Source organism: Scardinius erythrophthalmus, assembly GCF_964197995.2.
Source record: "Scardinius erythrophthalmus genome assembly, chromosome: 16".
In the NCBI taxonomy this organism is placed as follows: Eukaryota; Metazoa; Chordata; class Actinopteri; order Cypriniformes; family Leuciscidae; genus Scardinius; species Scardinius erythrophthalmus.
Window position 1 is genome coordinate 36,641,821 of NC_138236.1, and position 144,179 is coordinate 36,785,999.

At 38.8% G+C, this 144,179-nt stretch overlaps 6 protein-coding genes across 14 annotated transcripts; 3 read left to right on the plus strand and 3 right to left on the minus strand.

Annotated features, from left to right (window-relative positions):
• The first annotated feature begins 7,492 nt into the window (after positions 1-7,492).
• wdr26a (WD repeat domain 26a) lies at positions 7,493-44,196 on the plus strand. Of its 3 annotated transcripts, none has more exons than XM_081387851.1 (14): positions 7,493-8,148; positions 20,201-20,300; positions 22,788-22,844; positions 22,925-23,061; positions 25,769-25,866; positions 28,310-28,466; positions 32,311-32,449; positions 32,530-32,670; positions 32,753-32,872; positions 34,624-34,769; positions 35,408-35,486; positions 38,823-38,952; positions 39,026-39,220; positions 42,766-44,196. In XM_081387851.1, the coding sequence occupies exons 1-14, from the start codon at positions 7,904-7,906 to the stop codon at positions 42,786-42,788; spliced, it is 1,767 nt and encodes a 588-aa protein (XP_081243977.1). In that variant the 5' UTR covers positions 7,493-7,903; the 3' UTR covers positions 42,789-44,196. The 3 variants fall into 3 exon arrangements, with proteins under 3 accessions (XP_081243977.1, XP_081243978.1, XP_081243979.1); XM_081387852.1 differs by having other exon boundaries at positions 39,026-39,263; positions 42,766-44,102; XM_081387853.1 differs by lacking the exon at positions 7,493-8,148 and adding an exon at positions 14,915-15,053.
• Positions 44,197-46,292: 2,096 nt separating this feature from the next.
• On the minus strand, positions 46,293-55,547 carry cnih4 (cornichon family member 4). Its single transcript, XM_081388598.1, has 5 exons — positions 55,347-55,547; positions 54,929-54,997; positions 49,835-49,947; positions 49,602-49,742; positions 46,293-47,694 (listed from the first exon to the last, which is right to left on the minus strand). The coding sequence occupies exons 1-5, from the start codon at positions 55,518-55,520 to the stop codon at positions 47,667-47,669; spliced, it is 525 nt and encodes a 174-aa protein (XP_081244724.1). The 5' UTR covers positions 55,521-55,547; the 3' UTR covers positions 46,293-47,666.
• A 1,585-nt stretch (positions 55,548-57,132) lies between these two features.
• fez2a (fasciculation and elongation protein zeta 2a) lies at positions 57,133-75,338 on the plus strand. Of its 7 annotated transcripts, XM_081389197.1 has the most exons (10): positions 57,133-57,479; positions 60,666-60,774; positions 60,867-60,983; positions 63,580-63,712; positions 65,095-65,345; positions 66,543-66,623; positions 69,027-69,102; positions 69,187-69,252; positions 74,855-75,020; positions 75,243-75,338. In XM_081389197.1, the coding sequence occupies exons 1-9, from the start codon at positions 57,193-57,195 to the stop codon at positions 74,911-74,913; spliced, it is 1,179 nt and encodes a 392-aa protein (XP_081245323.1). In that variant the 5' UTR covers positions 57,133-57,192; the 3' UTR covers positions 74,914-75,020; positions 75,243-75,338. The 7 variants fall into 7 exon arrangements, with proteins under 7 accessions (XP_081245323.1, XP_081245327.1, XP_081245329.1 ...); XM_081389201.1 differs by lacking the exon at positions 75,243-75,338 and having other exon boundaries at positions 57,137-57,479; positions 66,543-66,712; positions 74,855-74,997; XM_081389199.1 differs by lacking the exon at positions 66,543-66,623 and having other exon boundaries at positions 57,161-57,479.
• A 4,415-nt stretch (positions 75,339-79,753) lies between these two features.
• On the plus strand, positions 79,754-80,104 carry clec3ba (C-type lectin domain family 3, member Ba; the record flags this gene model as incomplete). The annotated part of the gene is made up of 1 exon (XM_081388899.1): positions 79,754-80,104. One exon carries the CDS (start codon positions 79,754-79,756, stop codon positions 80,102-80,104), a length of 351 nt encoding a protein of 116 aa, XP_081245025.1.
• Positions 80,105-83,837: 3,733 nt separating this feature from the next.
• cdcp1a (CUB domain containing protein 1a) lies at positions 83,838-96,071 on the minus strand. The gene is made up of 9 exons (XM_081388747.1): positions 95,705-96,071; positions 94,305-94,514; positions 92,173-92,514; positions 91,719-92,081; positions 89,458-89,655; positions 86,754-87,131; positions 85,686-86,039; positions 85,479-85,572; positions 83,838-84,374 (listed from the first exon to the last, which is right to left on the minus strand). Exons 1-9 carry the CDS (start codon positions 95,775-95,777, stop codon positions 83,996-83,998), a joined length of 2,391 nt encoding a protein of 796 aa, XP_081244873.1. The 5' UTR covers positions 95,778-96,071; the 3' UTR covers positions 83,838-83,995.
• A 9,745-nt stretch (positions 96,072-105,816) lies between these two features.
• Positions 105,817-106,579, minus strand: tmem158 (transmembrane protein 158; the record flags this gene model as incomplete). The annotated part of the gene is made up of 1 exon (XM_081388253.1): positions 105,817-106,579. Exon 1 carries the CDS (start codon positions 106,477-106,479, stop codon positions 105,817-105,819), a length of 663 nt encoding a protein of 220 aa, XP_081244379.1. The 5' UTR covers positions 106,480-106,579.
• Positions 106,580-144,179: the final 37,600 nt, after the last annotated feature.

Below are 144,179 nucleotides of genomic sequence, written 5' to 3' on the forward strand. Positions count from 1 at the left end.
GTCCATTACCGCTGTCGTAAATAATTTCTCCGCCTGCAGCTACTGTCGCACACACACACTCACTGTTTATCCAGCACCGGCTTTGGAATGAACGATGTCCACAGACAAGGTAGAGTATGATGCATGATTTCATGAAAGTATGATGTAATGCGACATCAGAAACAAAGAAAAACTGAAAGACTATTGTAACGCTTGCCGTAAAGCAAGTCAAATTTGTAGTTTCTTATGTTTCATTTGAACTACAGAAACGCGACCCGATCTGGCAAACTTGCATAGTGTGATTATATCAGATATAGGGACGCAAAGGGAATGCAGAAGTGTCGTTCACCCTGTTATGACTTGACGAACCGCTGAAACGTTTTAGGAAACATTATTTTAGGTAAAAATCTGCTCATCACCACAAACACTTATAAGCACACACCTCACTCTGGCACTTTGTCTGGTCTGGTACATGAGTAGGACTCACCTTATTGTCTTCCATGCATCATTGGCAAAGTATCTTCGTCTCCCAGAGTGTGTCTCCTAGTCTCCAGTTTCTTCCAGTTCTTCGTCCTGCAATCACTTACCTCTCTTCCCGCACCGGTGTGTGCTTCCACCATCCTCCACTCCATCCACAACCTCCTCAATCATCTAAACAGAAAAGACTGTCAGTTTCTCTGTTCATCATTACTCACAGACATTTACCTTTAAAGGTTCCCGCTACTGCTATTTGCTTCATATTGTCAATAAACCTGTTTCTCACCTCTACCATTATTGTTTGGAGTCTCTGTTCCGTAACACTATTGAGGTGGGATAGGGGTAAGGTTAAGGACCGGTTTAGTGGTCTGGACAGGTTTAAGGGTGAGTTAAGGTGTAAGGGAAGGGTCAACAGTGTAATTGCAGGTGTTATTACATTATAGAACTGTCCTGGAAGACCAGCTAAGACCTTAAATGGTCTTTAATGGAGAACCAAAGTCCTGGGTTTTTTGGTGTCTTGTCCCTGGACACCTCACAAATTCACTGCAAAAAACCTGGCCAGCACAGCATCCGAAAGCACAAATGTACACTAACATTTGAAAAAAAAAATCTATTTAAAAGATTGTAAATACCTTACACAATAGGCTATATTCATCATTTCTGGAAATGAAAATATTAAATACAATTTGAAAATATTGAAAAAATAAAAGTACAGTTTTCCATCCATCCATCTTCTACCGCTTATCCGGGGCCGGGTCGCGGGGGCAGCAGTCTAAGCAGGGATGCCCAGACTTCCCTCTCCCTAGACACTTCCTCCAGCTCTTCCGGGGGGACACCGAGGCGTTCCCAGGCCAGCCGGGAGACATAGTCTCTCCAGCGTGTCCTAGGTCTTCCCCGGGGTCTCCTCCCGGTGGGACATGCCCGGAACACCTTCCCGGGAAGGCGTCCAGGAGGCATCCGGAAAAGATGCCCGAGCCACCTCAACTGACCCCTCTCGATGTGGAGGAGCAGCGGCTCTACTCTGAGCTCCTCCCGAGTGACCGAGCTTCTCACCCTATCTCTAAGGGATCGCCCAGCCACCCTGCGGAGAAAGCTCATTTCGGCCGCTTGTATCCGGGATCTTGTCCTTTCGGTCATGACCCACAGCTCATGACCATAGGTGAGAGTAGGAACGTAGATTGACTGGTAAATCGAGAGCTTCGCCTTGCGGCTCAGCTCCTTCTTTACCACGACAGACCGCTACAGGGACCGCATTACTGCAGAAGCTGCACCGATCCGCCTGTCAATCTCCCGTTCCATCCTTCCCTCACTCGTGAACAAGACCCCAAGATACTTGAACTCCTCCACTTGAGGCAGGAGCTCTCCACCAACCTGAAGCGAGCAAGCCACCCTTTTCCGACTGAGAACCATGGCCTCGGACTTGGAGGTGCTGATTTTCATCCCAGCCGCTTCACACTCGGCTGCAAACCGTCCCAGTGCATGCTGGAGGTCCTGGTCTGATGAGGCCAACACGACAACATCATCCGCAAAGAGCAGAGATGAAATCGTGTGGTCCCCAAACCCGACCCCCTCCGGCCCCTGGCTGCGCCTAGAAATTCTGTCCATAAAAATTATGAACAGAACCGGCGACAAAGGGCAGCCCTGCCGGAGTCCAACACGCACCGGGAACAAGTCTGACTTACTGCTGGCAATACGAACCAAGCTCCTGCTCCGGTCGTACAGGGACCGGATAGCCCTTAGCAAAGGGCCCCGGACCCCATACTCCCGGAGCACCCTCCACAGGCCGCCGCGAGGGACACAGTCGAATGCCTTCTCCAAATCCACAAAGCACATGTAGATTGGTTGGGCAAACTCCCATGAGCCCTCCAGCACCCTGTAGAGGGTATAGAGCTGGTCCAGTGTTCCACGACCGGGACGAAAACCACACTGTTCCTCCTGAATCCGAGGTTCTACTATCGGCCGGATTCTCCTCTCCAGTACCCTGGCATAGACTTTCCCAGGGAGGCTGAGAAGTGTGATCCCCCTATAGTTGGAGCACACCCTCCGATCCCCCTTCTTGAAAAGAGGGACCACCACCCCGGTCTGCCAGTCCAAAGGTACTGTCCCCAACCGCCACGCGATGTTGCAGAGGCGTGTCAGCCAAGACAGCCCCACAACATCCAGAGACTTGAGGTACTCAGGGCGGATCTCATCCACCCCCGGTGCCTTGCCACCGAGGAGTTTCTTGACTACCTCGGTGACTTCAGCTTGGGTGATGGATGAGTCCGCCTCCGAGCCCTCAGCCTCTGCTTCCTCAATGGAAGACGTGACGGCGGGATTGAGGAGATCCTCGAAGTATTCCTTCCACCGTCCGGTGATATCCCCAGTCGAGGTCAACAGCTGCCCACCTCCACTGTAAACAGCGTTGGTAGGGCACTGCTTCCCCCTCCTGAGGCGCCGGACGGTTTGCCAGAATCTCTTCGAGGCCGACCGATAGTCCTTCTCCATGGCCTCACCGAACTCCTCCCAGGCCCGAGTTTTTGCCTCCACAACCACCCGGGCTGCAGTCCGCTTGGCCCGTCGGTACCCATCAGCTGCCTCAGGAGTCCCACAAGCCAGCCAGGCCCGATAGGACTCCTTCTTCAGCTTGACGGCATCCCTTACTTCCGGTGTCCACCACCGGGTTCGGGGATTGCCGCCTCGACAGGCACCGGAGACCTTACGGCCACAGCTCCGAGTGGCCGCGTTGACAATGGAGGTGGAGAACATGGTCCACTCGGACTCAATATCTCCAGACTCCCTCGGGATCTGGTCGAAGCTCTGCCGGAGGTGGGAGTTGAAGATCTCTCTGACAGGAGATTCGGCCAAACGTTCCCAACAGACCCTCACAGTACGTTTGGGTCTGCCGAGTCTGTCCAGCTTCCTCCCCCGCCATCGGATCCAACTCACCACCAGGTGGTGATCAGTTGACAGCTCCGCCCCTCTCTTCGCCCGAGTGTCCAAGACATACGGCCGGAGGTCGGATGAAACGACCACAAAGTCGATCATCGACCTCCGGCCTAGGGTGTCCTGGTGCCATGTGCACTGATGGACACCCTTATGCTTGAACATGGTGTTCGTTATGGACAAGCTGTAACTAGCACAGAAGTCCAATAACAGAACACCACTCGGGTTCAGATCAGGGGGGCCGTTCCTCCCAATCACGCCCCTCCAGGTGTCACTGTCGCTGCCCACGTGGGCGTTGAAGTCCCCCAGTAAAACGATGGAGTCCCCAGTCGGAGCACTTTCCAGCACCCCTCCCAGAGACTCCAAGAAGGCCGGGTACTCTGCACTGCCGTTCGGCCCGTAAGCACAAACGACAGTGAGAGACCTATCCCCGACCCGAAGGCGTAGGGAAGCGACCCTCTCGTTCACCGGGGTGAACTCCAACACATGGCGGCTGAGCTGGGGGGCTATAAGCAAACCCACACCAGCCCGCCGCCTCTCACCATGGGCAACTCCAGAGTGGTGAAGAGTCCATCCTCTCTCGAGGAGTGTGGTTCCAGAGCCCAAGCCGTGCGTGGAGGTGATCCCAACTATCTCTAGTCGGAATCTCTGAACCTCACGCACAAGCTCAGGCTCCTTCCCCGCCAGAGAGGTGACATTCCATGTCCCTAGAGCTAGATTCCACGTCCAGGGATCGGGTTGTCTAGGCTCCAGCCTTCGACTGCCGCCCGATCCACTTAGCACCGGCCCCTTACGGTCCCTCCTGCAGGTGGTGGGTCCACGGGAGGGTGGCCCCACGTCACTCCTTCGGGCTGAGCCCGGCCGGACCCCATGGGGGGAGGCCCGACCACCAGGCGCTCGCATACGAGCTCCAACCCCGGGCCTGGCTCCAGGGTGGGGCCCCGGCTGCGCCATACCGGGCGACGTCACGGTCCTCCTTTTTTTGGGCATCATAGGGGGTTTTGAAGGGGTCCCCTCCTTGAACTGCCACCTTACCGTGGTGGAGGGGTTTGAGTACCCGAATGAACCTAGGAGCTATGTTGTCTGGGGCTATATGCCCCTGGTAGGGTCTCCCAAGGCAAACAGGTCCTAGGCGACGGGTCAGACTAAGAGCGGTTCAAAGTACAGTTTTATTTATCATATATTCGTATTTGTTGTTTTACTGGGTAACACTTTATTTTAAAGTGTTCTTGTTGCACGTCACATGCTGTATGTAGTAAATTAAATTATGCATATTTGCACACAACTAACCCTAAACCAAACCCTGGCCCCAAAGTACATGTTGTTCATTAATATTACAGTAAAAATAAGCTGTAAAAATTGCATCTTAAAATAAAGATTAACCTTTTCTTTTTTGTAATAAAGTCACTGGCTGTGTCTGAAATCGCCCATTCAGTGTTCCCTACATCACTCCATTAATATAGTTCACTTGAGGGAGTGAATGAAAACGAGTGAGTGAATTCGGACACCGAGTGCACCGGAAGCGCTGCAGCTTTTGCTTAGTTTGTGCCGTTTAATAATCATTTGAAACTTAGCAAACTGGCAGCTCCAGTAGTAATGAACAGATTTATCTTGAACTCTGTCTGTTGAGCGCATGCTATGATCAGTGTTGGGAATAGTGTATTACAAGTTACGCAATCAGATTACTTTTTTCAAGTAACTAATAAAGTACCGCATTACTTTTAAATTTTCTTTTTTACTTTTTCAAATAAGTGATGCAAGTTACTTTCTTTTCCCATTTATTGACTGACAGCTCTCCTGTTGCCATATAGAGAGAAGTCATGAGCAGAAATGTTGTGTGCGCTGTGTGTGAACATGAGTATTGTACATGTGAGCAGGCATTTACTCATCTCACTGGCACAGAACACTCAGTATTCCTCAAAATAAATAAAAACAGTTAAATGCAAACTCAGAGTATTATGCAAATCTGCAATACTTAAATGTTAAATTACACAAATATACTTTATGCATTTAATCTCACTTTATTAACCAATGTCTTTGCTGCTGACCTTCAATGATCCAATTCAACCATATTAATTAATGAGTTAATAAAAATATGTAAATAAAGACCAGCTTAGATACGCAAAAGTAACATAGCGCATTACTTTCCATAACAATGAACTAAGTAAGTGACTTTTTCAGGGAGTAACGCAATATTGTCATATATTACTTTTAAAAGTAACTTTCCCCAACACTGGGTATGATGTGGTTGAGCGAACAATGGTTGTACACTTGGTTTTGCGGTGCATTGTGGGATTGAATAAGTGTACTCCAATGTCCACTGGTTTCGGACACCACTACACCCTCAAATATTGCCCTATTTAAGGGTATAGGGGACGATTTCGGACACAGCCATAGCATTGTTATCACAGTATATTGATATATCTTAGTTATTTTTACTGTTTATTATTTTTTTCATAGTGTTTTTCATGTGATTTTGGTGATTTGCATTAAAAACAGATAGGGTTTAGGTTACCCCGCAAACATCATAATAATTATTGTTATATTTTTTATTCATTATATATTCAAAAACATACAAAAATGTACTCTCCCTGTTTTGTACTTCATGACAAGTGAGATTTCAATGATACTTTGACCACTAAATTAGGAAATTTCCCCAGTTTCCATTTAAAAAAATCTGCTGGCCATATTTTAGTATTTCTTTAATCTCCCTCTCCTCGGGGTAAAGGTCATGCCGGAGAGCACATCTGTACCACTAACAAAAACATTACAAAATGACCATGGTATTACTATAGTTTTGAGGACACGCATTTCATGTTTTTGAACATCAAAGACGACAGTACCATGGTATTTAAAATATACGAGTACTACTGTAAATAACGTGGTACCAGGTGATCATTCGGTCATCTCTATGAATCTGAAGACAATCTTGGTTTGTTATAAAGTTAATTTATATTCTTTGCCATTTGTATTTCGAAAAATTCAAGGTTTACCAAAAACAAACCATTTTTAAAAGAATTTAAAAAGTATTTCAGCACAATTTAATCCTCAGTTAGAAATCATACACCAAGAAATCAAGACTTGTATAAACTAATTTCTTGGCCGCATGTTTTTTTTTTTTTCTCTCTCCCATCTTTCTTATATGTTTCTGTCGTTTGCAAGTTTTTGTTAACTCATTTTTTTTCTCTGTATTCTGTTGACAAGGGGAGTATTGTTGTTCATTTGTTTGTTTATTATAAACATGTCAACTGTATTTTCGGCATTCATTAAAAAACAAACATTATATACACAAACTGTGTATTATAAACGTCAACTCTGTATTTTCTGCATTCATTTATAAACAAATATTATATACACAAACTGTGTATTATAAGCATGTCAACTCTGTATTTTCTGCATTCATTAAAAAACAGAATTATTGCTGTGACGGACTGCACACAAGGATAAAGTGCAGCCAGTTCTTTTCTGGAGTGTGGCTTTATGATTTGAGCGATTTTATTTGTTGTTGATTTTTATTTATTTATTGAGAACATTATATAAACAAAGAAGGAAACAGTCAAAATGTAAAACAAATAAACCAGAGAGAAAAAGAAAAAAGAAACAAGACAGGGGTATATAGGCTAACTAATCAGAAAACATTACATTTCAAAGGAAAAGATTCATCGACTGACATATTTCAGTTGTTTTTAAAGCCTTCTTGTTATGTAATGTTGTACTTCAGCAAGCAAAACATGAAAAAGTGCTTTCTGACATGATTCCTTTATTTGTTTTTATTGATCTTTCAAAATTCAAAACAATATCAAGTTCTTAACACATTTCTTTTACACATTTTCACATTTTGAAAGTAAAACTTGAAACACAGCAATAATTTAAATAACAAGAAACAACAACAAAAAATAACTGTTACAAACTGTTAAATTAATTTAGCAAAGAAACAGTTCTTTGGGCTTTTCGATTTTTAAAAAACTTTATAGACTCTAAATACGTTTTAAAGGCTGCTTTAAAAATGAGAAAACTTGGGTTTTGAGTAACTCCATTTAGTTTGATTTTCAATCATTTTACTTTGACGTGTAATTTTCCTAATAACAAAAAGAGCGAGTTCAAGGTTGTTGCGGCGCTTCCGGTGACGTCATCGCGCTCCGACGTCCATAATGGACTTGCAGCTGTTCAGTGACAAACAATAACAAGAGCAGCGAGCGAGCGAGCGAGCGGCTTCCGTGTCTGTAATCGCGCTGGTGTTATTAAAAGCCCGTGAGGCATCTCGACTCTGACATTGTCGGCGAGGAAAACTCTGGCCTCCGCTGCCTCTTCCTCCGACTCGGACACCGGCGGAGCTTCGCCGCCCCCGCGGAAGAAAAGCCGAGTCTCGGCGGCGGAGGGAGCAGGAGAGAGCGGGGCTTCTGTCACCGGGATCACGGGCCTCTCTGCGGCGTCTCTCCCAACCCCCCACCAGCACTCGGCCATCCGCCTCAACAACAGCTCGCAGTCGCGCAGATCCGCCTCTGCAAACGCGCTTAATAACATGCAGGCCAACGGGACGGGAGGCCAGGAGCCGGAGCCGCAGATGTCCTGCAGGAACGGGGAGTCCTCGTCGTCCGTCGCGGGAGCCGTGCACTCAAACGGGCTGATGCCCTCCGCGAATAACGGGCTGCCGTCCACCGAGAGCCCGGAGCCGGACAGCGGCGTGAAGAAGAAGAAGAGGCTGTCTCAGAGCGACGAGGACGTGATCCGGCTGATCGGACAGCATCTCCACGGGTTAGGACTCAAGTGAGTGTCGCTGAGATGAAGCCATGATGCTGTCAGTGTCAGTGCGGCGGGTCGAACTTCGCCAGGGTCGCGCTCGGCGTTCGGTAGCGTGTCAGCGGTGTTTTCGTGTTCGGCACTGCTGATTTGGTGTTTTATTATGGTGTCAGTGGTGTTTTTGTAATGTGTCAGTGGTGTTATTGTTTTCATAACGCCGTCAGTGCTGTTTTTGTTCTGTCATGATGGTGTCAGTGGTGTTATTGTTTTCATAACTGTGTCAGTGGTGTTTTTGAGCTTTCATGATGGTGTCACTGGAGATTTTGTTATACCTCTGAGGATTTTATTGGTTTTAGTAGTGTTTTTTGATGGTGTCAGTGGTGTAATAGTTTTTCATGACCGTGTCAGTGGTGTTTTGTGTTTACATGAGGGTGTCACTGGTGTTTCTGTAATGTGTCAGTGGATTCTTATTGGTGTTTTTGTTCTGTCATGACAGTGTCAGTGGATTTTACTGGTTTTAGTAGTGTTTTTATGACGGTTTCAGTGGTGTTTTTGAGCTTTCATGATGGTGTCAGTGGTGTTTTTGAGCTTTCATGATGGTGTCACTGGTGTTTTTGAGCTTTCATGATGGTGTCAGTGGTGTTTTTGAGCTTTCATGACTGTCAGTGGATTTTACTGGTTTTAGTAGTGTTTTTATGACGGTTTCAGTGGTATTTTTGAGCTTTCATGATGGTGTGAGTGGTGTTTTTGAGCTTTCATGATGGTGTCAGTGGTGTTTTTGAGCTTTCATGATGGTGTCACTGGTGTTTTTGAGCTTTCATGATGGTGTCACTGGTGTTTTTGTTCTGTCATGATAGTGTCAGTGGATTTTACTGGTTTTAGTAGTGTTTTTATGACGGTTTCAGTGGTATTTTTGAGCTTTCATGATGGTGTGAGTGGTGTTTTTGAGCTTTCATGATGGTGTCACTGGTGTTTTTGAGCTTTCATGATGGTGTCACTGGTGTTTTTGAGCTTTCATGATGGTGTCAGTGGTGTTTTTGTTCTGTCATGATAGTGTCAGTGGATTTTACTGGTTTTAGTAGTGTTTTTATGACGGTTTCAGTGGTATTTTTGAGCTTTCATGATGGTGTCAGTGGTGTTTTTGAGCTTTCATGATGGTGTGAGTGGTGTTTTTGAGCTTTCATGATGGTGTCACTGGAGATTTTGTTATACCTCTGAGGATTTTATTGGTTTTAGTAGTGTTTTTTGATGGTGTCAGTGGTGTAATAGTTTTTCATGACCGTGTCAGTGGTGTTTTGTGTTTACATGAGGGTGTCACTGGTGTTTCTGTAATGTGTCAGTGGATTCTTATTGGTGTTTTTGTTCTGTCATGACAGTGTCAGTGGATTTTACTGGTTTTAGTAGTGTTTTTATGACGGTTTCAGTGGTATTTTTGAGCTTTCATGATGGTGTCACTGGTGTTTTTAAGCTTTCATGATGGTGTCACTGGTGTTTTTGTTCTGTCATGACAGTGTCAGTGGATTTGACTGGTTTTAGTAGTGTTTTTATGACGGTTTCAGTGGTATTTTTGAGCTTTCATGATGGTGTGAGTGGTGTTTTTGAGCATTCATGATGGTGTCAGTGGTGTTTTTGAGCTTTCATGATGGTGTCAGTGGTGTTTTTGAGCTTTCATGATGGTGTCACTGGTGTTTTTGAGCTTTCATGATGGTGTCAGTGGTGTTTTTGAGCTTTCATGATGGTCAGTGGTGTTTTTGTTCTGTCATGACAGTGTCAGTGGGTTTTACTGGTTTTAGTAGTGTTTTTATGACGGTTTCAGTGGTATTTTTGAGCTTTCATGATGGTGTGAGTGGTGTTTTTGAGCTTTCATGATGGTGTCACTGGTGTTTTTGAGCTTTCATGATGGTGTCAGTGGTGTTTTTGAGCTTTCATGATGGTCAGTGGTGTTTTTGTTCTGTCATGACAGTGTCAGTGGGTTTTACTGGTTTTAGTAGTGTTTTTATGACGGTTTCAGTGGTATTTTTGAGCTTTCATGATGGTGTGAGTGGTGTTTTTGAGCTTTCATGATGGTGTCACTGGTGTTTTTGAGCTTTCATGATGGTGTCAGTGGTGTTTTTGTTCTGTCATGACAGTGTCAGTGGATTTTACTGGTTTTAGTAGTGTTTTTATGACGGTTTCAGTGGTATTTTAGAGCTTTCATGATGGTGTCAGTGGTGTTTTTGAGCTTTCATGATGGTGTCACTGGTGTTTTTGAGCTTTCATGATGGTGTCAGTGGTGTTTTTGTTCTGTCATGACAGTGTCAGTGGATTTTACTGGTTTTAGTAGTGTTTTTATGATGGTTTCAGTGGTATTTTTGAGCTTTCATGATGGTGTCACTGGTGTTTTTAAGCTTTCATGATGGTGTCACTGGTGTTTTTGTTCTGTCATGACAGTGTCAGTGGATTTGACTGGTTTTAGTAGTGTTTTTATGACGGTTTCAGTGGTGTTTTTGAGCTTTCATGATGGTGTGAGTGGTGTTTTTGAGCTTTCATGATGGTGTCAGTGGTGTTTTTGAGCTTTCATGATGGTGTGAGTGGTGTTTTTGAGCTTTCATGATGGTGTCAGTGGTGTTTTTGAGCATTCATGATGTTGTCAGTGGTGTTTTTGAGCATTCATGATGGTGTCAGTGGTGTTTTTGAGCTTTCATGATGGTGTGAGTGGTGTTTTTGAGCTTTCAGGCCATCCTTAAAAATATTTTGGTTTGCAGTAACAGCAAAAAAAAAAGAAAAAAGGGTCGGTAGGTCGGTCTATATTTTTTTATATATAAAAAAAATAATATAAAAAAGTATATATTTTTTCATTTAAAAAAAAAAAATCAGGGTCGGTGGGGGGGGGGGGTGACATTTTTCACCTATGTCTAAGGGCTGTTTACACCTATTTTTTACAGTCTATGGTTTACACCAGGCCACTTCATGCGTTTTCTCGGTTTTCTCAGATCGGATTGCAATCTGATTTATCAAAACGATTCCATTTACACCTGGTTACATAGGCTAAATGTGTGTTGTTTTTTTGCGGATATAAATCCGATCTTCAATTACTGCTACAGTATATGTAGATTTAATGGAGTGCACGTCACCGAAAGCAACAGTTATGACTACATTATTTTATTGATCAGCTAAAATTTCTGAATCAAAGCCCGCAATAAGAGAAAGCGGAAACAGCCCTGGTAAGATCATTTCGTTTCTTTACATTTAATGATGATGATTGTGTGTTAAGCGTCAGCGACTTACTTTCACTTTGATTTGCGATAGTTTGCACGTTGATGCTCAGCTTCTCATCTGCGGCAATGCGTGTTGCAGTAGCGTCGTCATATCTGACTAAAACATGACATATAGCCTATAACACGCTCTCGCATGTTTATTTTTTAATAAACCATATTCAACAACATATAAAAATGAAATAATCTTTAGAGTAAAGCCGCAGCCATCATTACCAAGCGCGAACCATTGACAGTGAATGAAACGAAGCAAACTTAGCTTGCAGGCAGTAGTGTGACATGCGTTAACGGTTAACCAATGGTGTAAACATAATCATCGATGACGCGCCACGGGTTTTTATTTAAAAGAAAGAACGTAGCTTATGTTTGTATGTAGGTCTAGGCAATTTATATTCACAATACTTAATAACTAATATTATTTTATTGCATTTGTATTAGTTGTTTGAAGAGTTAAAAAAAAATCGGTCGGTCTTAACGCAAGTTTACAACCGGCAAGTCGGTCGGACTGAAAGGGAAAATAAATAAATAATTGGGTCGGTACTAAATTGACAGGGTCGGTCGGGTTACGGCAAACAAGAATATTTTTAAGGATGGCCTCATGATGGTGTGAGTGGTGTTTTTGAGCATTCATGATGGTGTCACTGGTGTTTTTGAGCTTTCATGATGGTGTGAGTGGTGTTTTTGAGCTTTCATGATGGTGTCACTGGTGTTTTTGAGCTTTCATGATGGTGTCACTGGTGTTTTTGAGCTTTCATGATGGTGTCACTGGTGTTTTGTTTTGTCATGACAGTGTCTGGTGTTTTTGTGATTTCATGGTGTCAGTGGAGATTTTGTTATGTGTTTTGGTTTTAGTAGTGTTTTTAATATGGTGTGTCAGTGATGGTGTTATATTTTTTTCATGACAGTGTCAGTGGAGCGTTTGTGCTTACAAGAGGGTTTCAGTGGTGTTTTTAATGATGGTCAGTGGAGATTGGTGTTTTGTGTTTTCACTATTGTGTCAGTGGTGTTTATGTAACGTGTCAGTGGACATTTTGTAGATTTTATTGGTTTTTATGATGGTGTGTCATTATATTTTTCATCACAGTGTCACTGATGTTTTTGTTATTTCATCATGGTGTCAGTGGATTTGACTGGTTTTAGTAGTGTTTTTATGACCGTGTCAGTGGTGTGTTTGTAACATGTCAGTTGATTTTTTTTTTTTTTTTTTTTTTTTTTTTTTTATTGGTGTCAGTGGAGATTTTGTAATGTATCAAATAATTTTTTTGGTTTTAGTAGTGTTTTTACGATGGTGTGTCAGTGGTGTTTTTTAACGTTTTAATGTTTTTTGTTTGTTTTCATCATGGTGTCAGTGGTGTTTTTGAGCATTCATGATGGTGTCAGTGGTGTTTTTGAGCTTTCATGATGGTGTCAGTGGTGTTTTTGAGCTTTCATGATGTTGTCAGTGGTGTTTTTGAGCTTTCATGATGGTGTCAGTGGTGTTTTTGAGCATTCATGATGGTGTCAGTGGTGTTTTTGAGCATTCATGATGGTGTCAGTGGTGTTTTTGAGCATTCATGATGGTGTCAGTGGTGTTTTTGAGCATTCATGATGGTGTCAGTGGTGTTTTTGAGCTTTCATGATGGTGTCAGTGGTGTTTTTGAGCATTCATGATGGTGTCAGTGGTGTTTTTGAGCTATCATGATGGTGTCAGTGGTGTTTTTCTTTCATGATGGTGTCAGTGGTGTTTTTGAGCATTCATGATGGTGTCAGTGGTGTTTTTGAGCTTTCATGATGTTGTCAGTGGTGTTTTTCTTTCATGATGGTGTCAGTGGTGTTTTTGAGCATTCATGATGTTGTCAGTGGTGTTTGAGCTTTCATGATGGTGTCAGTGGTGTTTTTGAGCATTCATGATGTTGTCAGTGGTGTTTGAGCTTTCATGATGGTGTCAGTGGTGTTTTTGAGCATTCATGATGGTGTCAGTGGTGTTTTTGAGCTTTCATGATGTTGTCAGTGGTGTTTTTCTTTCATGATGGTGTCAGTGGTGTTTTTGAGCATTCATGATGTTGTCAGTGGTGTTTGAGCTTTCATGATGGTGTCAGTGGTGTTTTTGAGCATTCATGATGTTGTCAGTGGTGTTTGAGCTTTCATGGTGGTGTCAGTGGTGTTTTTGAGCATTCATGATGGTGTCAGTGGTGTTTTTGAGCTTTCATGATGTTGTCAGTGGTGTTTTTCTTTCATGATGGTGTCAGTGGTGTTTTTGAGCATTCATGATGTTGTCAGTGGTGTTTGAGCTTTCATGATGGTGTCAGTGGTGTTTTTGAGCTTTCATGATGGTGTCAGTGGTGTTTTTGAGCTTTCATGATGTTGTCAGTGGTGTTTTTGAGCTTTCATGATGGTGTCAGTGGTGTTTTTGAGCTTTCATGATGGTGTCAGTGATGTTTTTGAGCTTTCATGATGTTGTCAGTGGTGTTTTTGAGCTTTCATGATGGTGTCAGTGGTGTTTTTGAGCTTTCATGATGGTGTCAGTGGTGTTTTTGAGCTTTCATGATGGTGTCAGTGGTGTTTTTGAGCATTCATGATGGTGTCAGTGGTGTTTTTGAGCTTTCATGATGGTGTCAGTGGTGTTTTTGAGCATTCATGATGGTGTCAGTGGTGTTTTTGAGCTTTCATGATGGTGTCAGTGGTGTTTTTGAGCATTCATGATGGTGTCAGTGGTGTTTTTGAGCATTCATGATGGTGTCAGTGGTGTTTTTGAGCTTTCATGATGGTGTCAGTGGTGTTTTTGAGCTTTCATGATGGTGTCAGTGGTGTTTTTGAGCTTTCATGATGGTGTCAGTGGTGTTTGAGCATTCATGATGGTGTCAGTGGTGTTTTTGTGCTTTCATGATGGTGTCAGTGGTGTCTTTGAGCTTTCATGATGGTCTCACTGGTGTTTTTGAGCTTTCATGATGGTGTGAGTGGTGTTTTTGAGCTTTCATGACGGTCTCACTGGTGTTTTTGAGCTTTCATGACGGTCTCACTGGTGTTTTTGTGCTTTCATGATGGTGTCAGTGGTGTTTTTGAGCTTTCATGATGGTGTCAGTGGTGTTTTTGAGCTTTCATGATGGTGTGAGTGGTGTTTTTGAGCTTTCATGATGGTGTCAGTGGTGTTTTTGAGCTTTCATGATGGTGTCAGTGGTGTTTTTGAGCATTCATGATGGTGTCACTGGTGTTTTTGAGCTTTCATGATGGTGTCAGTGGTGTTTTTGAGCATTCATGATGGTGTCACTGGTGTTTTTGAGCATTCATTATAGTGTCACTAGTGTTTTTGAGCTTTCATGATGGTGTCAGTGGAGCTTTTATGATGGTGTCAGTGGTGTTTTTGAGCTTTCATGATGGTGTCAGTGGTGTTTTTGAGCTTTCATGATGGTGTCAGTGGTGTTTTTGAGCTTTCATGATGGTGTCACTGGTGTTTTTGAGCTTTCATGATGGTGTGAGTTAGGGCTTAACGATATATCGTTATCGTATCTATATCGAGATATGAACTTTCAAGATATTACTATCGAAAAAAGCAACGATATCGACGATATAGATTTCCCCTCTCCGCGCTCTCCCTGCATACAACTCTGGCAGTCACAACAGACATCAGTTTTACGAGTGCCCTTGAATGCACCGCTAAAGCCAGCGCACGCACACTACCAGGGACGAGGGAACTATATTGTGAGTATTGTGCGTTTCCATGGTGACGCGTCATTGCTTGTCACGTGACACACCGCAGCAGCAACAGCGCTGAATGATCTGCTTTTATGTCATTTTTCCTTTTTTATTCAGAATATTCACAAATGTGTTAGCTATGGCATGAAATATCTGATATTCCGATTGTCAAATACATGCAAGTGGAAGTATATTGTTGTTTAAACACCTTTATAACGATCGCGTTAGTTGAGCTGTATGCGCGATGGGCGCCGCCGTGTTAGTTTGTGCCGCAGACGCAGGTCAGAGAATCAGATCTGTTGGATTTACAACCTCTATGTTTACAACACGTGAATTCATCCACTTCTCCCGAAATACTTAAAAGTAAGTGGCTGGTGAACTGGGAATAGAATAGAGTAAACATTGAAGTTACTTACACAATGTGTATCTGATATGAATAAAACGTGTCGAATTATAATGGAAAGGATTATTATTACCTCTTCCATAGACATCAGTGTGTATTTTACAAACTCTAAATGTATTGTTTTTTTAGTACTTACGTAGTCATATCGTATTGTATCGATATCGAGATATCTGGCATGAAAATCGAGATATGAAATTTTGTCCATATCGTTCAGCCCTAGTGTGAGTGGTGTTTTTGAGCTTTCATGATGGTGTCACTGGTGTTTTTGAGCTTTCATGACCGTGTCACTGGTGTTTTTGAGCTTTCATAATGGTGTCAGTGGTGTTTTTGTAATGTATCAGTGGATTTAACTGATTTTAGTACTGATAGTATTGTTTTAGCCTACCCCCGATTTTGGGCATTTGTCAGCAATTTCCACAAAAGTGTCGGCGAGTGAATATCGCAGTTAATATTGTGCAGTGTGTACTTGGCGTAACTTGTCAGTGGTGTTTTTGTGTTTTCATGATGTGTAGGTAGTGTTTTTTGTGTGTGTTTTTTTACTTGTCAGTGCTGTTATTGGTTTCATAACAGTGTCAATGGTGTTTTGTAACATGTTACTGGATTTTTCCCCAGTGTTTTTGTACCTTTATATGGTGCCAGTAGAGTTTGTGTTTTCATGGTGGCATTTTTGTGTAATTTGTCAGTGTTATTATTGGTTTCATGATGATGTCAGTGGTGTTTTTATGCTTTCATGTGGTCAATTTTGATTTTTCACTGTTATTAGTGTATTTGTGTCTGTGTTTTGATGATGGTGTCAGTGGTGTATCAAAATTTACATCATAATTTAATATGCTGATAAATAGCCAGGGTTGGACCGAGTACAAAAATCCTTTAAGACCTAATATAACAAAAAATAAAAACCCAGAAGTTTAATAAAATCAGAAAATATGAGTTTTAATAAAAATGTAAAGTTGAAATAACGCCTAGGCCTATATGTAGGCTAGCCTATATATTAGGGCTGAATGATTATCGAAATATCATAAATGTACATATCGTGATATGCATATCACAATGACTTGCTATTAACTGCATGATTTTAATACTTCAAAAGTTAACAAAAGTCCACAAAAAGTAACGGTTACATACGTGTGACGTGCTTAATGTTATTAAATGCAATAATCGAAGAACTCACGCACCTCTCGGACAGCACGTGATCCCGAAATCAGTTCTCTTCCACAGCTTATGGTTCAAATACACACAAAATTATGTCAAAATACCCTTGTTGGTGAGTATTCACATAAACGCAGTCAGATATGTCTTAATTGGTGTTGAGAAAGAAAATGTGAGTGTAACAGTATATCGGATCGGTGGCTGCAGCTCTTTGAGTGACAGCAGCCTAATAAACCTAATGACGAGAGGCGGTATTAACATTAAGTGACATGGCATCTGACGCACAGAAGCCAATGGCACATGTCACTATGCGCATTGGCACATCCGGTGGCACATCCGGTCTTCATTGGCATGTGCCAGTGGATAGTGGCATGTGTCACTGACATTATTGGCATGTGCCACTGACATCGCGACACACACTGACATGACACCTGACTGACACCGAGTCGCGGAACATGCCACCGTGTTGCGACACCTCCAGTAGTGACTGACAGATTAATCGAACACCTATAGCCTACTGACGTAATTGTGCCATAAAATCCTAAATAAATAGCCTAATTTTGTGATATTTAAAATATCAATTAAACGAATTAAAGTGCATTAATATTTTAATAAACGTGTTATTTGTGTCACGTCTGTATTTGATTGGCATGTGCCACTGAATATTTTGTAATACCAGTGCTACTTTAAGTTGTTTATCTCGCAAAGTCACAAACTGGCCATTCTAGGAAAGACACGAAATAAATCTATCATGGGTCACTACGAATAACGCATTAACAGTCGCGTCCGTTACTGTAAACCTTTATTTTTGCGTGATGCTGCACAGACGCACGCCAGTAGGTGTCAGTATAAGTGAGTGTAACACTGGCCAGCGCAAGATTTTTCGACCAAAACATTTTTGTTCATCCTTTAAAGATTGTCTCTATTTATAAAACTGAAAGTTTCAAGAAGTAGGAAAACTCACACTTATTTTTTTTAAAAAGAAGACTAAATTACCATTGTAAACAGCTGCTGAGGGTGCTTATTGGCTATTTTCACTCCCTAATATCTATTTTGTCACTCATTTTGCTTTTGAAATAATATTAAGACATTATGAAGGATAATAATTAAATTTAACTTTATCTATACACCTCAAATTTAGCTCAGTGCTTTGTCATCCCACAGTGCTACCAAATACTTTCTGTAGAACTTAGAGCCGCGGCCCTCAGATGTTAGTCTGGAGCCCTGTGATCTTAAAATAAAACTGCACCATAATTTCTGTACGCTTAATCTATTTATTATCAAAGCATTTGTCTGTAATGGTTATTTAGGGGGAAAATGTGAAGGTGTGCCCCTAAATTTTCTGCTTGCGCTCCTAAAATTTTAAGTCAGGGGCTACAGCGCTCCTAATAAAAAAAGTTAGTCTGGAGCCCTGACTCACTGCTCTTGACTGAATAACTTTTGTAGCTTTAATAAGAATCAGTATTTAATTCGTACAGTGATGACTAAGCATTGCTTTATTTTTTATATTTGATTATTACATTTTTGTTGTCAAATAAACCTAAGGTAGGCCTACCTGAAACCCTAAACCCTGGTTTACCCCGATGTTAAAGTGACACTTAGCCTACTTTTTATGTAATACTACAGTAAAATATTGCTGTTCACTTTCAGAAGCTGTAGGGATGCTTTCTTCTCACGTAAAGAATGTGAAATGTATGTTGGTTATGCCATTTTCAGTTTTTAAATACATTTAAATATAATTTCCTCCTCTGCTGTAAATCGATGCGTACGGACGTCTGTCGGAAGCTAGTTATTTTAGTCGATAAAGTTTTAAATATGGATATTTTTCTAACACAAACTTATTGCTTCGCTTCAGATTAACCCCCCAGAGCCATGTGCAGCACTTTTATCATGGATGAATGCGCTTTGATGGACTTCAAAATAGAAACGGCCATTCACTGCCATTATAAAGCTTGGAAGAGCTAGCAGGGCTCGACACTAAGAACTACACTACGTGATTTAGTCTATTATGTCTAAATAGTCTGTATGTCTTTTATATTTGTCATTTAATATAGTTAACCAATATTACACGAAGAGCGCTGTCTTTCTCCACATTTTGTCCATTTTTAATATTAAGCGACTTACATTTTAGACATCAAATCGCATGTTTCGCTCTATTCCGCCAACAAAAATATTTCCAAACAAAGTCCACAGCACTGTTTAGCGTCTCTGAACAACACACGCGGTGTATCTTTACTGATTGAATCAGCTTTTTGAACGAATCAGCTGAATCATGATTCACTCAATAAGAATGAATCAGCCGTTTGAATGAATCGGTTGAATGACTCTCTCATTAACAGTGACTTGGTGCCAACCTACTGGCGGGTTTAATTTCACATTTAAAGTATCTTTTCATTTTTAAATAATTTAAAATAACAGTATTTAATGTTTTATATATTCAACATTTCAAAACATTATTTATGTATCTTTAACGGCACTACACTGATTAACCTGAATAAAGGTTGATCTATAGTTATATAGCCTAGTTATTAGATTACAATTAGATTATACATTATACAATATATACATTAGATTACAATTTCTGTACCTGAAAATCTCTTGTTTAAACCTACGTGAAAAACCTGAAAAGCAATGTTTATTTCATTTATATGTTTGTTCTGTTGTATTTATTTGTGCTTTTGCTCGTAATTTGATTATTTGCTCCTATTTTATTACTTGCTGTTTAAATAGAGTTAATCTAGTAGCTTTTGGTGTCATAACCTTATTTAAAAAAATAACAAAAACAATACTAGGCTTATTTTATAGGCCCATTTTCTTTTCTTTTACTTTATTATTTTTTTATTGTGGGGCCAGTGAAAATGTTGGCAGGGCAAGCAGAAAAAATCCTTAGCGTTGAGCCCTGGCCAAGACATTTTTTAATATAACTCTGATTGTATTTGTCTGAAAGAAGAAATTCATATACACTTAGGATGGCTTCAGGGTGAGTGAATCATGGGGTAATTTTCATTTTTGGGTGAACTATCCCTTTAAAGCATTAGTCTATTAGTTTGCTATTTCATATTGACAAGGTAAAAGCTAAGTAAAATAGCTTGTTGCAGTAGCCTAATGCATCTTGCCTAACATAGTCTTTGTTAGGAGTGTTATCCCTGTTTGCTCTTCTGGTGTATAAAACCAGATGAAATGGTGCTCCACACAATTTATAGTGAACAGTGGGAGAGGCGTTCCTTTCTAGGAAATGAAACATTCAAGGGTTTATATGTTAATTATTGCTTTAATGAATCAAACACTGACTTCTTGTTGCTAGGAGATTGGAACTCTGCGTGTGTGTGTGTGTGTGTGTGTGTGTGTGTGTGTGTGTGTGTGTGTGTGTGTGTGTGTGTGTGTGTGTGTGTGTGTGTGTGTGTGTGTGTGTGTGTGTGTGTGTGTGTGTGTGTGTGTGTGTGTGTGTGTGTGTGTGTGTGTGTGTGTGTGTGTGTGTGTGTGTGTGTGTGTGTGTGTGTGTGTGTGTGTGTTTGTTCTCTAGTCCGAAGTCTATCATGTGAAGGGAATATGAATCCACTTCACATTCTTAATTAACATATTTCTTTTTGTCATGTTTCAGTCAAACTGTGGACCTGTTGATGCAGGAATCGGGCTGTAGACTTGAGCATCCCGCTGCTACCAAGTTTCGGAATCATGTGATGGAGGGAGAGTGGGAAAAGGTGAGTCTGCACATGGCCTGTCTAGAAATTGTAGTTATTGAAATTGTAGAAATCGTCTAGAATTACTATAAGAATGAAACAGAATAGGAAAAGGAAGAAATCATTATATCATGTGAATCATTGCACTGTAATGGTACCACGGTACACTGATGGCATTAGCTTTATTGCCATGTTACTGAGTGACTGACCTGTGTACCGTAGTATTTACATAGAACTAAAGAAGCTTAAAAAGATTAAAGGGTTAGTTCACCCAAAAATTTTAATTCTGTCATTAATTACTCACCCTCATGTCGTTCCAAACCCGTAAGACCTTCGCTCATCAAGTCTTTGTGTCATGCATTATAAAAGTATTTTATTGCAGTAATTATGCCTTGTAATTCACTTTTATAATGCATTGTGTGGTCTCATAAATAATTGTAACCACAGTTATATTACATTATAATACTTGCATTTGTTATACCTTTAGAAAGTATAATGCATGACAAACAACCAATGTCAGATGTTACAAGGAATCTGCAAGTATTATTATGCATTTTAACTTAGGTTATAGTTATTTATGAAAATATATGATTCATTATAACATACATTATGAATATGCATTATACTGTACATACAGGCTTTAAAGTTCCCCTGTAGTCAGTCATTTTAATCCCTTAACTCATATCTGATCACCAAAATTACATCTAAAAAAAAAAAAAACTGTGTGAAAAGAATTTCTTCATGCCTTAAAATAGCTTGAATGTTCTCTATGTCGGACACAATTACAGGAATTAATATGATTAGCCTTTTCCTTGACTACGTTATCAAACAGCTAATAATGTGCTGCTAATGTTACACAAACAATGTTCCCGTTCGACAGCTTCCTTCTAACAATCAGCATCCTTAGAAACGCTTTGAGCAACTCAGAACATCAGTGGAGATCATCATAACATCGTAATATACATCATATACAGGGCCGGATTAACCATTAGGGCAACTGGGCACTTGCCCATGGGCCCATGACATCTAGGGGGCCCTGACAGGTAGGAAATACACAGAAATTTAATAAAGTTATCAAACTCTTTACGATCTTCTTCACTGCATAAAGTGCATCTACGCGGGTTCACGCGACTTTCCTCCCTCCCCGCTGAACGCCAGAGATTACTAATTCGTGAAATGCACTCCCGCTGGTTGAGCGCGGTAAAGTTCGTTTCAGTTTCGATATTAGCCGGACATTTGTTCTATAGGGTCGGTAGTCTAACAAAGATATCAATAGCAAGATTAGTTTTAACATTATGTGACCATTGTATATCGACATGATGAAATATTCGTTCAAAATCATTCGTGCATTAATGCTGCATAATTATACCTGAGAATGCTTTGACGCATTTCCACAGCGCACGATGCTTAAGGGAACGTCTGCCAATTCCACCAACTGCGTTAAACGTACTCTATAATTTGTATTATTTAAAATTACTTTTAACATTTAAAAACAGACGTTTTCAAATCCCAAAGCTTGCAGAAGGTCCCTAATGTCAATACTGACTTTACAGCTATACAGCTTTCCTGGTAGCCTTGAGTAAATTAACTTGTCTAAGAAAATGATTCATAAAACGTATAAATATCAGTTGAGCCTATGTTTATTTTCGTCACTGACACAGACGAAAATGAAAAGACTATCAGTCAAAGTTCAGCTTTAGGAGAGGTAGAAATAGGCCAGTATAAGAATACTGAGAGAATAAGAAATATGAAGATGAGGAGAGAGCAGACAAATAATCTAATGGCTAGCCTATTTCTTATAATTTTTTGGCCTTCAAAAGTCCTAAATTGCACATATGTAGGTCAGATAAATCCAAATTTTCCCTAACTACGGGGGGCCTTGAGTCTTGTTGCCCAGGGCATAGGAAATTGTTAATCCGGCCCTGATCATATACATAATTCACCTGCTATATTGCTAAATGCGCCGGATTTTTCATATCAACAGAACTGGGATAACCTGGCTTCTCTTGAGACTCTCCTACTTAGCATCAGTTAATGATATGCTAAAGCCCCGCCCACCTAATGATCTGATTGGTCACAAGGTAGTTTGTGACGTCAGGAACACCAGCGATTTCAAAGCGTGTTTTTGAGATTGTCTTTGGTTCACTGCAGTTTTAAGGAGAAAATACTCAACAATGGTGTCGACTTATGAATTTATTTACACATGGTTTGTCTTAAAGCGTGTTAAAACACCATATAGACATACAAACAACATTTAAAAGCTTGATTTTCAGCACAGGGCGACTTTAAGTGAAGTGTTACAGAATAATTTAGTGGAATCAGAATCATTAAACAAACAGTGAATGATTCCCATCAATATCTCGTAAGATTATACCTTATGGGTGTTTCTAAACTTTGTCCTTTTGTGTATTTAATGGTCATATGGGTCACAACAAACCAAACAAGAAACAGATAAGGGTCGGTCAACTTGAGGAACTCAGTTAATCTGTCTGTTTTTCATTGTAACAGGCTGAGAGTGACCTCAACGAGCTGAAAGCACTGATGCATTCACCGAGCGCTGTGGTGGTAAGAGTCCAAAGTCCTCTCAACATCTCCACCATCAGTTGTATGAATGTTCTGAGTGATTTTTGTCCTGTGTTGTTCAGCGGATGAAGTTCTTGCTCCTGCAACAGAAGTATTTGGAGTATCTGGAGGACGGGAAGGTTCTTGAAGCGCTTCAGGTCCTCCGAGCCGAGCTCACGCCGCTGAAGTACAACACCGAACGAATCCACATCCTCAGCGGGTATCACACTTCACTCCTATTTTGGGGGCATTAGAACAACAATGTCATTTCCTCATAGTTTTTTTTGGTTCCCTACAATGATAAAAAGTTCAAATTTACTTTGAAATAAATTCTGCCTGCATGCTGCCATCTTTGCTTTATTACGGAGGCCGCAGATGTTCAGAATATCAATTTCATGCTTTTTTTAGTTTATCAACTTTCTTTAGTGTGTAATGTTGCAGTTTGAGCATGAAAAAGCTCTAAATTCTTCTCTATATCAGTGTCAGTGTTTCTGAACTCCTGAAACGCCTCCATTGTAGTCTTGAGTTTCTTCCGGGAACGAACACGTCACAATATTCCTCATTTACATAATTAATACGCAGAATAAAGGGGCGGGACCTGGTTGTGTTAGTTAGTAGTGTGTTAAACTGGTGGTTATGGTAAGGGGCGAGACATTTCCCAAACACTTTCTTAGCGCTTGGCCAATCACAACACACTGATCCAACCGACCAATCAGAGCACAGTGTGCTTTTCAGAAGGAGGGGCTTCATAGAGACAGGAACTAAACAGGGTGTGTTTCCCGTGCAACAACGTAACTCACTGCTTCACTACCATAGTACGATGCATCATTGAAGAAATCAACTAGCTTGTCATGACTGTTTCTCGAAACCGCATTGTCGCAAATTTGTCATTTATCTAAGTTGGTTAATGATGTCACACAGGTGGTGGAGTAATAACTACTTTTGATGAGATCGAATTACTGCCAGATTTTCCAGATTACGGACATGGCATCTGAGGACTAATTCTCATTTTTCACAGTTATTTTGCTTTATTTACACACTCAATCATAGTGTGGTTCTTGCGTACTAGAGCACGTTCGCACATGCGCACTCTTCAAAAACGGTGCTTTAAATCTCTTGACAAACTAAAAGACATCAATGATATTTGTATATATTCAAATTATATTATTCTAAATGTCAGCTTGTGTATTTTGCTCAAGATAAGATTTATTAAGTCGGCATGTAATACAAACAAGAAACCATGGCTTTGTTCCAAACACACACCTTTGCGATGCTGTTTGAATGTTCATTGGAACTATGGTTTCATGAAACATGAACTTGTTGAACTATGCTGATAATGACAACTTGCAACCATAGTTGGCTAACGATTCTTTTGGGAAACACCCCGCAGAGCATTCCTGACAGACTGGGAAGAGAGGGGTTGAGTATTGTAAAAAATGTGAAAATAATGTGTTTTTTGAGCATTCAAGCATGAACCTGTTCTAGTAGAGCCCAAAAACTAAATCAAGACTTTGTAAAAGGGCACAATAGGTCCCCTTTAAGAGCCCTTCAAAGAACTGGACAGTGGTAAAATTGGCAAACTGCAAATGCCCAAGCTTGGACTGTAAGGGTGGAGACAGAAAAGCCAAGATGCCTGCAGATCATCTCGTTCTCGTACAGTCTGTTCCAACCTGTTTACAACTGTGCTCAACCAATAAGCATTCGTCGGGTTATCTTTAATAGTTTTTTAGGGGTGTGCCGCCATCTGGTCTTGCTCTTAATTATCAAGTGCAGGTGCAAGTTCATGGCAAGATCAGCTGAAGGGAGACATACAGTGTAAAACACAGAGGCCTGAAATCCTGGTTTCATCCGTATCGTTGTGCAGGCTATTCTACAAACATATCTATAGTGTCTAATGAAAATATACTATAAATACTTGTAGTTTATGTTGTGCATTTTACATGTAAAGTAGGTGGAATCCAAGTAAGTGGCTCTGCCTCTCTAAAATCAAGTCCCACCCTACTGATGGAAATATGTCATGTTGTAGAAGTAAAGTCTGTTGAGTGTGTGCCTATAGGCGAACTAGGCTGCAAGAAAGTGAGAGATTTCATTTTTTATAAAATTTTTGGACATTCGTTTGGAGTTATTGCACTTATATCAAAAAAGTTATCGCCCCATTAGTTATTTAAAACTTTTCCTTCATTCTACCTAGTGCCACTGCGCTATCAGCAGAATAACTGAGAACTAGTGGTTGCGTGCTTTTTTTTTTTACGTTGCAGGATGAAAAAAAAAAAATCTATGGAAGCTTGTTTCCGCCACAGAATAAAACATTTGCAAAGATAATGGCAACTTTTTATCTCACAATTGCGAGTTTACATCTTGCAATTCTGATTGATATATAAAATCAGAATTGCGTGTTATAAAGTGAGAATTGCGAGATTTAAACTCACAATTGCGAGAAAAAAAGTCAGAATTGCAAGTTTATTTCTAACTATTCTGACCTAATAACAGACAATTGTGACTTTATATCACGATGTAAACTCGCAATTGTGAGAAAAAAAGTCAGAATTGTGAGATGAAAAAGTTGCAATTACCACCTATTATTTTTTTATTCAGTGGCGGAAACAAGCGTCCATAAAAATCTAAAAGTTTATTTCTCACAATTCTGACTTTATAGAACGCAATTGCGACTTTATATCACACAATTCTGACTTTTTAACACATGATTGTGACTTTATATCACGATGTAAATTCGCAATTGTGAGATGAAAAAGTTGCAATTACCTATTATTTTTTTATTCTGTGGCAGATACATGCTTGTGTATGCTTTTATTTTAGTGCAATTTTATCCCATGCATCTTAAAGATGTTTGAGTTGCTTGAACAGAAACAGTAACCCCTATAGACAGCTGTATCGGTGTGTAAAGACTCGGCTCTTGTGTGCTGTAGGTACCTGATGTGCAGTAACTCTGATGACCTGCGTGCTAAAGCTGAGTGGGAGGGCAAAGGGACGGCCTCACGATCCAAACTCCTCGACAAGCTTCAGAGTGAGTTACTCCAAACCCATGTAAACAAACACCAGCTGGATCATTCCGGTTGTGCTACCTTTAAGTCCTGCCACTGAAAAGTGAATATGCTTGTGCTGTTATTTAAGGAAATATTGCTGTGAATGAGTAAATCAGCATTGAAACATGCATTGATGCAGTTGTGGCCAGAAGTGATGTCCAGAAAATTTACATCTTCACTCTTTATTCAAATATTATTAAAAATGTGTTAAGGATTTTGTGAGCTTATTGCTTGTAGTCCGTTGTTTTATTTGTGATAAAGTAATGAAATTGTGCCGACATCATTTTTGGCCAGGCTGTCATGCAATGAAATTATGAACACATGCAAAAACAAGAAAGAACCAATGAAATGCTATTAAATGATTGTGTTGTTGTAAATGTATGCTTTTTCCTGTGAGCTTTTTTGTTTTGTTTTTTTATGTAGTTTTTGCACTGTAAAAAAACAACACGGGCCTCAAACCCAACTAATTTCACAACATTACACAGCTCATAAAGTCCACTGCTAAAACGTTTCTCACCAAACATTGTCATTGATGGCATTCAGGAACTTTTGTTAGTTAAAGGAATATTATAAAAGATAGGATAGACGTGATATTGGGCACAGGAAAACCTATAAACTGTTTACCAATTAAAATTATTTCTTAAAATATTTAAAATAATAACAACATTCAGATAAAATAAAAATATATAATAATCTTATTTTAATAATTATGTAAAAAAAAAACATGACAAAAATGTCAACATTCGCTAAAATTATTTGAAATTCTCTTCTATATTCACTTAATTTTGATAAGAAAACTAAGATGTTTTCTGTCTTTTAGGAAATGTGAGTTTAATATTTATGCATTATGCTTAAGCAAAAGGTATGAGAGGCTGTGCTATATATATATATGATTATTTTTCAATGCAGAACTGAGTTCCTGTGAATGTGCCAGCCTTCTGATTCATTAACCACTAAAGGGAAATAACTAAGAATAACAAAATGCAGTAAACGGTAAAACTATTTGCACTACAAACCAGTGTGTTTCTAAAAATGACTATACATTAAAATAATATGGTAATAAATAGCAGTTTGCAATATCGAGCAGCGCGACAAGCTGTTTAGTACAGCTAAACATAACTGGAAGCGAATGACACCGGAAGCCACATGCATTCATTTACAAATGGCCGTGACGCTCTTGTGTTTCAAATGAGGAGGATAGAGCAGGTTGTTAATGGACACAACGCACAGCAGAATGACTACATTCACAATTCAGCAGGACACCAGTGCCGTACTGTTATTATATAATGCTTTTACTACATATTGAAATATTAAGTTTATACATTTTCATTAAAATGCTATTTTATTTATTAATGAATGAATTAAATGGCTACCTTCTGCTAGAAGATCTGGGGCCAGATTTACTAACAGCTCCAGCGCAAACCCTCATTTGCTGTTAAAAAAACGACTGTCAGGATTTACTAAAGACACGCAGTGAAAATGAGCGCTGAAAAGGTGTGGACAGGGTTATTTTTGTGGCTGATAATTATTACACATGCATTTGTTGGAGTTTCCCTTTCAGAGCAAAATGCATGGGAGGGGAGAATTTAAATGAATCATGCAAGGTGATTTACTAAGGTCTGCACTCGTCACTTTACTGGTATTTGCACCATTATTTACCGCCCAAGAAAAGCACGTCTTACACCAGACGCTAGTGTGTGCTGATCTTGGTGGATTGTGTTGGTCATTATGGAAATGATCGGCTGAGTCTGTGTTCTTTCATTTGCTCGTCTTCAGTAAATCACGAGCAGAACTTTTATGGGATTGCGCTCTCACGCTAACTTGCCCTGTTTAGTAAATCTGGCCCCTAGTCTCTGAAAAACAAAAGAATGACCCAGCTATCTGAGAATTATTAATTGTTATTAATATTAATTATAATTGGGTAACACTTTATTTTACAGTGTCCTTGTTATATGTAGCTACTGTAGTAATATACTATAAATTATGCATAATAACATGCAACTAGCCCTAAACCAAACCCTAATCCTACAGTTAGTACATGTAGTTAATTATTATTACTAATCTATAATTGCACTGTAACAAGGACACCTTAAAATAAAGTGTAAGCTAATATTATTATTGGTGTAAACATTATTATTCACGTTTTCATTTATTCTGTTTACTTCTTCCTCTCTTCATTCCCTCTTTTGCTTTCTTTTTTTACAGTTTCATGTAATTGTTTTAGTTTTTTTCAGCTAGGGTTCGGGTCAGTTCTATTTCAGTTCAGCCAATTCAGGAGATGAATTGAATTGGGGGCGGTAACCTAAAGAGCGTGAAGGACCTGCGTAGTCTCGAGTCCACTTTATGTCCTGTGTTGGCTGAATTCAGATGAAACTGAGTCTAACCCTCCACGACCTCTATGCTCCATCTCTGTCTCTCTCTCAGCGTACTTGCCCCCGTCCGTGATGCTGCCGCCCCGGCGTCTGCAGACTCTGTTGCGTCAGGCGGTGGAGCTGCAGAGAGATCGCTGTCTCTACCACAACACCAAGCTGGACAGCGGACTGGACAGTGTGTCTCTGCTCATAGACCACGTGTGCAGCAGGTACATGAGCAAACGCACGGTTTCACAGATGCGTTGTCTAGAGTCCTGATAGTCGACTAAAATTTGATTAGTCTTTTAGTCGCAGCGTGTACAGTATATCCAATTACAGTAAATCCAGACGTTCACCTCAAATACAGCTTATCATTTGAAACATGCAAGTAGTAGTTCGCTGAAATAACTGTTTAAAACAAAGTTTTTCCTGCTTATGAATGATAAAAACATTGACAGCAAATCAGAATCCATCTGACTTGAAGATTTAAAGCGACACGACAAAACTGCAGTTCACACTTACAATAAACAGAACATTATTGTGCATTGGTGTGGATGCCTATGCATTTATCATTATAGTTATTTTTATTGATATCGATCTTGGTGCGAACGGGCCTTTAAACAGATTAAATAATCATCATAACCATCAGGTTATGATTGATTAAACATTACAAGGTCAAACAATAAGCAAATAAGCAAATAAATAAAATATGCACAGATCTATAACATGCATTTAGATGAAAGATAGAGTGAATTTTAATTTCATTCCCTCATTTTTTTCCCAAATCATTAAACTTAAAATTGTAATTTGCACTTGAAGAGACTTCAGAATAGTCATATTGAGATTTAATTATTCTTTTCTATGCAAATGTATTCTCATACAGTCTAATTCTTTCCAAATCAGAATGTAAAATTTCTGACATTTTTCGTATCACAATATATATATATCGCAGAAAAACTAAATATGTAATGTCAGTTTTGTCCAATATCCTGCAGCCCTAAGCATATTCAGCACACAGTAGTGGTGATGTGACTGCAGCTCGTGGAGCTTGAATGAACAGTCAACCAAAGAAACGCTTAAACTGAGCTCAGATCTTAAGAGAGGTCTTGACTAGCACTGTGAGGTAGAAGATAGGATGAGGGAGTGTAGTGTACTCATTCACCGAGGCAGGTTTAGTGCAATTTGCTTCCATTAAAAGCCATGTTGGAGGAGAATCAAAATCCTACTAGGCCACATACACACTAAAGTTTCAGGATTGACAATCGCATTTAAATACGAGAGGGATCCCCCTAAATGATACGGGACGCGACTCCCTCCTGAAACTGCGATTATTGATTGAAACTAATTTAACCATAGCAACATTCTGGCAACTTGTGTGTTTGGTATCCACCATTTTTTTTTAAAACAGTAATGTTAAAGCAACCAAAGACTCGTTATGTTCTGCAATTTTAACAGAACCACTGTTGAGGTGTCGTTTTTATGTTTGTGAGGCTTCTTCACTGAGAGCGCTCTTGAGGTGTTGCCAGATCCACATATTATAAACGTTTTTTATCAAAGTGGGCAAGTGCAGGTCACAATATTTTGGTCTTGTATTCAGTACAGTGTCGCCAGATTGGAAATGTCCAAGTATCGTACCAGAAGCTCAGAATTATCGTATTAAGAAGAAAATGATCGTACACGAGCCAAACGTACAGAATACAGCTGTTTATCCTGACAAAAACTTTTTGAAATGACCTGCAAATTATTTTATTGTTAAACTATCAACCTTGGAAACAACTGACCTAGCAGGAACGTTAACTTGTGCTCATGAGAGAGAGCGATGATTGGCCGAGGAGACGTAACTTGAGATGAGAGGGAAGACATGCGTAACCGCATGTTCACGATCATGACGGTAGAGTCCACAGCTAGATCAATGAGAACAGAAGCCCTATGATTACAACCACCATCATCTGAAGTGTCACACAATTCTGAAATTATCGTACATTATGGGATTTTTATTGTTATTGATCGTACAGAGGTCAAAATTATCGCACAAATACGATAATTATCATACGTCTAGCAACACTGATTCAGTATAAAGTGGGGTGTAACGGTACACAGACGTCACGGTTTGGTACGTACCTCGGTTTTGGGGTCACGTTTCGATACAAGTTCAGTACAACAGGAAAAAGTAACAAATCCCTGATGCTAGGTTTCTTTTTATTTATATTGAACAGACAGGAGTGCAAATTAGTTTGTTCCAGCTAACGGCAGTTAATCCCTCCTGAGGAAGCTGGAGCAGGACAGCCTCATTGAGAGGATTCAGTGAACAGAATGCACTCTTAAATAGGGCTTTTCTTTTAGCACGGCTGATTACAAACAAAAGGTGTTTGGTCACAATCAGCTACAAAACTGAAAAGCATCTCTTGTGTCATAAAAGTACAAAATAAATAGAATAATGAAGAATAAAACTTGAGAGTTGCGCCAATGCACAAAGTTCAATATTATGCTTTTTCAAAAAATCATGCAAGGATGAGCGAGGAGGAGAAAAAGAGACGTCTACATCTACATCAGACAGCGAGTGAAGCGGCACCTGATCGAAACTCAGCGTATAGGCTCTTGCGTGCCATCTAAACTTTGGGTTGCATAGATCGTCTCTTCTTCTTCTGCTTGTTTTCCTGTTGTGGCGGTTAGCAAACAGCGTTGCATTGCTGCACACACTCCTTTCAGGATAGTGTGGATCGCCTGTGTCTGACTGTTTTCGCTGTCTGACTGTATACACCGAACTGTGATGTACGGGATGAATACATGTACCGTTACACCCCCAATATAAAGCATTTGGATTTATTTTGGTTTATTATGGGCTTGTTCTTGTTTGCTGTTTTTCTAGCAAGATCTGGCAACCTGAATGAGTCAAATCTCGTAGCTCTTCCCCTGTGGTTCTCCTGCACCACGCACACACAGAAGAGAGACGCATCTCTGATGCACGTTTGAATGTGTCATTAACTAGTTGTTAAGATTGGTTCTGTACACACTGCGTGAAATTTTTGTAAAGCGGTTGCCACTTTTCAAGTTAATTTGGTTATAAAATGCAGCTGTCACTCCTGCAAATTACTGAACTGTGTGTTCAGAACAGGATTAGGCACTGAAAAGTGAACTGACAACTGAATGTATCGGTAGTGTGCCATATTAAAGACAATATTTTAAGGGTGTGTTCACACTTGTATTTCGGTTCGCTTGGTCCGGATAAATGCGCTCGCTGTATGTGTGTATCTACATATGAGAACTCGTGAAGAGCTTATAAAGTGTGTAAAGGAGTCAAAACAGCGTCAGGAATCCCTCCGTCACACACACACACAGATCTGCTGTGAGGAGACGCGGTTCTGACGCCTGTACTGAACTCTGAAGGGCAACATCATGACTATGATGAGAAAAAACGGCTGAGCATTCTGTCCTTCTTAGGGTCGCGCCTTCTGACATCATGTCCTGTTTTTGGTTTGTTTACATGTGTTTGGTCCGTGTTGTGTTCATATTCCTTTCGAACCGCACCAGAGTTCATTTGAAAGGTCTTTTCAGCGTCTCGGTCCGCTTGTTTGATGCGCACCAGGGTTTAGATGACAGCGTTCACACTTATTTAAATAAACCACATTAACAGTGCGATCGCACCAAACTTGCCAACTGTGAACACACCCTAAAACTCATTAAACCTCAGATTAGGTCATCTCAATCCCCCAGAGGCTTTATGCAATCTGGAGACCTTCTTATTCCTGATAAAATCCAGTATATCCAAAAATGGTGACACTTTATTTCGATGGTCCACTTTAGACATTCGACTAACTATAAGTAACTTTGCAACTACATGTCAACTAGCAGTCATTAGAGTATTAGTAGACTGTCTGCTTAATATCTGCAAAGTTACTTATAGTTAAGATTGTCTGAAGTGGACCATCAGAATAAAGTGAAAAAAAAAAAAAGTCTGGGGTTTGTCAGTATAGCCTAATGGTGGCTCTTTAATGAATGCCAAAGTTCAAAGTTAGACAGGCGTATTGTCTCTCCAGAGAGCCATCTCTAAAACACATTGACTGTTATCTCCAGGAAACAGTTCCCCTGCTACACCCAGCAGATCTTGACCGAGCACTGCAATGAAGTCTGGTTCTGCAAGTTCTCCAACGACGGCACCAAACTGGCCTCGGGATCCAAAGACACAACAGTCATTATATGGCAGGTTGACCCCGTGAGTGACCTTCCCCTCCCCTTCACCATTAAAATAACGCTCCAGATCCACGAGTGTGATGGTTTGAGATGTTTTGACAGGACACACACCTGCTCAAGCAGCTGAAGACGCTGGAGGGTCATGCCTATGGGGTTTCCTATCTGGCCTGGAGCCCGGACGACACGTACCTGATAGCCTGCGGCCCGGACGACTGCTCTGAGCTCTGGCTCTGGAACGTACAGGTGAGGGTCTCGACCCACGGTCAGCTCTCAGATTCTCTCCAGCAGCTCGTCTCGCCTTTAAACCCTCTCTGTGTTCGCCCAGACAGGGGAACTGAGAACCAAAATGAGTCAGTCCCATGAGGACAGCCTGACCAGCGTGGCCTGGAATCCAGACGGCAAGCGTTTTGTTACCGGCGGTCAGAGAGGCCAGTTCTACCAGTGTGTAAGTGTTGCCGTACAGTTACTGTGCTCTCAGCTATAACTGGACTCAGTGACAATAGGGTATTGATATATGGTAGTTACTATTTACTTGTTTAATTTCAGTTCCAAGGGGGAAAAAAGTCTTCTTAATATTTGACAAACAAATGCAATGATTTTTCATTATTAAAATCAGCTTACATTAAATTCAGTAAAACCAAAACAACCATGATGCATACTTGGCTTTTGCAATAAAGTAATGATAATTTTGGCTGTGTATGTGCTTTATTGCCTTGAAAATGTCAACATTTATTTTATAAATAATAATTTAAAACGTGTATAAAATATAAATAAGATATTTTTAGTTATTTAAAAATAATTACGATTTTAATTTAAGATTTTTTTAATTATTTGTTCTTTTTTAATACAAATTACAGGAAAAACTATAATGTTGTCATATAAAAGAGCTGGGGTTTTTTATTGTAGTGTGTTTTTTAAAATGTAATTCATTCCTGTGATCAAAGCTGAATTGTCGGCATCATTACTCCAGTCTTCAGAGTCACATGATCCTTCAGGAATCATTCTAATATAGGGTGACCACCTGGCTATTGCTCTGTTGCAGGTCAGCAGACCTGATTTTGCGGGACAATGCGGGACACGAGGGAGATAACTTACTATTATTAGCCTATAGGCCTACTAGGTGAATAAATATAGATTTTATATTAGATGTCTTTTTGCAGTGATGCTAACATGTTTTAAATAGCTAATGGGCTTTATAAAAATGACGGTGCTGACCGCGGCGCTGTGTGCGTCACTAATAATATAAAACTCAATTCAACAGCACATGTCTATTCAATCTAAATAATTAAGTAAAAATAAAAATCCAATCGCTAAAAAGCACATTTCCAAATAAGCACATAAATTCCATTAGGAAAGACTAGAAATATTAAATGCGTTCTTACCGGATTCAGTGCATCTTGAATTTTTTTAAAAATATATATTTTTTGTCTGATCTGGCAGCTTCGAGTAGGGCCTTCTCATTTATTATGTGTCTTTAGAACTCCTGGCAGGTGTAGCTGTAGCTCACTTTCACCAGGAGTTTAGTTCACTTTTTATGAGGTCCACAGTTGCGCGTCTCTGTCCACGCAGCAGTCATCAGAGAAAACACCCTCTTTTTCTCAGTGTTTGTTTTCCCGCTCTGGCTAGAACCAATAATGGTTCGGCTGCGCTGCGCATGTTCAGTGTTTTCTTATTAATATTTTTTTATTTTAGAATTGTAATTTAAAGGACGATGGAATAAAATGACGCACAATTAAAATGCGGGACACTGCTTATGACTTGCGGGACGCGGGACAAAGCTTCAAATTTCGGCGGGACAGGTGGTCACCCTATGATTTCTAATTATTACTAATGTTGAAAACAGTCGTGCTGCTTCATGTTTTTGTGTAAACCGACTTTTTTGGAGGATCAGGATTCTTCAGCGTTCATTTGAAATAAATTTGTCTTTACGGTCACTTTTGATCAATATAATGCATCCTTTCTGAATTAAAGTAGTAATTTATTATTATTATCTTACTGACCCCAAACTCTTTAATGCTAGTGTATATTTTTCTGTGATGCAATATGAGCCAGACATGCTCTCTACATGTGGAGATTCACCCATTAAGAAACATTTTAAAAAGTTGCTGTTGCCAGAAATCAGGATTATTGTTTCTGGTGACTATTCCCACACACGTTCATAAGTGATGTTGGTTAATGAGGAACATGTGCTGACAGGATCTGGACGGGAACTTGCTGGACTCCTGGGAGGGTGTTCGTGTGCAGTGTCTGTGGTGTTTGAATGACGGGCGAACAGTGCTGGCCTCTGATACACACCAGCGCATCCGTGGATACAACTTTGAAGATCTGACTGACAGGAACATGTATGTTGACTGCACTTGTGACTAGGGCTGGGAATCGATTCAGATGCTCCAATTCGATTTGATTTCGATTCGCAAGCTCTCGATTCGATTCGATTCTCAATTCGACTCTATGAATATAGATTTCATTTAAATCATACATTTATAAAAAAAAATGAACAGTGAACATAAGTTTACAAGTGGTTAATTAATAAAAAGAAATTAAGAACTTTATTTTAGGTACACTTCGGTACATTAAAACAGAACCCAACTCTATATGTCAAATGCATTCAATGAATAGACAGGATTTTGATGCAAGATGAAAAATTTATGCTGAAAGTCAGAACAGTCGCATGCCTTGATCAAACAGGATCAGGCTATTTTATGTTTAAGATAAAACAAACATAAAATCTAACATGGAGGCTGCAAGCCTATGAACAGTGGAGGAAAACTAATACTGGCTTTTGGGTGATAGGAGGAATCTATTCGTGGCCTTTGAGAATCGATTTTGAATCGACCACATTTTAAAAAACGATTAATCGAAAAATCGTTTTTTTTGCCCCGCCTTATTTGTGTCTTTAGATCCTGTTATGGTTTTTCTGACAGTGTTTGAATGAGTTATGTGGATGTGCTGGTGTGTGTTTGCTTGTCGTCTCTTATAGAGTTCAAGAAGACCACCCTGTAATGTCCTTCACCGTGTCAAAGAATGGAAGATTAGCTCTGTTAAATGTCGCGACTCAGGTGAGTAGCTTATATTTCATCTCAAGCTGGTTTTGTACTGATGCCAGACTTGTTGTTTTGCTATGAACAATCAGATCTGATCTTGGTGGGATTCCATAAAGTCTTAAAAAGGTTTAACAGTGAATTCACGCCATGACGGAGCGACCGAATTACCGATTTCGACTTCCGTAAAAGTGCCGACGTCCTTGTAGAGCTCGTAATGACGACTTGTAAACTCGCACTTGTACTCAGAAACACTCAGAATGACAGCATCCTCAGCGGTAAAATGTTATCTCGTAATATTTCTGTTTAATAACTCCTATAATTAACTATTGTTCAAGTCTTAAGAATGCGAGATTAATCTGAAAATAAGCTTTAATTATGGATGTGATTTATTTATTTATTTTCCTGTATTTTCTGACCTGAAAATAATGGCCCGTATGAATTGCGTAATTCCGAGAAAAAAAAAAAATGTTGTGTGTTGGTATTAGAAAATGTTGCATTTGCTAATACATTTATTAGATGCACGGATTGCTTATAACACTATTAGCATGTTAGCCAGGGTTCAAGTTACTCGCCTGTTACCTGGTACCTTTTTAATGTATTATGACAGTGCATGGTTGTGAGAATGTGATCTGACTTAGTGCGATCATCAAATCACAACAGTTGTGATAATTATATAAATATATAGTCTGACACGCTGCATGTTTCAGAGTAAAGCACAGCACTTCCAGTTTTTATTCACAGTAAAACGCTTACAATTTGCATTTGCGAGCGCAACATGCATCAACCATCTTTCCAAATTCATAATGAGAAACATTTATAAATCTGTGTCAACAAAGATCAGGTCTCCCTGCAGTTTAATATCCCCAAATAAAAGCTCAATAATTTAATGTTTAAAAACAGTGAAATTAAGGCAACCATAAATGTTAGCATTGTAATTTTACTGTTCTTCAAATAAAATAAAAAATGATAATTATAAATACTATTATTGTTATTAATAATAATAAAAACAACAAATCTCTTAATACTTTTATTATAACATATATTGTATTATAACATAATAAATTATTACTATGATGATTATTTAATCCTCTTATTTTTTATTTTTTTTTACTTTACAGTAGTGATAACACATTAGTCACAAACTCACAGTGTAAAGGTCACACGTTTGGTTTTGTATGCTGACTTACAGTATACTATTTACACATTTTTACAAATCATATATTAATTATTTGTTCATGTTTTTGCAGTACCCAATCTAAAATTATAATGAAACTATTCATTATTTGTAAATGTTTACTAATCATTTAGTCAGTTTATGGGCATTTGACTTTTAGCTGTAACAACATTAGTGTTGGTTAAGGGTGGTTGGTAAAGTTTGGCTAAATACTTGCTTAAAGACATAACAACACATGATTGTTATTTTGTTGTAATTACACCTAATATAAAGTGGGACCAGTCATAATTGTTCAATTTTTTGCTGAACATCCAGTTCACTCACAGCTACCAACATTTGTAAATGTCATCAAACTTTAGTTCATATAGTACCTAATGCACTTTTTTTTTTACATTTATATATTTTCAAGAAGTGCATGATCATATGAATTGAACAGTTTAATAACATTTGTAAGCATTTTAATTTACATTAAATCATGATCTGTTAATCATTATGTAACGTTTAGTAAGTTCATTAGTTAACATTAACAAACAAATTATCTCATAATTTTAGCTATGTGAATATATATATTAACTAATGATCCGTTAATCATTATATAAAGTTTGTTAATGATTTGTAAAAGTTATTATAGAGTGTTGCCATATATGGTAATGAAATGAGCACAAACTTGTAATGTCCTACTAACTTATTAATAACTTGCATATCGGCTTTTGTTTATTAATTACTCAAACTGAATAAGTTTGGTGTGATAGTGTTGCCATTAAAATGCATAATTCTGAGTCTGAGAGTCTCAGAGTGGGATGTCTGGTTGTCATTTCATAATTACAGTAATTACGACATGGTGTAAACGCACCAAAAATAGAGAAGTCTAAGGAGGATTTAATTTACCAAATTATCTAAAAATAGCCCTCATAAACATGGTTATTAAGGAGATAAACGAATAAAAGAATAGATGTCAGCACTTGAATAGATGACTGAACTTAAAGTCGTCTTTTCATCCCTATTGTGACGTATATCTGAGTGAAACAGCTTCTGGAACCAGAGCAGATGTAGGGCGGGACTTGATTTCGTCTGTGGGGAATTGACTGGATTGGAGGATGTTGGGTGTTGCTAACTAAATGGGCCCTTATTGTAAATATTTACCTCATGTACCACATACCTCATGTCTTGATGTGAGGTTTTGGTCATACTACAGGGTGGGCCATTTATATGGATACACCGTAATAACATGGGAATGGTTGGTGATATTAAAGTCCTGTTTGTGGCACATTAGTATATGTGAGGGGGCAAACTCCTCAAGATGGGTGGTGACCATGTTGGCCATTTAGAAGTCGGCCATCTTGGATACAACTTTTGTTTTTTCAATAGGAAGAGGGCCATGTGACACATCAAACTTATTGGTAATGTCACAAGAAAAACAATGGTGTGCTTGGTTTCAACGTAACTTTATTCGTTCATGAGTTATTTACAAGTTTCTGACCACTTATAAAATGTGTTCAATGTGCTGCCCATTGTGTTGGATTGTCAATGCAACCCTGTTCTCCCACTCTTCACACACTGATAGCAACACCGCAGGAGAAATGCCAGCACAGGCATCCAGTATCCGTAGTTTCAGGTGCTGCACATCTCGTATCTTCACACCATAGACAATTGCCTTCAGATGACCCCAAAGATAAAAGTCTAAGGGGGTCAGATCAGGAGACCTTGGGGGCCATTCAGTGTGTGAAGAGTGGGAGAACAGGGTTGCATTGACAATCCAACACAATGGGCAGCACATTGAACACATTTTATAACTGGTCAGAACTTGTAAATAACTCATGAACGAATAAAGTTACGTTGAAACCAAGCACACCATTGTTTTTCTTGTGACATTACCAATAGGTTTGATGTGTCACATGGCCCTCTTCCTATTGAAAAAAACAAAGGTTGTATCCAAGATGGCCGACTTCTAAATGGCCACCATGGTCACCACCCATCTTGAGGAGTTTGCCCCCTCACATATACTAATGTTCCACAAACAGGACTTTAATATCACCAACCATTCCCATGTTATTACGGTGTATCCATATAAATGGCCCACCCTGTAGTTCCGCTAAACCCTCGGAGGAATCTTTGACTTATTTCTCATGTAAATAAAACTGATGTCTCAGTGTACTTTCCTCTCTCGGCGTGTTTAGGGAGTTCATCTGTGGGACCTGCAGGACCGGGTATTAGTCAGGAAGTACCAAGGTGTGACTCAGGGCTTCTACACCATCCACTCCTGTTTTGGCGGCTACAACGAAGACTTCATTGCGAGTGGCAGCGAAGGTAAGAGTGCGCAGATCTGAATGAGTTCCCGCTGAGGTCTGATGGGGTTTTGAGAACCGTCTGTTGTCTCTAGACCACAAAGTTTACATCTGGCACAAGCGCAGCGAGCTGCCCATCGCCGAGCTGACGGGTCACACGCGCACCGTGAACTGCGTGAGCTGGAACCCGGTTCTGCCGGGCCTGATGGCCAGCGCCTCGGACGACGGCACCATACGGGTCTGGGGTCCCGCCCCCTTTCTGGACTCCCAGGAGCCCGAGGGCCTAACTGGTATGAACCTCCTCGTCTGACTGGAATATGCTCCTAGTTTGATGTAAGTGGGTAGTTGACATAGAACACTTGCTAAACTAAATCTAAACATATTTAGCTGTATATATATTTTTTTTTTTTATCGTATTGCATGCAGATTTTATGTGAAATGAGAGATTATATGGAATTGTGATCAATTATATGATGTTTTCGCTTATACATTAAAATAAATGTTGCATGTTCATTCAATGTTTTTAACATTTTAACATGTCAACTACCCAGTTGCTGTGTGACGCTTTAACAAAGACTTTTTTTTAAATCCCTTTGTGGAAAATGAATGGGAATTAGAGCTATTTTAAGCAATCTGCTCAGACTTCCTGTTTCAGTGGGAAGTGGTTACATTGGTCAATCTTTAAAAACTCATTTTATACAGTACAGGTCAAAAGTTTGGAAACATTACGTTTTTTTATATTTTGGAAAGAAGTCTCTAATGCTTATCATTAGGCTGCCTTTATTTGATCAGAAATATAGAAAAAAACAGTAATATTGTGAAATATTATTACAACTTAAAATAATAGTTTTCTATTTGAATATACTTTAAAAATAATTTATTCCTGTGATGCAAAGCTGAATGTTCAGCATCATTACTCCAGTCTTCAGTGTCACATGATCCTTCAGAAATCTTTCTAATATTCTGATTTATTATGAGTGTTGGAAACAGTTCTGCTGCCTAATATATTTGATGAATAAAATGTTAAAAACAACTGCATTTATTAAAAATAAAAAAACATTTTCTAATAATATAAATCTTCTTTACTATCACTTTTTATCAATTTAACACATCCTTGCTGAATAAAAGTATTGATTAATTAAAAAAAAAAAAAAGACTGACCAGTAGTGTATATTGTTGTTACAAAAGATTTTTATTTTTAAAACATTTGCTTCTTTTTTTTTTTTTTTTTACTTTTTATTCATCAAAGTATCCTAAAAAAGTATCCCAAGTTATGAAAAAATATTAAGCAGCAGAACTGTTTCCAACTTTGATAATGAATCATCATATTAGAATGATTTCTAAAGGATCATGTGATAGACTGGAGTAATGATCCTGAATATTCAGCTTTGCATCACAGTAATAAATGATAATTTAAAGTATAATAAATTGAAAACCAATTATTTTAAATTGTAATAATATATCACAATATTACATTTTTTTTCTGTATTTTTTATACTAAAAATAGTAATGTTTCCAAACTTTTGACCTGTACTGTATGTTTTCATAAATATTCAGAAACTAAAGCCAGATGTTTAAACCCAATGTGGAGTTTCTGCGCCAAAACACTGAGCTTGTCATGGCTGATTCTGATATTTGTGTTTTAACCCACTTGAACTGGAGCAGCTCCCTTAATAATTAAGATAATTTAAAAAAAGCTCTTTTAACACAAAGTAGGCATCTAATCTGGACTTTATAATGCACATAGAGGATCTGAACAACTCTTAACTATTGCTTTTTAATATGCTTCTGGAATTTAAATGTTTAGTTCAGATTCAGAATTAAAGTGCCCCATTATGCTATTTTAAACGTTCCGAATGTGCAAAACTGCATCCAAAGTAAAAAAAAAACACTTTCATTTTCTTTTATACATTGCAGCATCAGCTCTTTTCTCAGTGTCTGACAAAGTTTGATAAAGGATTCAGTCTCTCTCCGTTCCAAGAGCCTCCTCTGCTCTGATTGGTCAGATGACCCAGTCTGTTGTGATTGGTCTACTCTGCTCTGATTGGTCAGATGGCCCAGTCTGTTGTGATTGGTCTACTCTGCTCTGATTGGTCAGATGGCCCAGTCTGTTGTGATTGGTCTACTCTGCTCTGATTGGTCAGATGGCCCAGTCTGTTATGATTGGTCTACTCTGCTCTGATTGGTCAGATGGCCCAGTCTGTTGTGATTGGTCTACTCTGCTCTGATTGGTCAGATGGCCCAGTCTGTTGTGATTGGTCTACTCTGCTCTGATTTGTCAGATGACCCAGTCTTTTGTGATTGGTCTACTCTGCTCTGATTGGTCAGATGGCCCAGTCTGTTGTGATTGGTCTACTCTGCTCTGATTGGTCAGATGGCCCAGTCTGTTGTGATTGGTCTACTCTGCTCTGATTGGTCAGATGGCCCAGTCTGTTGTGATTGGTCTACTCTGCTCTGATTGGTCAGATGGCCCAGTCTGTTATGATTGGTCTACTCTGCTCTGATTGGTCAGATGGCCCAGTCTGTTGTGATTGGTCTACTCTGCTCTGATTGGTCAGATGGCCCAGTCTGTTATGATTGGTCTACTCTGCTCTGATTGGTCAGATGACCCAGTCTGTTATGATTGGTCTACTCTGCTCTGATTGGTCAGATGACCCAGTCTGTTGTGATTGGTCTACTCTGCTCTGATTGGTCAGATGGCCCAGTCTGTTGTGATTGGTCTACTCTGCTCTGATTTGTCAGATGACCCAGTCTGTTGTGATTGGTCTACTCTGCTCTGATTTGTCAGATGACCCAGTCTGTTGTGATTGGTCTACTCTGCTCTGATTGGTCAGATGGCCCAGTCTGTTATGATTGGTCTACTCTGCTCTGATTGGTCAGATGACCCAGTCTGTTATGATTGGTCTACTCTGCTCTGATTTGTCAGATGACCCAGTCTGTTGTGATTGGTCTACTCTGCTCTGATTGGTCAGATGGCCCAGTCTGTTGTGATTGGTCTACTCTGCTCTGATTTGTCAGATGACCCAGTCTGTTGTGATTGGTCTACTCTGCTCTGATTGGTCAGATGGCCCAGTCTGTTGTGATTGGTCTACTCTGCTCTGATTGGTCAGATGGCCCAGTCTGTTGTGATTGGTCTACTCTGCTCTGATTGGTCAGATGGCCCAGTCTGTTATGATTGGTCTACTCTGCTCTGATTGGTCAGATGGCCCAGTCTGTTGTGATTGGTCTACTCTGCTCTGATTGGTCAGATGGCCCAGTCTGTTATGATTGGTCTACTCTGCTCTGATTGGTCAGATGACCCAGTCTGTTATGATTGGTCTACTCTGCTCTGATTGGTCAGATGACCCAGTCTGTTATGATTGGTCTACTCTGCTCTGATTGGTCAGATGGCTCAGTCTGTTGTGATTGATCTACTCTGCTCTGATTGGTCAGATGACCCAGTCTGTTGTGATTGGTGTACTCTGGCTACAACTACAGTGTTTGAGGGCGGGTCAAAGTAGACATTGTTCGCGGGCAGCCAATAAAGACCATAGGCAGGCATTATGCAAATTTGTTACATTTGTAACAGGAAGTGAGACTAGAATCACTGACGACTCGTTTCCGCAGTTCAGAATCAATTCTTTCTTTTGGGAGACGATTACTCCATTTATCTGCACTTTGATCTTTAAAACTTTGCAGATCTTTTACATTCACAAACGGCTATATCACACACTGCATGAAAGGTAATATCAAAAAAAGCATAATGGGGCACTTTAAACTGAGCTGAGTTGAATAGCACATGTTAGAAAGATGACTAGTTTGTCACTGTGGTCTCTCTGCTTCTCTTCTCCTGCAGAATGCTATAGCATGGACAGTTGATGTTGACTCTGGAGCAGATGTCCACTTTGGAAAACATACAGTGAGACACACTATAGACTTTGTGAATGAAGAATGAAAATATAAGTAAATCGTACGGCAGATGGATGTTTTTTCCTGGCGGTTTCACATCCCCACGCCGTTTCACTCGAACAACATGAGGCCGGCTGCTGCCCTTACACATCTGACTTCAAATCCGAAATGGACACGCCGAGGACACGCCCCACTTCGGCTTAAGCCCCTCCTCCTCCTTTCTACACTGCATCCTGAGTGGACGACTGCCTCCTGAACCCACACGCGCACACACACTCTCACACACGGACAAACAACCTTATTTATTACGGCTTTAATTTATTATTGTGAATGAATCAAGGCCACAGGCTTGCTTTGTGTTCTGTACAATATTCACTCAGCCAGGGGACAAAAAAAAAAATGCTTTTCCGGCATGTGCGAACTTCTCCATGGTCTCAAAGACGCACGTGTAAACGGAGAGCAAACAAATCATATCCTTATTTTTCAGCATGAACTTCTTTATGCCAATTCGTATGCTTGAAAGTAAGTGTCTTCACCAGCAGAGATATAAGATATCGTTTTCCTTTCCCTCTGTGACCCACCACATTTTTAAAAGACTGAATTCACTGGCATTTTTAACAGCTAGATATTCATTTCGATTAGAAAATTCCAACCATGACCCCGATCCGCAGTTTTCTTTCATTGCTTATGGTACTTTATTATGCTAATTATGAAAGTGGGAAGGTTTTCTAGAGGAGACGGATTATTAACCTTTATTCTTGCGACGAGCCGATGTAGATTCAAAGATAGACGTATAACAGGACGTGGTTATTTTTTGGTAACGGGGTTGAAAACTTAGGCTTGCTATAGTCGTCCTGCTAACGACACACAGACGTGCTGATGTCACGTCCCACATGTAAATATCAGCCTGCAGCGTGCGAACTTTGACTTTACGTAAGTGGCTAGTAGGTGTCTGCAACACGGTCCAGGCTGTTAGTGTATGAGAAATTATGTTGTGACGGTAAGTACGCCAGCATATTGAACGAATGAACAGACTCTCAAATATGTTTCTTGAGTTTGTTTCCATCATGTTCGTAGCGTCATATTCTCTTGGGTCCCGTTTCCTCTTTCATATTATCACTTCTTGACTTTTTATGTGTTTTTTTTAATGCTTTTCTAGACATGTATATGATTATTCATCAGCTATGATTTTCTTAGTTTAATTGATTTTATTTTGGGTTGATTTATAATTTGTTTAGCCTTTTTTCCCCCTTGTATTATCATATAAAGGATGTCTCGAATGCTTTTTTTCTATTTGTGAATTTCTTATATACTTTCATACCATATTATGCATTAGTACACGCAGGTGTACCCTGAAATAATTTAGGTATTCATCAGTCGAAGGTGAAAGAAACTTTGCCCACTATGATTTATTCTGTTATTATGTGCTCTTCATATACATGTATATAAGGAATCAATATATATATATATTTATATTTGTGACGTCAAAATGATTAATCGCATCTAACATATGTGCATTTACATAGTGTATAAACAAACTTATGTATGCATAGGGCCTCATATGTATATATATGTATATGTACATGTATGTATGTGTGTGTATATACATATATGACCACACACATAAAATAGTGCTGTCAAAGTTTATGATATCTAGATATTTATATATATATATAAAATAGTGCTGTCAAATCGATTAATCGCATCTAACATAAGTTTGTTTATATATGTGTGTATATATTATATTTATATATATTTTGTGTATGTGTATACATATACACATATAAATGTGTATATACAGTATATATATATATATATATAAAATACACATTATGTAAACAAACTTTTGTTAGATGTGATTAATCGATTTGACAGCACTATTTTATATATATATATAAATATCTAGATATCATAAACTTTTATGTTAGATGCGACTAACTGTGATTAATCAATTTGACAGCACTATATATATATATATATATATATATATATATAAAATATAACACGTGTATATTTTATATATATATATATATATATAAAATATAACACGTGTATATTTTTTGCCATGTATCCTCCCGTACAAATGTTAAGCGTTTCTCACCTGCATCAGGTAAACTCCTTGTACAGGTTATTCGTACCCTGACCAGCCAGACCTGTTCCGCTAGCGAGGACTGACGCGCACAAGCGGAGAGAAAGAACAGGTGCATGCAGTAACACCCTCTCACATGTGGAGATATCACACAATCGTGGTGTTGTACGTTCTGGTTTATGCAACTGAACCTTCCTTTTCTTCTGGATATTTGTGTTTCTTTTCAGTCTTAGTTTGACTTTATGTGCTTGAGCCGCGGGGCAACGGTAGCGCCCTGGGTGGAGTTCTGGTGGAGACTTATGTTTATTGCAGTCAGGATCTGAGGATCTTATTTGCATTTCAGTGTGTTATTATTCTAAGTGATTGTACTATTATGTAATGTTCTGTAGGAGAGGTGTTATGTATACATACTTTCAATAAAGCATTCAGGGTTTTAAACTATCAAGTCTTCACTTCTGTTGGTTTAATGGTCAAAAAGGTCCGACGATGGAATTTGTTGTGATTTAGTTTGTCGTCAAATAAGATTCTATTAGATGAACTGATTTTTTTCCCCATAGAAATAAATGTCCATGACTTTTCCAGTTCTTGATTGAAACAGTGAAATAAAAACTGTGGGTAAACACTTTAGTTTAAGGTCAAATTCTCACTAACTAGTGTCTTATCATCATGCATATTACTAAGATATTGGCTGTTTATTAGTACTTATAAAGCACATATTAATGCCTTATTTTGCATGATCATATTCTACATCCCTTAATCCTACAATACCTAAACTTAACAACTGCCTTACTGACTATTAATAAGCAGAAATTATGAGTGTGTTGGGGAAAAGTCATAGTTAATATAGTGATAATTGGACCCTAAACTAAAGAGTGACCCAACTGGTTAGACAAAAACTAATAAAAGTGACAAAAACTAAAAATTACTAAAACTTTAGGTCACACTTTAGATTAGGGTCCAATTCTTAGCAAATTGTTAAGTTTAGGTATTGAGTGGATTAAGGGATGTAGAATATGATCATGCAGAATAAGGCATTTATATGTGCTTTATAAGTACTAATAAACAGACAATATCTTAGTAATATGCATGATGATTAAGATACTAGTTTATAGTGAGAATTGGACCCTAAACTAAAGTGTTACTAAACTAAAATGAAAACACAAAATATTAATAAATAGTATAGTATATAATAGTATCCCAGCGATGTTTAATAACACTGGTAGAATTGCAATAGCAAAGCATTCAAAAAATTAGAAAACATCCAATATGATTGTGTTCTCCATTTTCTATGAAAAAAAAAAATCAAAAATGTAGTTTTAGAACAGCTGGATTGCAATGTATAATGTGCATCTAATTGAATATGAATGCATTGTGAAACCTTGATATTCATAATCATCTTTTTATTTAAGAAACCCCACAACCGCAAATATGCATAAAAAACAAAACTGATGACACGGATTTCACACCAAACCCTCGTCACATGACTGGTACATTGAGACATGGCATTGAACAGGAGCATTCAGCGACTGATGAAGTCGCTTCCGATCATGTGATCACTGTTTGGCTGGACACATCACTGGACCTGCGCAGTGTAGAGCCGAGGGAACTAAACACAGCGAAGGTGACGCGTCAGTCACATTTCAAAATCAATCAAATAGAGATCTTGTCTAAAACTAATTACGACCGTGTTAAGCACCATTAAGATGTTTTGTACCGAGACAATATTTCAATGACAATCCATGTTCATCTCCACCATTAAAAATGAGTATGTCCAGAAATCAGCAGGCAGCATCAACACTACGATATGCATTACATTATTACTGCAGTTAGAATCATTTAGAAAACAGCGATGATGATAACACTGGGGGAAATGTGTCTAATTATCATTAAAATATCATACAAAAAAAAAATCTTAATGGTTCTAAACACAGTCTTCAGCTTCAGCGTGCGGATCTGAAAAGCAGGAGGCACAAAAGCAATGAAATCTACACAGACACAAGCCATTGGCGTGTCAGACTGGGGAAGCTGATGGGAATCAGAGGCTTGTTCTGGTTATTAGTGTTGGGCTGAATCACTCGTTAAACTCTAAACCAGAAACAGAGCCCTCTTCCAACGAAACGTATGAGTGTGTGCATGTGGAACAGATCACCACATCCAGGTCAGAAATCACACAATAATCAAAAGACACAAAAGGAGATTATTTAGATGACTAGCACATTCTGTTCCCAGTCATTTCCACACTGCAAAACACTCCGGACTGCACTTGTGCATCACAGTAATGTCTGCTGTACTGTGTTAACATATTCTACTTTAAAACAACAGAACAAGCATGGAGTGTTGGAATAAGAAAATAAAGAAAACCTCAACCGTAAACATTACAGTAATAATACTTGCCATGAAAATAATCCCAACGGTCCTAAAACAGGCTCAATCTGCACGTGCATATTTGTTCTTGGTTTGTGTGTGTGTGTGTGTGTGTGTGTGTGTGTGTGTGTGTGTTCTGAATCTTACGCTTCAGTGAGTCAGTGCGATTGTCTCGATGCTTCAGCCCTGAGAAGCAGTCAGTGCGGGAAACACACACACACACACACACACACACACGACTGAAGGTCAGCTGACGTGCTGTTTCTGTGGGGAACGAGTGACGAGGTCTTGAGGAGAGCTGGGCTTGATCTTCTGATTGGGATTCATGAAGTTCTTTGCAAAATGTAAAGGCCAGTTTATGATTTGGCAGTGTGTGTTCAGAAGACTGTTGCGGGTCAGTCGTTGATGAGCGCCAGGATCATGCTGAAAAACACACCAGAGAGATGATGAACCTCGTTCACACACACACTCGCGCTACAGCTCTTCTCACTAGACGTTTACTCTTTTAATCTGCCAACTAACACACTGCTAGATGGGTCATTTCTAGATTATGTGTGATTTAATAGTATGTTTTGTGGAATTTAGTATACATATATACACACACACATTATATATATATATATATATATATATACAGTGAGGAAAATAAGTATTTGAACACCCTGCTATTTTGCAAGTTCTCCCACTTAGAAATCATGGAGGGGTCTGAAATTGTCATCGTAGGTGCATGTCCACTGTGAGAGACATAATCTAAAAAAAAATCCAGAAATCACAATGTATGATTTTTTAACTATTTATTTGTATGATACAGCTGCAAATAAGTATTTGAACACCTGAGAAAATCAATGTTAATATTTGGTACAGTAGCCTTTGTTTGCAATTACAGAGGTCAAACGTTTCCTGTAGTTTTTCACCAGGTTTGCACACACTGCAGGAGGGATTTTGGCCCACTCACACAGATCTTCTCTAGATCAGTCAGGTTTCTGGGCTGTCGCTGAGAAACACGGAGTTTGAGCTCCCTCCAAAGATTCTCTATTGGGTTTAGGTCTGGAGACTGGCTAGGCCACGCCAGAACCTTGATATGCTTCTTACAGAGCCACTCCTTGGTTATCCTGGCTGTGTGCTTCGGGTCATTAAGACCCAGCCTCGACCCATCTTCAATGCTCTAACTGAGGGAAGGAGGTTGTTCCTCAAAATCTCGCAATACATGGCCCCGGTCATCCTCTCCTTAATACAGTGCAATCGCTCTGTCCCATGTGCAGAAAAACACCCCCAAAGCATGATGCTACCACCCTCATGCTTCACAGTAGGGATGGTGTTCTTGGGATGGTACTCATCATTCTTCTTCCTCCAAACACGTTTAGGGGAACCTTCCGTGCCATGCATGATTTCAAACCATGACGTCTTAGTGTATTACCAACAGTAACCTTGGAAACGGTGGTCCCAGCTCTTTTCAGGTCATTGACCAGCTCCTCCCGTGTAGTTCTGGGCTGATTTCTCACCTTTCTTAGGATCATTGAGACCCCACGAGGTGAGATCTTGCATGGAGCCCCAGTCCGAGGGAGATTGACAGTCATGTTTAGCTTCTTCCATTTTCTAATGATTGCTCCAACAGTGGACCTTTTTTCACCAAGCTGCTTGGCAATTTCCCCGTAGCCCTTTCCAGCCTTGTGGAGGTGTACAATTTTGTCTCTAGTGTCTTTGGACAGCTCTTTGGTCTTGGCCATGTTAGTAGTTGGATTCTTACTGATTGTATGGGGTGGACAGGTGTCTTTATGCAGCTAACAACCTCAAACAGGTGCATCTAATTTAGGATAATAAATGGAGTGGAGGTGGACATTTTAAAGGCAGAACAGGTCTTTGAGGGTCAGAATTCTAGCTGATAGACAGGTGTTCAAATACTTATTTGCAGCTGTATCATACAAATAAATAGTTAAAAAATCATATATTGTGATTTCTGTTTTTTTTTTTTTAGATTATGTCTCTCACAGTGGACATGCACCTACGATAACAGTTTCAGACCCCTCCATGATTTCTAAGTGGGAGAACTTGCAAAATAGCAGGGTGTTCAAATACTTATTTTCCTCACTGTATATTTATATATTTATTTAATATATATCACTGTGACCCGAGGAAACACCGCATCAGCAGTTTCATATTCTCGCCAACACCAGTTTACACAATAAACTATGATGAATGAGGCATTTATATAGTGCTTCTCATATGTGCTACTGTACACCCAAAGCGCTGTACACTCATGTGGCCTCTGATAGACACTAGACAGACGCAGTGAGATTCCAGCAACGTGAGCGATGAGGTGGTTGTCGTACCTGTACAGGTAGATGAAGAAGCAGAGGAGGTGGAAGCCCAGTTTGATCATGGCTTCCTTCATGTGGGACTTGAGCTGGCCTCTGTTGTGGATCTCCGTGGGATCATACACTCCCATGTTCCCCATGGGGACCTTCACGTATCTGTTCACAGGCAGTAATGAGGACAGGGCTGGAGTGTTTCTCAGGGTTTTTTACTGTGTGTGTGTGTGTTCTGTGTGATTGAGATATATCACCTGTAAACGTTCCATGATGCCACAGGTAAGTTGAGCAGGAACACGAACCAGTGCATGGACACCAGCATCAGGACTGTGGCCAGAGCCTGACCGATCATCTCCGGTATAACCCACTGAACACACAGCACAGGCTTCAGAACGCTTCACACACACACACACACACACACACACACACACACACACACTGAACACACAGCACAGGCTTCAGAACGCTTCACACACTGAACACACACACTGAACACACAGCACAGGCTTCAGAACGCTACACACACACACACACACACACACTGAACACACAGCACAGGCTTCAGAACGCTACACACACACACACACACACACACACTGAACACACAGCACAGGCTTCAGAACGCTACACACACACACACACTGAACACACACCCACTGAACACACAGCACAGGCTTCAGAACGCTTCACACACACACACACACACACACACACACACACACACTGAACACACAGCACAGGCTTCAGAACGCTTCACACTCACACACACACACACACACACACACACACTGAACACACACACACACACACACACACACAGCACAGGCTTCAGAACGCTTCACACACACACACACACACACACACACTGAACACACACCCACTGAACACACAGCACAGGCTTCAGAACGCTTCACACACTGAACACACACACTGAACACACAGCACAGGCTTCAGAACGCTTCACACACTGAACACACACACTGAACACACAGCACAGGCTTCAGAACGCTACACACACACACACACACACACACACACACTGAACACACAGCACAGGCTTCAGAACGCTACACACACACTGAACACACACACACACACTGAACACACAGCACAGGCTTCAGAACGCTACACACACACACACACTGAACACACACCCACTGAACACACAGCACAGGCTTCAGAACGCTTCACACACACACACACACACACTGAACACACAGCACAGGCTTCAGAACGCTTCACACACACACACACACTGAACACACAGCACAGGCTTCAGAACGCTTCACACACACACACACACACACACACACACACACACACACACACACACACACACACACACACACACACACACACACACACACACACACACACACACACACACACACACACACACACACACACACACACACACACACACACACACACACACACACACACACACACACACACACACACACACACACACACACACACACACACCAGAAGATCGGGCATTTTCTACAGAGGCACTTTTGACTTTGAAATGCAGAATAAATAAACTCGAGTCACGTTCCTGTGCTTCATCTGTCCATTACACACACAAATGAACTCAGGATCAGATTTGTACAGTCTAATGACAGCAGTGCTCACCATTGTGTGAATTTCTCTCGCAATTCTGACTTTATATCAATTGTGAGAAGAAAAGTCGCAATTAACTTTTTTTTATTCTGTTGCAGAAAAAGCCTCCATGAGAATCACATATATATGAAAATAACATTCATTTTTATGTTTTCATTACCAGTATTTACAGAATACAAGTAAACTAGTGTTACTAATGAAATGTAGAACCATTATTATTTCAGTGTGAAAGATTTTGCAGTTTGAGACAGTGTGGTTCAGACGTCTGAGAGCACTAGCGAAACTTCTACAGCGCATTCACTACTGTAAAGCTGCAGTCTGTAGTTTCTCCTCTTTGTCGCCCTCTCTGTTCGAAATCTGCAACTGCAGTTATTCTGCGGAATTATCAACTTTACGTGGGTTGTGCTTCGGCTCGGCACAGCGCGGACAAATCCAGTGTTTTGAGGAGAATGTGCGGCAGTCAGTCGCCGCCGGTGCGGATCCTGTCATTCGCAATCACAGATTCTACTTTTTGGAAGTTTGACCAGCATAAGAGTTTTCACCGGAAAATGTGAAATCTGAACAAGTGACATCCACTAGTTCTGACCAACTAAGGGGGAAAAAGCATTGCAGTAAATCGCACTGATTAAATCTAACGATCGCTTATCATATCACGTCAAATCGTGCAAATTATACTTCGTTATCAAATTGTTAATGTTATCAACATCAGCATTGCGTGACTACATTTAATGCCCTTCCGATATTTATCCTTGTTTTGGCATGGGCCGGCTGCAGTCTCTTTTTTTCTGTAGCCACTCCGAAGTCTGAAGTCTTTTGCGTTTTACAGCGGGTGAATCTCCAGTTGGTGATTGTCGTTTGAACCTTTCTGGATCTCCATCAAATTGATAAGTGTAATTATATCCAGTGCTGTGAGAAAAGGCTATAAATCTCCATCATCCTCACACTCAACGCCGACTAGCCGAGACTCTTCTTTATGTGTTCAGATGTGACGTAACGACGCAAACACATGCTCGAAGTTCCCGCGGAGATCCGCCAGTACCACTGGAGTTAAAATCATTATTACAAGCTTACCGGTTTGAGTCGAGCTACGGCAAGCAGAGAGAGTTGAACACTGGCTGGTTATGTCCCTGCTCAAACATTTATTTTAGATCATTTTTAACCCAAAAAAAGTTACAGACTGCAGCTTTAATGACAAACAGAAATTAATTAATTTAAACACAAACGATATAATCAGAAACTTGAGTGAAAAAAAAAAATTCTATGAATTACACAACTATCCTTCCAAGGAAGAGGAAAACACACACACACACACACACACACACACACACACACACATATACATATATATACACACACATTATATATAAATACACACACACACACACACACACACACACGTACATACACACACATTATATATATAAATATACACACACACACACACACACACACACACACACACACACACACACACATACATACATACACACACATTATATATAAATATACACACACACACACACACACACACACACACACATACATACACACACATTATATATAAATATACACACACGTACATACACACACATTATATATAAATATATTATATACACACACACACACACATGTACATACACATTATATATTAATACACACACACACACACGTACATACACATTATATATAAAGCAGTGTTTCCCCTACCATTATATAAGGGGGGCGCCCCGCCCTCCTAACGGCTCCCCCCGCCCCCCCTTGGAGGTCAAGTAAATTTGATTTGATTTTCTTTATAGCGCCAGATTACAATTTGTTATTTTATATAAAAAAAAACTACATGGCCCTTAAGTAATATGTTATTTATCTTATTTCCACGATGGCATGTCTTTTCTGTCTGTGTTTGCGCGTTTACAATTATCCCAATGAGTGCGCACGTGCGCACACTCACACACAAACAAACACTTGCGTCACATACAGAGCACTAGCGGACAGAGAGCGCGCGGCGGGAAATATGTCGCTGAACTGAAGATGGCAACAATCACTCTACTGCGAGTAGCAGCCGGAGTAGCTCTCCTGCTCCAAGTCTAACGCCCGTTTCACATATATTTCGTTTGCGGTGAGTATTTTTTTCCCGTACACTGCACGCGGATGCAGTCCGTCGATGATCGATCCGTTCCAGTTGCGGTGCGTATACAGCAGTGCAGAGATCGTTTCCGCACCGAGTCTATTTCTGCTGTGCTGCAAACGCTGAATTAAAGTGACAGCGCATGTTTCGTGATCAAAATGAACACCGATTGACCTGAAAATGTAGTAATTTCACCATAAGTGCGATTAATTAAATAAAATGTAGTAATCTCACCATAAATTTATTTAATTAATTACTACTTTTTTCACTTTAAGACTGAGTTAAAGCAAGGAAAACTACAATTTACCTCAACAAGGCGACATAATGAACAACACTCGTCTCATTCGTGGAGGTGGAAAAACAAGTTCTTTGTGACATGCAAGATTTATTGTATTAAAATTTAAATACAAAAGATTTTAATATAAGTACATGGTTAAATATTTTACCACTTGCTTGAACAATTTAATATATAATTATATAGAAGTAATGCATTGAATAATACATTGTTTAAATTGTGTTTACGTGAACGCGCGTTCACAGCAGTGGTGCGTCTGACAGGATTATTCTCTCCAATAAATGCATCATAGAAATAAAAACTTCTCATAAAAAAGCCCTTTTGAAATTTGTTTGTCATATATATGTATTAACTAACATTAACGAACAATGAATGACCAATATATTTGTTAGTATTTATAAATCTTTTTTTAGTTGGTAGTTAAAAAATAAAACTATTTAAGCTCTGGTCCATTAATATTAACAAATACTTCTATAAATTTAACAAAGGTTATTTGCAAAAGTCAATTTTAAAAAGATTTAAATATGTTTATTTATTTTTTTAAAGAGATATCTTATGTTAACATTTTTTAACTTTTACAAACCATTAGCCTCCCAGACAATTTATGTGACAGATAGATAGATAGATAGATAGATAGATAGATAGTGTCTGTGTCAATTTTCCCCAAACAAACCAACCAACCCCCCCCCCCCCCCAAACCTGTAAACCTAGGGGAAACACTGTAAATACACACACACATTTACATACACACACATTATATATAAATACACACACACGTACATACACACACATTATATATAAATATACACACACATTATATATAAATATACACACACACATTATATATAAATATACACACACACACATTATATATAAATATACACACACACACACACACATTATATATAAATATACACACACACACACACACACACATTATATATAAATATACACACACGTACATACACATTATATATAAATATACACACACACACACATGTACATACACACATTATATATAAATATACACGCACGTACATACACACACATTATATATAAATATACACACACACACACACATGTACATACACACATTATATATAAATATACACACACGTACATACACACACATTATATATAAATATACACACACACACACACACACACACATGTACATACACACATTATATATAAATATACACGCATATATAGATATATGGATGGATATCATTATTTGCCAATCATTACTTAATACAATCATGTTATTAATGAATTTTCTCGTTTAACTTCACAATCCAGACTTACTTTGTTTAACTTGGAGCAGCAAGCTCGAGCATTGATGTAGTCGCACTCCAGATCAGACAGAGTGATAATCTGAGCAGGGTTAGGGGAAGTACACACATCAGAAATGATGATTAATATTAATAACTTATATCTGTAATTGACTTCAAATAGATCTGCCACTCTGTTCCTGAGCCATCCCTCCACTGACAGAAGGAGGAATCACTATAATCTCGCATTACTGAGCTTCGACGAATCGTATTAAAACATAGTAATAGAGTGAAACACACATTATAAAGATAAACCATCATTAATGATTAACAAAAATTAAGGAATCTGCCGTCTCAGTGTGCAGCGACATGAGGCTCAGCTCAACAACGCCCTGCTGAGACGCGGTCAGTGAGAGACTTCTTCCTTCATGCGGAGCGTTAATAAAGGATACGAAATAAACCGAGAGGAATATTAAAGCACAGCAGTCGACGAGGGATAGAATGAACACGGCAGCCTCCATTTCTGCACTTCCGGTTTCCCTTCCGCTTCCGGTGTGATTCTTCTCTCGCGCTGAACCGCCAGTGTTGAATCTCACGAGCGCCACCGTTCGGCGGAACCCAATCATTCAACAACAAAAGAGTTTTGATGGCTCGAATGAAAAACACAACATGCCTCAATAAACACTTACTTAATAGAATTAAAAAATCTAAATAGCAGCAAAAACATAAATGCTTTTAAAAATAAACAGATAAACAAATACAAAAATACATTTCTAGTCAGCATGAAATCAAAATTGGCGATATTTGTATGGAATATTGCTGTGTTTTTTTATAAATGATTTTTGCTCTAACCTGCTGCAACGAAGTAAAAGGCGGGAAAAAAAGCAGAACTTCCCCTCCCTCTTGGAGCTGATGACGTGTTGACTGGCGCGAGGGCGGGGCAACCTGTCACTCACATGAGATCCACCAATAGCAAACCACAACCATCCAATAAATTACCCATGTACAAATCAAGCCCTACATTTGCTCTTGTTCCACTCGGATATGTTTTTATTTATTTTATTTTTTATTAGACATTAGACATAACAAACATCAAAACACAATAACATGACATCCAAAAAGATAACAATCTAAAAACAAAATTTTAACAAAGAAAGTTCCAGAACAGAAAAAAAAGAAAGAAAAAAGAAGCCAATAATTGGTACTACAAAAACAAAACAAAAACAAAAAAAAACATATATTAAATCAATTATTAATTAACTTAAATTCTTTAGCAAATATAATTGTATCACTACATTTTTTGTTATCAATACATCTGAGAGACTCAATATACAATTCAAATTCACTCAAAAAAAACATCAAACATGGTTTAGAATTACTCAATTTACTCTTATGAATATTAATGTTCCACTCGGATATGGCACAATAGAGAAGAAAAGACTGTCGCAACTTCCGTTTCATGCCGACTTTAATTTCAATAATTTGTCTAAAATTGTTTTGGACGTTATATTTAAACATATTATAATAATAAAACTGCCATACAAAAATGGCATGAAAAGTAAACATATTTCCAGTAGGCTATGTTGATCTCATCAGTTTTCGCCCAATCAGACAAATTCTCAATCCAAATGCTTTTACTGCTCTTACAGATCGGATCTCGGAGAAAAATAGATATAAATCAGAAATATCCAGAAAAGACGATTATCGGTTCAGTGAGTTTGTGAAGCACTCGGAATGATTCAATATGATTCGTGAGTTATTCGGGCCACTTTTATGAACAATTTCAATTTCTTCATTGACCAAACCAACAACAACAACAACAACAACAACAACAACAACAACAACAAAACACAACAACAAAAAAACAGTTCATTCACAAACTGGACATGGTCTAATAATGCGTATAGCGCTGGTATTTCCATTCCCATGCCGAGTTTAACAAAGTATTCGTGAACATTTTAATTATAAATGACTGCGTTGATATTACATGAAATATTTAAGAATCGATGTGGTTTACTGCAGAAATACTATAATCTAGTAGGCGAGTTTACCAGGCATACTACGGTGAAATCGTTGCTCATTAATATTAATTACGCAACGTGACGTTCATAAAACGGGTTTAACTGATTGGCTGAAAAGCATCACGCTGGCTGTAGTTTGGTGAATATTAATTAGTTGACGCTGCTGGCCTCTGAAGGTTTCCACGCTGTTCTAATTAATATTCATGAGCTAAGCTTTAGCCGTAGTGGGGTTCGTAATTTTGTCCGTGCCTAGCCGGGGGTCTCTGCGTTTGCAGTTATGGCGGAGCCTTCATCGCAGAGAGATGAAGATGAGTGGCAAGATTTCAACGCGTTCAAGGGCGGAACACAACGGAATAACTCTCTTCTGGAGCGCGTTCACGTGAGCACTGACGAGATGTCGCTGTTGCTGGATGGCGTTTCAGACAGCGAGAGCGCGCTTGAGAACGAGAGCATCAAACACTTCGACGAGAAGTTACAGTTATGCTTCCAAAATGCAGACCCTAAACCGGACGCTATCTATCCAGTGACGCCAATAAATGAGGATACGACCCTGAAGTGTGATGAGTAAGTCAATAAAAGCATGCATTAGAGTAAAAATCTGCCACACTGCATTAATGTACATCATCACGGTTGCTATTTTCATCAATGGACCATTGAACGAATGGTGTCAGACAGTAACAACGCGGATCTAATGAATGCATGACATGATGATGCTGTCTTAAACTGCATTAAGCTTTAATTTGTGTTCTTGTGGCATTTCCACTGCACTGTTTACAGAGGGTAACTTAGAGTTTGATTATTATGTTAACGGAGTAGGAATGGTCATCATGTAGCATTCCTGTGCATCAGCACAGGTCACGTGACTGGATGTTGTTGTTTACTGTCTCTTGTAAACAGGCATGATTGTTCAGAGACAATCTAACTAAATTGTAAACAGTTGTATAGTAATGGTCTAATTATATAGTTGCACCCCCCCCCCCCCCCCAAAAAAAATTATTTGGACTTAAGATAGAAATAACAAAGTGTCACTTATTTCAGAGAGACTGTTTCAGTTTTGATTAAAGCATAACAGAATAAAAACTGAAATTATGCATCAAACGACACTGTATTTTATTTTAAAACTACAGTGGATGGGGAAATTTAGTCAGTAAAAAGCTGTGTTTGCATTTGGCTCACAAACTAGGCTATGTTTAATGCGCTTTTAAAGCTGTGTGAAGATTCTTTTAAAAAGGTTTGGTAATTATCTGGACTAGAGTTGGTTAGAATTCATCATTTATTTGCAGGTGCTGCTTGGTTTGTTATTATATTAATGTGACATGCATGGACATGGAAGTAAAAATGTAATGTAAATCAATTTTTATTTAGAATCTGGTTAAATAAATATTCATGTGTGGATGCATGTACATGTTTGGGGTCAGCAAAAGAAATTTATACTTTCATTCATCAAGGACACAATAAATTGGTCAAAAGTTACGGTGGCCGAGAGAGCTCAACGCGCTGCAAATGAATAAAACACATGCAAACAGAAAAAAACGCATGCAAACCCTATGATGCAAACAGAAAAAAACACATGCAAATAGAAAAAAAACACCAGCGAATAAGAAAACATCTTCATCAGTTTTACAACTCACGTGCGTCCCAATACTCACAACACAACGCGCTGCAATTACAGAAACGCGCTGCAAAAGTTCACAACAAAACCAAATATAGAAACGCGCTGCAAATAGAACAGAACACAACGGAAATGTTTCCGGGGAACCCAATAAGTGACGGACGGACGGCTCGCAAGCTTTACCAGAGAGACGCGGGCTCTGGCTTTACCTATGCCCTAACGTTACTCTCTTAAAAGGGCAGAGCCCTTGAATTGGGCACTTTGGAGTGAGCGGGGCACTTGTGTGCCATTATGTTGATGAAGGGAGCAACGAAAGACAACGTAATTTCCTCATTATTTTCACTTGGGATGTTCCCATGACAACGCAGCGCGTGTCCATCAGCTGAGCTGTTCTTACCAGAAATATAGTATTAATGCTGTTAACATAACTGTTGCAAATAAATATACATTTTATACAACAAAGTTTTTAAAATATGTGTTATATCTTTGTGTGAGTGTCTCAACTTTAAAACTTGCCGTCTCATATTTGGACCTATAGCTACATTCTAACATTTCTCATGAAACTTATGAAAATTTTCAAAATGTGTTCAATGTAACTGATGTATAGATTAATGTCTTTTCCTCGTTCTTTTTCTCTATCTTTTTTATTTATTTATTTATTTTAGTCTTCAGCTCATTGTTCTTTTTAGTATTCTTATGACATTGAACATATCGCAAATACATTTTGTATATTGTATAACATTACAAAGTTGTATGTCATAAACGTGTCATCTTTGTATGTTTTGCAAAAAAATAATAAAAATAAATAAATAAAAGTAGACAGCTGTAAGCATGTCCTAGCCGTCCGTCCGTCACTTATTGGGTTCCCCGGAAACATTTCCGTTGTGTTCTGTTCTATTTGCAGCGCGTTTCTGTATTTGGTTTTGTTGTGAACTTTTGCAGCGCGTTTCCGTATTTGGTTGTGTTGTGAGTATTGGGACGCACGTGAGTTGTAAAACTGATGAAGATGTTTTCTTATTCGCTGGTGTTTTTTTTTCTATTTGCATGTGTTTTTTTCTGTTTGCATGCGTTTTTTTCTGTTTGCATGTGTTTTATTCATTTGCAGCGCGTTGAGCTCTCTCGGCCACCGTAAAAAGTAACAGTAAAAACATTTATAATGTTACAAAAGATAAATGCTGTTTATTGAACTTTCTATTCATTCAACAGAAATATGAAGACAACTAGACCTTAGTCAGGTTAGACGCCATATTGAATTAAATGCAGATGGACCCTCCTGGTCATGAAAATGACATCACGCAGACAGTTTGCCGAATGCACTGTGCTCTCCCCTCACAGCCTCACTTTCATTACTGTCAAACATTAAAAATGACGCTACAATCCCTGACTCGGGTCTATCAGCTCTTTGGCCCTGTGTACTCCTGGTATTAAGATGCATTCTGGTTGATCAGATCACAAGAGGACGACGCTAAATACAGGTGTAAACGGGGTCTAAAACGTCCAGAGCCACTTCCAGAGGTAGAAAACACATTCGTAGTGTAAACGCTCATGTGATCGAATATGTTCGGACAGCCACAAAAGACGCCTGTTCTGCGCCTACTGACCTAACGCATAAACACTACGGGAAGCGTGCTAGCCTGACAGGACTTAAACTTCGTCTGCATTGTAGGATCTGAGGGCAGATCGGACGGAGATGATCTAGGGATCTAGCCATCCAGTCTAAGCGAACTAAAGAACTCCACAGCTTTAAACATCAAACCTTGTAAAGAGATAACCCCAACTAGAGAAACACCCAGCTAAGTACTTAATGGCCATGCAAGCTTCAAAGAGATGAGCCTAGCTGAAGGAAGAACGTTGCCAACGTTAGATAGTTTGTAAAAGACAGATTGGTTCGGAGATGGCACAGCTTGAGCCCCACAGAGTTAGCACCAGAGGTCGTCCCCTGGAAGAAGTCAGGACAGAAGTGGTTGAAAGTGGACAGAAGAGGCGGATTAAAACACCAGGTGTAAACAGGAATGTCTCCCTCGTCTACTTTTGATCCGATCGAACAGTACACATCTTAATTCTAGGCCCTAAACAGGGCTTTTGTGGGAGGGAAGGTCTCTTTTGGTCATATACTCGTTTTTTTTCTCTCCATGAAGGATCTGGAATGCTCTGACGGACAACTATAGCAACGTCATGCCGGTGGACTGGAGCCAGTCTAGAGTCCGATCGCTTCACCTCTCGACGCTGAGCCTTGAGGACAGGCCGGTGAGTCTAAATCCAGAACCTGTGTCTGTGCTGTTAACTCCCAGTGATGGGATTCAGACGGCGTTAACGCTCGCTCCATGTCGTTCCCTCAGCGGGAGGAGCGTGTGAACCTGGATCTGTCTGATGATGAGGACCTGAGGGAGCAGATGGACATGCACTCCATCATTGTGTCCTGCATCATTGAGGAGCCGCTGCTCACTGCTGAACAGGTGTGGACACGAGACGCACTCATCCCTGCTGTCCAGAAAACACACTCTATGAATTATTTCAGTTCATTTAACCCTCTGGAGTCTGAGCGGTTTTCTGGGCCCTTGAGATGTTCTGACATGCTCTTACATTTGTGCTTTTTTCAGTTGCTTATAAACATATTAATGGCAAAGGTGTAAATTCACTCTATAAAGCACAAACAGGGCTACCATAATATGTGAGCCACGTGTATGTACATGTTTTAATTTTTGAGAGAATAATGTTTATGCGTGGATATTGAAAAAACTAAAAACTAAAATTTCTGAAATAAGGCCACAAAACACATAGTAAATATGTGTCAATAAGACTTTTGACCAATGGATGTCGTCGCCTAGTGTTTTTTCTTCAAAATTATGTGAAAATAGTCTTGCTTTATCGTTCAAATAAAACCATACATTGATTTAAATTGATGTAAAACAGGTTTTGCTTGGAAAGCCAATATGCGAGGGGGCGTGAACGAGGAGTGGTTTTCACCTGAATTACCACCCACTCTGCATAATGACTCTGTATAATGATGAGCCATTCACACAGGTGTGAAACTGGCTGAGCCACAATGCTTGGACAAAAGATATTTAGAAGAAGACTTATATTGACCATTTAAGATTTTGCTTACATCTATCTTGTACATATGTTGTGCTATTTTATTAAAAAGGTTACAATTACAACAATAATTACAATTTCAACAATATTTCAAGTGTACTCTTTCTTTGTAAAAAAAGAGAAAGATTATAGGCCTACATTTTATCTATGTATTCATTACTTTGAATATAGCCAACATTGGAACAGCTAACATCTTAGTTGATGACTTTATTTTTGACAAAAATATTAGGCTATTTTATATATAGAAATTGCTAAACAAAAGCTTATTTGACGAGGCAGTATATTCTACAGTAAAAACTGTACCCAAATCTACTAAACAAAATGTTGTCTTTCATATTTCGCCTGACTGTAAAGTTGTTTTCATGAAATATTAGGGCATATAAATGTTAATTTGCAGTTTACGTTGCTTATACAAATAGCCAACATTTTATTTCAACATATTTCAGTCGATTTTTACTCATCTCAGTATAGCAATACAGTTTGCTAAAACATCATCATTCGTTGACGATAGGCTTATTTACTTTAAATCCAGGAAAGTTGTTAATGAAAAAATTATTAAAATTAAGATACAATTGATACAAAACGAAATTCGTTTTAAAGAAAGGATTTGTACTTTCTGTTTTGAGGTCTCTGTGAAAGTTTGAAAGTCTTTTAGTGTTTTTTTTTTTAGAGCTCGCGTCCATAATGGAGAAAAAACAGAGCGCATGCCGTTCATTCGTCAATAAACAGAAACCCGAGAAGGAAAAACTTACTAGTATTCCTCAGCTCGTATTCCTCGTATTCCTCATTATTCCTCACAGCGCTGCAAGACGGTGTAAGCAAGTAATGTTCTGAATAAACTTGTGTTTTGGTTTTCTCGAGCTGATGGGGGCGTTCACAGGATTGCGCGGATTACCTCAGCCATTTGCGTTTGAATAGCGCACGCTCTCCGTGGGCGGAGTCACATTACATTTGAATTAGCTCTAATTAGGTCGACTGGAATCGCTCTCTTTTAATACAGATTTCACAAGATGAGAATATTTGTTTTTTATATAAATTACTTCATTTAAAAGAAGAGATTTCAAGCTTCATAAAGACATATATCACTTGTATGTGTGAGAAGTATTCACTGAGTTATGGTTCATTTTCGGACGCGTTTCAGAATGGACTACACGGACAGAGAGAAGGCAGAACTCGCTTCGTGTTTATTTTTCTTTATTTGTCGAAAAGCACAACACTATGTTTTTATTGTGAGTATACACAAAAATAATACACATTTAACAGAATCGATTAATGTATGGAACTCCTATGGAAAATCAAAGTCAACAGAGTATTCATGAGTTTCTTTTACACTGATAAAAAAAAAGCGAGCTGGTATCGCCGGCGATACCGTCGACCTCAGGGGGTTAAAGCGGGGATGTCCAAAGTCGGTCCTGAAGGGCCACTGTCCTGCACAGTTTAGCTCCAACTTGCCTAAACATACATGCCTGGAAGTTTCTAGTATGCCTAGTGAGACATTGATTAGCTGGTTCAGGTGTGTTTAATTGAGGTTGGAGATAAACTTTGCAGGACAGTGGCCCTTCAGGAGCAGAACTGGACACCCCTGATTTAAAGTGTCGCACAGCCTTCCTCTATGGAAGCTTGTTTCTGCCACGGAATAAAAAAAAGGTAATTTTGACATTTCTCCTCACAATTCAGACTTTTTCCTCACAATTGCAAGTTTACATCTTGCAGTTCTCACTTAATTTCTTGAAATTCCGAGATTATAGCTCGCAAATGTCGCAATTGTGACCGTTTTCTCAGAATTGTGAGATATAAACTATGGCGAGATAAAAAGTCAAAATTATTTTTGTGGCGGAAGCAAGCTTTCATAGATAACAGAGCAAAATAACCAGAAAAGAAAACAATGGCCAAGCATATACTGACCCCAAGCATGTGTTTGCAGTGTGCTGTATATCTGAAACGAGTGGTTGTGTTTAGGTCATTGAGGAGATCGAGGAGCTGATGCAGGACTCACCAGAGATGGTTTCCGAGCAGAAAGCTTCACACTCAGACCTCTCGTTCATCTCCCAGAAGAGCCACAGGTCTCACAGCTCCCAGATCTACGAGGACAGTGAGTACGTCCCTCTGGAAGACGTGTTTGGGGTTGTTAACATGCACCAATGCTATATTTTCTAAATGTCATAATCATTTGTTATACCATGGTCTGGATGAATACTCGATTCTGATTGGCTGCAGGGTGTCCATTAAAAAGTGATAATGTACACCTAGGAAAGGCGTCCCGTCAATTTGCCTGATGACAGTTCTAAATAATTGCGCTGGCTCAAACTCACTGATCAACTGCTGCGGTCGGGTCGCTGTGGCCACGTTGCTTGGCAACGCCTGTATACGGGAGATATTAAATAGTGCGCTCGACTTAATAAATAAAAACCCTCACGATTTTTACTCTAAAACACATTAAAGTATTATTTATTGTTTAAATATTTCTTTCTTTCGTAAGTGACCATGGTATAAGCGGGTTAGTGCCCTTCGAGGTGTCCATTGTCAGGTATTAATGGACTCCGCTGCGCGTCGGACGGTTCACGCCTCGCCGTCGTCCATTAATACCTGATAATGGACACCTCGTCGGGCATTAACCCTTACTTAACAAACAAGTATTCATTACTTCAATGAGCTCATTGTATCTGCATTAAATTATTACATTGTTTAATACATTTTTATCTAATTGTGATTTTGTATATTTGACCCTGGACCACAAAACCAGTCACATGGGTAAGTTTTTTTAAATTGAGATTTATACATCATCTGAAAGCTGAATAAATGAGTTTTCCATTGATGTATGGTATGTTAGGATAGGACATTATTTGGCCGAGATACAACTATTGAAAATCTGGAATCTGAGGGTGCAAAAAAATCGAACCATTGAGAAAATCTCCTTTAAAGTTGTTCATTTATGTTCGTGATTTTGTTTTTGATTGTGCTGCATTCACTCACAAAAATAAATGTTTTATATATTTACAAAATATCTTCATGAAACATTATCTTTACTTAAAATCCTAATTATTTTTGGCATAAAAGAAAAATGGATAATTTTGACCCATATAAAATATACCTATATGTACAGGGTGGGCCATTTATATGGATACACCGTAATAACATGGGAATGGTTGGTGATATTAAAGTCCTGTTTGTGGCACATTAGTATATGTGAGGGGGCAAACTCCTCAAGATGGGTGGTGACCATGACATATACTAATGTGCCACAAACAGGACTTTAATTGTTGTCTATTGCCACAAATATACCCTTGCGACTCGTGACTGGTTTGTGATCCAGGGTCACAATGTACATTTCTGAAACGCATGTTACCTCTGATAACAGATCTCTCTAAATTGTAATGTGAACTCAAAGCTGCTTTGAAAGGATGTGTATTGTGAAAAGCGCCATACAACTAAACGTGAATTGAATTGTTGAAAGAGTGTGTGTTCTCTGTGCAGGAGTGAAGCTGATGTGTGTCGAGGAGCTGAACGATGAGCTGGAGGACGTGGAGACGGTCATACGTGGATATTCAGAGGAGCTGGTCCAGCATCTGGCCATGAGGGATGAGCTGGAGTTCGAGAAGGAGGTGAAGAACAGCTTCATCTCGGTTCTCATCGACGTCCAGAACCGGCAGAAGCTGCACCGAGAGATGCTGAAGAAGAAGAGGAGGGTGAAGACCGTGTCTGGACCAGAGAGGCTGCCGTCTTCTGTGAGTAGCTGGAGTCTTTAGATTTAGTGGAAGCGTTTGTGTGTGTGTGTGGGGGGGGGGGGGTTTAGGCGTTTCACACACACTTCAGAATCAAAATTGACCCTATTTATTTTCTTAAAGGGATAGTTCACTCAAATATGAAAATCTTTCCCTGATTTACTCATCCTCAAGCCATCCTAGGTGTATATGACTTTCTTCTTTCTTCTTATTTATTAATTGAGTTATATTAATAAATATCCTGGCTCTTCCAAGCTGATATTGATATTGATATTGATTGATACTGATCAAATGGTAAAAGTGCTCCATACGACTTTATGGGGTTAATAAAGGCCTTCTGTACGCGTTTTTGTAAGAAAAATATACATATTTATAACTTTATGAACTATAATCACTGGCTTCCGGTAACAGCCGTACGTGAGTCTGGTTCTGGCAGAAGAGTGACCTCTGACCCGAAGCTTGGAAGAGCCAGGGTATTTATTAATATAACTAAATATACATTAAATCATGCATATTTCTGTTTGCTGACTGCGTTGCATTTTTAAGCCAGTCGCATTCGTTCCGTTAAACAACGCTCACTTTTCACTATGTAACTAACAGCCAGTGGATAAAATCAAGTTTTTGTCTTGTTTAATGAGCCTTTTCACTCAGAAATGCATCACACTAGGGTGGTAAAGTCTGTCATAACTTCAGATTCATGCTGACTTCAAAGGGTTAGATCAAACCCTTAAGACATTAGACACAAATGAAGATATTTCTTATATTTTTGTCCATTCAAGTCCACGCAAGCAACATTATCAAGCTTCAAAAAGTTTATAAAGACATCTGTAATCCATACGAATCGAGCGATTTAATCCAAGTCTTCTGAAGTGAAACGATCGTTTTATATGATGAACAGATTTCATTTAGGCTTTTAGTATAAACTTTGATCAGCGCACCCACACAGAGCACATCAAAAATGATGTACAAGCTCAACTGCGCTTGAGATTTAGTTTCCCACATTTGATGTTCCCATCACAACCCTGCAACACGATATCCAATCACAAGTAGCTACTGGTCTGGAAACACATTTGAGACGTCAATCCCAATCCCTTTCTTCTTCCTCAATTACCTCTTACTGTAGTTGATGTGATTTTATATTCTCGTTCACTCTGTTCTTGCTGTCCCTGTCTCTTCCTCTTCTTTCCTCTGTTCTTGTAGCGCTTCAGCATGGAGGGCATCTCTACTGCCATTCAGAATGGTTTTCGGCACACTTTTAGGAATGGGGGCGGTGAGAAACAGGTGGCTATTCCTCTTGGTTCCTCTTCTCTTCTGAGACTGTCGAATCTGCTCATAAAGTTCAGCTCTAGTATGTTATCAGCTGAAGCCTAGTGAGTTAAATACCCAGACATCTTTTTTTTGAGGGGGGGGGGGCATTATAGACATGCTGTCAATCCTAAGGCTGAAAATATTATGCTTGATTAGTTGCTGATTAGTAGCAAAGTTGTGCTGCATTGGGCCAGAATTGGTGAAAAATGCCATCCAGCGTGAAAATGTAGCTAAGGGAAATATAAATTTATTCGGAACTGGGAATAAATGAAATATTGGTGTTTTTATAGTTTACACTGTTACTCTGGACCCTTTTCACAGTCACTTACGTCATACACTCCTGGGAAAGAAATAAGCCAAGCTCAAAATGGCTAAACACTAAGCTTTTCATTGTCTTAACCACAAAATAATGGTCATGAAATTAGCAAATGCTCTACTTAAAAAGCCATTGCTGTCTCAGAAAAACATCGAAGACAGAGTGAAGTTTTTGGCAGAATATGGGAAGTTGTGTGTGGAGTGATGAATCACAGTGAAACACGAGTTGCAGGGTGTCGCTTCAGAGCAGTGTCTTCGGAAATCTGCTGAGAAATATAGTAATAAATGCATGTCTACCACAGTGAAGAGGTTTGGTTGTGTGTGGAGCCTTTTTATCTGCTGGGATCGGTGAGCTACTTCACTGTATATTAATCCTTCAGAGTACAGGAGAATATTGCAGAATGACTTGCTTCCCTAAAAATGAAAAGAGGAATGATCAGATGTTATTTTTCAACAAGCCAAAGACAACTAAGAAGTGGCTTGAGATCAAATCCATCAGGCTCATGTTTTGGCTGGTCAGAGTCCAGATTTGAACCCTATCTATAGTGAATATTTGGTCTCACATTAAACTCAAACGAACTGGGATAATTTTTTCAACTACTCATGAGCTGTTTGAAGCCATTAACATTGAGTGGGACAACAGACTCTTCTTCCTGTAAAAATCTGTCTGCAAGTTGGGAAAGGCTATTCCGTGCTAAGTTACTTTATCTACAGTATAGTGTGCAATTCTTGCTAATTTCCTGACCAGTGATTTGTGAATAAAATGGTTAAGACCAATAAAAGGCCATTAAATATTTTGCCACTTTAGCAGTGTAGTTGGGTCAACTTCTATAGTGGTGAACGGAAACTACAACAAATATCATTTTTGTATTCCCATTTGATCTGATAACAAAAGAAAAAGTCCTCACTAGAGTTTCTGGGACTTTCCAAAAGCATATATATATCTCGAGAGAGAGCTTGATTACTGTAGTCAGAAGAGAGAAAACTGTCAAATTTGCAGTCACTCCATCACGCGTTGCATAAGATAATATCACACATCAGCTTTTCTGTAATTTAAATTATGAATTAATAATTAAGTTTAATGTAATAAAACAAAATATAGTGTTATAGTGTAATATATATAAACGTACAAGCTAGATTTACAATATTAACTGTAGAAAAGTGCTCTGTGAAAAGGGTCAAAATAAAGCAATTTTTAAAAAAAGATTAAATATGCTATTTGTTTACATGCATGTCATGTGACCATTAACAAGAGAACCATCAACATGCACATGTGTTGTTACATTTTTAAAAATATTAACTTAAAATATCAAAGGGACTTTTTAGGAAATAATTGTAGGTCAAAAGGATTTGGCTGACAAAAAAAGTTTAGTTATTTCCTTGACCCTGTTATTGTACTATTGTAACTTGTCATATGCTTTATCTGAGTTATTTAAGGGTACGTTTACACGACAACGATGAAAAAGTCTTTCCCTTACGTTTTTCGTGTATAGACGACAAAGTTATCAAAATTATCTCCGTTCACACGGATCTGCAAAAACAACTAAAAGCGCTGTGTTCTGCTGCCAGGCCAGTAGGTGGCGATGTCACTTTGTAAAAAACACTACGCGCCTATAGACTGAACACGTAATACACATGCGTCACCGTTTTCACAAATTTGTGCTTTTGTAGTTTACACAGAGACGATAACGGTATCGGTTTTTCAAAAGTTTGCATTTTCACTCCCCAAAACATCGTTGTCGTGTAAATCAACGGCCAAAACATTAAAAGTTTTCAGTTTTTAGTTGAAAATGGTGTCGGGTGTTTAGTTTGCTTTGTTGTATTTAGTGTAAAAGTATCCGTACAAGTAATGTGTTTATAGAGAACTTATAGAGATCCTTATTGATTTTGTGCCACATAAATACTGCCTTAAAAACTGACAAACAATCTGATTACATATTTTAAAAAGTTAAAAGTAGTTTCAACACTGTGCAGAGAGAGTGAACACACACTGTTTTGAGACACATCCCATCATGCAGTGGCATGTTTAACCCCTCTCATCTGTGCTCATCTTTTATCCAGTATGTAACAACGGTAATCCCGTACGAGAGGAAAGACGGGCCGCCATCAGTCCAAGACCTGCAGATTTTTACCAAAAGTGAGGCCAAGTGCTCTGATTTCACATGAATGTCAATAGTACATAAATCTTGACCTATGATTGTTAACGTTGGCTTTTCTGCAGTTTTAGAAGCCATGAGAGATGACAGTGATAAAGTCCCAAGCCTCCTCACAGACTACATCCTCAAAGGTAACAACACTCAACTAATAGACATGCCTAATTTAAGAAGAGTGATGACGTTCCCTCAATGAAACACCAATAGGATTTTTCCATTGCCTTTTGGATTATTGCAGAAAATATAAGCTCTGTGACAAACAAAAGTTCATGATCCTTACACGTGTTTGTTCATCATGATAAACTTCACAAATGAACACTACTTTTCAAGAAGAACTCAAGGAGCTTCATTAGTCCAACACAAGTTTTGCAACAAGCGTAAATAATTGCGTACGATTTTGCCATATCCAGCACACTGTATTCAGAGACTTTATTGACTTTATCAAAATGATAAATGTGAATCAGAAAATTCCACAATGCATTAATGTGTTGTAGCCTAATTATACATCTAATTTCAGCTTCGCAATTACTAGAATCTTCCATGAAAATTTGCAAAAATGTATGTAATAACATCGCAAAACTGAAGATCCACCATGGACGCAACTCTCATTGTGACTGTGTCTACTCAGCCAGTTTTGTATGACATGGCTCTTCAATATTATAAAATAATTTATAAACAAAAATCCCAAGATAACATATTCTCTCAACGTTCTGAACAAACGTTCTTCCAGTAACATTGAGAGAACGTTTGTTTAAAGTTATCTGGTCTTTAATAATGTTCACAAAAACATTTATGCATCATTCATGAAATGTTTTTTTCTTTCTTAAAGTTAAATGTTTGTCTAACATTTTTTTAAATGTTACTAAATGTTTCAGAATGTTTTTAGAAAACTCTTTCCCCGCCATTGATGACATTTTCCGTCTTCATGTTCCTTTAATGTTCGAATAACCAAGAAAAAACAAAACATTTTTAAAACATTTAAAAAAGTGAATGTTTCAGAAATTAGGTTTTCATAACTTAATGGTAATGTGAATGCCAAACGTTCTCAGGACATATTTTTGTTAGCAGGGATTTCTTTGGATGTTTAAATCAGTGTCATTATTTTGTCACATCCGGTCCTGCTTTCTTTCTTTCTTTCTTTCTTTCTTTCTTTCTTTCTTTCTTTCTTTCTTTCTTTCTTTCTTTCTTTCTTTCTTTCTTTCTTTCTTTCTTTCTTTCTTTCTTTCTTTCTTTCTTTCCCCTGCAAAGTTTTTAATGCACCTTTAGATTCAGATTCAAAGATTTTACAGATTGCAATTCTGCGTCCTCCTGTTATGAATAATGCACAACCCTGGCAATTAAAAGTGATTGTGTTCCACTGCAAAGTATTAACAATGGAAGTAATGGAGCTGATCATCACATATTGTAGAATTATTATTGCAAACTCTCAGTTCCAGTATCATCTTCTGCTCGTCCTCCTTCATGATCTCTCTGTTCTTGCAGGATTTGTTCTAGTGCTGGTCTGTGAGGTTTGTCAGAGGTTTAGTTAATAGATAATGAGCATTTAGATCATAGTGCGCCTGTGTTTGTCTCCTGCCGTTACCGTAGCAACAGATCGCATTGCACTCTAGCCTCCCTGTAAACCTACCCGGCAACGGTCAGCGCTGCTCAGTTACATGCAGTCGGTCCCCTGTGTGCGCCTCACTTTATTCCTCCTGTAGTGGCCTGGTACATGTCTAAGGATAGTGTCATCCAAAACTGACAGTTCTGTCATTATTTACTCACTCACCATTATTGACTGGTTTCAGATCTGAATGACTTCATCATTAAAACACACACAACCAATCGAAAGATTGGAATAATTCATATTTATTAATGGGTTTGAAAGAAGTCTCACCAAGGCCGCATCAAAAATACAGCAAAACAGGAATATTGTGAAATCTTATTACAATTTTTCAGCATCATTACTCCAGTCTTCAGTGTCACATGATCCTTCAGAAATCACTCTAATATGAAGATCTGATGCTCAAGAAACATTTTTGATTATTATCAGTGTTGAAAACAGTTGTGCTGCTTCATATTTATGTGGAAACCGTGATACACTACTATTCAAAAGTTTGCAGTAAGATAACAAAATTTAAATAAATTATTTTTTATTCAGCTAGGATGCATTAAATTGATCAAAATAACAGTAAAGACATTTATAATGTTACAAAAGATTTAAATTGCAAATAAATGCTGTTGTTTTGAACCTTAAAAAAGTGTTTCCAGGGTGAAAACTGCACAACTGTTTTCAACATCGATAAGACCCATTATTCACAACTGAGCACAAATAATAATTTATAATAGTTGAGTGTCAAATCATCATATTAGAATGACGTCTGAAGGATCATGTGACACTGAAGACTGCATTCAAACTGGAGGAATCGGGAATCAGTGGAAAAAATAATTAGTTTCTAGCCCTTACGGTTCAAAAGTTATTAGCGTAAACATGAGTGCAACTTTGGACAGTTGGTGGCGCTAGAGGGGTTGAGTTAGAGACTTAATTTTTTGCTGCGGTTAAAGTTCAGACTGTCCACTATCTGTGTGCCAAATGTAGCGGGTCTATAGGCGGCCATAGACTCATAATAATAAGAAGAGAGCCAACGGTTACAATAGGAGCCTGAATATATTCAAATTCAACAGTAAAAGACATTGTAAGGATTCATACGTGTTCTTCAATTATAGTGTTTTTGATTATTTTTGGATCCTGACTGGTCACTATAAACTATTGGTGTATGGAAAAAAGCAGCATTTAGATTCTTCACAAATTCTCCTTAGGTTTCTCCCTTTACTGTTACTTATCAAGCAAGCAAGCATTGATCTGTTCATGATGATTTCTGTTATTATACATCAGAACTTGAGCATGATTTCTCGTTCACAGTGCTCTGTCCCACCTAGCGAGAGGAAAGCCACCTCAGTCTTCTCATGCGTATTGAAGAAGCATCTTCGGGGATTCCCTCAGATTTGACCTTCTCACTGTCAGTTGATCGACGCACGATGTGTTTGACTTCAGTTCTTCTGTACTGATGTGTCGGACTGTATTTTGCATGTTTTACCTCACAGTTTGCAGTATTCTGTGTGTGTGTGTGTTTGCAGGTTTGCTGTGTGTGTATTTAGAGATTGGAGGACAAATGCAGATCTGGATTTTAGGGCTTGTCTCAATGTAAATGCCAGTATCCACCTTATTTTGAAACTGATTCATTAGCCGCTATAGGGACATAACTAAGAATAACGAAGTGCAGTGAATGGTCAAATGTGCGCTTCAAACCAACTTTGCGCTATTTACCATAGGACGTTCAAATAACATGAAAACAAATACCAGTTTGCGACACCAAGCTGCATAACGGACTGTTTTTGTTCGGAAGCCTCGCACATTCACGTTACTAATCTTACGTTTAAAATAAGGTGGATTGTCCTGATGAACTAATGCTGCGTGATTACTGTCCGAGAGAGAGCTGTGGGTTTTACAGATATCACCAAACATCAGTTTATCAAAGTATTGAATGATCTAAATCAGCGGATCTCAAATGATGGGTCAACACTACATGGCAATAATCATAAAAATCATAATGTATTCATAATCATAATGTATTCCTAATATATTAATTATCTAGCACATTTTTATCATTTGATGATTATCAAAGGAGTCAAATATTACGATACAAGCGATTCAGTCAAATGTGATTTATGCAATATGTCAAACCCGTAGAAGAATAAAAATAAATCTGCGGCAACTATTTAAAAGTATCCCAATCCCACGGGAAAACTGCAGACTTGGTCAACCGTGGGATAGACTGATGTTGCCAGTTTTGCAAATGTCATATTAATAATTTGGCATATTGTGTGGGCTGTGCATTTCATGATAATATTGTATTTACTTGGGCACGATAAACGATTGTGGCACTGTATGTTTGTCCTGTCCTGAAACGAGCCCAGCCGAGAGCCACTGATCTACAACACTACTCTCAGATGTGTGCACTTACCGTTCTTTCACGTGTTAACATGCCTTACGTCACTAAACATCAGTTCACTGTAAACCGAGCTTTACTGCTGAGAATCTGTGTGTTTGAACCTATGCAGGCGCTGACCAGCCATCCGGTGCGTGACAGTATTTGACACACATTACGCCTTATTAAACAAATCTACATGCTGAGATCGCGCTCTGTGCCGGTGTGTGAGTGCGAGATCTGCTCGTGTGCCTGTTGAACTGGTGCTTTATGAGACTTACTTATTAGCTGGACTGCAATCGACGGTCAATGATTCAGATCAGAGGTTTAGTTCGTTAAATTAATATGACCGGATACTAATTTTGTGTCTGACAGTTTTGTATAATATGTATAAACTATATGGCGAGTTATGTTTCTTACTTTTATTTATACTTTTCAAAGCAAAAAATAAAATATATATTTAAAAAACAACAAGTCTTCATCTATTTCTCATTCTTTTCTGCTTTAAAGACAAATGAATATTTGCTAAATCCTGAAGATAATACCATAATATTCATTAGCCTGACAAATTATTGCAACAAGTTTATCTTGAAACTGGAGACTGGGGCTAGTTGTCACACTTTTATGCTAGTGAATATTTCTCATGGTAGGTTTATTGAGCCAGTATATAGTTAGTCTATAGTCTTAACTAGAGAGAATATTGAACATTTTTTCCAGCATTATTGCCAGGAAGAAATATTTATGAAGCTAGAATACAATTCAGAGGCTCTGTTGTTTCTTTTGATTAATTGCATGTTCAGATATTCATACAACAAAATAATCTGGGGGCCATGAAAGTCTGCTCAAAAACGTTGGGGTCTGGCACAAAAAAAATAAAATAAAAACACTGGTGAGGAAAGCGTTGATCCATGTCTTTGCTGCTGACATTCGATGGTCCAATTCAACCTTACAAATAAGCAAAAATGACTTTAAATGAGCCACATTTGAGTTAATTTTTCCTTTTTATTGCTAAAGTAGAGGCTTGTTTAGCGGAGTCTGCATTTCCCTCAGTCTGAGGCTTATTCATTTCACTTTTGGTGTGAAAGGGCCTTTACATTTGCCAAAAAATAGAACTTTTATTATTATTATTAAAAAACAAACAAGAAAGCCCAGCCCAGAAAAAGTACCGTAACGCACTGTACTTTCGGTGAAAAGTAACTAAGTAACACAATTAGTTACTTCTTTAGGGTAGAATGTAATGTTAATGCATGTCACTCTCCCCAACACTGGTTATAATAACAGCTGCATGTGCTTCTAGTTAACACCCGTCATGTTTTTCACATTAGTCCACGCTTGCCAAGCGTCTGTGAGTGTGGAGAACGGACAGATGACACTCCACCCAGTGAGGTTATAGTGCTGATGTAATGCAATATCACAAACAAATGTAAATAATGTTTATAAAAAAATGCTTGGATAGACACTAATTTATGATGCTAATAAAAATGCATTGGTTGCAAATCACAGGACAGAGTAAACAATAATAAATACAAAGATTTCATATTACTATTGATGATTTACAGCTGCAACAAGAAGCCACAGAAACATTGATCAGTAAATAATGCAGTGCAATACAAGATACTTCTATTATAATTATAATAATAACTAACAATAATAATGTGAAATAACTTGCAGTGCAGTATTGCAGTAATGCAGTGCCAGAAAAAAGGCTTGTTGATCTGTTCAACATGCTGTTAAATGAAAGTCATCTGTTCCTCATGCTGTTGCGCAGCTCGTGACGGCCAGCCAGACTTCAGTAGAGCAGATCAGGAGCTTCTACACACAGTTTAACGGGAGCAATATGGATTTCAAAGCCATCAAGCTTCTTTTTTGTGTCGTTTGTCTGGTGCGGTCCAGCCCGGAGGAGAGCTCTACAAAGAGAAAGAATGAGAAAAAAGGTAACCAGAACAATTCTACACAGCATAAACCATTTCTGTTTGTTCTTTTTGTGTTTTTATGCAATAGTTTGCATTAGGTAGTAATTAAAACATTTTACAAAATCAGTTAAAAGTTGTTAAGTCAGTCTAAATGTTTTGAAAACATATTGCATATCTTGAATTTGTTTGTTTGTTTATTTTGTGTAAATTCTGTCCTTGTGCTGGTAAAAAAAAAAAAAAAAGAGTCGAACAGTGCTGCTATTGAGGAGCTGAAGAAACGCATCGATCAGATTGTGCAGGATCTGAATCTGTTGAAGGAACATCAAGCCTTACAAACAGGTACTGAATAAAGTATAATTAAAATAAAGAGATTGAAATATTCCATTTGTATAGCGCCTCTCTCAATACATCCTGTTTCAAAGCAGCTTTAGAGAAAATACTTCTTTCAAAGTTACAATTTAGGAAGAATTCTGTTATCAGCCAGCGGTAAGTACTGGTCAAAAGTTACGCTTACTCATTTTTTAATATTATTATTGTATATTTTATAAATACTAATAATGCGATCAAAACTATGAAAGTCCATGTTTTGTTTTGTTTTTTTATCTTGGGCCTCAAACTCAAAATTACTAGTGAACGCACTAGTGAAATATCATATAATTAAATATTTATGGTATGTTGTAAAAATGTTGATTTTAAAATGTCTTTTACTTTTCAGTCGGTCACGTTTGACGTCACGTCGACATACCGACGAATTGGGATCTCGCCTATGAGACCAATCACCTTCGAGTGTAAGCTAAACGAGCCTAAGCACAACAAAAAATGAATAAAGTAAAAGAAGAGAAAATGGGCCTATAAAATAAACCTAGTATTGTTCTACTTAATTTTGATACATTCTACCATATCAAATAAGGTTATGACACCAACAGCTACTAGATTAACTCATTTAAACAGTAAGTAATAAAATGGGAACAATCAATCAAAATACGAGCAATAGCACAAATAAATACAACAGAACAAACATATAAATTAAATAAACTGTGATTTTCAGGTTTTTCATGTAGGTTTAAACAGGAGATTTTCAGGTAGAGAAATTCTAATGTAATGTATATAACCAGATCAACCTTTATTAAAGTTAATCAGTGTAGAGCAGTTAAAGATGCATAAATAATGTTTTGAAATGTTGAATATATAAAACGTAAAATATCGTTATTTGAAATTTTTTAAAAAATGAAAAGATACTTTAAATGTAAAATTAAACCCGCCAGTAGGTGGCACCAAGTCACTTTTAATGAGTGAGTCATTGAGATTCAACTGATTCATTCAAACGGCTGATTCATTCGGGAAGGAAGCATTTTACTGTCTTAATGAGTGAGTCATGATTCAGCTGATTCATTCAAAAAGCTGATTCATTCAGTAAAGATAATCTGTCATGTAGACTAGCGTGTTGCTCAGAGACGTTAAACAGTGCTGTGGACTTTGTTCGAAAATATTTTCGTTGGCGGAATAGACTGAAACAGGCGATTTGATGTCTAAAATGTAAGTCACTTAATATTAACTTGTTTATTAAACTGTACATTGTATAAAATCAATGTCACATTTGTAATCATGCTGATATTTGGAGAAAGACAGCGCTCTTTGTGTAATATTGGTTAACTATATTAAATTATATAAATATTTAAGACATACAGGGGCATTTTTGCCCCTTATCTTGAATCTGGTGGCATTATAAATGCATTTTAATAGACTAAGTCATGTCGTAAAAGCATACACTCTAAATGTGCATGCGCGCTAGTCTAATCTACTAGACTACATCACTTAGTGTACACGTGCTCTCAATGTGTGTGTTTTTGTTTGTTTTTTGTAAAGTGAGGGACATGCTCGATAAAGTCAGATCGTTAAATCAAAAATTACGATACTATATACGATATATATCGCACACACCCCTACAGCACTGGCCCGATCAGGCAAGTCACAGTTCCGTCAACTGTCCCGAGCATCGTTCAGACTGGCCCCGGGCCATCGGGCAGTCCTTACTGTCCAAACCTTCAGCCTGTGGTCGGACCCTGTGTTTCTACGGACAGGAGTTCCCCTAGAACAAGTGTCCAGGCATGCTGTGGTCTCCACGGATGCCTCTACCACCGTCTGGGGGGCCACGTACAATGGGCATGCAACTGCTGGTATTTGGATGGGCCCCCAGCTGCATTGGCACATCAACTGCCTCCAATTGGTAGCAGTACGTCTTGCGCTGGGCCGCCTCAAATCACCGCTACGAGGCAAGTACGTACTGATCCATACAGAAATCACTGCGACCGCTGCGTGCATCAACCGTTAAGGTCTGCGCTCCAGTCGCATGTTGCAACTCGCCGTCATCTCGTCCTATGGAGTCAGAAGCATCTGAGGTTGCTTCGTCCCATTTACATTCCAGGCCTGCTGAATCGTGCAGCTTAAGAGCTCTCACAACAGCCTGTGCTTCCAGAGGAGTGGCAACTCCATCCCCAGGCGGTCCAGCTGATATGGAGACGCTTCGGGACCGCACAGGTAGACCTGTTTGCCACCCCGGATACGTCACATTGCCAGTTGTTTTACTCCCTGACCGAGGGGACCCTCGGCATGGATGCACTGGCACACAGCTGCCCCCAGGGCCTAAGCAAGTATGGGTTTCCCCTAGTGAGCCTTCTCACACAGACACTGTGCAAAGTCAGGGAGGACCAGACGTCCCCTATACGAGGCGTCTCTATATGTTGGAGTGGAACCTGTTCGCTGAATGGTGCTCTTCTCACCGGGAAGACCCCCGGAGATGCCGATCAGAGCTTTGCTTTCCATCCTGCAAGATTAGCTGGAGCATAGGCTTTCTCCCTCCACCCTAAAAGTGTATGTTGCCGCACATCACAATGCAATAGACAGTAAGAACGTGGGTAACACAACCTGATCATTAGGTTTCTGAGTGGTGCGAGAAGGTTAAATCCTATCGCCTTCACCCCTCATCAACAGGGTCAGGGACCTGCAAGCATTTTCGGTCGACGAATCGTGCCTGGATATGTGCCCAAGTTTCCCACCACTCCCTTTCGGGACCAGGTCCCATTCTCTCTTGTGCTCACCTCAAGTAGCCAGTAACACCAGAAACCCTGCTCAGTGTTGGCTTGCTGCGCCATTCCCCTCCTGTGGACCAGATGCTGGCGCTGTTCTGCTCCAGTAGACTTCCCCAGTTGGTGAACCCTGTTGAGTTCCTCCACCACCCTCGGCAGTCAGATGTGGCGGAGAATCTGACGCCAGGCCTAACACTCATAAGCACACCCAGTGGTTGACCCCTGTACTAGGCTAGGTGCCCATATGTGGTAATCCCTACGGTGATCCCATATGTGTATTCTTCCATGGTACGGCTTTTCTGATGGTGCCACTCTGCCCTCCCTGCCGGTGCTGACTCCCTCCATATTTGTCCGGAGCCACCTCAGAGACATTCCATATGTTGTACGGCCCGAACGCCAGTCCATATGTGTAATACCTCCCCTACAGGTATAGGATGCGGATTCCACAGCATCCTTTTCAAAACATGAAAGGGCACGCTTTCCCAGTGTTATCCAATAGTCTCGCTGAATGGGTCATGCGGAACAGCAGTGATCGTCTTTCTCGGCGTAAGCCCTGTCCCATCTTCCACCCCAGGACATGCGGGGGATCAGGAGGCTGGAAGGCACTGGAAGGGGCAATAACAGTGGCGTTTTGTTAGGGATCCCAATTTGTCGGTACGTCAATGTGACTTAAAACATGACCAACTGAAAGGGAACATCTCGTATACTTTAAATCATAAAAGGATATTTTTATAAAAAAAAAAAAACTTAATAATAAACTTTATTTTATAAAAACTTCCCAAAGCGCTGTACACAAAATAAGCAATACAAAGCTGAAATAAAAAGTAACATCTACAATCAAATGCTAATTAAAAAAAAAAATCTCTTAAGTCTACCTTTAAAAATGTCATAGTTCTGAGCTTCCCTAAGATCAAGAGAATTCCAAAGGTCAGGAGCATATGAAGAGAAATCCCAGTCACCCATAGATCGTGAGCGTGTATGAGGAACAACCAACAAGTTGGATAGTGAAGATCGCAGTCTACGATTTGGGGTATAGGAATTTAACAATTCAGATAAATAATGTGGAGCCAAGCCATGCAATGCTTTATACGTCAGCATCACAATTTTAAAATCAACTCTGAATCTGACTGGTAGCCAGTGTAAGGACTCCAAAACTGGAGGAATATAGTATACACTGGACCCAGTCAATATCCTGGTGGCCGAATTCTGTACATATTGCAGTTTATTGAATGTGGATTTAGAGACTCCAGCGAAAAGAATTACAGTAATCTATCCTAGAGACGACAAAGGAACTTGTCAGCTTTTCAGCTACTGGGAAATTTAGCATAGGACGCAATCTTGCTGTGTTTCTGAGGTGAAAAAAGGACGATTTAACGGTACTCTGAACAAAAGAATCAAATGAAAGACTAGTATCAAAAATAACTCAAAATTAAATAAAATAAAATTAAGCACTTCTGTTTCACAAGGGTAATGTCTGCAGGATTTTGTTGTTGATGTACTTGTACCTGGAAAACAAGTATGAGGTGTGTGGAATTCAGTGTTGTCTGTTGTGTGTTAGTCACAGGTCATAACAGCAGGACTTTTATTTGATCCTAAAGCTCTTTCTTTCTCTCTTCAGTTTGCCTGAAAGGCATCAAGATCCCAGGCAAATGTTTTCTTGCAGACACGATGAAGAAGACCTTTCACTCGGCAAATGATGACTGCATTGCAAAAGGTGGGACACTAAGCAGCCCTCTCTCTGGTGATGAGAACGACCAGCTGTACGCGTACGTCCGGCAGACCATCGGGCCAGAAGGGCACGTCTGGTTGGGTTTAAATGACATATTAAAGGAGGGCGAGTGGACTGACCAGACAGGCTCACCAACACGCTTTAAGAACTGGGAATCAGAGATCACCCATCAGCCTGACGGAGACCGCAGCCAGAACTGTGCCGTCCTGTCCAGCCCGGCCAACGGGAAGTGGTTCGACGAGGACTGCCGTGGTGAAAAGGCGTCAGTCTGCCAGTTCAACATCGTCTAAGCTCTTAGTAGAGCTACATGCTATAATATGATGCATGGTGAACATATATAATATACAACCAAAAGTATGTTGACACTGCGATGTCCTTTGACTCTTAAAAGTAAAGGTTCCAAAAAGGATTTTTTTTCTATGATTCCTCTAAAAGTCCCCCTGTGGTGACAATCAAGCTTTTAATGTTGTTAATGTGTCTAAGTGGTGTTTTAAATATGCTTTAAGCCAAACCATGTGCAAATTCATAAGTCAACACCATTTTCTCCTTAAAACTGCAGTCTCAAAAACACGCTTTGAAATCGCTTGTGTTTCTGACGTCACAAACCAATCAGATCAACGTGTGATCTTCAACGAGTGGATCTCTGAGCTTGTGCGAGTGAGTGGAGGCGGGGCCAATTTGCATATTCATAGAACCGTGTATACTAAATGAGGCAAGGGTGTAGAGTAACATTCAAGCTATTTTAAGGCATGAAGAATTTTTTTTTTTTTTTTTTTTTTCATTTTGGTGATCAAATGTGAGTTTAGGGGGTAAAATGATTGACTACAGGGGGACTTTAAAAATAAACGCTCCAAAAGGGGCTTTCCACAGCTATTCCATAGAAGAACCATTTTAGGTTGAACCGTTCTTAAAAGAAACTTATGGAAATATTTTTTGTCTTAAGCCGGGAACACACTTAATGACTGTAAGGCAGAATATGAATGTAATATGATACTTAAGACTGATCATGCCCAAACGCGCCGAGTCAGAGGCGGTTGCATTCAGTCGGTGTTTAAAATCTGCTGGAGACGTTGAAATGTCTGTGTGTTCAGTTCAGTCTTAGAGCTAGTTTCAGCTAGTCTTTAAGTGTGTCCCATTAGTGTGAAGAACCTTTTGCACTATAAAGACCCTTTTGTGGAATGGAAAGGTTCCATGGATGTTAATGTTTCTTCATGGAACCATCAGTGCCAATGCAGAACCTTTATTTTTAAGTGTAAACAGTAGAATGTGTAAAACCCTATTGGATCTTTATTATATCCATCGTCATAGATATGTTTACAAATGAGTTTACATTGACAAAAATACATACTGAATTGTAATAAAAAATATATATTATCATCATTATTATGTAAACTAACACGAACTGTGCATTTATGTAAAAAGTGAAGAAAAAAACTCTTTGAACTGTTTTACATTTTGGCAAATTCGTTTGAATTTGTACGATCTCATTTGTATGGTTTTGTAAGATCTGCTTACGCCCCACTGAGGGTTAGGTTTGGGATAGACATTCACGCTTTATTGAAACAATTAAATTTTAAGAATTTATACAAAATCGCCAACTTGTAAAATAGTCATGGTTTCTCATGAGATTGGCTTGGAAAGTACACATTTTTCAATTCAATTTTTCGGTTTTGTAATGTCTTCTTAACGTGTATTGACAATAACAGAAACACAATAAAATGTCATAGCCTATTAAAAGGCTTGTGCAAAATCATGAAAAAAGTAATACACAACATACTTTGGAAATGGAGCTTCATTGATTTATTATACCCGTGTGTCACAGGTATTCAGTGATGAAAATGTTTATTTGAGTCAAGTAATTCCCATGTTCTCCTGCACGTGAACGTTCAGAGCATTACTAATTACTCAAGTCAAGTCACCTTTGTTTATATAGTGCTTTATACAAAACAAGCTGTTTCAAAGCAGCTTTACAGTGATATGAAAATGATTCAATGATGCAAACAGAATTAATTTCGGCTGTACAGCAGCTCTAAAAGAGTCATTGTTCAGCTGAAATCAGTTGTGTTGATTCAGTTCCATTGTAAAGATAATCAATTATTAAACTATTTAGTTTCAAATGCTTAAAATAAATATTTTGGAGTCAGGTCTGGTTGAATCTGCCCCATTCTAACTGAATGTCTTTGTCGCTCAGGAATGTGATCACTGCAGAGAGACCTTAACGCTTCACTTTGTTGACAACATATTTATCATTGATTATCATTATGAATTTGGGAAGATGGTTGACTCAAACACACAAGAGTAGTGTATACTGTGAATCGACACTTAAAAATGAGCAGTGCTGCGCTTTACTCTGAAATATGCAGCGCGTAATATAGTAGACTAATATAGACTATATAATTACATCACAACTTTTGCGATTTGGTGATCGCAATATCACATTCTCACAACCATTCTCCAAGCATTGTCAAAATTCATTAAAAAAAGGTTCCTTGGCAACTGGCGCGTAACGGCGTTTCAAAGCCGATTTTAACTCGCATTTTGTGCTCTGAACCCTAGCTAGGCTAAGTGTGTCCCGCAATTGGCGCCACAATTAGGAAAAGTAACATTTTGCAGTTTATTTAGTAATTATTTATGGCTATTTCACGATTTCAATCATCATAAAGCAACCAGTTCTAGTTTAATACTGTAATGAATAAAAACAAAAACTTAATAAAAATGACATAGACATTTAAAAAATAATATTAAATATTAATAAGATTACCAAAACAATTTACTTGAACTTTAACTAAAAATAAAATGAAAACAGACCCTGACTGTCAAAATATTAACACTGCTTTAGATTCCAGGTGAAGATGTGTTTCATATTGTTTTATTAATTAGTTCGACCTATTAATTTGTCTTTTAGCTACCAAGGAGTATCTAGTACCTTTGTTTAACCCATATTACCATATTTTAATTCTTTCTGAAGATTTTCCCCTAAAATCAGGCAATAAAAGACTAAATATTGCATTTGTGTTTTCTTTTTATGCCTTAAGTGTTTTTTCCCTCAGTGTAGAGCATTATAACCTATGATGTTTGTGAATGCAGTGGCCAATCGGAGGCGTTTAGATTCATTACTGTACATTATACAAAAGTTGAGTATGCGAAGCATTAAAAAGTTGGTGTAAATAAACAAACCTTCTGTTGATATTGAGAAAATTGTATTGGTAATATAGCTTTAGCATTCTGAATGACTAGTATTTTACATAAAACACAAGACAGATGCATTTAATAAAGTAATGATAAATATAATATCACCCTTAATGGCCTGGCAATAGCGTCCCTGCTGCAGGGTTCACACTTTAGTTTTAAATCTAGATCGAAGAATCATCCGTTTAATAACCAGACACAACTGATAGCAGAAGCCCCCTGTGTTTAAGGGATAGTTCACCCAAATATTTTAATTCTGTCATCATTGCCATCATTGGTTACCAACATTCTTCAAAATATCTTCATTTGTGTTCAACAGAAGAAACTCATTCTGGTTTATGACATTTTGAGGTTGAGTAAATAATGACAGAAATTACATTTTGGGGTGAACTATCCCTTTAAGTAGCTCAGCAGATTCACAAAAGCCATAAAACAAGAGTAGTTTGATGGGTTTGCAGTTGAGCCTCTAGCATCATCTCAAATTTCTAAACATGGCTATTTGTAACTATTTTATGCTTTGGCGAATTGGTGGCTATTCATATGGATTTGTATGATCTCATTTGTATGTTTTAGAACAATCTGCTCATGCCTCAATGATCAGTATGGTGAACCTTTCAGTTTACTTAAAAAAAATATACATATATGTTTTCATACAATTCCATTTTTACAAATTCATATGAAATCACTAGTGAAATAGTTATTTTCCCATGAGATTGAGTCAACGCTCACATATTCACCAGTGAGGTCACTCGGTTAACGCTTTGCAATAATAACATTTCTAATCACAATCAGTTTGTTTTATCTCTAGAAAATGTATCTTTAACTTCACATAGTGCAAATGAATGTAGACATTTTAATATGCAAAAACATACCATCTTTAAAACAAGCAGGCTGTTCAAACATGAAATCACTAAATATATAAGTGTCGTAGACACCTAAAAAAATATTCATTGTCCAGTAGAAAATCAAATTCCATCAAGGCCTCTTTTCCTTCACCCACACAGTCTGGTTTCATCGGCCCCTTCCTCAGAGGTTTTGATGGGAGACTTTGGTGTGCCAGATGTAGTTGACTGTCCCTGAATATAACCATAGATCTCATTGTCAACCATCGCGCTGCCTTTAGTGACCACGCTTTTCCCTTTTCTGACTGCTCTGTCAGGTAAAGGCGGGCCGCTCTCATCTGTACATTCTTCATTTTCAGCATCATGTGTAAGCAGATGAGAATATACTAGAGTATCGTCTATGTACACATAAGTGTGAGGATCTACCTCCTCCTCCTGTGTTTTGGGGATACCATGGAGGCCTGGAAGGAAAGCATGCGGATTGGGATTGTAGACGGACACCGGGGGAGCCTTATTCCTCTTCTTTTTCCTGTGCAATATTAAGATGCTTTGTTAAGAATCAAATATTACAGTACAATACTGAACCAAACCAGTGCAGAAAGATTCTCTGGAGACCTAATATCAATAATTATCCCAACAAAAAAAAACACACACTTGCCAAACGTTTGAAGAGAGCTTGGCTCAATATATCACTTTTACTTAAATGGCTATAACTCTTGAATTGAATGAGATAATTTCACCAAACTTGGTGCACATGTGTATGGGCTCATTTACATATAATATGAACAAAATTGCAGCGTTTGGCCACTTGGTGGTGCTATAACCGAAATAAAATTGAAAATGGCTATGCAACAGTTGGCCAGACTGTCTTAAAATTGGCATTCAGTGTCTTTGTCCAAGGTACCATCATTGTCTATGAGGACACTGACTTTAAAAATATGGCGACCATCAGCCAATCAACATTCAGAAGCTATTAGACAAGGTTAACAGAGGTCGATCAAAATAAAACTCGGTGGACATGTTTTCACTCATGGCCTCCAAAGACAGTGAAAATTTTGAAAGAAATTACCATCAGATAGGCGCTATCACATTTTATATGTGTGAAACTTTGAGATATTTCGCACATACACATCATTTAAATCATTTGTTGGATCTCAATCTGAACAACTTTACCTCAAGAAAAAAAAATACTTTTGTATTTTATATACAAAATACACAAATTACAAAGGTTTTTTGCTCAACCTCAATGAAACCAGTTTAGTACATATCTCAGGACTCCCCAGATTAATAATTATAAAAAATGGCTATAGTAGTCATTTCAAAATGGATGTGACCCATACAGTTTACCCTAAAGCCGATTATTCCTACAAAACCTCAAACCTTCATGAAATTCAGAAGGGACATGCGACACATGATTCTTAACAAGCATGTAAACTTTTATGGAGGTCAGGATGGTGCTATACATTACCTGAAAATGATCTTTTTTCATCTCTTATTTAGGTGGTCACAGGCTTGTTTAATAACACTTAATATATTTTTTCATATGCGCCTAAAGGCCTTAAAGTGCTTGAACCACTGTAAATGCTGCTTTCAGCTACAGTATATTAAAAATATGTTTTTGGAAAACTCTCACCTGAGAACAATCCAAATCACCACGGCTGTTATGATCATCAACACGATGCCCACGATACTCAGGATGATGCCCAGAAGCATGTCTGAAAACTTATCTGAAAACATGACAATACATTTCACTTCATTTTTCAAGTTTTTCCCCTATTGATATATTATATGGACATTCTAATGGGAATCTAGTGGACAGAAGGAAGTAAGGCTCTCTCACTTGTGTTGTTCTGCAGTGTGATCTCCATCATTGCCCTGAAAGGTACTGTTGAGGACTTGCAATTAGACATGTTAAGGTAAAAACTTCCTTGGACCAGGATATCATTAATATTCACATCCTTTTTAGTACTGTACACCTCCGTTTGAGAGGGAATGGTCCACACTGCAATGTTTGTGTGCCCTCCCTTACACTTGGGCTGGCTGACATTCCTGAACTTCAGTTTGCTCACAAGCTGTGGCTCAATGTTAACGATCCAGGACACAGTGCTGGAGGATTTCATCCCGGACGGCCAGACTGGGGTCGCCAACACGGTAGGGTTATCCTTTTTTGGTGCAACAGTGAATATATAGTGCTCTGTATGAGAACGACAGAACAGCAAAACTCAATAACTGCTTTGATTTTTGATATCAAGTTACTCACAATGAATTTATTTGAGCAGGTACACTACAGTTGAAAGGTTTGGGGTTGGTTAGATTTTTTTAATGTCTTTGAAAGAAATCTCTTTATGCTAATCAAGGCTGCATTTATTAGATCAAAAATACATTAAAAACAGGAATATTGTGAAATATTATTACAATTTAAAAGAACTGTTTTCTACTGTAACATATTTTCAAATGTAATTTATTCCTGTGATCAAAGCTGAATTTTCAGCATCATTACTCCAGTCTTCAGAGTCACATGATCCTTCAGAAATAATTTGAATATGCTGATTTGTGTCTCAAGAAACATTTCTGATTATTATCAACGTTGTGATGCTTAATATTTTTATGCAAACCATGATAAATATTTTTTTTCATTATTCTTTGATGAATAGAAAGTTTAAAAGAAAAGCATTTATTTGAAATCTAAAAAATTTGTTAGATTATAACAATATGATATAACTGACACTTTTGTAAAAAAAAAAAATGTTTTAACGGTAAAAAACTTTAAACGGTAGTGTGTCAATTTAAAACTCAAAATCTTTACACCATTTTTGTTCTACTAAGTCATGCACCTGCTATATATTTTCCTCAAGAGACAAATTCCATTTGCAGTAATGTATAATGAATGTATAGTGAAATCCTTTACCTGATATGTCTTGTGTAAATGAATAATTTAAAAAGGGTTTAGCTGCCAAATTCTGGCCACTGAAACTTGTAACGGAGGCAGTTACTGCAATACTGGATTCACGGATCTGGATTTTCTCAATGGTTCCCTTTGGACAAAACTGCCCAACAGTGATGCCAGTGTTAACATGGGACACATTTAGGAGGAGGATGCTATTGTATTTGTCCTCAGGCAGACAGTGATGCAGACCGCCTGTAGGGGACTGGAGCTCCACTGTACTGTTCGGCGGGCCGTGAAGGTGCCATGTGATCGTCTTCAGAACTCCTGAGATACACTGCAGCTCGTAATCAAAGGTTATAGAGAAAGGAGTGGATGCACAGTTTCTCCATTCTTTACATTCTGTTGATGAAGAAACAAAGTAAATGATGAATAGAGGAATGTGTAATTGTTGTGGGCCAAGAACTAAAAGAGCATTAAAGGCCCATTCACACCAAGAATGATAACTTTAAAGAACTTCTTCTTTTTGTTTATGTTTATTATTATTATTCTTAGGCCTTTGGGTCTTGTAACCTATTCGGTAACACTTTACTTGAAGGGGTGTGCATAAGACACCGTCATAGCCTCCTGGGACCCAAGAATAGACTTTTGTCCACTGTAGTGGACATTATATTTTAGTGAATTTCTCTGACGTCATACATGTCACATGTCACAACCTGGGTGTCCTGTAAAGAGCACATTCAGGACTTTTCAGAGATACCAAATGTTTGGAGGTTTCACCATGAAAACAACTACTCCTTGGTCTTTAAAAATGTCTGACATTAATTTAGTGATCAAATGTAGCATTCTTATGGAAATATGATAATATATTGTAATTATTCTTTAAATTGGACTACTTTTCAAATTGTATTTCATAAAACAACATCTCAGGAAAATGTTAAGGGGTTTCAAATAAAACAAATATTTTCTGTTACAGAACAGGGCATTGATTTCAAACGTGTCCACTGTAGAGGACATCAGGACTTAAATCATGTTTATCAGGCATTTTGTGAGACACAACAAGTGAATATGGAAATAAATTATACATCAATATTCCTATGAAATATTAGATATTATTATTAAAATGTTGCCAATTATTACTCCAATTATTACACTTCTTTTTTCATTAAATGTTGCTCCAAGAACACATTAAGGTGCAAATTAGATACAGTTTATATATACATTGCATTGAATGGGAATATTAATTTATGGACATTTTACCCACATATTGCATAATGTAAAATGGTGTATCAATTCATTCCGTTATTTCTTTCATAACATAGTTGAGAATAATCTTTATACAAATTTTGGTTGAAAAAATCCTGAAACCCCCAAATTTATTGGTGATTGAAAAAAAAAATCCCAGACATATAATTTCATGTCATTTTATTTTTTAAACAACTTAGTCCTGGCGTCCACTACAGAGGACATAGCATAACTTATGGATAAAATATTATTTTGCAAAAATGTTTTTTTACCATTTGTTTATTGTGATCTAAACAGTGTGATGACATGGAAAAAAACTAAATTCAAAAAACTTTTTTTTTCTGGGTCCCAGGAGGATAATCATGACATGACACATGTCATGAATATGAAGGAGGTTTTATGCATGTTTATGACAACTGTCATTAAGTGTCATTCGCTCAATTATGACATTTTTAATGCAAATATGACATTGTGTGAGATGTCTTTGTCATGACAACTTGACATTACCAAGACAACATAAATTGTCATAAATATGTCATAAACAGCAGATTAATTATCAAACTTAAGAAACCACTTAGCTTTATGGGTTAACATTTCATTAAAATGTCATGTGGTTGGTTTTGACATTGGCTGTCATAAAGACATTATAACATTTTAATGACAAATTAAATTTGTACCACTGTAGTTGAGGTCAAGAAAAACATTCATGACACAGTTATAATGGCCTCATGACAGCCAATGTCAAAACCAACCACCTGACAGTTTAATGAAATGTTAACCCATAAAGCTAAGTGTTTTTGTAAGTTTGATAATTAATCTGCTGTTTATGATATATTTATGACAATTTATGTTGTCTTGGTAATGTCAAGTTGTCATGACAAAGACACTGACAGGTTATGATGTATTGGTTTATGTCAAGTTGTCATAACAAAGACATCTCAAACAATGTCATATTTGCATTAAAAATGTCATAATTGAGCGAATGACACTTAATGAAAGTTGTCATAAACATGCATAAGACCTCCTTCATATTTATGCCATCTGCCATGTCATGATTATAAAGGTGTCATGTCAGTCTTATGCACACCCCTTCAAGTAAAGTGTTAGCCATATTCTTTTGAAATTGCACAGTAGAGTTAACCCATAAGTTTGTGTCCTCCCCATTATTTTGGTTGCCATCTTGGATTTCTATCAAAAACACCACCACCAAATTTGGCTTAGATAATCGCCACAATAAGCCACAAAAAGTTTGTAGGTGTTTTCTCTATCATGTTCTGAAGGTACCTGAGAAGTTTAGGGAATACCTACTAACAATAGTTTGCCCCAAAGTCATGTACCTGACCTGCTTAAATAATAGAAGATTTAACTGGTGAACTTTCTGTTCTAGTAGTGATTTTACACAGTGAGATAAAGCTCAAAACATTTAGGATATAGTCTTATTTAAGGCTCAGAGGGGTGGATCATTACACACACAGTTGAGTACCTATGGTCTGGTTGACTGTCCACTCTAGTTCTTCCTTGTTACAGTCAAAGATGTCAAGGTTGTAACGGCTCCCTGAAGCTATGGTGACCATGTCCATTATGACCGAATCCAGTTTCAACACACAGGAGGACTTGGGTTTCTTTTTCATCACACGTATTTGTAGCGTTTGATTCTCAGGCAGATGTCCTATACACTGCCCTGCAACAGTGACAAGAAGAACAATAGATGTCAAATAAACATTATATGAAATAGTGGTCAAAAGATGAAATAATAGTATTATGAGAATAGAGACTGTGATGTGTCGAGGTACAGTGAACTCATCCTTTATCTAGAAGATTGAGTGCAGGGCAGGACAATTTAAATGCTGATACAGTATAAGACAATTGTACTGAAAAGAAACCTTTTTTTCACAAAACATTCTCAAAATTCAACAAAAAAAGAAATTGAAATGGTCGATAACCACTGACAAAGCTTAGGAAAATTACAAACCTTCTAAAACTGTTTAAAATAAATTACATTTCAATACAAAATACAATACAAAACATACCTCCAACATGTGGAACCACTTAAAGATACATCACTCAACTATTTTTGAATATATGTTAGAATAATTTTTGTGCTTTATTTTTTACTTCATCAAAGCTTTTATTTTTAAACAAAGACACTTAGTAACAGTGCACTTTATTTTTTGGACTCAGACCCCTCTATTTATTTGTGTATAAATATATATTTTTTTTTTATGTATGCAAGGAGGGAGTGATTGTTATAAATAAAATTGTTTGTTCAGTTCATTTGTGTTGTAATAATTGTGTCAAAAACAGAAGTATAACAGTAAATAAATATCGGTTCTGCATATCGGTAATCGGCACATAAACATGAAAATAATCGGTATCGGTATCGGTTATAAAAAATCAATATCGGTCGATCACTAATTACAATCTAACAAACTAGGTAGGTAAACACTCCTCTTAACCGGCCAAAAGCGAACAGGCCCTACAGGCTAATACAGTGAGCTAATAAAATCATTTCTAGTTAGTCAGATATTTTTGGATATTGTGATATTATTGAGATATGTTTCCATGCAAGTTGTGTTCCGGTCATTTTGACCCAAAGAGGAGTTTCTTTTTCCCAAAAATGCTAGTTAATGTTATCGCATTTGACTAAAACTTACTGATTTTGCTCTCACAGGGTATAACTAGAATGAAAGAATGTAATAATTTCTGGCAGCCATATCACTCTGTAGCCCAAGACTGGTTCCCCACGGAAGCTAAGCAGGGTTGAGCCTGGTCAGTGCTTGGATGGGAGACTCCTGGGTTGCTGTTGGAAGAGATGTTGGTGAGGCCAGCAGGGGGCGCTCACCCTGTGGTCTGTGTGGGTCCTAACGCATGGGGATGGGGACACACTATATCTCGAAACAAACACAGTCCTTCGGTTGAGAAGTTAAACCGAGGTCCTGACTCTCTGTGGCCATAAAAAATCCCAGGATGTCCTTCGAAAAAAAGAGTAGAGGTGTAATCCCAGCATTCTGCCCAAATTTGGTCCCCACACACACACTCACACACACACACACACACACACACACACACACACTCTGTAGGAACTGAGAGCGGAATAACAGAGATGATTTGTTCAAACAGAATTCCACAAATTCCAAATCAACATCCAGGACCATGAATGATGATCTAGAAGATTTGTTTGAAGAACATTGGGCAGTTTAACTGTTCAGGACAAACAACGGACTCATGAATAGCCATTACAAACATAAAACCAGACACTGATCACTTCAAATTCAACAATATTATTGATCTGACTGTAATGACGCTGCTGTAAAGAACTGAACTGAGCTGGACGATGACATTTTTTGCAGAACTGCTTTATAGATGAAATGAACTAATTTAATATTTGATGATCGAAATCAACACTGAACTGACTTCAGCTGAACAACAGCCGAAATGCATCATTTTCACTGTAAAGCTGCTTTGAAACTATCTGTATTGTATAAAGCGATATATAAATAAAGGTTACTTAACTTGATCATCCAGGTAAGGACACACAGTATCAAGAGCATGTGAACTTTTGAACTGGTTGATTTGTTTAAATTCAGTTATGATTTTGTAATGTAATGTGGACTATATATAAACAGCGGTTATGTGAAACTCTTAGTCAGGACAGTACTACATAAAAATAACATGCAATTTTAATTATCCCTTTTATTTTGTTAACACAATGTATTAACATCTTGTAATAAAAATGTTACATACCCTTTGTTCTCGTGATGGCAGAGATCTGAAAGTGCACCATTAGGCCTTGCGATGGAGGACGTGGCCAGGACATGTTGCAGTTCCTTATGTAGAGATAAAAATCTCCAGTCTCCACCATTGGCTGGCTTCCGTTCAGCGGTTTTACCACACTGGTCTTGCCGGGCCAAAAGTACTTCATTGTAGGGGTGTTTTCAGGTTGGAGGCATGTTGGAACAGTGTGGCTCAGAATGCGCACGTCTGTGTAGTACGTATGGGGCACTTTGAAATACCAAACTGTCTGTGTATTTTCAGGAAAAGTGTTTGGGGTAAAGAATTCCTGGGTTGAACTCTTCTCTGGGAGAACAACATGGATTTTAACCAGTGCTGTAAAATAAAGAAAGTTAAACAGTTCACATATGACAATTTTGTTTAGACAATTTGTGTTTAAATATATAAGCTTTACCATTGCACTTACCATCAATGGGAGATACGCTGATAGCTTGTAATACGCGTAATACGCTGATAGCTGTCATGTCCAGAGGTTGACCTCCAGACACTTCCAAAGACAGTTCGCCAACTTTAGGCACATCGACTTGTCTAATAGTTCCATTCCGACAAAACCTCCCAACGGTGACATTCTCCACTGTGAGGATGTAAACGTGCTTGTCTGGGCAGTCGTCTGTCGGCTGAATCTGCCGTATACCAGTCCTACTGAAATTCACATGGATTGTCGCTCTGGCTGGCTTCAGATTCCAGGTGAAGGTCCGATTGAACTTTTGAAAGGCATGGTGATTTTTGGGTTCAATGTCTGATATCACTGTTGAACAAATGTGTTATGTCAGATAAAGACCCTGTAGATTTTTTAAGCTGACCATGAAAAACAGTGTTTTTAGTCGTTTTCGCAGAGTATGAACAGGGAACGTTTTGACAACATTGTCATCTGTATGCAAAAAAAAAACAAAAAAAAAAAACTTTCGTCGTGTAACATACCCTGAGAACACAGCGCTCTCCATCTTTATTAGTTTACGCAATGTGTTCGAAATCGAATACTTCCATACTACATAGTATACGAAAAACAGTAGCATGTCTGAATACATAGTACTGGGGAAAAAAGTGGGCGAGAAGTATCCGGATGACCTACTACTTCCAGGGAGATTCTGAAGTGCGCATATGATGGACACTTTACCCATGGATTGGATATATAAATGGCAGTGAAGCGACGCTGGTGGGTCACGTGACAGTAACAACCGAATTTCATTCATACTATCCATTTTCATACTATATAGACGTAGCCCCGCCCCTTTTCAGCGCTGCGCTCGTTGTCTTTTGACTTCCGGTCTGTATTTTCACAGCGATCTTGCGTATTTATGAACGGCTCGTTTTAAAATCTTCCCGGTCTAACATTTGTTAAGACATCTGCTTTAAACATTACAATCCTCATGATAACTTTCGTTAACTTTAAGTAAATCCACTTCAAAAGCTAATGACTCCTGGACAGCAATGCCATAGAAATAGAGAGCCTAAGTCCCGCCCCTCCGCTTCCGGCTCATGGGACCTTACTTCGGAAAAAATATGTATGGAAGTCAATGGCGAGAGATAACTTATCTTTTTATTCCGTCTGAACTGTGCCCTGAACTACACATATGATGTTTGTCAATTTAAAAGGTAATTATGAAAGTCAAGAAAGTCGCAGTTTGTCATAAAACAGAAGAGTAACGTTTAGTTTTATGTGAAAATCGCTCAATGAACTACATCTCTCGTCTCGCACTATGTACGTCACAAGATCCGTTGCTCGTATGTGTGTATTCTGGCTCAAAACACTCAGGCATGACGGCGTAACGTTACGATTATAATGTAAGACTATAGAATAAAATGACAGACGTTAGCTTCAGTAAAGTTAGCTTCATTCATTGAGAGAAAAGGTATGACGTCGCATGTGCGCCTTCTGGGTTTGTAGTCTTTGTAATTACGTATTTTCACAGTCTTATACCTCAGCAGTTTTACATCAAGCTGCGACTTTCTTGACTTTAAAATGTATCTTTTAAATTGACAAACATCATATGTGTAAATCAGGGCACAATTCAAACGAGATCAAAATATTTGTTGTCTCTCGCCATTGACTACCATACAATATTTTTCCGAAATAAGGTCCCATGGTGGTCGACCGGAAGGGGAGGGACTTAGGCTCTCTATATACAGAGCGACCGCAAAAACGGAAGTTCAAAGACAATATTCTAAAGATGGCGGCGCCCTCGTTTCTCTGGCGCATAAGGTCTGAACATACATTTTTAACGGTCACGAAGTACAATCAAATTCAAATGTAGTACCAAAATGCGATTTCGGATGCAGTGACGGTCTCTGTTTATTATAGATAGTATTATAATTATATATTATAAAAGTATTATAGCGTTTGCTTTCATATTATTAGTAATATAATGGCAAACATTATAATACTTTTTCATTTATGGTCAGTATTCCGCAAATATGCATTTACATCATTTAAACAAATCTCTGAATACATGTTATGTCTTAATGACCAGTGAAATATGATTGTCTAAATTAAAAATGTAAGGAGTAAAAATATCATTTGTATCTGACAGCACTCACCATTAGGCTTATCCCTGAAGATCTGCACGGTGAACACGTTCTCTGGCTGTGAACAGCTGAAATTCAGACGCGTGGCACCTTTGAGGACCACAGAAGACTGGCACACCTGGCCTATACAAACCTGGCACTGTGTGTTTATGCCAGCAGTAGCACTAGTATTAATATGGATGCTTGTGCCCTTTTCAACAGCTATTTTGAGCTCTGAACCACCTAAATGAAAAGACAACATTTTCTTAAACAAACATAAAGATTGTAGGTATAGTACCAGTTTGGAAACTGGTTTGGAAACAGAGTTTTTTAATGTTTCTGAAAGAAGTCTCTTCTGAACTCCAAGGTTGCATTTATCTGATCAAAAATGTAATTTATTCTTGTGATCAAATCTGAATTTCCAGCATCATTGCAGTCTTCGGTGTCTGATCAAAAAAAACATTTCTGAATATTAGAAATGTTGAAAATAATTGTGCTGCTTCACTTTTTTTTTTTTTTTTTTGTGGAAACCATGATACACTACCATTCAAAGGTTTGGGACAAGTAATGTATAAAAATAATAATAATATACTTTGATTCAGCAAGAACACATTAAATTCATCAAAACAGACAATAAAAACATTGTTTCAAAAGATTTATATTTCAAATAAATGCTGTTCTTTTAACCTTTCTATTCATCAAAGAATCCAGACAAAAATGTATCAAGGTTTCCACAAAAATATTAAGCATGCAAAAAATGGTTTTCAACATTGATAAACATAAGAGCCATTATTAATAATTGAGCACAAAATCAGCGTTTTACTATCATTTTTGAAGGATCATGTGACACTGAAGGACTGAAATAATGATGTAGAAAATTCAGCTTTGATAAAAGGAATATTTAACAATATATTCGCATAATAATTTCACAATATTACTTTTTTTATCAAATAAATACATCCTCGGTTAGTAAAAGAGACTTCTTTCAAAAACATTTAAAAATCTTACTGTTTACAAACTTTTGACCAGTAGTGTAGGCCTATAACAAGAAAAAAAAAAAAAAAAAAACAGGCTATATTACAGATGCTGCAGCAACACTTCAACCTTAAGCTTTTTTTCCCCCACATATTTATGGAGTGTGACACAATTCTTTATAAAGCACAAAAAAATATGCAGTTTCTCATTGATATTAAGTTATAAATAATGTTGTTTACACTTCTTTTTTTACACTTTTCTCTTAAAATATTTTATTGGCATTGTTCTATAGGAGATTACGATATGGGTAAATCAAACACATTGTTATCCCGTGTATTTATTTTATTCATTTCTTAAGTGAAAAGACATAATAAAAAATAAGATGAACCCCGATACAGGGCATCGAAATGGATATTAGCCTAGTGTAGCCTATACCTGTGTATGTTAGATAATGTTACCTGTGAGCTCCGAGAATGAGGACTGGAAAAAAAACAAAAGAAGCGAAAAGCACGTGAACAGCCAAAATCGCATGACTTCTTATTATACAATAAACTCCTAGGAGTGGTCTGGAAATGTCAGAGTTTTAACATGAAAGTTTCCACTGCTCCTCGGAGACAATAAAGCGTCTTCCTGGTTTGCGACAGACTTCCAGGACAGGTTAGTCATCCAGGGGTGCGTTTCCCAAAAGCATCGTTGGCCAACTACGTTCGGAAGTTCCGTCGTTACCAGCGTAGTTCAACGATATGAGACGTGAACTGAAACGTTTTCTGTTTCCCGAAACCATCGTTCCAGCGAACATTCACACACAGCATCGCAGAGTTGTGTAGTTGGAACGACAGATCTCGAGCTGTGGTTAGAAGATTTTCTAGTTTGCATGGCATGTGGACTCAATAAATCATTATCTTGAGCAAAATAAGCAAGCTGACATTCAACCTGTGTCTTTAATTTAGAATACATAAAAATGTCATTTACGTTTTTTAGTTTGTCAAGAGATTTAAAGCACCGTTTTTGAAGACTGCGCATGTGCAAACGTGCTCTACTACGTAAGAACGAGCCTATGATTGAATCTGGAAATAAAGCAAAATAACTGAGAAATAGTCCTCAGATGCCATGTTCGTAATTTATAGCAAAACATCTAGCATTAATTAGATCTCAAACAGATTCATTAAAAGAAGTTATTACTCCACCACCTGTGTGATATCATTACCAACTGTGTTTTTTTTTTTTGTTTTTTGTTTTTTTACAGTCTATGGGTTGAACGACCAATTTGCGACAATACGGTTTCGGGAAACAGTCTTAGTTGATTTCTTCAACGATGCATTGTAGCCTTATGCGTCTTATGCTCATCAAGCCTGCAGTTAAAAAAAAAAAAAGTAATATTATGAAATATTATTACAATTTAAAATAATGGTTCTCTTTTTTAATATACTTTAAAATGTAATTTATTTTTGTGATGCAAAGCTGAATTTTCATCAGCAAGTACTCCAGTCTTTGGTGTCTTATGATCCTTCAGAAATCATTCTAATATGATGATTTATGATCAATGTTGGAAACAGTTGTGCTGCTTAATATTTTTTTTATAACCTGAGATACTTTTTTCAGGATTATTTGATGAATAAAAAGTTAAAAAGAACTGTATTTATTTAGAATAGAAATCTTTTGTAACAATATACACTACCGTTCAAAAGTTTGGGAACAATAACTTTTTTTTAAGAAATTAGTACTTTAATTCAACAAGGATGCGTTAAATTGATAAAAGGTGATGGTAACGATTTATATTGTTAGAAATGTTTTTATTTTGAATAAATGCTGTTTTTATGAATAAATGCTGTTAACGTTTTACTCATCAATGAATCCTGAAAAAAGTATTCCAAAGAAATATATTAAACAGCACAACTGTTTCCATCATTGATAATAACTGATCATAAATCATCATATTAGAATGATTTCTGAAGGATCATAAGACACCAAAGACTGGAGTACTTGCTGATGAAAATTCAGCTTTGCATCACAAAAATAAATTACATTTTAAAATATATTAAAAAAAGAGAACCATTATTTTAAATTGTAATAATATTTCATAATATTACTTTTTTTTGTTTTGTTTTGTTTTTACTGCAGGCTTGATGAGCATAAGAGACTTCTTTCAAAAACATTAAAATGTTTCCAAACTTTTGACTGGTACTGTATATATATATATATAGTTTTAAAACAAACAGCAACAAAACAGTTGTCCTCTAGATAGAAGGCGCTGTGTGACATTATAAGTTTATCCATTTTCACAAAAGGCCTATGCATTACAATAATTCTAATTCTGATTATGTAAGAATCCGTGGAGATAAGAGACTATTGAGTGTCACAGCACAGCTTGAGTTGGTTTATGGTTATGGTTCTGATTGTCTGACTGTGTAAAGTAATGTAATGTAAGTGAATTATGTTTTTGTCAATCTCTCCCTCCAATGGCTTTATTTCATTTTAATCATGTGTGGAATTACAAATTTAAGAATCATTTTAGGATCTGCTGATCCTATGTCCTGATATAACATTGCATGAAAAAATAAGGTGAAGTATATTGTATTTAGCATTTAAGGCAAAGCTTCTCCAACCCGAAACTAACACAACTGATCCAGCTAATCAAGGTTTTCAGGATTTCTAGAAACTATGGCCCTCCAGGAGCTGAGTTTGAGACCACAGATGAAGACATCAGATGAATGATTCTGTTAAGCAGATATTTCAATAAGAGGTTTCTGCCAACTCTGGTTCACTTTATTGTAAGTCGAATGAGTCTGATTACTGAGACTCTCACCTTTTGTCTTTAATGGCTTTTGGAGCCCCTGTCCCATTCTTCTAATAGTTATGCTGATTAGACTGGTGACACTCTAGAGTCTGGGTGGCTTACTTTAACTGTATACTTCATTTGCATGCTTTTTTTAAAGTCCCCATGAAATCAAAATTGAAGTTTTTTGGCTTTTATGTATTACTGTTATCTATGTGCTCCAAAACAATCACAAAATTCACTTTCATTCTCAATTTTCAAAATTCATAACTTACAGTCTCTCACTTCTGCCAATATGGATCAGTAATTTGGATGACATCACTCTACACTTCAGCTTCTCATCAGATTTTCTGTCCAATGAAATGCTCTCTAGAATCTGAAGCTCCGCCCACCTACCTTATAAATAGACTTGTTCACACATTTTATATTCTCTACATGTTAAATGGCTCATATGTGCACTATATAGGGGATAGTGAACGATTTAAAGCAGCTCCGGTCCAGAGACACGACACACAGAGTGGATCACATGATCAAGTCGTGCAGACCAGAAAACATGTCAGACCCATTTGATTTCTGCACAGAATGCTGTATTTTAAAGCGAAATGGAGGAGATAAGGAGGAGAAACGGTTAGAGATTAGGAGGAAACTGTGGCTTTGTCAAGCTCAACGGCTCAGGCTGAGCTGTGATTAAACTAAATGCTATTGGCAATTGTAGATTTGATCATGCTTTTCCCCATTATTGTTGAATCACGGAAGCTACACCAGATATTTTGCCAAGAGATCTCTTATTTATTATTTAATATACATGTTTCAGACATACGAGAGAAACAGGCATAGAAGAATAAGACTACATGAGAGGTGGTCTTCATTCCCTATCTCCTCACCCCATCATGCCAGCTGTAATGGTTTCTCTGGGTTTCTCCTCCCTCACCCCCCCCCCCCCCCCCCCCCATGCCTTTGTGTTTCTCTGGGGGGTGGTGCAGTAAGATTGAGCTTATATACACCACTGAGTGACTTTCAACTTCCTTGTAAAATTACTTCCCGTGTCTCTCATCAGCACGCATGTACAACATACTCTGACTTGAGAAAATGCATTATGAAATGATTATGAAAATGAACAAAGAAAAATAATACTAAAAAATAACATTAAACAGTAAATGTTTAGTCTTCAGTTTAATTCTTCAGTCCTCACTGGAACTTCGACAGTCAGTTCCACACCATCATTCCCAGGTGGCCAAACTATTGAGGAGAAATAGCAGACCAAGAAATAGACATAAAGGACAGAAGAATAGAAACAGAAAGGAAAACAAAACAAAGAAACCCAACCCATGTTATTTCCCCGCATACTATGAGTCATTTAAAATGAACCCAAGAAAAATGAATACCTCTTCCACCAGTGCCTCGACTCGGTCAGTGCTTAACTCCTCGAGTTCCTGGTCAAATCAACAAACTACAATAATCGTTGATGTTAAAGGATCCTATCCCTTGGGGTTGTAAATCAGTAAGCGGATGTTCATGGTTTGTGAGGTTGTGTTTTGTAAGTATTGTAGAATGTCCTATTTCACTCTGTATGTCCCTTTCTCGGTGTTATCCATATGTTATCAAAGGAGCATTCTAAAGTTATCTTTACTTTGAATGGTGAATGAATTTATCCCCCGTTTATCCAGACTTCTCTTGAATTAGCAAAAGCAATCTTCATCTTTAAACAACACCATGTCATGAAATTGTCCAATGCCAAGGCTAATGATCTGCAAAAGTGAAAACTATGCTATATTAATTCCATATCACACAGCCATCACAGATTCAGGATCTAAAACTTTTATACCATTTTGTCCATGAGGCAACCAGCATCATGTTTCTAAAATAAGTGAATAAGCTTTGTTGTGGTCTCCACAGAATTAATGACAATCGCCCTCAGGTCTCAGCTAGTTCTTGAAACCTCCCATCAGCTCTTTTGTAAATAATCTTCTTTACTCAGGGTGTTCCCCTGACATAGTTATATCAAATTACGGACACTTGTCACGGGGAATGCGGTTTCTGGCGTTCAGGCATTGAGGAGCTCACATTTCTGACTGCCTCAGACTGATAACTCTGCATTTTCATAACTTTAATCATTTTATTCTACTCACTTTTTTGACTCTGACTTAGTCAGAAATGACATGTGTTTTCAAATAAACATCTTTGTTTTTATTTGCTAATTTTTGCTTATATATTTTTCAACTCACATTCTTTTGGAGTCAATATCTAGACTTAACATCAGCTTGTACTTGTCAATGAACTATAAAAACTATTATTATTGATCTTTCCTCCAAGTAATTCCTTAACTTCAATCTTATGATCTTATATTATCTTATATCTCTTGTTCTTTTTCAGACAAAAACTTAAATTTTGTAACGTTAAACAATTATATACTTTCAAGCCCACATTAACACCAGAAATTTCTGTTCAAAAGCTTTATAGCTTGTTTCTGCTTCTTTCCAAATACCGAAGATATTGTTTTGCTATACAATTACTTTCCTTTCAGTCATTTTACCACTCTCTGTGTTTACTAGAGAAGCAACAGGCTTTCTATTTATATCTGTGTGTGTGTGTGTGTGTGTGTGTGTGTGTGTGTAGAGGCTGCTTCACTCTCTCTTCTCACTCGAGGAACTCAAGGGAAAGAAAAAGAAAAGTTAAAAACATTTTATTTTATTTTTTTATAGTTTAATCTCAGATAAAAAAACAAACAAAAAAACATTTAACAGTAAATTTTTAGTCTTCGCTATTTTAAAAAAGGGGAGGAGCTGTTCAATATGTCCCGCGCTGTCTTCCTGTGTCAGTGGAAATGACATCACCACATTGAATAATGCTGCGCGTTTCAAACCACTTCAGTGGGCCTTTAAGGTCGTCACCCAAATGCATTGTCTCCATTTCTAGGCACTGCCCCCTAAAATGTATATGAATTACAATGACTGCCTTATTTGGACTTGAAGACTGCAGTGATCAACAGCACATTCTCAATACAGAATCTGCTGAAGATACACCCAAGTCTCCTGGTCTTCCCTTCTGAGTTTCCATCATGTCTTATTTCAACTTGTTTTGTTGGTAAATCACATGGAATACTTGTGTTCTTCTGTTATCTGCATTGGAAAGAGTCACGAGAAAAGCTAACCCGACTTGGCCATTTAAGAGTCATGTTTAATCTTCATTTGTTTAATCATTTTGTGTTTAAAAGATGTCTAATAGCCGTCAAACACAACCCAGACGTCTAAAACAAGGCAAAATTTGGGCTGTCAGGGAAGATTTAATAGACGTCTGCCAGAGCCCAATAATAGGCTAGTCATCAATAACAAAGAAATGAAATGATGGGCTCTGGTTTAGACGTCTGTTAAATTTGTAGACGTCAGGGCTGTGCTTGGACGGCTATTAGACGTCTTTTAAATGCAAAATTGCTTGCTGGGATCATTTTTAATATTTAACTATTTTTATTACTGCATATCCAGAGACATAAACTCACCTACAGTACACTCTTCTCACTTCACATTAAATGTGTCACATACAAGAATGTACAAAAAAGTCATTAATAAACAGTCTTTTAGTCATAAGTTTAACCTGACGTTTAACCATAAGTTTAAGCTTTCTCTGTCATTTTCTCAGGCTGATAGAAGATTTTAAGTTTATACAGTTTTGTTAACTTATTTTGGGTTTCAGACAAAACTTTGCTGGCTGGTTTTGGATACCAAAAAAAAAAAAAGTGTTTTACTTGTTTCTTTACTCAGTTTGAAAGAACTCTTTATGGCAAAAAAGGAGAAATGTCTTGGTGTGCCACAAATTGAATTCCCTTCTTGTCCTCTTCATTATTTTTTCTACTATAAAAGTGTCTGGGCTAAACTAAGCTGTTGGTCAGATTTGCACAAAATTTGGGACGCATCATATCAAGAAACTCACGAAAAAAAAGATCAGAAGAATTTAAATGCATCAAAGATAGACCTAAACCAATACAATTCTAAGGACACCTGACAAGCCGTGGACAATTCTGCCAATAGGGGGCGCTACAGCTGAAAAAACACTCCAACCATATGTTCAATTAGGGCTGTATTTGACTTTAAAGGCCCATTCACACCAAGGACGATAACTATAGAGATAACTATATTAGTATCCACACTAATGCACTATATCATGTTTATTCTAAGTGCGCGCTGCTGTTTTGTCTGAGTTCTTAAAAGTGTCGTGTTTCTCTGTGCTGTTATGGTTAGTTGTGGACTTTGCTATTCTTCTGTATTTAAAAAGATTTTTTAGATCTATATCTTTATTTTGATCGTTATAGTTATCATCCTTGGTGTGAACGGGCCTTTAAAAATAGCCTACACTCACAAACTTCACTCGGGCGAATCCCCTCCGCCATTTTGAAGTGCGTTCAACTTTTGTCAAGTGGACGAGGGAAGTTTATTTGGACAGACCCTCGACCGCTCGATTTTGACCGAGGGAGCGAGTCTACTCATACACTCACCCACACACCTACATGATTCAAAGATAGAGAGAAAAGTGGTTTACAGCTGTAAGTTAAGTTAGGACAATTAAGCCGTTTAGAAGAGCTATACTGAAATATAACAGCAGACTTCAAGTGATCAAGGGTGTTCCTTTTAAACCCATTGCAAGGGTTCCCAGTGGGCACTCGTGTAACATAAGCAATGATGTACAAGTGAATGAGACAGAGGGAAGTTAGTGAGAGAAGGGCATAAAAAAGTGGACTTAAAGGGATGGTTCGGAGTAAAATCAACCCCCCCCCCACCCCACCCACCCACTATGGCTTAGTGCAGGCGTTAATGGATCCAAGGATGTATCTCGTAAATTACCCCACTAATAATGCCCAGAATGGGACCAAACTTCTACAGTAGTACTAATAGGTTCTGTACTCATAAAACGAGGCATTGGGAAGTTTGTAAGTACATCAGGAGTTTATTTAAATAACACTTGCCTGATGGCTAATGCTACCGCTAACCCGGTCACCGGGGTCACTTCAGTGAGTTGGTAAAAGCCTGTAAAAGTCCTGGCAGAAAGCGATGCATGAGGATGTACTGTAACAACGAAAAATTTTTTTTTCGAAGTGTTGACAACTTAGTGTTAACTAATAATTGTTGCAAACTGGTACTGCCAACAAAATATGAGTGCATTCCTGGAACTGGGCGTCGTTACACTACATCCTTATGCATCGCTTTCTGCAGGACTTTTACAGGCTTTTCCCAAATCACGGAAGTGACGTCGGTGTCCGGGTTAGCGAGCCATTAGGCAAGTGTTATTTAAATAAACTCCTGATGTACTTACAAACTTTCCAATGCCTCGTTTTATGAGTACAGAACCTATTTGTACTACTGTAGAAGTTTGGTCCCATTCTGGGCATTATAAGTGCGGTAATTTACCAGATACAGCCTTGGATCCATTAGCGCCATCCGGCTGATATAAGCTCTAACTTTAATAATGTTCAACCAAGGGAAAAAAGGCTTCTGGGGGGGGTTTGGCTCGAGGTCATGGTGCAAAGGACCCTAGGGTTGATTTTACGCCGAACCACCCCTTTAAGTCCTGTTCACACCAAGCATTTAAAGTGGCAGACAACAAAACAGCAGCGTGCAAGAACGTAAACGTGCAATGATGTGGATATAGTTATAGTTATCTTTATTTCTATCGTTATAGATATCGTTCTTGATGTGAACATGCCTTTAAACGCAGCCTTTGTTGAAAATCAGTTAGCCTGTTCTTTGGGGCAAATGCTAACATCAATATCACTCAAACATGGCCACCAGCAGACATTCACATTTCTGCACGTGCTGACTGGATGCTGTGGGGTGAGTTTCACTACACAATACCTAACGCAAGACAGTTTCATTATAAACTTTGTATTAAATATAAGCTACACTCGGATTAGGTCAAACAAAAATGAAGGACACGTGTAGTGCGTTCATTATAGGGTGTGTGAGAAAGTAACCTGGAGTGCCTGTGTGAATAGATCGAGAAACTGCATATTTATTATCAATATTAAGAGATAACCTCAGACACGGGATATTTTCACTTACTGTCACAAGCAAGCAGGGATACTGTTGTTCATTACCATTATTGTTGTCTACAATGAACTAGTTGAAAGCTTATGACATATCTCATGACATATCACCATTTAAGGCTATTCTATTTATAAAGATACTGATACAGGACCTGTACATTTCATTCATAATATTATATATTATATACTGTATATTCCCCTTCATAACATTTCATATCAGTATCGTCACTCATAACCTTACCATGTGTAGCAAATTTGGTGAGAATATAACTATAATAAATTGACCTTTTTATTAATAACTCTGCATTATACATGATAAAGTTCTTAATTCCTATTAATTTGTTATCATAAACAATTTAATTTTAAATTTCTATAAATAAAAATGTGTCTGTCATTCTAGTTTTCTGAAAAGAATTTTGGTTCATTTACTTGTGGAGATTCAGGTCGATATATTTGTTGGTGGCCCATAATGACTAATTACATGAAGCAAACTTCATGTGTTTCATTCATTGCTGATGCTCATAACAGATCATTTTCTATACGCAGAGGGCATATATTTATTCCAATGTGACTGACAGATGAGGAGCTATAATGCTGACCACAAGAGAATAATAAATCCTTAGGTCTAATCTTTATCCATCAGTTTGAATGGCTTCTTTCAGCTTCAAGTCAGTTGTCTCTTTGGGAACTACCATCATTTCTGAGCGCTCTTACAATATGACTTTGCAGTAAAAACACATAATATTTGTAAAGACGTGTGTCAATCTCCCATATAGCCTAGTATTGGTGCTTTAAGCTATATTTGTACTGTTGTTGTAGATTTTGTATCCTTGCTGTGAATAATTAAAGAAAAAACGTGAATCTTCCTCTATTGAGACCTGCTACAAAACCTCCTCAAAGGAATATTTTATGAATTTATTGATACTACAAATAACAATTATGACAGATCTACAAAGTATAAACCTTATACAAATTTGTTCACTTCATCGTTTACAAACGGATTGCCTGTCACCGCATTGCTCAAGCTAAAGTTGAGCTTTCAACATTAATGTCACTTATGTTTTATTATTATTATTTACATAAACAAATACAAACACAAGAAATCTGTCCTCAAACTTTTGAAAGTGCAACACTCTTAAAAATAAAGGTTCCAAAAGGGTTTTTTCCCCTTTCTTTCCGCAATGCCAAAAGAAAAACTGGGTTCCTCAAAAGAGACTCTCAGCGAACAGTTCTTAAAAAGCAGTTTTTCTCAGTGTGAAGAACATTATAATAATCTATAGAAGCTTCTTCTACTATCCAAGGTTCCATGGATGTTAAAGGTTCTTCATGGGACCATCAATGCCAATAAAGAACCTCTATTTTTAAGTGTATCTGTGTTTTTTGTAGTAATTTACCAACTAACTCGCAAAATTACACACATTGTAAAGAGCTTTGTGTTGTTTTTTTCCTGAGACACACTCCATAGTTTAATTCCAACGCTATAAACACGTGATACCAGTCAGGAATCTTAAGATAAAAACATTACAAACATTTGAAATGACATCTGAATATCACATATAATGCATTTCTATTACAATCAATTTATAAAAGCAAATAGTAGTAAAATATCTCAGTCCATCCAGGTCAGGAGATGTTAGCCATTTCAAACACGAGAGTTTAAGCAAATGTATATGTTTTGCCACACTAAGCATAAGATGTTTGGCAAGTCAACTAATTTAGGAACTCCTTTATAGTAGATTAAGGCGCTAATTTCTATTCTATTACCTCGGCCTTCTCTGCTCCATTCCGTTGGGCAGGAACCCCGCGATAATGGGAACTGGCCATATGAGGGCAGCAACGCTCCATATAATGATGACTAAAGTCATGAAACAAGCCACCAGAGTGGATTCGATGGGTTTGCGGTTGAGCCTCCAGCTTCGATCCCCCTTCAGCTCGTCCAAAGCGAAATCCACGCAGCAGAAGTGCACGGAGTCGCCCGTCTGCGGCCCCTCGGACCTGCCCCGTCTGAATCTCCGGTACCGGGACAGCCCGCACCCGACGCAGAGCCGGAACTCCTGCTGGCCGCCCGTGACGCCCAGGTGCTCGATGTACACCGGCGAGATCGCGCGGTTGAAGGCGGCGGAGAAGAACGCCTTGCCGTGGTTGTTGGTGGTGTACATGAGCACGTCGCACTGGAAGCCGAAGTTGCTGTCCCAGCGCGCCACGAGTTTGGTGGGGAGCCTCTCCACGCTCACGTTGCACGTCGAGGAGGCTTCGGGCTCCTCCACGGATCTCTTCGAGTAGCCCACATCCACTTCCAGACTGGCCATGAACCTCCCGGAGGAGTTGACGGGCGGCAGAAGCAGGTCCTCGTCGCTCCAGCTGTGTGCGCAGCGGCCGGGAGCGCTCAGAGCCAGCAGGAGAGTGATGGAGATGCTCAGCATGGCAGACCGCGCGGTTCCTCCAGGCGCATGGTGGTCTCGCACTCGCTCTTTATTCCGTGGTAGTTGCCTGGCAGTCCGTCATGTGTGTGCTCCATCAGTTGCGCGTGTGTCCTGTGCGCGCTCGGAGAGCGCAGTGTGACCGAGCGCACGGTTGCGCGTCAGTGACAGGGAGTTCTGCTCCTTCACCTCACTGCTTGCTTCAGCTCGTCTACAGGGGGTAGGAGGCTTCACATCACAGCAGAGCCAACTCGTACACTTCAGATGACAGTAGGCGATCACGTGGGCTCAGAAAGACCATTTCACGCACTGAAGATTGACACTCTTTAACCCTCTGGGACTGTTTGTGTGTCGGTCAAAAATGATTTCAATGAAATGATTGTACTTTATTTTAGTTCGAAAATGTTTTTTATTTTATTTAAGATTTTGTGTTCCTAGGGGATTTTATGGTACTAAGTTATATTTATGTAGTAGTTAAAATCCATTTATTCACTTTTTGTTGAGCATGAACCATTTCCAACTTAAAATGTGATAAATCTTGAATGCTTTGGAGCAGACTGAAGTTAGGTCTCTTTTTAAAGACAACACTTGGCAGATTATTTCTGAAGTGAAAAAAGATTAAAAAGGGGAACTTTAAAACAGTTAGAAAAATTTACATTTATTGTTATGAATTTTTTTTTTATATGAATATGGTTTTTATTTATTTAGTTTTACTCTAAAGCTGTGAGAAAATCACAACCATGAATCTAAACAAGTTGTGCTTTGTTTTGTTTGTCCATTTTTGACCGCAAACAGTAAACGTGTGACTGTTTTCAGGATGATTTAACCTTTTCTAATCGTGTGTGTGTGTGTGTGTGTGTGTGTGTGTGTGTGTGTGTGTGTAGCAAGTGCCAAAACCTTTACCAAGTTTTGTACCATTCCAATAAATTAAGAAAATTCTAATATATATATATATATATGACCGAACAAAACCAAAGGGGGACTTTTTACAGAGATGCCATGGGTTTTGGTACCCCAAAGAATCTTTCTTAAAATAACCATTTTTTTTCTCAGAGTGAAGAACATTTTATAAAGAGCCTTTTATGGAATTGAAAGTTACTATAGATGTTAAAAGTTCTTAAAGGAACCATCAATGATAGAACATCTCAGTAACTATAAGGTCTTGAGTCTAAAAGTGTGCATGTTGGTTTCCAACACCAACTGATTCTTTTTTTCAACCAACTTCTCTTTTATCAATTTATTTTTGTAATATCGGCTGAATGATCAGTTTTTATTGAACACAATAAAAGCACACTTAAATACATTCATACAACTATAAAATAGGCTGAACTGTGTCGCAAATCGCCACATGTTTTAAATTTATATTTTAAAATATTTCTCTGCAAACACAATGGTATCCTTTACATTTTTATTACGTAGGCCCATTTGGTTTATTGTTTAATTGTTGCTGAAAATAGTGATTTTCAACTGTGAATTGTGTGACACAAAGAGGGGTCACCAAAGGTCAGCATGTGTTAAATGACCTGTAACTGAACTGGCAGAAATGTTCAATAGCTTTTTGTTGTGTTAAATAGACTTTAATATATTAATTGGAGTAAAAAAGTATGGTGACTGGCTCCAATTTCCCTTATATTTCGGTCAGTGACAAAAAGTGTTCAAGATAGCAAAACATCTTTTTTTCTTTTTTTTGTAATGTTTGATAATATTTTCATGTTTTGATTAAATGACTTTAAAAATGTGATTTGGTGTAATTATTTGTTTGCATGTCTACAGGGGTCCTCTATCATTTCCAGTTTTATGGTTTTCATGAGAACAAAATGGTCTGTTAGTTATATCATCATTTCAAACAGAAGTTTGTTAATATTCTTTTTTTTTAAATCAATACAAATAATAAAATAGATTACAGAATAAACAATAAAATTGTTCAAGGGTTTCAGCCTTATTGTTTTTGTCTTTTACAATAGAAAAATATCTAAATGGATTTAAATAAGACTTCTGAAAAACATGTTGAGATTGAGTACTGTATAAAGATGAAGTTTAACCAACATAAACCTTTGAATGAATGTTTCTATTTTACGAATTAACACTTGTCTCACATGCGACCCCTGCTTCAGACAGACTCGCCTGCATCCTGAGGGAACATCTCACCAAATATTCATATGTTTATAGACCTGTCACGTGATGCACAAAAATGAGTCATGTGAAGTTCAGCACTGATTCATTCACTTTACAATGAACTTCTTTACAATATGCTTATCATCAGACACTGAAGTAAAGAATATTTGAATGATACTGTTGCATTAATAAGAATTTTACAACGTCTTGTCTCTGCAAGATGACAAATGTGACCCTGGATCACAAAACCAGTCACGAGTCGCACGGGTATATTTTGTGGCAATAGCCAACAATACATTGGGTCAAAATTATCGATTTTTCTTTTATGCCAAAAATTATCAGGATATTAAGTAAAGATCATGATCCATGAAGATATTTAGTAAATTTCCCACCGTAAATATATAAAACATTTATTTTTGTGAGTGAATGCAGCACAATCGCCAACATAAATGCACAACTTTAAAGGAGATTTTCTCAATGTTTCGATTTTTTTACACCCTCAGATTCCAGATCTTCAATAGTTGTATCTTATGGGGCGCCGTTTGTAAAGCGACTCACGCTGAAAATAACAGCAACATTTTGTCACATTTAGCTTCAAACAATGTTTAAAAAACTGGTATGAATTTTTTACGTCACTTTTTACCACATTTACAACAATATTTGTCAACTTAGAGATATTTTAAATAGTTAAATCTAAATATTAAATGTTACACCTAAATGTTAAATCTAAATATAAATCTAAATGTTAAATCTAAATGTTACACCTAAATGTTAAATCTAAATGTTAAATATAAATATAAATCTAAATGTTAAATATAAATATTAAATCTAAATCTAAATGTTAAATGTTAAATCTAAATATTAAATGTTACACCTAAATGTTAAATCAAAATCTAAATGTTAAATCTAAATGTTAAATCTAAATCTAAATCTAAATGTTGAATTTAAATCTAAATGTTGAATCTAAATGTTTGTTTTTTTTAAAAACTGGTATGATTTTTTTTACGTCACTTTTTACCACATTTACAACATTTGTCAACTTACAGATATTTTAAATAGTTAAATCTAAATATTAAATGTTACACCTAAATGTTAAATCTAAATGTTAAATCTAAATGTTAAATCTAAATCTAAATCTAAATGTTGAATTTAAATCTAAATGTTGAATCTAAATGTTTGTTTTTTTAAAAACTGGTATGATTTTTTTTACGTCACTTTTTACCACATTTACAACAATATTTGTCAACTTACAGATATTTTAAATAGTTAAATCTAAATATTAAATGTTACACCTAAATGTTAAATCTAAATGTTAAATCTAAATGTTAAATCTAAATCTAAATCTAAATGTTGAATTTAAATCTAAATGTTGAATCTAAATGTTTGTTTTTTTAAAAAACTGGTATGATTTTTTTACGTCACTTTTTACCACATTTACAACATTTGTCAACTTACAGATATTTTAAATAGTTAAATCTAAATATTAAATGTTACACCTAAATGTTAAATCTAAATGTTAAATCTAAATCTAAATGTTAAATCTAAATCTAAATCTAAATCTAAATGTTAAATCTAAATGTTAAATATAAATATAAATGTTAAATATAAATATAAATGTTAAATATAAATATAAATGTTAAATATAAATATTAAATCTAAATCTAAATGTTAAATCTAAATGTTAAATCTAAATCTTAAATCTAAATGTTAAATCTAAATCTAAATCTAAATGTTGAATTTAAATCTAAATGTTAAATCTAAATCTAAATCTAAATGTTAAATCTAAATCTAAATCTAAATGTTGAATTTAAATCTAAATGTTAAATCTAAATCTAAATGTTGAATCTAAATGTTTCGGGTGAAACTAAATATTTAACTAATATGCAAATTCAAAATGCCGGTAACAGGAAGTGCCAAAATAAAAGCTCGAGGTGGTCAGTGTGTGTTATTAGCATGGTTTATAGTGTCAAATAACGAATAAAAAACATCTCATCCGAGGAAATGGACTCTTGGACATGGATTATCGTGATAATAACTAGCCTACCTAAAATAATAAACACGTTTGGAGAAACTTTATTTGAAGAGTAGGCTAGTGTCACTTTTATGAAAAGTGCGGGACTTATGACCTGTAGCCATAATAGCCAGCCACTAGGGGGCTCACTTTGACTGAATGTCATGTCATTACTCTCATCACGATACTCTACAGTTTCTCCAAACGTGACTATTATTTTAGGTAGTTATTATCGTTATATTATAGTTATTATGATGAGATGGTTTTTATTCGTTATTTGAAACTATAAGCCATGCTATAAACACACACTGACCACCTCGAGCTTTTATTTTGGCACTTCCGCTTACCGGCATTTTGAATTTGCATATTAGTTAAATATTTAGTTTCACCCGAAACATTTAGATTCAACATTTAGATTTAGATTTAACATTTAGATTTAGATTTAACATTTAGATTTAACATTTAGATTTAGATTTAACATTTAGATTTAATATTTAGATTTAACATTTAGATTTAACATTTAGATTTAACATTTATATTTCGATTTATATTTAACATTTAGATTTAACATTTAGATTTAGATTTAACAGCCTAGATTTATATTTAGCATTTAGATTTAATATTTAACATTTAGGTGTAACATTTAATATTTAGATTTAACTATTTAAAATATCTCTAAGTTGACAAATATTGTTGTAAATGTGGTAAAAAGTGACCGTCAAAAATTCATACCAGTTTTTTAAACATTGTTTGAAACTAAATGTGACAAAATGTTACTGTTATTTTCAGCGTGAGCCGCTTTACAAACGGCGCCCCATAGTATCTCAGCCAAATATTGTCCCATACAAACCATACATCAATGGAAAGCTCATTTATTCAGCCTTCAGATGATGTTTAAATCTCAATTTTAAAAAATTGACCCATGACTGGTTTTGTGGTCTAGGGTCACTAATATAAAGGCTAAATGTTTTTATATGAAACATGTATGAGTAGTTTTGTTTGGGGATGTTTAAATGGCTCAATTAGTGCTTGAGCGTTTGATGCGAGAGCCAGCTGATGTGAATGAGAGCCAGCTGAAAGATGAACTCCCGTCTGCCCTCCATGCTCCATGATTTTAAAGCAGAACGGGTTATTCATCCTCTCACCTTGCCGATCCCTTTCCTTCACACCGTCCAAATTCCCAAATACTGGCCGCTGAAATAAAAAATATGCTCCACACAATGTGACAGTGAACAGAGGAAAATGTAAATGACTTTCTTGTTCATTAATTATGCTATAAAAATGTAAATTGCTCCGGTGCCAAAAATGCTAATGGGACCAAGATAAAAGCCTCCTTTGTCAAAGCAGAATGTATGAAAGATTCAGAATATTTCTTTTTAAAATCAGGAAAGAGGGAGAATCTGAGTTTCCTATTGGCTTTTTGAAGAACCCCACTTTCTGAAAAAAAAAAGAAAAAAAAGCAAACACACATTTACACTGTAATTAGGTATTGGCATTGTCTTGTTTCTTTCCCCTGCCGGTTCAAGTTCCTGTTTAGATTAGGCTCTAGATGTTTCATTGATTCCAGGTCTTGCATTTCCTTCACGCCACTTAAGACGGATTGTTCCACTGTCCCGTCAAAACACAGACACCAGAAAACCTCTGTCACCGTGTAGAGTCTGCTGTGACACAGATCTCAAAGCACTGAAATAAGGAAATTAACATAAAGGGTTATCAGTGTTAAGGCCCCAATAAACTTTAAGAGAAATCAAAGAACACACTGGTGTGACGTCATTTATATGGAGCCCCTAAAGGGACATGGTGATGGACAAATAGAAGACGAAATGAAAAATTATTTTTGCGTTCCTTCAAGAAACTTTGCATTGGCTCAAACAAACAAAAAATTTCAGAAAGGCAAAAGTTTTGCGAGTGACCTCAAATGCATTTTCTCCCTCTCCTATCTCATATTTTTTCCATCACCATGTCTCATTTAGGCCAAAACTAAGTTAATTTGGAATTAGTTTTCAGAGTTCCAAACAGCTTGCCAAAGTGAACTTTTCAGAATAGTCACTCCAGCTGGTAAACACATTAAAGAGTTAGTTCACCCAAAAATGAAAATTGTGTCAGTAATTACACTCCCTCATGTTGTTCCAACCCCGTAAGACTTTCGTTCATCTTCGGAACATAAATGAAGATATTTTAGATGAAATCTGAGAGCTGGATCACTCCTCCAGGCTTCTATGTAATCGATATCTGCCGGCCCAGAAAAGTTAGTAAAGACATCGTTAAAATAGTCCAAGTGGCTCAACCTTAAGTTTATCAAGCGACGAGAATACTTTTTGTGCGCTTGGGTTGTACGTCAGAACATAGGCTCACTATTCAGAATGTAGAGCCTCCGTTCTGACGTACAACCCAGAAGCGCTGCGCTGTAACACTACGTCAACTCACTCAGAGAAACACAGGAGAACATGAAGAGTTGGATATAGTCGTTATTTTTGTGGGTTTTTTTTGCACACAAAAAAGTAAACTTATAGGTTAAACTATAAACTTAAGGTTGAGCCACTGTAGTCACTTGACTATTTTAACGATGTCATTACTAACTTTTCTGTAATGGCAGAAATCGATTACACAGAAGCCTATGGAGGAGTGAGACAGCTCTCAGATTTCATCAAAAATATCTTAATTTGTGTTCTGAAGATGAACAAAAGTCCAGTTCTGCTCCTACCATCGACTCACGGAACCAATGAGATCTTCTTCAAAGACGTCACACACTTTTAAAGGAGATGCAAGTATCGCATATTTAAACAGAGGTTTAATAATAAGCGGTAGACGACTCTTAATGAGGTGCTTTGAAAGAAGAAAGCTGATGGTTCTTTTCATAGAAAAATGATTTTTTTTCCATATTTTCATTTCTCAGTTTCATTTCCGGTTTCATTCTGTCACTTACCATTTTACCCATGCATGTATGATTGTGTGTATGTGTGTTTAGATTAGTTGTGTTTGTGATTTAGTTAATAAAACTTCTGATTGGTTCTGATTCTCTTCTTGCAACAGTCAATTTAACGATTTCTGATCTTGTGACACGCTCTAAGCGCTGTACATGCTATAAGAATTGTTTTTTGGTGGCCATGAAAAATAACCTTTTCTTAGAATCAATGAGTAATCAAAAGTGTCCGCTGGACGAACTGATTAATTGATTGTAATTTTAATTTAGCTACATCAAGTTAATCCAATTAACTGATCCAAATATTCATAATTAATCATAAAAAGTTATGATTTATTTATTATTAATATTTCCCCTTTGAGCTAATTTGTTACAAATATTTTTTATTTGTTACACTTGTGCCAAGTTCTGTTTATGATTTTTTTTTTTTTACTTTTAGAATGTTTTCAACAGGTTTTGATTTTGACTCAGAATGTGTTAAAGTGAATAATGAGATGTTTATAAACCACAATCTTTTCTTTTTTTTTGTCCTGAACCAAAGCCCAATTCTAGTATTTTTAAATGTGCACAACTATTTTGTATTTTTTTAAACAAAAAGTTAACATCAAACTACATAGTTCTGAAAGCACCACAGAGTCAAATTTACTTCAGCAACATTCTTGGTTTTATTGTGTGATTATATAGAAATCCTTATAGAAATATAGAAATCACGAATCCTTCCATTCTGGTATGCAACTCCTTTTCCTGTTATTCAAGTTTACACAAATCTGTCAATTTGATGAATCAAGTCCCGCTCCACATCTTTTCTTGTTGAATATTGTTGCACTGGAATTTCATGTTTACCTTAAAGGGGTGGTATAATGCCTTTTTCACAAGATGTAAAATCAGTCTCTGATGACCCCAGAGTGTGTATGTGAAGTTTAAGCTCAAAATACCCCACAGATATTTTTATATAGCGTGTTAAAGTTGTCACTTTTTGAGGGTGAGCAAAAACACACCGTTTTGTGTCTGTCCCTTTAAATGCAAGTGAGCTGCTGCTCCCGGCACAGGGGGCGGAGCTTCAACAGCTTGCACTCACACAGACATGCACTGAACATTTCAAAAACTTTTAGCCTTTTATATTCAAACCGGAGTCAAAGATGGAGAGACTCAAGAAGAAGTGACAACATGTAGAAGCAACAGGACATTTCTGAATGGTTAGTTGGTGAATTTATGTAGCTGATGTGGAGTTATTTTCTAGTCATTGATTGGCATATTCTGTCTTGATGATCTATAAATCGGGTTCAGGGGGCGGGGTTTATGTAAATTCTAGGGTTGGTGATGTCACTAACCCGGGAGGAATGTCGTGTAGTCTCTGCCAGCCGTTTGTTGTAGTCTAACCCTAACTTTGCAGATGTTGTTTATGCTCAAACTGCAACATTACACACTAACTAAAGTTAGAAAAGTCAAATCATAATCAACCACCCCTTTAATAAGGGCTATGAGAAATGATCTTAACACTGAATAAATTACATTCCTGACCTTTAATGGATGGTGTTGACTGAATAAAATGGCTAGACTCTGAGGTTGAGACAGGCAATATGCAGCGCAGGACCAATTCCCTTGAGAATCCCAAATGATGCGGACGCTAATTAGTAATATTAATGAATGAGAAGCAGGAAGGGGAAAGAGCAGAGAGATGAGACTGATGCACACAGGGGAGTGACGGAGCTGTCAGCATGATAATCCACAGGAACAGTGATGGAAAACATCAAAAACACTGATCACACGTCAAGCTCCTGTTGGACGGCTGCGCTGCACAGGACATGTTTTCGCAATTCTTCTTACATATTTTGTGTTGGATGATGCTTTTAAAAATCTTAGGGCTTGGATTAGATATAAGTAACCTTAACTGCTGACTTTTCCACTGCAGTAAGCTTTCTTTGTTTCTAAAATCTGTGATTGTTAAGCAAAGACAATGACAATTCATAATCAAGTATTCCAGAGAGCTGCGTGATATAGCTATTATAATGCTCAGCAGGATACTCTCTCTCTCTCTCTCTCTCTCTCTCTCTCTCTCTCTCTCTCTCTCTCTCTCTATTCTATGAATACTCTCTGTTCTGTCTGGTTTTGGTCCTTCTCAATCAGATCAATGAGCAAAATGAACAGAAATAGTTCTTAACATTCTGAAACTCCTCGATCCGAGATCTTTAAAATGACTCCACAACCATGTTAAACAGTGGTGGAAAGTAGGAAGTATTTTACTTCTTTTAGTACATTTTTTCTTTATTAGAGTATTTCTATTTTGGGAAACTTTTATTTCACTGCATTCCAAAGCACAATATTGTACTTTTTACTCCACTACATTTAATAATGCAAACTGATATTCATGTATCTTCCCCACTCCTGTAGCAGTTTCAAATTATATAAAACTAGTATGTTTGTATTTCGTTCTGTCATGCTGTCATCATTTACTCACCCTCTTCTCTTTCCAAACCCGTAAGACCTTCGTTCATCTTCGAAACACAAATGAAAATATTTTTGATGATTTCTGTCCCTCCATTGACAGCCTTGCAACTACCACTTTGATGCTTCAAACACTTCATAAAGATATCGTAAAACTAATCCATATGAACTGAGAGGTTTATTCCCATGTCACGCAGCACGTCTGAGCTTCAGCAAGAGGTTTGTTCTCGCGTGTCAAGCAGGTTCGGTTTGTGTTCGCTGTTTATATGTGAATAAAAGACTAAATTGAATCAGTTCATCATATAAGGCGATCAAGTCTCTTCAGAAAATTTGAACTAACCATTCAACCACTAAACCAATTCATATGGATTAGTTTTATGATCTCGAATCAATGACAGAATTCGAACTAACCTTTAACGCATTTTTAACGCACCGATCAGTACTTTTTATGCTTTTAATCCTCAAGTACATTAAATATCAAGAACTTTTGTACTTCTACTCTAATAAAATGAGTACTAATAATTTTACTGGAGCAATACTTGATTTGTGTACTTCGTCCAACACGGCATGTTAAACCATAGAAAGATAAAGCAAACTAGGAAAACAAACCTACAGATGAAGAAACTTAAATTCAAAATGCAAAGGAAGGAATATATTCATCTGAGAAGAAGAGCTATGAAAACAAATGAATAATTTACAAATAATGGAGCCGAAACTTGAGTCAAAATTCAGTATTGGGAAAATGCAATTAGATGCTTTTAAAGGGTTTTTAGTACTGCAGTGCAATTTAGCAAACAGCATTCTGATAAAAGCGCTCATGAAAGTAATAATAATGCAACTACATTTTTAAAATAATTTTTTTAAGAAATTATTAAATTATTTACCTATTGACTGCTGCCAGCACACAAGTCACCAGAGTGTTGGTTGCTAGGGCATAGCTTTGAGGTTGCTAAGGTGTTCCGAGTGTTTTTTAGCACATTATCATGCAGCTAGAATGTTGCTGGACGGTTTCTGGGTGTTTTTGACCTTCAATAAAATACACTGGGGTCCCACCAAGTGCGGCATGTTTTAAGAACTTGTACAGGAGTGTAGCACCTTATCTGTCACATGCAAAGTGGAGGAAGTGGAGGAAGTGTGTTTAAAGTGTGAGTGGATGCATGCCTGTATAATGTAATTTACACTACAGTCCTCGAAATAGTGGGGTATTGGCCCAATTCTGCGCTCATGTTCTCGTAGGCTACAGCTCTGCTCAAATGCTCTGATACCAACAACCGATACGATAGGCCAACCACGCAGCGAGTGAAGAAAATAATGAGAGAGAGAGAGAGAGAGAGAGAGAGAGAGAGAGAGAGAGAGAGAGAGAGAGAGAGAGAGAGAGAGACTGTTGAATGCTCTTGATTGCTAATGTTCACTCAGCACACATGCATCATTTAGATTAAAACTAAACAAGTAAGTAAAACATGAACTGTTATGTGATTTATTTATAACGAGTGGTTCCCTACATTATTATAGGACGTTTGCAGGTCAAGAAGTTTCATGAACGCAAACATCCAAAGCGCGCGCCCTGAAAGCTGCCTCAGACAGTGCGTGAATTTAATTGAATTCTCTTTCCAGTCTTGCGCTTGAACGGACAAATCCACACAAAATTATGTAAAACGTCCGTCTTGGCGAGTATCCTGGTAAACATATTCGGTTATAGCTTAATGAACGTAAACAAAGAAAACGCATGTAAAGTAGGGCTATGTTGGAGCCGCGCATTCGGTCTTAAAGGGACAGCAGCCTAATAAACCTGCTGCTGTGTTTTTATTACTGTTAATCAAAATACAAAAGACAAAGTAATCACTCACAGCTACTGACTGAATTTCTTTAGTAACTTTATAAAGATTTATCTATATTTTATTTATACAGTGATGTATATGCACGTCACAGTCATGTTCAGTTTGCTTTGTTTTCATTCAGTCACATGTGTTTCCTTTGTCTAGTTTCCCGCCACTTATGAGTTGCCATGGTTACTGATATGATTAGTAAGGTAAGGTTTTACTCATAGACAGTAAAAGAAATGGACACAGCGACCCCATTGGAACTCAATGGAGACAAGTGAAGCCCATTTTCAGCGATTTCTTAGCACTTCCTTTCCTGACGCACAGACTCAAACCGAGCAAAGCGTTTCACGGACCACGTGAGCAAACCGTCTGTCTTCTAGTGGCTGTGCCGAGAGAAATCTGAATCATTCCCTTCCGAATCTTGCAGAGACGGAGAGTGTGAGTACGAGCTGTCCATGAGCGATGAGCAGGAGAAACTTTTAGTAGGTGTTCTGATTAATTACTTTGCCATTTTCCCTCCACGTTTCCCCGATTGCCCGCGAGCTTATCCTCCTGTCCATACGGTAATCTCTCTACTGTGCGACAGAGAGTCGAGTGGTTATGACGCAATCGTTAGCCTACTTTTACAAAAACTGCTTCTACGGGCCCATAACATAAGCTACAAGGTAATGGAGCATTTTATACATTGCCGTGTTTCTTTAGAAATAGAAAATGGACAAATGGAGTCTTCAAACGCCTCAGATGTAAAGTTATTCGCTGTCAAAGTGACGCCAAAATGAATGGAAGTCAATGGGATTGCTAACGCAAGTGAAGTTCCGCTCAAGATGGCGGCACCCGGCCGACTTCAACTTCCGGTCGACTTCCTTCCCGCCTGGTTTTACTTCTTCCATAAGGTTTTACTTCTTCCAACCCCTTTTCAGACATGTTACAGAGTGTTAGTGTATATGTGGTTGTGTTTATATGTATGCATTTGTGTATATATGTAAGCGTTTGTATATGTAGGTATGTTTATGTACCTGTATAGGGGTGTATGTATATGGGTATGTATGTATGCACGTATGTGGGGGTAGGTGTGGATATATATATGTAGGTACATATGGATATGGATGTGGGTTTCTATGCACATATGTGTATATGTGCTCAATTTCTTGTGTGAGTTAAAGACTGGCTATATATGATAGAAACAAAGTGTATGAACTTGTTAACATGTCTGAAATTAATCTAATAAATACAAATAAATACAATACAATTAGTCCTAGCTCAGCTGTGTCTCCTTATTATCCTTGTTTGTGCCACTACTTAAAGGGATACTTCACCGATTATCATTAAGCTTTGTATCAGTAGAAACCCGGTAGTATTTTCGAATGACCGTGCTTCCCCCCCTCTTGTCCCCCTGAGATGAGAGATTTCTGTATTGTGTGTCTGGAAAAAATGCCGTCTGTTCAGTTTCGAGTCGACTAGTAGCCTAGTTGTATCATTTCTTCCGACACTGCCCTCTGTAACCGGTAGGCGTGGCTTGGGAGTGTCCTCGTAGGGCAGCGAAGCAAGTGCATTCTGGGAGTTGTTGTCTTTCATCCACATGAGCCAAAAATACATTTCTGGCTTTTCTCAGTCTAGAAAGCACCAACTTCTAAAATAATTTCACATTTCTACTACATAAATGACCCAATTTAAATACACATTCATCTTTCCAGCGGTGAAATATCCCTTTAAGTTCCTTTGGTCCCTCAGTTCATTGTCGGCTGTTGTCTGTGCACTAGCACACTGTTTCGTATGTTGGCTTGTTATTCGAGTTCATAATAAATCTTATGATCTTTTATAATCATCTTCGTCTTTTGTGGATCTAAGCATTACAATGCAGTATTATTTAAAATTTTATTACTTTTATTCAAATGATGTACCTGAGAACTATACTGTTAGACCTGTAGACCGACCTGAAAAACTCTAAAAACACTGTTTATTTCATTTGTAGCTTTTTGTTGTTGTATTGTGTTTATTTGTGCTATTTGTAATTTGATTATTTGTTCTTTATTACGAACTGCTTACTTGTCTTTTATAATGTTTTAAATTTACAGTAATTAGGCTAGTCGTTTTTACCGTAGTATCAAAATTGTTATAGAGAATTGTGATATTCCAGCTCTAAATATGAGCTGTGCAATGAAATGATAGATCAAATATGATAGAGCAATACAATGAACAGTTAAAGTAACAGAATCTCATACAATACATTTTAGCATGCTTAAGCATGAAAATAACTGAAGGAAATATTTACTAAGCACATTAAGCGAACTACTATGATTCATATTCTGTTGGTTTTTCTACCCAATATATAAAAAAATTACAAATACAGGCATTGATATCGGCAAGTACCAACATTTAAAGTAATGGTATTGGACAAAGTTACAAACTGACGGTAGCCTGTGCAGCACGGATGATGTGTTTTGGTTGGCCGAAACCCAGAAATGAGTTGCATTTGAGCATTTCCTGAAGTCAGTGGGTTTAAAAAAAAAAAGAAAAATGTGGTTGTTAAATGCCTGAAATAAGGTCTGTGCTGAACACAAGCTCAAGATATTTTCATGTTCTACTCTAAACATGATATACATCAGTAATACACTCTTGTAATTTATTAAAAGCTTTTACTTGTCTTGAAAAAGGCGGTTGCTGACAAGTGTCTAAATGGGACTACAGAGTTTGTCGGATATTAAACATCATCAGTAGAACAGGTAAACTTAGTCGATTTCACAGTTGTGTTTATAATAGCGTTCATGGAAAATGTTTTTAAATAAAGACTGAAAGAGTTGTCGAAACTTATTGGTGGAGACGTTGAAGTCATGTGACTGTGGTGTAGTTCGTGTACAGCCTACGATTGTTTTTAGGCTTCACACTTAAGATTTTTTTTAAACAAAATGTTTGAGAATCATAAACTGCAGCGCTCTATTCTGTTTACGCAAATGCTAACTTAAACTTCTCGAGTTTCCTAGTTGGAAATTGGACATGAACGCCCTCTCAAATCATATTTACGAGTGGGAAACTCAGAGATTATTTAGATTCCCGAGTTGGTGTGCCATAAACTTTAAACATGGCGGAGGGAAACGCCTGATGCTCTGACTGCCATTCTCAATTAGTTTTTCCCACAACAACAGATACATCATATTGTCTTGTTGTTATAGTAGTGGATATTTACATATATGAATAGCCATTTGAAGCATATTGTGTGTTTATACACAGCAAAAATAACCAAAATTTTAGAATTGCCAGCAAGATGACAGTCTATAGTGCGATGAATGTTTATGGTTGCCAACTAATGGGACTCTACATTTGATCCAAAATTAAATATCTCCAATACAACCCGAACCTTATCAAAAGACGACACACTCACATGGAGCTATTTTATGTTTTGAGGAATTGGACGAATTATTCTTACGCCCCCCTGACGGTTATGTTTAGGGGTGGGCCTTCATGTTTGCTGCAATAGTACAAATCACACACTGTACAACATACATTTTCTCATGAGATCGAGATGATAATAAAATAGTGATGATCTGTCACTACAAACACACGGCTAAACAGGACAAATAGAAGAGGAAAGTGAAGGAAATGAGGGAGGAAGATTTCATCTCAGATTTGGGCTTGGTTCTCAGAGCCCGAGGCACAGAGGGAACATCATTCATCAGACTGAGAATCACACAGATGCCCAGGACCCTCGAGGACACAGCAGTGAGGAAATAGGATCAGGGAAATGGGCATTTCACATAATTATAACCAGTTCACGACCTGACTAAGAGATCTTCATTACACTGAGGCAGAATGGTCGGATCTAATCACATCTATCTGTGCACGTTGCTTCTATATTAAGTTATTGTATAATATACAGTATATGACGGTAATCACTGATGTTTGCTAACATAAACCACCACATTATTATTATTTGTATGGGCTACTTCTAACCCTGTGTAATAGTAATAGTGATGGTTACTGTGGCGAGCACGACGAGGTCGAGGGCCGTGGGAGGACGGCGCGAGGCCGGTGGCGCGATTGATAATGAGCGACACGTGCGCGACGCACCGGTCTCGCATCTCTCACGGAGGAGCGGAAGCATAAAGGAGGAGCGACGACAGTGAAGAGGGAGAGAGGACAGGCCTGTGTTTTAGTTGATGTTTTTGTGTCTGTTTGTGTTGCCAGCAGTCGTCCGTGAGGGGCTGCTGGCTTTTATTTTCATTTTTGTATTTGATTATTTATTTATTAAAATCTTTAAATGTTCGCCGGTTCCCGCCTCCTTCTTCCCGTAACAACATACCCCGTTACATTGGTGCCGAAACCCGGGAAGAGGGAGGGACACGCTGTCGGAGAGCCCTCGCTGCTGGGAGGAATCGCGGTGCTGAGGAGGTCGGGCAGCACGAGGGAGCGTCGGCCGCCGATTGCTGCCCGAGGCGATGGTGCTGGATCGAAAGAAGATCAGGTGGGACGGAGAGCTCGCTGCCGTGCTCCTGGGTCGAGGAGGGGTGGCTGCCGTCCGAGAGGGAGCGGAGGAGTCGCTCCCGTTCGCCGTGGGCCGGAGCCTGTTGCCGTCGGCCATGATGGGGGCGGAGCAGGGAACGGGAGGCTCGCTGCCGGCTGCCCTCGACCGGAGGAGCCATCGCCGTCCGCCAGGAGGCGGAGGAGCGTCGAGCCGTCCCCCAACGGATGTCCAGTACCATCGCATGGCACCGCGAGTGACTCTCAGCTGGTTGAGGACCGAGCGGCAGTGTGTCCGGGAACCGGATCAAGAATTTTTTATTTTTTTTCCTCTCTCCCCTCTCTCGTCTCTGTCGCTCCTCGTGCTTCCGTCTCCTTTTCCCTCACCTCGTCTATCCATACCTCCAGCCCAGGTACCGCAGCCGCCGTGATCGGTCCCCCCGGGGAGGGGGGAGGGGGAGTAAGCGCAGTCTCGTGGGTGCCCCCCGGCCTGCGAGGGGCGATGGGGGTATGTGGCGAGCACGACGAGGTCGAGGGCCGTGGGAGGACGGCGCGAGGCCGGTGGCGCGATTGATAATGAGCGACACGTGCGCGACGCACCGGTCTCGCATCTCTCACGGAGGAGCGGAAGCATAAAGGAGGAGCGACGACAGTGAAGAGGGAGAGAGGACAGGCCTGTGTTTTAGTTGATGTTTTTGTGTCTGTTTGTGTTGCCAGCAGTCGTCCGTGAGGGGCTGCTGGCTTTTATTTTCATTTTTGTATTTGATTATTTATTTATTAAAATCTTTAAATGTTCGCCGGTTCCCGCCTCCTTCTTCCCGTAACAACATACCCCGTTACAGTTACCATTTAATATTCAACAATATTACTGATCTGCCTGCATTGACACCATTATATGAGAACTGAACTGAGCTGGATATATAGATACATGAACTAAATTAATATCTTTTTTACAACAAAAATGAACCATCACTGAACTTACTTAAGCTGGACTGTAAGCTGTTTTCTTCTAGAAACAAACGTTGCATTATTTTCCTGTTATCTCTGTAAAGCTGCTTTGAAACACTGTGTATTGTAAAAAGCGCTATACAAATAAAGGTGACTTGACTTGACTAACTTAGCAAACATCACTAACAAAATGAACAATTATCTACTCTTAGCTTTCAATGGTTCTTGTACTGTTTTCTTTCTTTCTTTCTTTCTTTCTTTCTTTCTTTCTTTCTTTCTTTCTTTCTTTATGCCTCTAGGGTTGGAAAGCAGAAGAAATGATGCTGGGTAAACCTCCATTTTGTTGTAGAGAGGGATGACCATAATTACAAGAGAGTTCATGCTGATACTTCAATATGAGATCACTCAGATCTTCAGGATCAAGTCAGTAAATACCAAGGGTTTACTCAAACCAAGGCGAGTCCGCTTTTAGCTAATATGGTGAAGCTGGAACCAGCTTCCCAAAGAGACCAGGGGCCGTATTCACGAAACATCATGGGCCCTTTTTAAGGATCTAAGTACATGGTCTAAAGCGCGCTGCACAAGGGCTCTTAGTGCGTCCGAATTCACTTCTGCTAGTTTAACGACGGGGAAAATGGTCGGCAGCGCATGGTCTAAAAGGGTCGTCCCTATTCTCTCAATGAGTGATGGGTGTGTTTTGGGCATAACGTGAAATAAACCAATCAGAGTCTCATCTCCTATTCCCTTTAAAAGCTACGGTGGTTTTCAGACCAGCCTATGAAGGCGCAAATGCATTTGCTATTTAAACAACGTGGGGCAGGACGTGAAAATGATAACTGTGTCGGGCTGAAACTAGCAAAAAACACTGCACCGGGTGTATGATAGAGCCCATAATCTTACCACTATAGTGAATTCTCCTAATTAGCAGTAATAGTGCTTTTAGAAGAGAAAAAAAAACAAACAATGCTGCTGAGACCAACGTTTACCCAGTGCAGACAATAGGACATTATTTTCAACTTGACTGCAATGTTTTATTCTAAATCATTCACTGCACAATGCCTGTACCTAAATGAACTTTTATGTTATGTCATTGCAGATTAAAATCTACAAATCAAAATATTTATTGCATTTATAAGGGGAGAAGGCTCAGCATCGGCTATATCGCCTATTGCCTCAATGGTATATTCAGTGTCTTTGGCCGGATTGCTGAGGCAGATTGTCAGCAACAACCATTTTAGGATTGTTTTTGACTTGACAACACCTTTTGTACCACTATTCACAGATTTAGGAGCTGGTTTTAGAGTTAAAATGCTTTGTGAAATACTCTCAAGGCAAACATGTAGGAGTCCTAAAACTAGGACTGACACTGACATTATTCTTAAGAGTTTATCCTAAATCAGCAAGAGCTACTTTGAGCCTTAAGATGTTTTGTGAATATGGCCCAAGATGTGCTACAACATCTGTTTAACTGTGCATTTACTGAATAAGCACTGTGACACGGTATGTACGACTGATTGTAGCTACTTTATCTTATCCAGGCATCATCTTTTTATTCTTTTTATTCTATTTATAACTGTTTTAATTTTCCTTGTTTTTAATCTTAACGGTTTTAATGTCTGGTTAATTTTGGCACACTGCACACTCAGACATGAGTGAAGAGACACCAGGACTCATAGACGGTGTAAAACATATACACTTGTGTAAAGTAGGTGTATAAGATAACGCAATCCATTAGGGATGAAAAAACACTAGGAAAACTAGGAAAACTGGTGTGCTTCTAATGTAAAATCAGAAACCGAAACTCTCAGACTCTTTTCCATTCAGACAGGGACGCCCCGAATTTAGTAATGATTTTAAACATTCTTATTTTCTGCTTGTTATTTTTATTTCTTATGCATGATATTTTTCTTTCTTTTCTTTCTTTTTTATATCTGTTGTGATTATTTTGAATCATCCATCAATCCATTTTCCAAACCCCTGGGCCAATGTGGGCACAGCGTAATATCATACAGATATAAATTCCTTTTGAATTGTTACATTCCTTAATTAAGGTTTATACATAGTTTCTATGACAGAATTCAATATATATATTTTTTATTACTACTGGAGCTGCAAATTTGCTAAGTTTCAAATGATTATTAAACAGCACAAACTATGCAAAAGCAGCAGCGCTTCCGGTGCACTCGGTGTCCGAATTCACTCACTCGTTTTCATTCACTCCTTCAAGTGAACTATATTGGTGATGTAGGGAATATATAGTGATGTAGGGAATAGTGAATGAGGGTATAGGGTACGATTTCAGACACAGCCCCTGAAACGCCTCCATTGTAGTCTTGAGTTTCTTCCAGGAACGAATACGTCACAAAATTTCTCATTTAAATAATTCATATGCAGAATAAAGGGGCGGGGTCTGGTTGAGTTAGTTAGTAGTGTGTTAAACTGACAGTTATGGTAAGGGGCGGGACATTTCCCAAACACACTCGACCAATCACAACACACTTCTCCAGTCGACCAATCAGAGGACAGTGTGCTTTTCAGAAGGAGGGGCTTCATAGAGACAGGAACAAAACAGAGCGTTACTGACAGACTGGGAAGAGAGGAGATTAAACAATGGAGAATATGTGAAAAATAATGTGCTTTTTTAACATTCAAGCATGAAAACCTGTTCTAGTAGAGCCCAAAAACAAAACCAAGACTTGGTAAAAGGGCACAATAGGTCAACCTTACATACAAACAAAACAAATCTAATCATCAGGGGCCCGTTCTTCGTACGTCGCTAACTCAGTTAGCTGTATTTGATTGCTGACGATTTGGCATGATCTTGGATTGTTTGGTTCTTCGACACTCATCCTGGACTTGCTGTCATAGCAACAGGTGCGCAAAAAGGTCGGGCTTTAATAACGGCACAAACTGTTTGTATTGCATTGAGATTCTTTGCGCGTGGCACTTTCCTTTACACCAGGGGTGCCCAATCCTGCTCCTGCCGATCGACTGTCCTGCACAGTTCATCCCCAGCCCTAATCAAACACACCTGCCTTTAATTTTCAAGTGATCCTGAAGACCTTAATTGGTTGCTTCAGGTGTGTTTGATTAGGGTTGGAGATGAACTGTGCAGGACAGTCGATTGGCAGGAGCAGGATTGGGCACCCCTGCTTTACACTATTGGAGATGCGGAAAACTTGGGGAAAAGTGCTGTCTGTCGTGCCATTCGCAAAGTTTATCTGGCACTCAAGCAGGTTTTAGGGGGGTTTGTGGTATTTCCAAGCCACTTAAGACCACAGGTTGTGAAGCAGAATTTTTTTGCCATTACAGGTACATTATAGCCTGGTTAAAACCAGACCATTCTCAGTAGTAACTGAGTTATGGTCTGGCAAAGCTTCATTAATAACTCATTTCCAAAGGGGCGTAACCAACGGAAGTCACTCAAATGCCTCTGGGCACAATTGGATTGACCTAAAACTCCTAAAACCAATCAGAGATCGTCATGTGTAAAGCCATATGCTGCTTCCAAATTCGCCTATGTTACACTCTATTTTTTTACAGTCTATGGTTACACTACGCCATATGTACTCTTTTTGTGAAGAAAATGTATTTACTTTTGAATGTGTATCAAAAAAGTAGGCAACTTTGGGACATACTACTTCGTCATCTTTATTGGACGGATCTGTCGCGTGCATCCCATCACGTAAACTGCCCTGTCAATCATCTTGTCACAGTTAAAATCCTCTATTAAATCTAATTTAATTTCCTACCGTTTCGGAGAGAAATGTAGTAGCACGTTCATCTGCCAGTGGGACTTTCATGGAGACTGTCCTCATGTGTTTGCAATTTGAATATAATAATGCATTTAAAAGTTGGTGCGCTTCACCAACGGACGTCGCTCAAATGTCTCTGGGCGCGATAGGCTAGACCAAAAACCAATCAGAGCGATCGTCATGTGTAAAGCCCGCCTCCACGTTTCTGATTGGTGCCTTGATTTCTCGGCATGGGGAAATGGACTTGAATGAGCTCTTTGCCAGACTTACTTGCAGAGCAAATCTAAATTTGCCGGAAGTTGTCTGGGTTTTCCCAGGCTAGGTACATTATAATTGTTAATGAAGATCATGCAACCATGATAATGCCAAAAAGTAGGACTTACAGTATTTGTTCCCCAGGCTTCCCTAACGTGATTGGTGCCATAGACTGCACACACGTCCCCATCAAGGCCCCAATGAAGGGGATTTTGTGAACCGAAAGTGATTTCACAGTGTAAATGTGCAGGTAAATTACCATTACGATTCTTAATATTCCAGATTAGTAATATATCAAATAATACAAAAAGTAATGTAATCAAAAAGTATGCAGTTGACTGATTAAAAATATCTTAGATGGTGTGTGACTCAATGTCCTACATCACAAATGTGGAAGCAAAATGGCCTGGTTCTGTGCATGACTCCAGGATTTTCAGAGAGTCACATTTATGCACATTATTTGAACGTGGTAAGGAAAATTTTTATATCAAGCTCACTGTATTAGATACATTAATTCTGAGCCTAACAAAACTGATTTTTTCCATGTGCTTACGATGGGATCCTGCTTGGTGACAGGGTCTATGCCTGCTGGCAGTATTTCATGACGCCATTCCCTGACCCAAACCCCGGACCACAATCCCGTTTCAATGCAGCTCTAGCCAGGACAAGGGCACGCATTGAAGTGACCTTTGGGCAAATCAAGGGAAGATTTCAGTGTCTGAAGGGTCTGAGGGTTGCACCTGACAGGGCCTGTGAGATTATTGTTGCATGTGCCATCCTCCACAATATTGCCACCATCAGAAAGGAGAGGACCCCTGTGGTGGGGGTGTAGCCTGATGATGACCTCCAGCCAGTGCACTTGGACCAACCTAGTGGCAGAGCTGCATGGGACAGAATTGTGGAACACCATTTTTTTTTTTTTTTTTTTACAAACAAAAACCTTCATTAAATGAATAGAAGACGAGACAACATGCTTAGTTCCTTGAGTTTTATTTCAATTATTCTTTGTCAAGAAAAGCCAGTGATGGTCATCTTTTGCCTGCAATAAGATATATTGTTATGCAAGGTCAGCAATAGTACTCTGTGTGAAATAGTGTATTAGCACTTACTCTGAAGTTCCTTTTGAAGCAACTCAATCTCTAGTGCCAGTTTTTTCTTCTTTAAGGTGTCAAGTTCTATTTCTCCCCTTAATTTTTGTTTTTTCAGGTCAAAATACTCAATTTTCTGTTGTAGACTCCGTTTATATAGAGTACGGATATCACCCTGTGCCATGTTTGGATAAAAAGAATAAAAAATAAAAAAAGAAGTCAACACAAGCCTCATGCAACAAAAATAAAAAGTAAAAGTAGGCTACTACACTGCCCACCTCTGTATCACTTTGTGCAGTAGGCCTTTCCTTCTGCAACTCATATTGCAGTCAGAAATAATATGTACACAACTATAAATTAAGTAAAGTTATTTATGCACTTACAAGTACTTCCTCCAAAGGACAGTCATCTGAGAGGGTTTCTTCACTGTCCTGTGCAATGGAAACAAATGGGCATTACAAAGTGTTGCACTTTCTTCCCTTTTGATGTAAAGTTAGAAAAAGTCCACTTACTGCACATATTTCAGCCACCACTTTCTTGGGAACAGGTACAAGTGTTGGTGTATTGTGTACAACTGCACAAAAGAGGAAACGCAATGGCATTACAATGAACTACACTATATGAACAAATGTGATCAGTAACTCATGGCAAAATATTCTTACATTAAGTTCAGCAGTTTTCACCTTCACTTTAATGCAGCAAAAAAGTTATTTTACAGTGTAGCAAGATAATTTAAAGCTCATTTACCAGTAATGAAGGAGTTGCTGCTACTGGTCTCTGGCTGTGGGTCTGAGGAAGAGCTGCCCCCAGGGATGCCCTCCACAAAGGGTCGGTTAACGTTTAACCCCAGGGCCAGCTCTTCTGCCGGGGTGTAATGTGGGGGAGCAGGACCACCACCTGTTTTTTTCAGCTCAGCCTTTTTCTTGGTTGCTGTTATAAACAGACAAACACATCATTTAACAGTGTTTTTCTTTTGTAAAAGAGACAAAGAACAGTAGAAGTAGAAAATATTACCATTTTGAAGAATATTCTTGTACTTCACTTTTACTTGTTCCCATGTTCTAGTGGGTCCTGAGGTGGCTCTGTCATTAAGCAATTATGAAATTATTAAAATACAAGAATTATAAAAAGTGATAGAACCATAACATGGTGAGCACTTACCGGTACGCATTTAATTTGTCTGCTACTTTTTGCCAGCCCTCTCTCCTGGCTTTTGCGCACATTGAGGTGTTCCCTGGCATTTTAATTAAGGTTTCATATTCTGCATAACCTTCAAGCAATAACTCTTGCTCTGCTGCGGTAAAAAAATGTGCGCGCTCTTTGGCCATGGTGAGCAGATAGCAGCGTTGCTGATCAATGTTTCTACTATCGATACATATCCTCTTTTAAACCAACGCATGAACGCGCAGTTATCTCAGATAACTCAATCCAGCTATACTAATCATATCCGGCAGGTGTGTTTGAAGAACCTAATTAGCCAGATCATGATTAGCACGATGATATCATCTTGGATGTGTAATTTGATCTCGGATGTTTTAAGCAACGTACGAAGAACGGGCCCCAGTTCACGACCTGACTAAGAGATCTTCTTAACACTGAGGCAGAATGGTCGGATCTAATCACATCTATCTGTGCACGTTGCTTCTATATTAAGTTATTGTATAATATACAGTATATGACGGTAATCACTGATGTTTGCTAACATAAACCACCACATTATTATTATTTGTATGGGCTACTTCTAACCCTGTGTAATAGTGATAGTGATGGTTACCATTTATTATTCAACAATATTACTGATCTGCCTGCATTGACACCATTATATGAGAACTGAACTGAGCTGGATATATAGATAAATTAACTAAATTAATATCTTTTTTACAACATAAATGAACCATCACTGAACTTACTTAAAGCTGCAGTCGGCAAGTCTGGCAGATTGGGTCGACTTAGCCAAAATTTTGAATGTTTACAACTCTCGTGCCCCTCCCCCACTACCAGCGAGCACCCTCCCATCGAGGTCGAGCTCGTCAGTGCGTGTGAACCTGATTTTCTGTGAACGCGTCCGTCTCTTCAGCATCGATCAACACCATGGACTCGGAGGTAGGCTGCCCTGGCTAATCTATCCATAGATAGCAATAACCGAGGAATTGGAAGCTTGTTAGTAGATTTTCTCTCTGCCATCACGCTTCGTGCAATCTTCAGGCGAACTTCAGGCGTGTCGTGTGCATGTGATATTGTAACGTGCGCGTCACGGGGGGATCTGAGGCGTGTGCACGACCTGTGATTGACAGTCAGATGAGATCTCACACCCCCCCTGCGCTGATTGGACACGATGATCCGGGAGCGGTGGATTTTTGCAAAACAAATAACACGCTCCAGGTGGAGTTAGAAGCTCGTTTTTTTTTTTCTAAAACCACCTTATTTATGTTGTTCTGTTGGATTATAGTGTCGATTTGAATATACTATCACTGAATATGATCAAAAAAATGTTGCCGACGGCAGCTTTAAGCTGGACTGTGACGCTAGCCTGACTTCGTCATACTCATATTCTAGTGAGAATGTGAGTCTGATACTGCTCCATATAGATTTGATTATGGGGCGTGTCTCAACCGAACCAGGAAAAACAACAACTCTGCACTCAATTGGATAGACCTACAACCAATCAGAGCAACGGAGTAAATGACGCATGTTCTTCATTCATATTTTCAACCAACAAAATGTTGCGGCTCTCTGTTCCTCTTTTAAAATGAATGCACTGTGGATATCTTTTATAACAGACGCGATGGCGGAATCTACACATGATGTTTCATAAACAAAGTTCAGGAGGAGCACGTACAAATAATCAATCCAATATCAACTTGTCATCAAACAATACCATGTCTAACGTTACCCTATCTATCAGCATGAGGAAGCATATTCACTTTGGCAACTTCCCTAACACTCCTTGACAGTTTTTCAGCATCCCTCCACCACCCCGAATCCTCACTCTTGTCTTGGCTTGTTCTCTCACAACCAGGAACACGGTGGGGTTATGGCTACCGAGCCCACAGCCCTCTCCTCGGACAGCACGTCATATACGCATTTATTCTATCTGACTTATTTGTAAGTGTGAACTCGTGAAATCTCAATTCTCCAGCGGCAGTCATCTTTGTTGTAAACTAATTCAACCCACCCGATCTTTGATGACGTGGGTGATTACGTAACCGCAGATCCATCTGTCCATCATCGATTAAAGCCCGCCCTGGCAATTTGATTGGCTCGGCCTTCTGGGAGCCGAGCATAATTACTCCTCAATGGATCGAGTCCAGACCGAACTTCCCGACCAAAAAATGTAGTGGGCGGGGTTCGGGCTGGCACCCAGGCTACTGTGACGCTGTTTTCTTCTAGAAACAAACTTTGTTGCATTATTTTCCTGTTCTATCTCTGTAAAGCTGCTTTGAAACACTGTGTATTGTAAAAAGCGCTATATAAATAAAGGTGACTTGACTTGACTAACTTAGCAAATATCACTAACAAAATGAACAATTATCTATACTCTTAGCTTTCAAGGGTTCTTGTACTGTTTTCTTTCTTTCTTTCTTTCTTTCTTTCTTTCTTTCTTTCTTTCTTTCTTTCTTTCTTTCTTTATTGCTTTATGGTTTCTAGGGTTGGAAAGCAGAAGAAATTATGCTGGGTAAACCTCCATTTTGTTGTAGAGAGGGATGACCATAATTACAAGAGAGTTCATGCTGATACTTCAATATGAGATCACTCAGATCTTCAGGATCAAGTCAGTAAATACCAAGGGTTTACTCAAACCAAGGCGAGTCCGCTTTTAGCTAATATGGTGAAGCTGGAACCAGCTTCCAGAAGAGACCAGGGGCCGTATTCACGAAACATCATGGGCCCTTTTTAAGGATCTAAGTACATGATCTAAAGCGCGCTGCACAAGGGCTCTTAGTGCGTCCGAATCCACTTTTGCTAGTTTAACGACGGGGAAAATGGTCGGCGGCGCATGGTCTAAAAGGGTTATCCCTATTCTCTCAATGAGTGATGGGTGTGTTTTGGCCGTAACATGCAATAAACCCATCAGAGTCTCATCTCCTATTCCCTTTAAAAGCTACGGTGGTTTTCAGACCAGCCTATGAAGGCGCAAATGCATTTGCTATTTAAAAAACGTGGTGCAGGACGTGAAAATGATAACTGTGTCGGGCTGAAACTAGCAAAAAACACTGCACCGGGTGTATGATAGAGCCCATAATCTTACCACTAAAATTTCTCCTAATTAGCAGTAATAGTTCTACCAGAAAGACTCGGGAGAATTGATATTGTAACAATAAACATTTATTTAGAAGCTCAGCGAGCAATCAGGTTCTTTGGCGTAGGCCCCGTTCGTAACTCGCATTCAGAGGGTACGGAATCTGCGAGTCCCGCCTGAAGACGGAGGCGAAGTAAGGAAAGGGGCCATCTGGTGGTGGTGGGGTGGATGGAGGAAAAGAACATTCTGAAGTCTTCAGGATGGAGGGGATAGCCTGTCTGGTGGTGTTGGGGATGATGGAGGGAGGACCCGACTTGTTGGAGTAGGGGGGTTGGAGGAAAAGTCCCGTCTTAGTGGAGGCGGGAGGATGGTGGTACTGGAGCGACAGCATCTGCGAACTCAGACATGTGTAAGTACTACCCTTTTATGCTACAGTAAATGATATGATTGGATAGATGAAGAGGTAATTAGTGACGTGAACGATTGAGTCTTCCTGGCAGAACTTGCGCTAGCTTCATTTCTTTTAGGAGAATAAAAAAATTCACAATGCTGCTGAGACCAACGTTTACCCAGTGCAGACAATAGGACATTATTTTCAACTTGACTGCAATGTTTTATTCTAAATCATTCACTGCACAATGCCTGTACCTAAATGAACTTTTATGTTATGTCATTGCAGATTAAAATCTACAAATCAAAATATTTATTGCATTTATAAGGGGAGAAGGCTCAGCATCGGCTATATCGCCTATTGCCTCAATGGTATATTCAGTGTCTTTGGCCGGATTGCTGAGGCAGATTGTCAGCAACAACCATTTTAGGATTGTTTTTGACTTGACAACACCTTTTGTACCACTATTCACAGATTTAGGAGCTGGTTTTAGAGTTAAAATGCTTTGTGAAATACTCTCAAGGCAAACATGTAGGAGTCCTAAAACTAGGACTGACACTGACATTATTCTTAAGAGTTTATCCCAAATCAGCAAGAGCTACTTTGAGCCTTAAGATGTTTTGTGAATATGGCCCCAGATGTGCTACAACATCTGTTTAACTGTGCATTTACTGAATAAGCACTGTGACACGGTATGTACGACTGATTGTAGCTACTTTATCTTATCCAGGCATCATCTTTTTATTCTTTTTATTCTATTTATAACTGTTTTAATTTTCCTTGTTTTTAATCTTAACGGTTTTAACGTCTGGTTAATTTTGGCACACTGCACACTCAGACATGAGTGAAGAGACACCAGGACTCATAGACGGTGTAAAACATATACACTTGTGTAAAGTAGGTGTATAAGATTACGCAATCCATTAGGGATGAAAAAACACTAGGAAAACTAGGAAAACTGGTGTGCTTCTAATGTAAAATCAGAAACCGAAACTCTCAGACTCTTTTCCATTCAGACAGGGACGCCCCGAATTTAGTAATGATTTTAAACATTCTTATTTTCTGCTTGTCATTTTTATTTTTCATGCATTATATTTTTCTTTCTTTTCTTTCTTTTTTATATCTGTTGTGATTATTTTATGATTATTTAAATTCCGTTTTATGTAAAGCACTTTGAATTACCATTGTGTATGAAATGTGCTAAATAAACTTGCCTTGCCTCTATATATGTGTCACATTCACAATCTGTCTTCGTCTGTGTCTGCACTACACTTCCCAGAATCCTCCGTCATCATCATCTTCACCTGCACATTGTCATCATCATCCTCAGCACCTGTGTTCACTCATCATCTCCTTCACCTGTTGTCTTGTCATTATCTCTGTGTATTTAAGCTCCCCTTGTTTCTCTGTTCACTGCTGGTTATTGTTTGTGCACGAGCACACTGTTTTGAGTTTGTTTGGATTTTGCCTTTGGAAATAAATATTGAGTATTTTGTATCTTCGCCTACCTTCGTCTTCTTCATCCACCCGTTGATGTTACAGAATAACCGGCCACCCATGGATGAACGGGTCAAGTTCATCACCGTGGCTCAGGAGAGCACAATCTGCTAATGTTCTCCAATAAGTTTTTTCAGCTCGCCCTCACAAGCTCTTTGGAGGATGAAACCCTCAGCACCCTGTTCTGGATCGGGGCCACTTTCCATCGTCCTCTCAACCTCCCAGACACCACCGGACTGAGTTGGAAAGAGACTGTAATCCGGTGTCTGGAGAGCGTTGCGCCCCGCTCTGGAACGCCACCCAACCCAGCACTTCACGCCAGTCCAGCCGAGCTTATCACCAGGGATGATGACTTCTCCGATCTCCCTCCTCTCATCGGCACAGCTGATCCAGAGTCAGTCGCCTGCACAGCTGATCCAGAGTCAGTCGCCTGCACAGCTGATCCAGAGTCAGTCACCAGCACTTGCGACCCTGCACGTCACGCCAGTCATGCTGAGCCCGCATTCAACGCAAGATCTGCTGAGGCCAATGCAGACAGCGTAATGCCCGCCGAGCTAGAGACTGAGAACGTCACGCCTGCAGAGAGATTCTTCTCGCTGGTTCCGTCCGGCTCAAAGCCCTCTTCATTGCTGGTCCCATCCAGCCCAGAGCCGCCTTCGCCACTGGTCCCGTCCAGCCCAGAGCCGCCTTCACCGCCTGTCTCATCCAGCCCTGACACGCCTTCGCTGCTGGACTCCTCCTCCCCGGAGCCTAAGCCCGTTAACCTCCCCCGTGGGGTGGGGGGGGCAATAAGTCCTCTGGGGGGACCGTGGAGGCCCTGCCAAGATGGTTCCCAGTGCTGCCTAGTCTTTCTGGGACGCCGCTTCAGCCTCTCCGTCATGGCCACCCGAAGGGTCTGCCATGGCCACCCGAAGGGTCCTCTCCGCCGTGGCCACCTCCTCAGCCTGCACCGCCATGGCCACCTGACCAGCCTGCTCCGCCTGGACCGCCCGAGGGGTGGTCTCCTGCTCAGTCTTCTCTTCCTCGACCACCCGAAGGGAGGTCACCGCCTGGACCATCCTGGAGTCCGTCCAGCTGCACCCGGTCCGCCTTCCTGTCACGGACTCCAGGATGCCCACCCCCCCCTCCCATGTTCTGTCTTGTACGGCGTGGGTCGCGCCTAGCGGGAGGGGGGGAGTAACGTCACATTCACCATCTGTCTTCGTCTGTGTCTGAACTACACTTCCCAGAATCCTCCATCTTCACCTGCACATTGTCATCATCATCCTCAGCACCTGTGTTCACTCATCTCCTTCACCTGTTGTCTTGTCATTATCTCTGTGTATTTAAGCTCCCCTTGTTTCTCTGTTCACTGCCGGTTATTGTTTGTGCACTAGCACACTGTTTCGAGTTTGTTTGGATTTTGCCTATGGAAATAAATATTGAGTTTTGTATCTTCGCCTACCTTCGTCTTCTTCAGCCACCCGTTGACGTTACAATATGAGTGCGCACTGCTTCTGAACTCTCTGGCTGTGTTGGAAATCGCCCCCTATACACTTAAATTGGGCACTATTTGATGGAACAGACATTTGTAGTGATGTCCGAAACCATAGTGGACCTTATCGAGTGCACTCAATCAATCCCATAATGCACTACAACAAGTGTACAACCAATGTACGCTCAACGGCTAGAGAATACCCATAATGCATGAATTCCCGCGTCTGACCAGAAGATGACGCTCGCTGCTGAATCATCCGTCCATCTATTTTCCAAACCCCTGGGCCAATGTGGGCACAGCGTAATATCATACAGATATAAATTCCTTTTGAATTGTTACATTCCTTAATTAAGATTTATACATAGTTTCAATGACAGAATTCAATATATATATTTTATTACTACTGGAGCTGCAAATTTGCTAAGTTTCAAATGATTATTAAACAGCACAAACTATGCAAAAGCAGCAGCGCTTCCGGTGCACTCGTTTTCATTCACTCCTTCAAGTGAACTGTATTGGTGGAGTGATGTAGGGAATAGTGAAAGAGGGTATAGGGTACGATTTCAGACACAGCCCCTGAAACGCCTCCATTGTTGTCTTGAGTTTCTTCCGGGAACGAATACGTCACAATATTCCTCATTTAAATAATTCATATGCAGAATAAAGGGGCGGGGTCTGGTTGAGTTAGTTAGTAGTGTGTTAAACTGACGGTTATGGTAAGGGGCGGGACATTTCCCAAACACACTCGACCAATCACAACACACTTCTCCAGCCGACCAATCAGAGGACAGTGTGCTTTTCAGAAGGAGGGGCTTCATAGAGACAGGAACTAAACAGAGCGTTACTGACAGACTGGGAAGAGAGGAGATTAAACAATGGAGAATATGTGAAAAATAATGTGCTTTTTTAACATTCAAGCATGAAAACCTGTTCTAGTAGAGCCCAAAAACAAAACCAAGACTTGGTAAAAGGGCACAATAGGTCAACCTTACATATAAACAAAACAAATCTAATCATCAGGTGCAGTTTCACCACAGTTGGATTCTTTCGAGAGCACAGAGCCGTTGTGAGTGAAGATATGACTGAACTTCTGTGACCTTACAGTAAAGGAGTCAATGCTCTGTTTCATCTGGTGTGAAACAGAGCCTGTGTGTGATTCACTCCCGATTTCACAAATCTAAATGCTTCAGCAGTAAACAATCTGCTATTGAGAGATAAAAGGGTTGCTAAGGTAACAGGGAAAAACATCCAACACTGAATTTTCATGCCTGGCAGCTGTGACAGAAAACTGTGTCACTCATTTTAATGCTTAAGTGTTCGTTTCAAAGATTAAGAACATTCAATATGTTATAATAATATAATAAAAAATACACAAATAAAAAATAGCCACAAGCTGCAATAAATGCAGCAATAAAAGCAGCAATGGCTCATGTGGACGATTAGGTGATTCAACAAATATAAGGAGTTTTTTACGGCAGTCCATCTTGAATCGTTTGACAAAATGGGTTACAGCAACAATCTGGTGTCAAAAAAAGACAACTGACCACCAAATCACCCCCTCTCACGGTTAGACTGAAAGAGAAGTCCCATAAACCATCTGTAAAAATGTTTACTGGCATAAGATATGAGATAAGATGTGTGTGTGTGTGTGTGTGTGTGTGTGTGTGTGTGTGTGTGTGTGTGTATTTTTAAACTGTCTATTTGTGTTGTTATGTTCAATGTTTGTAGAGCTGAAACTAAGAAACTAACACTTTAATAAATATATTATCAGTTCAAAAGGCTACAGAGCTTTAGTGTTTTTGAACATTAATAACATATAAAAACTGCTTTCTGGTGTACAAAAACAAGCAGGTTATTGGTGCACTATGATTGCATGTTTTTTTTTTAGCCAGCAAAATTTTTTATAATATATTTGTACAAATTATAATATAGTAATAATGCAATGCAAAAATACTTTACAAAACAAATTACTGAAGACCCCAATAATAATAATGCTATTAATAATAATAATAATAATAATAATAAAAATATATTAAACAGTATTTAAACTGTCTTTTTTATTAGGTACAAATGACATCTGACAATGATAATTGATGTCTGTGTTCATATTGTCATAAACTCCTAATTAAGCATTCATGAATTATGCTGAAATATTGACTACTTGTGTATTTGAATAATGTAAAATGCATTGATATGTTTGATTAAGATTAACAGTATAAGCCAGAAGGTCTGCTGTCACTTTAAGACCTGACACACAATATTGACACACATCTAAATTATCTTTCAACTGTTTACGTTCACTGCAGACATACTGTAACCAATTGTGTTTGAGTCAATATACTCGCCAAGACAGGCAGCACAACACCGCCAAAACACACAAAATAACAACACATTTAATACCTACATTTGGTATTGTTGTTTGGGTGTTTGTTTGTTTGTTTCTGCAAGATAGTGTACTATAAAACTCTATGGTAACAGTGCATTATACATTTATTATACATTTTCTTACAAAATATCTTACAAATGTTCTTTAAAAATGTCTAATAAATTAAGACATTTTGTAATAATATTAGTGAGACATTTATATATATATGTGCATTTGGTGGTATTTCAAATTTGACTTGAAATACCACCAGACACAAATATAACTGCTTCAAGTCAAGGTACCTGATTTATTAGAACAACAGATTTTCTTAATAAATGTGTCATCTTAAAACTACAGAGAAACCATCACTTTCTCTAGGATAGATTACATATTTCTCAGCCCATCTCTAATTTCATCTAACTCTTCCATCTTTATATTACCAATTTTATTGTCTGATCACTCTGCAGTGTTATGTAATGTTCACCTTTCCAACATTAAGACTAAGGCCCCTAGATGGCGGTTTAACACATCAATACTAAATAATCAGATGTTCATTAATTCACTAAAAGATTATATAAAGGAATTTCTCGTAATTAATAGATCTTGCGATGTAGACCCTCAAATATTGTGGGAAACAACTAAATGTGCTATACGAGGATTCTGTATATCCTTCTCTTCTACTCTTGCCAAAGCAAAAACGAAAAAGTTTACACAATTAGAAAATAAGATCCAAATATTACAAAATTTACAAAAACAACATTTTTCTGATCAACAAGCTACACGATTGTCTTCTTTAAAAGAGGAATATGATCTACTTTCGCAATCAAAGGCAGAGTTTATTTTACACAGAACTAGGCAAAAATATTATTTTGAATCAGAGAGACCTAGCCATTTATTGGCCCTCAGGTTGAGGGAATGCGAGTCTAAGGCATTTATCAGTGCAATAAAATCTTCGGATGAGCAGATCACCACAAATCCTTTGATAATTAATGATATATTTCAAGATTTTTACGCAAAATTATACAAAGCCGAAACCGAATATGATGAGTTTATCTGCAAAGAGTATCTAGGTAAATTGTTTCTGCCTCGAATCCCACAGATGGATAAAGACTCATTGGAGGCCCCGTTAAATTTGGAGGAGCTCCATGAATCATTAAAAAGCCTTCAAAAGGGCAAGTCACCAGGCCTAGATGGCCTCCCACCTGAATTGTACTTAGAAATATGGGATCTGGTTGGGACTCTCATGCTTGATTCGTTTAATTTTGCAATTGAGCATGGGGCATTTCATAGGGACCAAAAAACATCATTGATATCATTGCTTCTTAAAAAGGGTAAAGATCCGCTAGATTGCTCCAACTACAGACCAATATCACTCATCCCATGCGATTTAAAAGTTTATGCTAAAGTCCTGGCATGTCGTATGGAGAAAGTAATTCGTAGTTTAATTAAAGAGGACCAAACCGGTTTTATTAAGGGGCGTCATGCATCCGATAATATGCGTCGACTCTTTCATGTTCTTGATTTTGCAGACGCTCATCCTAGTCCGTGTGCGGTCTTTTCCCTTGACGCAGAAAAGGCCTTTGACAGGCTGGAGTGGAACTATATGTGGGCAGTTCTACAATGTTTTGGTTTTGGTGAACATTACATCTCTATGATTAAGACACTTTACCACTCACCCGAGGCATCAGTTCTAACTGGTAATATTATCTCCCCCCCGTTCCCACTACAGCGAGGAACTAGGCAGGGATGTCCACTTTCCACCTTATTGTTCTGTTTATCCCTTGAACCACTAGCACAAGCCATTAGGAAATCAGAAGTAACACCGATTAAAATTCACGACCATAATCATATTATTTCATTATATGCTGATGACGTTATTTTATATTTAGATCACTTTGATATGTCAATAACCGGTATAATTAAGGAATTTGATCGCTTTAGTAGTTTATCAGGCTATAAGATAAACTGGTCCAAATCTGCTTTAATGCCAATTAACAATGTTAAGATTAAGTATCCTATCCCCTCATTCATCCCTATTAAAGACTCTTTCATCTATTTGGGTATTACTGTATATAAAAACATCCACAAGATTGCCAGGGACAATTTTAATAACATGCTAGGAAAGATCAAGAGTGATACTCAAAGATGGAATAATCTTAAAGTCTCTCTTCAAGGCCGAATTTCCACAGTCAAAATGAACTTGTTACCCCGGCTTAATTTTCTTTTTTCTATGCTGCCACTTTCCCCCCCTTCAGGTTATTTTAAGGAGATCAATTCCATACTCTCCCAGTTTATCTGGAATGGGAAGTGACCTAGAATAAAACTTGCCACATTGCAGCATCCTATACTGTCAGGAGGATTGGCTGTGCCAAATTTTGAGTTATATTATTGGTCATTCCAGCTTAAGGCTCTTCATATCTGTGTTGACCCTCAATCCAAAGTTTCATGGAGAGAAATTGAAGCTGACAAAGTTAAACCACATAGGCTTCAAGACATTCTATTTGCTGGTACAGGAAATAAAAATAAGTATAATTTTGGCCCAGTGGTGGACAATTCTATTAGAGTCTGGAAAAGGGTTGAAAGGCTGATGGGAGGACCTTTCAAATTTTGTAATGCCACACCCTTATGGCACAATTTTAATTTTTTATGTGGAAATCGGCCATTTGTCCAGCCTTCTTGGTCTTCACTGGGCATAAACACATGCGGCGACTTATATGATAACCAGGGGCTCTGCACGCTTCAAGAACTAAGAACAAAGTTCTGTTTACCAGCATCCTCATATTTTGTCTTCTTTCAGTTACGCTCAGCCCTCAAGGCATATGGAGTTCCCTGGGCATCCCCCATTTCCTCTCATCCTATGTGGGATTGGATCGCACCATCCTCTGGTCGGCCTTCTGTTTCTTTAATATATGGTAAACTTAATGGTCACATTGCTAAGCCTCTTTCTGTTAAATCTATCTGGAATCGTGAATTATCTGATTTTAATTTATCTGTCGACTGGGAGAGGGTGTGGTCTAATCTAATCTTAACTTCTAAAAATTTGGCTCATCGTCTTATTCAGTTCAAAATCATCCATAGGGCTTACATAACTCCTTATAAGAGGTTCAAAATGAAACTGCAATCAGCTTATAACTGCCATATCTGTAACACTTTATCATCAGGTACTTTTCTTCATATGTTTTGGGAGTGTTCAATTGTTGTCAACCTATGGACTAATGTAAACTTGGTTTTGTCCTCTTTACTACAAATTAATTATCTGTCTAATCCAGGTTTATGTCTTCTCAACGATGATTCTGATCTCTTTATAAGTTCATTGCAAAAGAGAATGCTGTTTTCTGGGTTTACAGCTGCAAAGAAGACAATAATACAAAACTGGTTTACTCCGCACATGTGTGCAAAAACATATTGGATTCATAGCTTACATAAAATAGTGACTTGTGAATGTACAACAGCACGAATTAACAAGGCTAAACCTAGTACCATTGATGCATGGCAATGTTTTTCTTCCAACATATTGGACTATATAAAGGAATGACTTTATAAGGTGTTTTTTTTTGTTTTGTTTTTTTTCTCTCTTTTTTTTTTTTTTTCTTTACTCTTTCATATTGTCAAATTATGGATAATATGTCTGTTGCTCCCCTTTCCCTGTCTGTTTGTTTGAATGGATGTTACTTCTAAAGACAATAAAAAGTTGATCACAAAAAAAGAGAAACCATCACGTTCCCTCGTCTCTGTCTGTCCTGATTCCACCATACAGTCACTTCTAGTCAAAGAACCACTAGTTTCTCCAACCATCATTGCCGTCACGCCAGAACCCTCAGCGGTCATCATGGCCGTCACTCCTGAGTATCCTCACATTCCCCAGTCCAGGAAAGCAACATCCCCAGCCTTTCACTGGGCACTGAAGGTTGTATACAACAGTGCGGGCCTAATATCTAAATTAGCAGACCCTCCCCTCATATCCATGAGGGCGGCTTCAAGGAAGCACTCCACTCATTGGTTCCCTTCGCCCAGAGTCCATTCCAATAAGTAAAATCTCTGAGTCCATTCCTGCTCTAACCCCTGAGCCTGTATCTGAGCCCGCTCTAACCCCTGAGCCTGTATCTGAGCCCGCTCTAACCCCTGAGCCTGTATCTGAGCCCGCTCCAACCCCTGAGCCTGTATCTGAGCCCGCTCTAACCCCTGAGCCTGTATCAGAGCCCGCTCTAACCCCTGAGCCTGTATCTGAGCCCGCTCTAAGCCCTGAGCCTGTATCTGATCCCGCTCTAACCCCTGAGCACGCTCTAACCCCTGAGCCTGTATCTGAGCCCGCTCTAACCCCTGAGCCTGTATCTGAGCCCGCTCTAACCCCTGAGCCTGTATCTGAGCCCGCTCTAACCCCTGAGCCTGTATCTGATCCCGCTCTAACCCCTGAGCACGCTCTAACCCCTGAGCCTGTATCAGAGCCCGCTCTAACCCCTGAGCCTGTATCTGAGCCCGCTCTAACCCCTGAGCCTGTATCTGAGCCCGCTCTAACCCCTGAGCCTGTATCTGAGCCCGCTCTAACCCCTGAGCCTGTATCAGAGCCCGCTCTAACCCCTGAGCCTGTATCTGAGCCCGCTCTAACCCCTGAGCCCGCTCTAGCCCCTGAGCCCGCTCTAACCCCTGAGCCTGTATCTGAGCCCGCTCTAACCCCTGAGCCTGTATCTGAGCCCGCTCTAACCCCTGAGCCTGTATCTGAGCCCGCTCTAACCCCTGAGCCTGTATCTGAGCCCGCTCTAACCCCTGAGCCTGTATCTGAGCCCGCTCTAACCCCTGAGCCTGTATCTGAGCCCGCTCTAACCCCTGAGCCTGTATCTGAGCCCGCTCTAACCCCTGAGCCTGTATCTGAGCCCGCTCTAACCCCTGAGCCTGTATCTGAGCCCGCTCTAACCCCTGAGCCTGTATCAAAGCCCGCTCTAAACCCTAAGCCTGTATCTGAGCCCGCTCTAACCCCTGAGCCTGTATCTGAGCCCGCTCTAACCCCTGAGCCCGCTCTAACCCCTGAGCCTGTATCAAAGCCCGCTCTAACCCCTGAGCCTGTATCAGAGCCCGCTCTAACCCCTGAGCCTGTATCTGAGCCCGCTCTAACCCCTGAGCCTGTATCTGAGCCCGCTCTAACCCCTGAGCCTGTATCAGAGCCCGCTCTAACCCCTGAGCCTGTATCTGAGCCCGCTCTAACTCCTGAGCCTGTATCTGAGCCCGCTCTAACCCCTGAGCCCGCTCTAACCCCTGAGCCTGTATCAGAGTCAACTCCAGTCAATGAGTCTGCTCCAAAGCCCGCTCCTTTCTGTGAGTTCACTCCAGAAATCAGTCCAGTCTATGAGTCCATCCAAGATTTAACTCCTGACCATGAGTCCGCTCCCAAGGCTACTCTAACTCATGAGTCAGCTCAAGAGCCCACTCATGCTCCAAGGTTCATACACGAGTCCGCTCATGAGTTCAGTCAAGAGTCCTCTCCAGAGTTCAGTCCAGAGGCCTCTCCAGAATCAGCTAATTTCCCCAGAGCACAGTCAAGAGCCTGCTCAATTCCCCGAACTCTCTCGGTAGGATAACCCTGTGCACGCTCTCGTACCAGAGCTAAGTTTCCAGAGCACAACCAGGTGTCTGTCTCCATCCATACCCACACAGCTGAGTTCCCGCCTCAAGTTCCCTTGTCTCGGCCACAAAGGATAGCCAAACCTCCTCTCCATCCTGCTCCTTCCTACACTGCGGTCAGGATGACCATTTCTATCCTCCTCGCCATGGGCAGAGTGGCCAATGGAACCTCCTGTTCTCCTGTCTTCTGTGTTCTGTGGCGGCTGATAGAAGCTCCTATGCTCACATCTCCTGTGTTACTGACCCATGGCCCCCTGAGCTACCTACACTGCAATGGCCCCTTCAGCTACCTTCACCAC

What these genes read in the sequence shown, in the direction of transcription:
- cnih4 (XM_081388598.1), bottom strand. Translation starts at nt 55,520, where the DNA reads ATGATTGGGTTCCGCCGAACGGTGGCGCTCGTGAGATTCAACACTGGC. An exon ending in TATTCCTCTCGGTTTATTTC is followed by an intron (nt 54,998 to 55,346) that starts GTATCCTTTATT and finishes AACCCTGCTCAG; the next exon opens with ATTATCACTCTGTCTGATCT. An exon ending in GCATCATGGAACGTTTACAG is followed by an intron (nt 49,743 to 49,834) that starts GTGATATATCTC and finishes GCCTGTGAACAG; the next exon opens with ATACGTGAAGGTCCCCATGG.
- fez2a (XM_081389197.1), top strand. Translation starts at nt 57,193, where the DNA reads ATGGCGGAGCCTTCATCGCAGAGAGATGAAGATGAGTGGCAAGATTTC. An exon ending in CTCCCAGATCTACGAGGACA is followed by an intron (nt 63,713 to 65,094) that starts GTGAGTACGTCC and finishes TTCTCTGTGCAG; the next exon opens with GAGTGAAGCTGATGTGTGTC. An exon ending in CACAGACTACATCCTCAAAG is followed by an intron (nt 69,253 to 74,854) that starts GTAACAACACTC and finishes GCTGTTGCGCAG; the next exon opens with CTCGTGACGGCCAGCCAGAC.
- wdr26a (XM_081387851.1), top strand. Translation starts at nt 7,904, where the DNA reads ATGCAGGCCAACGGGACGGGAGGCCAGGAGCCGGAGCCGCAGATGTCC. An exon ending in ATAGACCACGTGTGCAGCAG is followed by an intron (nt 28,467 to 32,310) that starts GTACATGAGCAA and finishes TGTTATCTCCAG; the next exon opens with GAAACAGTTCCCCTGCTACA. An exon ending in CATTGCGAGTGGCAGCGAAG is followed by an intron (nt 38,953 to 39,025) that starts GTAAGAGTGCGC and finishes TGTTGTCTCTAG; the next exon opens with ACCACAAAGTTTACATCTGG.
- cdcp1a (XM_081388747.1), bottom strand. Translation starts at nt 95,777, where the DNA reads ATGCGATTTTGGCTGTTCACGTGCTTTTCGCTTCTTTTGTTTTTTTTC. An exon ending in CTTCAGGGATAAGCCTAATG is followed by an intron (nt 92,515 to 94,304) that starts GTGAGTGCTGTC and finishes TTTGTTCAACAG; the next exon opens with TGATATCAGACATTGAACCC. An exon ending in ATTTACACAAGACATATCAG is followed by an intron (nt 86,040 to 86,753) that starts GTAAAGGATTTC and finishes GTTCTCATACAG; the next exon opens with AGCACTATATATTCACTGTT.